Below are 144,179 nucleotides of genomic sequence, written 5' to 3' on the forward strand. Positions count from 1 at the left end.
CAGAGTAGATCTGCGTCTTTTAACAGAATATCTTACAGGTAACTGCAGCCTGAGGTATCATCTAAATAATATTGGTCTATCCGAGACCAATGTCTGCCGCTTTTGCGAAATGGACATAGAAAGCTCAGAACATGTGCTTTGTGAATGTCCTGCGTTGGGCAGACAGAGACTTCATCACCTTGTTGGTAAGGGTAGTATCTCCATGCAATCTTTGGAACAACAAACCCAAAATTGTGCTAAAATTTTTAAAAAGCCTAAAACTCTAGAGTTACAAAATAGGCCTTTCACAATAGATCAGCTCTGGTCGCAGTGCGTAATGGCCTTCTAATAATAATAATAATAAGTCCTATTTTTCCAATAAATTATTTTACAGATAATATTTAAATAAGATAACTACGTCAAGTCCATTCTTTTTACTACTAAAGCTTCAATGGGAATTGGCACGCGTAATGGCCGAGACTTAAAACTTATTATCAGAGGCAATCAATTTCAGTGCAGAGAATAGCTAGACTATTCAGCCTATTTGCCTGATTAACCTCAAAACTAATGTTCTATGCTGCAGTTCGATAATATCATATAATTTTTTGGGGAAAAGAAACCCATTATCTTTGCGTAAAAGTTTTGCGCGAATGGGTTAAAAGAGTTTTATGGTCCATCTTTAGCTCCTGGGCTATGCGACTGCTACTAAATGCCGGTCGACTTCTATTATTCCAGTGACTTTCATTAACATCAAAATGCCTGAAGGGAATCGACGAACCCAAAATTGCACGTAATTAGCTTTGTAGTATCGGCACCCACTCCTCTCGGGAGCATAGAGCCTCGACAAGACTCAGTCTTGCGTTGGTTTCGTTAATCTGTTTTGATTTCTGACAGGGTATGTGATTCGCCTGCCGCTACAACGGCACCATAAATACCATGCATATTTTCAGCCGCCTGGTTTGCTTGCCGCTATTGTCAAAGAAACACTGTAAAATGTACCGAATTTTCTTTTTGTTGACCTCCACAACTGTGTGGAACAAGCAAAAAATAGGAAAAGGACTTTTTTAGTGCGAAATATCACCTTGACATACAGCATAAACTTTAAAGTATTTGATTTATTTATATACTTTACGAGATAACGATCGCTACAGTCATCTTCGGCGAAAATAAAGGATATATTTGCCTCCAAACTACTCTGAAAGATAATTGTGTATCATTCCGCCTTGAGCGAAAGCACCGACATTTATCACCTGATGAAGGCTAAGATGATATCTAAATCATTTAAAGGGGCTCTTGTAGAGAACAAAAGTGATTGTGAAGTGACATAACCAATTCTCGCAAGAGTCAATTGAAGATACCGCAGAAATGATTGGAACGTCGTATATGTCCTTTCAGGATGTTTTCGAATATTGTAATTTAGGTATTTAAATGTTGTTATTTTATTTATTTATTATTTTTTTTTTTTTGAATTTTCGAAATTAATGTAATATAATATAAACATATAATATCGCAGAAATATTACGTACATATTTCAAGTGGATTGGAGAAAAATTTCTGTAATATTTGGGCGTCCGTAGCTCCGCTACTAGTTTGTATTACCTTTCCGTTTATATTACATTTTGCGTCGTAATATATCTGCTTGACCGTAAAGCGTACTCTAACACCTGCTATTTCATGGAAAATCGTTCTAAAAGTTTTCACAGCACTTCGTCACATAATTTAGCAGGTCTCCCTCGAAGACTTTTTTTATTAATTATTAATCTTACAATAACTAATGGGAAATTTTTTATAGCGAAAATCGCTCAACGAAAAATTTAAAAATCGAAGACATCAGTTCGCGTTTTGATTTTTTTGTTTCAGATGATTCTGTTATAAGTTCTGACGTTAAACATTATTTTCTGGCGCCTCTTGGAGATTCACTATTACTCGCTCAAAATTGAATATTTGCAATGAGAATTTAAGAAAATATTACTCAAACGGCGTTTTTTTATATGAAAGTTTACCTACTAAGCAAACACTATCTGTACCGCAAAAAAAATCTAAAAAATATATATTTTATAAGGGAGAATGGGGAGTTGTGAGACGGGTTTTGTTTTTGGACCCGTATTACTCAAAATGACTTATTTTAGTTGTTAGTTCTTTATTAAGATGAAAAATAAAAAAGAAAAGACAATTGTTATAAAAAAGTGTATAAAAAATGCAATGCCATCAATCTGATGATTCGGAGTGAGAACATGTATAATAACCAGTTCGTTAATTGGCACACTTTAGGTGCACAGCTCGATCGCATACATTGCAATGAATGGAGTTGTTTCTGCTTAACTTTTTCGGCATTGCACCTTTGCAGATGATGCAAAAATCTTCTTCTTCTTCAAATTCTAATGAACTTGAAATTATTGCTGCTGAAAGATGCGTTAAAACGTCGAATAAAACGGTGTCTCACAACTCCCCACATTTGTTGTCTTACAACTCCCCAAATAGTTTTTTTTTATAAATGGCCGCGTAGTCATAAACACATCGAACGTTCATGCCCAAGTGAACGTGTAAATTCAAAGCTAAAAGGACAATTAATAATTTGTATATATTAACATTTGCAATTTGCTTCAACAACTGATCGAATGTATCGCAAAACAAATGATGAAAAAAACTTACCGAGAAATTCCGAAACACAGTAACTGGAGAGACGCGTCGAATGCGTGTAAATATGACCAATGCTAGCTGAAAAGTGAGATCGCATCGAGAACACTTGTTGACACTTAAAATCGAATATAAACAAATGAATAATGCCGAAAGGTAACAATGTCTCACAACTCCCTGTGTCTCACAACTCCCAATTTTCCCCTATATTTATAAAGGGGTGGCGCAAAATTAACCATTCAGCTTTTTACTAAAAAAAAAAATATGTTGAATGACGGAAATCTTTATTTTGACCCTTACGTGCTCCATTGCTTGTCTGTTAATTTTGCGCCACCCTTTATATATTTTTTTTACCGAATTAATCTTATTTCTCTAAGATCAATACAAGCCCACCAATAATGAGATGACAGAGATGACAGGCGATGCAGAGGCGTGAATGAAGAGACGTCTCAGAGCCGTGTGACCTGGAGGTGTTGCACAAGGACGGCCGACCCGAAATAGGATTAGGAAAGGCAAAAGAAGGAGAGGAGGAGTATTCTCGAAAAGTTTTGAATCTATGTCGCGCTAATAGAGAAAAAATGGAAAATAATTCACTGGTAATGATGAAGTTTAGTCGGCTATTTGTGATAGCCAAGAAAAGCCTTTTTCGAAAGCCTAAAAAAATAATTTTTAATGGCTCAAAAATTTACATTTTAGGGGAGACCAAAAATAATAAATAATATGACATTTAAATCAATTATTGATCTATCTCTCATTCATGAATCAAATCATTTTCTCGTCATTCTGCGAACTTTTTGAGATACTCTTGTATTTTTTTTATTTGCAACTTCCAGGCGGAGGTGTATTTCATCAGCCCTTATGCAGAAATTAATCTAGGCAGGAATTTACGGAATGAGCGAATTGCTATTCTTGGCGGCAGTCAGGCCGTACGAAAGGTTTTTTATGCTGTGAGACCCGTTTGGCGTAACGCGCCACTCTTTCAACCAATGAGTTACTTTATCAAGTTTTTTCTGGGTATTTTAACTTAAGTAAATTATTTTAAAATCACACGGATATTTTTTCAGTAACTGAACTACTGTTAAAAAAAAAAAATTAAAACTGAAGTCATGAAAGTTAGCTTTATAAAATTGCAAGGAAACTATTTCCTATCAGTAAAAAATTCTGCTATATCGGAAAGAATTTTTCCTCTTTTTCCATTTCACATTTCGCATTTTCTGGTGAGTACTTTTTCGTACCACTGTACATTTCTTTTCCATGCAATAATTTATTTTTTCTAGGGTTGCTTGAGTCTGCAATACGTCCAAGCATAATTTGTCTTTTTACATCAAATACATTCACACACAACCACTTTTATGTATATCTGCCTCGTCTACTATCAGAAAGGATAAGTGTCTTCTTATACACTTATTAAACAATAATAATTGCAAATAATGTTATTTTATTTAGACGAGCTGTATTAACTTGATACCCTACACAAACAACCACACATACGGAGATATACTTAACTTGAAGAATATTAAGATTTCCAACCCTCTGACACTCGCACACAATTACATGAGTATACTTAAGTGCCACCACAGAGTAGAGTCTGCTACTTTCGCTTCTGCTTAGGCTTCTGCTTCGACGCCACCCATAATTTTGACATTCATCAAGAATTCGTATTGTGCACATCCGCATGCACACATTCAGTTAGCCACAAAAGAGTGCCTTCACTGGCGAGGCTGGCTGTATTTAAACTGTTACTGCTGACTTGACTTGATTTGATTTGAATTTCTCATTTTGTGTTATTTGCTGGCAAGCTAATGAGAGTACCCTCATTTCCATAGATAAAACCTCTACATCAGGAATTTTGGGTGGAAAGCGGGTCACCACCATTGAAATTCGCCCCTGCACTGCACCTTTACTCCGTGCCGCGCACATTTTGACAGACGACTGCGGTTTGGATGATGTGCGCCAGCAACTTTCATTAGTGGTTTGTAGAGAGTATCCTTTTCGGGTTGGAATGTTGTGACAATCTTAACCGCCAGCCGCAGCGTCTGTAGACAGTGGAAACAATAACAAACTCGGTGCTTGAGTGACAGGAGCAACAGTGGTAGGCAGGCAGCCACTGTTTCCATCGCAATTGTTTTGATGCCGTGTTACTGGCAAGATGAATTGCTCTGCTCAGATTTGGTGTCACATGCGAGCGACAAGTGTGAACATTACCCTGAATTAAGCTAATTTCTTGAGTGTTTTTTGAAGTGCCACACTTATTTGTAAGTTTGCTGATTTTGATATGAGTTCACTTGTTTTCCTACTCGAGCCTACGTTGTTGTCGAACTTGTGAGTCAACTAGACAAGTGTTTTGTGAAAATGTTTGCTTTTGTTCAAGAGTTGATGTTTATGGGATTGTTTATTTTTAATTGCTTAAGTGAATTGTCTAACATTATTGTTATTACTAATGAATGAGCTCACCATTAATTTTGGATATTTTTTTGATTTTATGTGGATCTACTTAGTTGAATGCTTATTACATAAAAGCCTTAAGAAAGTTCGAACCAGAAGTTTACGCATCATTCTTCATAGGCGCATCCAATCAAGGATGACAGATTTACAAGGTTTGCCCTTTTAATTATGGTGAAGAAGAAAATTGTGAAGAAAATTGTGAGGGGAACTTCGACTAGCACAGGGGAATCAGCATCCGAATTCTGCTCAATCATTCCACATGTATTCAGACACTCGGCCAATTGGTCGTTGTTCAGACAGTAACGAAGTGTCATTAGTGGATTTTATTCATATACTCGTATAACCAACACAATCTCGGTTTTTTGGTAAACACATCCCATGTTGCGTCACCTCATCAGCTGATTCTGCCAAAATTCGCTCAGAGCCCAATAATGGTCTGCTATTGAGCACACCTTCTCAATACTTTTCCCCATGCATCCAAGCCTTTGACTTGTTAAACAACATTTTAAGTATAATCGTGATAAGTTGAGTGCTCTCGTTAAAAGTTGTCGCCTACGTGTTGTCTCCCCGCCACCCTTATTGGTACTCAGTTGTGTGGAATGGCGCTATAACTCAGGGGAGGGATTACAAAGCGGAATGTTCCCGTGATATACTACGCAAGCCTGCGAGAGTCAGTTACAAGAACAATTGGGTATATTTCCTGTGTATCTTTTCTGCTGGTATCACATATTCTTAGCTTTAAAAACCAATTTGAAAAATTTGCTTAACATACAGTAATTTTTAAAAAATATCAATGGATTTTCTCATGCTTCGTGTGACAGCGATCTCCAAAGAGTTCATGCGCTTTATAAATGTTTGGATGGAAAAAATTTATAAAATACTCGCAGTCAAATTTTAAAATGGAAGTTTGAAGCTAGGAAAGCACACTATATGTGCGTGAATACTCAGCAGCTCGCAAACCTCACCATATCTGAGCAACCAATTGAAACAGTAAATGAGCTTTTATAGGTATCTCTGTAGATAGCCAAATCACGTAAGACGACGGCGCCTACAAAGATGTGGAGATCAGAATAAGGAAAGCAAAGATAATTTTTGCCTGCCTGAAGAAAATATGGTACGCTTAGCATATTTCGAAGCAGTTTAAACTTTGTGTTTTTAATTTAAATGTGAAGTTGGTTCTGCTTTATGCGAGCGAAACATAGCACATGCCAGCAGAAAGCAGCAGAGAACTTCAGATGTTCGTCAGCCGATGGCTCAGAGTCATACTCCGTATATGGTGGCCAAATACTTGAATTTCAAACCAAGAATGGCTCACTCGCAGTAAACAACAACCGATTCAACTGGAAATCTGAGCATGGATCGGCTATTTACTATGAACACCCTTCAGTAGAATGGCCCTCGATTGAAATCTAAGGAGGTTGCGCAGGAGTGAACGACCTCGAAGCTCATGAAAACGCAGTCTCAATGATGAAATCCGCGCAATCTGGCTAAACCCAACGCGGTCTCATGTCAAGGCAAAGACTGAAAAGTGAAGCGATTTTAGAATATTTGGGAAGGCATCAATACGTCCACTGGTAACTGTGACGTGGGATTCCCCGCGCGCTGGTCGTCCTGAAGTCTTTAACTCCGACGCCTTGCTGAAACTCGTGCTGGAACAGTTCACAGGCACCTGGTTCAGTTGGGAAAGGTTTCAAAGCTGGGAAAATGGGTTCCGCATAGACTTTCCGTCGCCTACCTTCAGCAGATAGTGAATGTGTATTCTCAGCTGCTGCAACGGCTTGAAAATGAACGTTTTTTGAACCGTATCGTTACTGGTGATGAAAAATGGGTCCTTTACAATAATCTTGTTCGCAAACGCCAATGGTTAGATAGAGATGAAACACCAGAACCGACCCCTACAGATGGCCATCACCCCAAGAAGATTCTCCTGTCTATTTGGTGGGATATGGCCGGTATTGTTTATCATGAACTTCTGGAACCAAACCAGACAATAACTGCTGATTATTATTCCCATCAGCTATCAAACTTGAATGAGGCATTTAACAAAAATCGACCGTCTTTAGTGAATAGGGGCAAAGTTTTGTTTCACCACGACAACGCATGGCCTCATACCGCAAGTTTGCCTTGGCAAGCTGAACGAGCTCGGATGGGAGCTAATGCCGCATCCACCATGCTCTCCGGATATTGCACCTTGTGATTATTACCTTTCCCGTGGACTTCAATCCCATGTGAGTAACAAGAACTACTCCTCAAGAGAAGCTATAAGAAGGGATTTCGAAGCGCATTTTAGCTGCAAGGACAAAAAATTTTTTCAGCAGGGAATTAAAAATTTGCCTAAACGTTGGGAAGACATTATTAATAATGAAGGAAAATATATTATTGATTAATAAATACTTTAAAACAAATTTTTTGCTAATTTTAAAACCACCTTTAAAAAACGCACGAACTTATGGACTGACCTGATATTTGACTGTGAATAATTTGTGTGAACAAACTTTACTATGAGGTAATACCTACCTTCCTACCTCGACAATAAGTTTTTATTGTTAGTTGTGACGATCAAGAAATGTCATGAAATTTAGAAAATTTGCAAATTCTGGTGTTTTTTATATCAACAACAATTTAAACAAGTAAAACTATTGATATTCTTAACAATACAAAAATATGATTAATTAATGTGTAATTATAAATATATATATATTACCTATATATATATATATATAATTGGTTCATACACCCTTTCTGGGTGTTTGGTCGAGCTGCTCCTCCTATTTGTGGTGCGCCTTGATGTTGTTCCACAAATGGAGGGACCTACAGTTGCAAGCCGACTCCGAACGGCAGATATTTTTTATGAGGACCTTTTCAGAAGAAGCTCGGAGGTTTGCCATTGCCTGCCGAAGGGCGAACGCTATTAGAAAAACTTTTTCTTCATTGGTGCTGCACCAAGATTCAAACCTACGTTCTCTCTGTGAATTCCGAATGGTAGTCACACACCAACCCATTCGGCTACGGCGGCCGCGATAATAAACTTCTATATAAAAATGCAGATATCTGGAAGTACTTTATAGTCAATACTTTACTTCCGTATACGAAGGGTGGAAAATTCTAATATTATTGTTACTGGAGAAGCATAAAACTCTGTCAAAACTTGGGAGAAACTGTGGAAGTGACACTCCTTCTCGTTCGGCAGCATAGACCCTACCGTCATGGGAGCATAACCATCTTACTGACACATTTACTGTAGTATTCGTTTGCAACTTATTCGTCCAAAGTCAAGTCGCTAAATATGTGGGCAAATCGAAAATCTGTGTCAAATGCATTATAAAATCAACAAGCAAACTAGAAAAATGCAAGACACCTTGCTTTCTTTTCGGATGTGTGCACACTTGCTTTGATGTGTCACTGTGGATGGCTTTTATACTTACTTTTGAAGTTTTTGTGGTACTGTAGTTGGAAATTATGCAGCAAGCGTTGGTTAGTGGTAAAATAAAAAATAAACAGAGAACGAAAAAAAGAGATGGCATGTGCTTATATAGAAATTTACTAAAACACAGAAATTCATATAAGCGAATTTTTGTTTTTCTTTCTCCGAAATGTGCTGGCACCTTTACGGGCACTAACAACGGCGATAAGTAGGAACCATGAATAATGCAGCTAGAGCCCAAAGACACATGTCAAGCATTGTAGGGTGACACGTGCATTTAAATGCATACAAATAAGCGTAAAACGATACAACTCCACTTTCCCTTACTTGTCACAAAGAAAAACCTCAAAATGCATTTGTGCCGGCTTTCACAAAGCGCGCATTCGGTGCTTTTAAGCGGAACTTAATGCCCAGTTTTTCTCCCCCCTCAGACTAACGGACACACAGAGCGTCAGCTACTTACAAATTTATTTATTTTATTTAGCTGCCTTTTAATTCTTTAAAACATTCACTCAACCGAACTTTATACCACACAGTTCATTGAAAGCGATGAGCGGGGCGTATGAGTAACAAACAAATGGAAGTGAAAAGTTGGAAGTAAAAAAAAATGGTATACAAAAAATGTTGCCCAGCTACGAAAACACACATGAAGGCAGAATAATGCAGTGAATTGCGCCGCTGCAGCTGGCGTCACACTTAAATGACAAATGTGGGAAGAGTTCGCGGAGGCGGTGGTGGTGGTTTATACTGGCGCTTTGTGTGCACTTACCTGGTGACAGCTCCTCGGTAATGCCCTGAATGGACACGGTAAACAGTGTCAATATGATGGCAGCAACTAGCAGCCATTGTGGTTGGTGCTGCTGATGTTGTTGTGGTTTTGACTGAAGGCGATGCTGTTGCTCCAAATGCTCGGCTATAGCAGCAACTTTTGTTGCGATTGCTTTTGTTGGCTTGCCTGTTGCCATCGCTTGGAAAATTCTGATGGTTGCTAGCTGTTTTTGTTGTTGTAGCCTCCGGCAATGTAAAATAAATGTTGCAACACTATACACTTCGCTGTTGTTACTACTTGGCTGTTAGTTTTACGAGCACTTTATTTTATTTTGAGGTTTATTTGTTTTACTTTTTAACTATTCTTCTGCTTCTTTTCAAAAATCAACATATGCCGTTGCTTAAGTTCTTTACATTTCAGTTTATTCGTTCTCGTTTTTTGGTATTTTCGTTGTTACGGCGCAATTTCACTTTGTCACTTTTATTTATTTTGCCTTTCTGCTTTTCGTCCGCTCACTCATGCATTCTCTTGTGTTTTTGTTTTATTTTTAGCAATTTCCATTGCTTTTAATACAGTTTGCGCAAATAGGCAGTTACGAGTGCAACAATTATTTGTTGCAGAGAATTGCCGCTAAAGTGCATTGGACAAGTTTTCAACTTCAAATTTCTTGCTTGCTCTCTACACTTTTTTCTTTTGGGTTTTTTTATTTTTTCCGTTTAAATCTTTTTTATTCGTCTTATTTTACTTCTGATTCTTCTTTACCTTTTGTTTTCAATGGACAATTCTAACAGTTTGCAGTTGGCAGTTGGCAGCTGGCAGCTGGCACTTGACCTGCTGTTTTACGCTCTCTGCGCGACACTTTGTTGCTGATTGAAATGACAAATGTGCAACAGCATTTACTTTTTACTATTTTCTCTTGCCATATATTTGTTGCTGGGATGCCTGAAAGATAAAAAGAAAAATATTCTAAAACCCATTTTGTACAACTGACTTACATTTTTGACGCCTTTAGTAAATTTGTTTGAATAAAGTGGGTATTTTTTTTATTGAATAGTAAATTATGACACCTCTACTCAAGTATGCTGATCTGGCATCTCAGCTGTAGCTTGCAGGTTTTTAGCCACACTTTTCGTGTAGGAAACACTAACATGGCTAGAATATTCCCTTTAATTTTTATTTATTTACTTGCATGCAAATACAGGGTGAACCTTACGTATATTCTATATTAATTAAAAATTCGAAATGGATTGAATTCCGGAAGACTGCGGGGTAATTTTATATCGTCCTGTAGGCAAGTTGGATATTTCAAGTAACTGTAAACAATTTAATTAGCAGTCGTGTGAAAAAACGTTCTAAGTAGGATTGAGACTCAGTTAGTGTGCACTTAACTTACGTAACTTAACTTAATTTAACTTGACTTCACTTAACTTGGAGGCCCATCATTCACCAAAGACTGTACGCGTCAATCACTCAATTTAATATTTTGCCCAACCTGCCACATGCAGGCTCTATCTTTTTTTTTGTGGTGGGTGGGGTGGGTCGCAATTAGAGCGTCCATCGTCTACTATGTTCAGTGGTGCGGCCACTAAAACAATCCTTCCTCTTCTCCTGGGGAGCCTCCCTTTCCGGGGGGAAAGTATTACTTTGGTAGGTTCGAGAACGGCGTGAATGAAATGAGCCAGTTCTACTCACCCCCGTCTAGGTCCACAATATTTGTAGTAAGCTTCATGCTATACGCTCGTCTTCTTATATCTCTGTGAGGCTTCGCGTTGTTGTTTTGAGTCGACGTCTATCTTTCTTTTTTCGTAATACATCTTCAATATATCTTCTTACCGCATTCCAGCTGTTTTCGCATTCAAAAGATTTGCTGATTATATTCGTCGGCGCGATGTCGCCAATCTGCTCCATGGCAGCAACTCTTTCCATAAGCCATGTGTTGGAACTAAAGGACGTGTGTTCGCCATCTTGGCTTGGTGCTTCGCAGTATATGCACCTTAGGCCGCTTAACTTACCTACGAGTTATAGATAATTCGGGAAGTATCCGTGGACTGAGACGAACTGAGTCATAAAATAGTTCACTTATCCGATGTTCCTTTGAGCCCATTTACCTATTGTTGGAATGCGTTTCGCCACCCATCTGCCACTCGATTCAAGTTCACATTGGCTTTGTCATCACTGCATGGCTTGATATCTCCGTTCTGCGGCGCTAGCGGTGGCTTGTTTTTTCTTGGAGTCTTACTAATATATTCGTTCCCGGGTCATGAGGTCGACAGCTATGTCCTCGTGGATGACAAAAACTGCTGCGCCTGAGACCGTGCAATAGGCTGAAGCAACATTAAGAGCCTCCAGTGTTTTGCGCTTGGTCTTGTGGTTTAGTGAAACTCTCCTTATTTCTCTGCCGTACAAGAGTATTACGTTTGTTGTTGCCATTATCAGTCTTCTTTTGCTCTGTGTTGGTCCAGCATTTAGTTCCGTTTAGTACCGTTCAGAATTCCATCTTGCTTGCCAAAGTGTGAGCGTTTGAACTCTAATATCGGAGAAACGGGGTACTAGGATTCCTGTGTTTTTTGCCCCCTCTCTGTTTGCGCTCTTGTGCTAGAATATCTATAGGGATGGTTCCGCTGATAACTAACACTGCTGCTTCAGATACTGTTGTGTATGAAGAAGCCACTCTGAGAGCGCAGGTGCGTTGCGCAGATTGCAGAGTTTTCCGACGGCATTGCACTCTTAGCGAATTTGCCCATTTTTCGCAACCGTATAAAAGAATCGAGTTCGTTGTGTCCCTTAAAAGTTTTCGCTTGTTCTGCGTTGGACCTTCAAGGTTTGCCATGAGCTTACTTAACATGCCGCTTACTTTTGCAGCTCTTGTGGCAGCATGATTTATGTGCGCACTGTGGGATAAATCAGTTGGTTAGAAGGATAAGCTCTGTTTTCTCTGTGGCCAGCTTTAATCCATGGGCCTCTAGCCATGTCTGAACTCGGATCATCTCCTGATTCACCTTCCTTTTGGCTTCGTCTGTGTTTCGAGCGATTATTACAGCTGCGATGTCGTCTGCGTATCCCACTAAGTGCACATCCTCAGGCATCGCAATTCGAAGAATTTCATCGTAGCTTATATTCCAAAGTTCAGGGCCGCACCTGCTGTTATTTGTTTAGTCTTACATCCTTCTCGCGTTTCGTATAAGAGCACGCGATTGCTTAGATAGCTACAAATAATCTTGAGTAGATTATTCGGAGTCTTGAATTTTACCTTTAAGACTTCAATTACGTCTTCCGAACTTAGACTGTTGAAAGCATTTCTAATACCCAGAGTGGCTAGTAATACTAAGCGTTTGGAGTATCGATTACCTGCATATTCTACGCTAGCTATTACATCTTGGATGGCCCCTAAGGTAGATCTGCCACTTCTAAAACCGTGCTGCCTGTCAGATAGGCCGCCACTGTTCTCTACGGCTTCGCTAAGCCTACGCTTTATCAATTTCTCAAATAGTTTTCCTGCGCTATACATAACGGTTTATTAGCGGACGCTTGGCGCTTTATTGCATTCCATTGCTTTTGCAGCATATTTTAGTACTTCTTCTGTGAATGGGGCAGGTTCCGTTGCTTCATACTGGAGTTCTTCCCTCTCAACACAGTGTGTTGGGAAGAGTGTGTCAACTATTTTCCTTACCACTTCGGTTTCTATATCAGCAGCAGGGGATTTGATTCCTAGCTTTTTCATAACGATGTTGTAGCCCAACCCCCATGGGTTACTGTTTAGATCCTTTCTTAGCTTTCCCATTTGTCTTTTTTGCCTTGGCTTTTAGCTTTCCTCAATTGTTTTCTGCTCTTTTTGTATTCCTCGTATTCCGTTATCGCCGGGCCCAATCTTCTGGCTCTAGTATACTTTCTACGCTAATGGATGCACATATCTCTAAGTTCTGCGATCTGGTGTGTCCACCACTATACAGCATTTCTTTTTTCGTTCTTATCTATTTTAGGCATAGATGCGTTGCAGTGTTGTCTTGACTAGTGTTTTTGCTGTAAGATTTCGTCAATAGTTGCAGGGAGCGTCACTGGGTTTAACTTGTTTATGTTCCATTTGCGTGTACTTTTATTTCGATTTTCACGCACTCGTTGGTTTCCATTTCAATGTAAAAAAAATTGATGGTCACTCCATCACTGTAATCTTCCAGGACTCTCCAGTCTTTAGTAAATGCGACTATGCTTTCCGATGCTAGGGTTATGCCAGGTGTGGTGCCTTAACAACCTGGCTTTCGGTACGTAGTCGTTCCTGTGTTGAGCACCACTAAACCTAGCCTGGCTGCCATGTCCAGCACTCGTCTATCTCTTGAGTTCGTTGTCGCCTAATCCCATTCGGTGGCTTTTGAGTTGAAGTCTCCCGCTATGATTAATCGTCCCTCTAAACTAAGGGTTTCAATGCTTTCCAGTTTCCGGGTGAATTCATCTATATAACTTAACTTAACTTAACTTAACTTAACTTAACTAAACTTAATTTAGCTTAACTTAACTTAACTTACCTTAACTTAACTTAACTTAACTTAACTTAACTTAACTTAACTTAACTTAACTTAACTTAACTTAACTTAACTTAACTTAACTTACCTTAACTTAACTTAACTTAACTTACCTTAACTTAACTTAACTTAACTTAACTTAACTTAACTTAACTTAACTTAACTTAACTTAACTTAACTTAACTTAACTTATATTAACTTAACTTAACTTAACTTAACTTAACTTAACTTAACTTAATATAGCTTAATTTAATTTAATTTAGTTTAACTTAACTTAACTTAAGAACCTGTAGATTCAAGATTTTTAAGTTTCGGCTTTACGCAAATTTAGAGCGGTGAGTGAATCGGGCCCTCTATATCTTTGATTTTATAATCCTGAAAAATAAAAGTGCGTCGAAATTATATTTGGAAAGGATTTATTTCATGTGACATTAAGAGAGTCGAACAGTTAAAACCTTCATTGAATTTTTAGAATTCAATATTTCAAGTTTTATCATGAAAATGTCAGATTTTACATACTCATTTGGGTCTTGCCGCAATCCCAAGCCAAGTATTCCATCCATTCTTTTAAATTTGTAATTTCAAGATACCAATTTCTTGGCGCCACAGCTGTATTTCGTTAAAGCCAAAAATATTTTGCTGAACCATGTATTTTAAATGGAAGAAAACAACTGTGTTGCGAATACTAACCAAAATAAGTACCAAATACTCGCCTTTTAATACTCTTTTTAAACTTTATATTCCCTTGATAAGACCTATTTCAGCACATACTCGTCTTACCCACAATACTGCAACCTCTCATAAAATGTGCAGCTGCTTGTTAACTGAATTCAACACGCTTGACAGGCGTAGATAAACCTGAACATTTTGCTGAGCAGATAAAAGGCAAAGAATAACAACTTTGGCAAGACATTTCTAAATAAACAAAATATGTATTTGCATACACATACATAAACGTGAGCGCAAAAGATGTGTGGTTTTCGTATACCTCTGAAGGAAAGTAATATTTGAATTTGCATTTTCTGTTTATCTGCAATAAGACACAGAGTGCATATCTAAGCAGCTGACAGCGCTTCATTTGCACAATAAGAATTGCAAACTGACAGCTGTTTTTATAACATTTGCAATATTTTGCGCTATTAATATTGTTGTTGCTGCGCATATTGTGAGCGTTTCTCCGCTTGTTTATTGTCAGTGAGAATTGTCAAGAATGCGATTATGAATTGTAGGGCAACAGAAGAGTAGCAGGTGATACTTGATTCGAGGACTAACGCAAAATGAACTTATTTTAGATTTCAAATGGAAGTTTCAGAATGCAGAGATTGCATCATTTTTATGAGGCTCATATTGAGCATTTTTTAAAATATTTCTGTTCTATAAATCAAAAAACGAAATGATTTTAAAGAACTTAACAAAAGTGCAGGAGTCTCTACCGTCTCCGAAGACCGATTGAAGTACCAGCTCATTAGAGTACAACCCTCCGCGCCTTAAAGTATGCCTACTTCATTATATTAGATTAAAGTATGCCTACTTCATTAGATGGCCAAAAAACCGAAGATGATTTAATTACAACCACCAATCGCCAGTTTGACAACCCTCCTCTCATCTTTATAGAAGCATCCTCAATCATTATTGGACATATATTTCAGTGGCGATATCACCGGAGGCATGTCAACCGCATCCATCAAATGGTTGGCAAATTGACAGTTTTGCGACGTGGCCACAGCTGGAGAGCGTTAACGAAACAACGAGCCGAGTGTTAGTTAAGAAGCGGAGATGGGGTGGACAAACCTATTTCAACATAGCAACTGGCGTTGAAACGGGCATTGCTATTATCGGTGGTTTCAGCGGTGAGTGGTCTGATGATGGTGGAAAGATGACAGAATTACTGTGGCAGGTGGCAGGGGTTGCAATATTCATTCATTATTCAAACATTCCCAATGAAAAACTGGAGGCGATTTTTTATGTGTACAAAATTTGATGGAAAATTACGAGTATAAAAAATTTATGAATATAAATGGGCGGATGCAGAGTTGGCAGATAATTATAAATAAAAAAGTGTTTGCTGTGTTGTTTGGCGAGAAATGTGGTCTCAAAAAGCTATCACAATAAAATGAAGAAAAAAAAACGGTAAGGAAGTTGGAAAGCTGATGAATTCCGCAAAGGAGCGCAAGCTGCGCATAGTTTGAGGCTTTTTTTTAAGTATTTTTACTTACATATATCGAAAGACTAAATTAAGGGTTGAATGAAAATCCTTATGTTTGTACAAAATACTTGAGCACGCATCCCAAGTTCAGGTGAAATGGTTGAAGCACCACTATGGCACTCCCAAGTAGCACTAAAGCGCCGTTTTGATACCATTTTGAGACCTCGAACGGGCAGATATATATAGCCAACTAGAGCTCTTGATGTATTGGAGAAGACTGATGGGATTTGTGTTGGCGCACTGCCTCAAACTGTCAAAGAAAGTAGCGCTCTTACCTTAATTGCCCAGCTGCCAAACACGGACATTTATAGAGAAAATGAGCACAACAGTTTCCTTCTCTGAAAGGAAGCTTCTGCAGTGGTGATTAATTTGTAAACCTAGTTTTTCTGCGCGCGTGCCGTTCATCCAATGGCCGGTGAACATAGCTACGAGTTCGGAAATTGAATGGCGTGGAGGCCCCAGGACTATCGACGTACTGCGTATATTGTACTGGGGCCAAAGGGTATTCGAAATAACACTCGAAGAAATGGAGCTCCATCTGTTCTGCGCTCTTCTGAGAAATAAGTTGTACAGTTCCCCTTTAACAACAGTCAGGGATATGCCGATGATCGTGTGGGAGGTCTCTGAGACCAATTCAGTCGCCCAATTCCTGGCAAGCCCATCAGCTGTTTCATTTCTCTCAATGTTCCTATTTTCTGGAACCCAGATTAGAGACAAAACGATTTGATCCAACAACCGAAAGATTTGCTCTGCTCCTTACATGGTTTGATCTGTTTGGATCGTCACAGCCTTAATATCTGCCACGCTCCCACGTTCTTTAAGCATTCTGCATGCCTGCCTCAAAAACATTAGCAGTATTCGGCAATTTTTAAAGGAATAGATAAATTGGCGGGCTTAGAGAAAACACCTGCTTCGACTCCCGATTCCAGCTTGGAGCCGTCAGTGAAGACAGAGATACCATATTCGGTGCAGATTTTTCCCTAGTTGCAATCCTGCCTACTTGTTAATATTACCCTGACAGGACTCTCAAACTCTATTTTGCGGGTAGAGAGATCTGTACGAAGTTCAGAGAAATACGGTGTTAACTACCCGAAAATGCTAATATGTCCTTGAGAGATTGCCTCCAGAGGCCAATCGCCTTTCACCTGATTGCACTTCGAACAACGATGCAAATATTGTAAAAGTCGATGGGAAGTAAGTGCAAAGCGACATTCAGGGCAGCACTCGGGCAACGTTAATTATTTCCACTTATCTCTGTCGTTCACGTTTGGCCTCAGTTGAGTCCAGGTGAGATCGTGGCAGGCAGGCTGCGTTACCAGCAACCTCTTGGTTGACTCCTGCGTCTATGCCTTTGTGGGTTCCACTCCAACTATGGGTGTTAAACACCCACAAAATTTACAATGCTACTACTAAAGTGGGTGTAATGCACCCGATCACTTCGTAAAACAGTTTTTATGAAAATATAATTTTTTAATATAAATATTTTATGCACCTCAAAACATTCAGAAATATGTAAATGGCGGTAAAATCAAAATTTCTTTGTGATTTTCTTTAATACATTTAAAGTGTGTAAGAAATTAAATTCACTGGGTGGTTTAGACTCCAACGTTAGGAATGCAGGGTTAATGTTCGAAGTTATACTCGTGCGACGCCACCTTATATGCAGCAGGGTTCCTCTTGGCTTTAGACTCAATTAGTGACAGTGTCTCTTACACTCTTACCATAAAAATTATATCTGCTACATTTTTAATGCAGAAATTTAGTTCATCTCCTACTAAAATCATATATGTAAATCCAAGTTTTTACAAAAAAAAAAATCAACAAATTTTCATAAAAATTCCACTCATTTTAATCAGAATTTTTACAAAAATTTAATTTTGTGGTTTTTTAAAAAAATTTAACTTTTTTGAATTAGAATAATAAAATGCAAATTTCAAGTGGTTTCAAAATCGCGTTGATTTTTTTACTTTTTTTTTTGTTGGTGTTGTGCATTTCTTCACGAATGCTCTATATTTTCTTTATATGGAAGAATACACCCACCTCTCCCTATCCCTGATTTTCACAGTGCTGAGATCTTTCAAACCAATAAAAAATTGCCTACCTAAAATGGTGAATCTTCGTCTGGGTAGAGCAGGAGAGTGGCGGAGAAGATGCAAAATCGGCTCTTCCTCTTATACGTTTGGACAGCTTCTGCAGAAGTCTAGCCTCTGATGTTGTCTGTATATAACCCAGCGCTCTGTTATAAAGGGTGGTTAAATTTTAAGGGCCGATGTGATGAATGTGAACTACACCTAAACGTCAAGCTTTTTCTGCATTTTATTCGACATTTTTGAATTACAGACTAACTCAATTTGAAACATGGAAAGATACACAATCGAGCGACGCGTTAAAGTTATTCAGGCTTATTACGAAAACGGGCGTTCAAATCAAAATGCATATCGAAGAAAATCATCTTCAGTGATGAGGCACATTTTCACCTCAGTGGATTCGTCAATAAGCAGAATTGCCGCATTCGGGCGAATGATAATCCATTGCCGAGAAACCAATGCACCCACAAAGAGTGACTGTTTGGTGCGGTTTATGGACCGGCGGCATCATTCGGCCGTATTTTTTCCAAAATGAGGCCGGTCAGGCAGTTACTGTGAATAGTGTTCGCTATCGTGAGATGATAACGAACTTTTTATGGCCCGAATTGGAAGATATGGATGTGGACGATATGTGGTTTCGACAGGACGGTGCCACTTATCACACAGCTAACGAAACAATGGCTCTTTTGCGCAAAAAATTTGATGGGCGAATAATCTCACGTCGCGGCGATGACAATTGGCCGCCAAGATCATGTGATTTGACACCGTTGGACTTCTTTCTTTGGAGTTAGTTGAAAAAAAAAGGTGTACGTCGATAAGCCAGCAACAATTCAAGAGCTAAAGGATGAGATAATTCGGCACATTAACGGCATAGAACCCCAATTATGCCTTAGCGGAATCGAAAATTTGGACCATCGGAAGGAGGTGTGCGGCCGAGGCCGCGGCGGCTACTTGGCCGATATTTTGTTCCATGCATAATTGAGCTGTACCAGTATTATCATAATAAAGGGAAATGATAATCATTTCCTTAAAAAATTGTATTTTATTCAAAATCAACACCGGCCCTTCAAACTTAACCACCCTTTAAGAAAAATCATTGCACTTATTTTGGCTTAGCAGGGATGCGGTGCGTTTAGCATTCAGAGTTGGCCACATTTATCGGGTGGTTCTATAGTTGGGTTCGTTAAGGCACCATTCATTCACTTTTCTTCAAAATTTCTTAGAAATAAGGAGGTTTGTAGGGGTACACCAATATAATTTTTAATATTCTTGTTAGTTCAGCACTCAGCCGTGACGTTAAGGTTGTCGACTATTTTGTGAGGGATTTTAAGAACTTATTTCACGAAAAAAAAGAGTTGTACTGTGGAAGAAATATTGTTTCATCAAAATATAATTTGTTTCAATCATTATTCACTCAATCACTGCCAGAAAAATCAGGAGCAGGTATTCTGTCCTTCATCAAGCAGTAAGCGATTTCTCAAAACTATACTCACATGCACATGTTGAGTTAGCAAAATTTCACAACAGCTGCTAGTCGCCCAGAAATATGTAACACTTTAGAATCTTTTCATATTTAAAATAAGAAACAAAAAAAAGTTATACAAAAAAGGTTGAAAAGAAAAGATTGAATTTGACTGCCAAGTGCTGACGCGTCGCTACACAACACTTTAGCCTGCATACATACATACGAATAATATATAAATAAAATGCCTTTAAATTGTACACTTCTTTAAGAACACACATACATAGAAACTTGTACATAAATACACACATATGCACGTATTCAGCGCAGCACCACTTGACATGTGTTTATGAAGTTAAAGTCGTATTTTCGCAGGACAACGAACCTTCTGCTCAGACCGCCCTCGTTTTGCGCTGCTCGCCCCGACCAACTGTTGAACTTCAAAGCAAAATTGAAAGCTTTTTCTCATTAAATTCCTTATTTACAGCAGCTGCTAAGCAGGTGTACTATTGTCGCTGGCGTGGTGTATGACAGCTCATCACGCACACACATACAGCCTGTGACAGTTTGTTGTTTTTATGTATTTAGGATCCCTTCCAGCACAATCTACGAGCATTTGAAATATGTAGGGGAGCTGTGCCTTTGAATTACTTTTTTGTTTCTTGTTTTTCTTTCCCTTTATAAATATTTATTTTCATGCAGACTTTTTGACTAATTTTTTATATTTTTTCGCAAATCATGTCAGTGGCACATGTGCCAGTAGCTGGAAGTAGGATGTTATTAAAAACGTATCGTCACCCACTCGCAGTCTAGAGAGCGTATGAAATCGTTTAAAGACATTCACTTGAGAGATTTTGACTTGAATTTGAAGTATTATAAATTTAAAATATTTGCCAAGCATCCACTGTAGGCAAGGGAGTTTGTGCGTGACTGCCATTTGATAAAATTTTGATAAACTGATTTGCATATTTTACTACAGTTAGCCTCTTTGTTACTCAATATATTGATTTTGATTGTCTGCAAGCATGCCAAATCAGCCTTTCAAACTATCGAAGCCTTTTGGACGATGTCTATAAAACCACTTTCCGTTCAACGTCAGGTGCATTTTTTCAGAGAAGGTAGATGCCGCACGGGTACTAAATCAGGCTAATAAACCGTTAAGGTGACAACGGGGTTTGACTTACTACTGGGGGGTAATTGAAAAAAATGCTGTATGCTAGAACTTCCATCTCTCCTACTAATCCTTAGTTTTAGCACACAAAAAGCCTTCACGTACCTTCAAAGCTTATGAATTTTTTATGCTAAAAGTAATTTCAGAATCAAAATACTTCTTCTTTAATAAGAGTTTAATAAAGCGCGCCAGTCGTTTCTTTCTCATGCTAACCATCGCCAGTTGGACAGGCCAAGTGAAGCCAAGTCCTTCTCCACCTGATGTTTTCAACTCACAGGCGGTCTTCCTCTGCTACCACCAGCTGGTACCGCATCGAATACTTTCGAAGCCGGAGCGTTTGTATCCATCGGACGACATGACCCAGCCAACGTAGCCGCTGGATCTTTATTCGCTGCGCTAAGTAAATGTCGTCGTAAAGCCCATACAGCTTATTATTCCATCGGCTACAATACACGCCGTCACCAACGTGCAAAGGCCCAAAAATCTTCCGCAGAATCTTTCTCTCAAACACTCCAAGCGTCGCTTCATCGGATGTTTGGCATCGTTCACGCTTCTGCGCCATACGTTAGGACGGGCATGATGGGAGCCGTGTCACCATCAGACCCATTCGCTTTGCCTCTTTATCCAATTTGGAGAAGGCAGAACTAATAAAAGTTGTGCCTGAGCGATTAAGTTCTGCCGCTTGCTCGATGATTTCCAACATCAGGTTTAAGAAGCCACCCTGTCTGAAACCTCGTTTGGTATCAAACGGCTCGGAGAGATATTTCCAATTCTGTTGGCGCTGCTATCATAGTATTGAGCAGCGTCACTTTGCATAGCCGTATTAGTTTTGTGGGGATACCAAATTCAGCCATCGTCGCATATAGGCAATTTCTTTCCGTACTGCTCAATGCAGCTTTGAAGTCGACAAAAAGATGGTGCGTGTCGATTCTCCATTTATGGGTATTTTCCAAGACTTGGCATATTGAATCAAGCGGAGAATCACAATTAAGATTAATATATTCTCAGCTGGCTCTTAGTTCTTCACTATCAAGTACTCAAGTTTTTCTTCTTTTCTGTGTTGGCTGATGTCATCAACAGGCAATGCTCTATACGAGAGGTACCTAATAATATTACAACCTATAAAACTAATTGCGTGACTCATTCTCAGTATATAGGCAAATAATACCACTAATACATAGTTTTTCTTGAATCAAGCAACGAAACAACTAACGGATATTCGAAATCCTCGTAATTTCGAGGGCCACACCGTGATTGAATTTCTCACTACAAGAGGATGTAGACCGCGGCAAACATTTGAGGAAATTTCGCCAGTTTTTGAGAACTCTGCACATCCCTATACTTTGATAAAAAAAATGTGTTTAGCTATTTGGAAAAGGAAGAGTTGGCGGTAACAACGGAGGAAAATATCTAAAAAGTTTAAAATTACTACTAGCTGATCACAGTACTAAAAGTAGAAGGTAGATAGCAGAAGAACTAAAAATTAGACAAGAATGAATATATCTCCCTTATAAATATCTGAATATTTGGGTACCGCAATTGCTCATATCACTCAGCAACTAGCGCAGAATAAAGAGTTTAAAGATTATTTGGTGTAGTGTTAGTTTGATTTGGAAACAATTTCTAATCGAATTGTGATATTTTATTTAATCTTGTTCATCAATATGAGCCAGAGTTCAAGGAAAATCCGATGCAGTGAATAAAAAGGGGAGAAACAAATGCAAAAATTAAAAGTCAGCGTCGAATAATAGGTTACCCTTGGATGATGTGGTATAGTGAGAGGATTTTAATAATTTAGCTCTACTCTAAATGGACTAAAATGAAGGGCCCTAGTACTACGTGATTTCACTGGGTCAGGCGCATTGGACATTTTTACAGAAGTGATGTGACAAGTTAGTGCGTGGAGTGCTGTTTCTGCTAGACAGCTGCCTTGGTGACATCAATCAGTTTGAGATTTTTCTTGAAAGCTACGATATTCACATATATTGGACGACCTCTTTACTATTTAAACTGGACACACAGTAGCTTTTAATTTTTTTTATAAAAATTATACAAAATTTTCAATGATTTTCACTACCGTGGAGGGCATAGAAAAACCATTTGAAGATATATTTAAAAAAGTTTTTTTTTTCAGTGAGATTCATGACTTCAGGATATGGGAAGTGTATGAATGAGTGATCCAGATATTTTGCACATTGTCTCCAGCTTCGTTTATTATGCACCTTAAGCATTCCTTAAAGATGGCGTCACTAAGCTAGATAACTAAGCAATGGTTTGTACGTTTGATTGTTACGCAAAGTAGAAAACAAAGAATGAATTCGCCTTGTTTCATTCTGGGCTGACCGCCACATGGACACGGCGAAAGAAAAAAACAAATCTGCTGATTTATGGATACCACCCAAGATAGATAGAGAAACGGATTGCGCTTTCCGAATTCGCCATGTCATGAGGAATGGGAATTACTTGCTTGTGAAGAAGAATAGTAGGCGAAAGCAATGGAAACAATCAAACACAAGAAATTGTACGCACACATACATGCTTTCTAGCCACGGCGTCTTCCGCATAAAAACACAAAAAACTGCTTTTGGAGGCTTTATATTCATTTGTGCTTTGAAAATTCAACACGCATTTACGCGTTTACATTATTTTGTTTGGCTTTAATCTCCCAAATTACAATATTACTAAGCCATTCACTGAATTTTCACAAAGATATAATTTCTTCTATTTTTGTTTGTTTTGTTCGTTTTTTTTGTATTCGAAAGGGAGCTGACGTAAGAGTAAAGGAATTGCTTTTTTAGACTGCCACCTTCAATACTCAATTCGCCGTGGATACAACATTTAATAAATTCGCCATGGTTTATTTATACCTTTATATGTTGATTTTTTTCTTATAAGAGGAAGATACGTCAGAAAATTTAAAATTTGTGGGATTTATCAATGTTGGAAACTTTTGTACAGAGGTTTTTAGAGTAAAATATCTTCGGTTGCTTCGAAATTTTGTTTTTGAATTTTTCGAATAAAAATGGAAAAGAATTAAATTTTTTTGGTTAAACATTTTTGGGTAAACATTTTGTTGTCGTTTGTGAAAAAAAATTCTTCTATTTTTCTTAAATATTTTCATTATTACCTGAGAGTTTCGCAGAGTGATTCCATTACGTAGACGAGTTATATTCAAATAGGTAGCGGGAAAAAATGTGGAAATAGGTAGGTAGGTAAGATGGCAAGAGTACCCCAGGTACACTTCAATTAGCACTTACATGCCGTTTTGATACCATAATGTGGACCACTACCTGCAAAAAATGTAGGGAACAAAAAACCATCTAAAGCCATCCAGTGCTGTTGATATAGTGGAGGAGAGGAAAGAGATCTCGGCTGGAGAATTTCTTCAAGCCATCCCCAAAGGGCACGCTAAGGAATCTCAAGCGCCTAGCCGCCAGAGCCGACAGAAAGTGCTAAACAGTCTCTTTCTCTGCAGGATCTCCACAGCTTCTGCAATAGGGGTTGTACAGAATTTCAAGCTTCTCCGCATGAGTACCGATCACCCGGTGGCCAGTGAATACCGCAATGAGTTTGGAAATTTAATGGCGGGGAATTCCCATCACCTTAAGCGTTCCGTTTCTGTCTTATTGAGGCCATAGTGTTTTTGAAATAGCACACGATGAGACAGACCTCCATCTGTCTTGCGCTTGTTTTAGAAATAAATTGTGTAGTTTCCCTTTCACAACGGTCAAGGGGACTCCGATGTCTGAGTAGGGCACAGCTGAAACCAGTTCTGTCGACCCCTTCCTGGAAAGCTCGTCGGCAATTTTATTTCCCTCTATATTCCTGTGCCCAGGAGCCCAGATAATGTTTCCTGCACGTTCGAGACGTTTGAGTTCCTCCTTACAGGAGTTAATCAGAAGAGAGCTACAATACGGCGACGACAGTGCCTTGATCGCAGCTAGACTATCGGAAAAAATAAGCATTTTGCATGCCTGCAGGATCGCGAAGACCTATGCCTGAAAAACACTGCTCGGTTCCGGCAGTTTAAAGGAGATCGAAATGTTGGCTGATTTAGAGAAAACCCCCGCTCCCACTACAGATTCCATCTTGGATCCGCCAGTGAAAACATAGGTATTTATATCCGTGCCGACTCTTCCCTCTTTTCAATCTTGCCTGCTCGGAAAGACATCCCTAGCACAACCCTGAAAACCCAGTTTGCTGATGGAGACATCAGTGCGAAGAACAGAGAAGGAAGGGGAGATCTGCTTCAAGATGCTACTATGTCCTACAGGAAATTGTCTCCTTCAACCTAATAGCGCTCTGAGCAGCAATGGATTTAACTTGCAGATCCACAGGAAGCGCAGAATAACGTTGAGCGCAGAAGTAGGAAATGAGATATGAAATGAGAAAATATCTTATGTCGGCATACTAATGTATATATTTAGTCATGTTTCGATTGATAGAGCAGTATTTTCCACTGGTTTTTCAATAGTTCGCTGTACGAAAAAAATTTAACGAATTCCGTCACCAAACTTTCTGGAATTACTCAGTATATTGTGAGCTAATAATCTGAAATAAAAATCAAAAAGGAAAAGGTTTTATTCGGTTGTTTTTTCACAACTTCCAAAAAAAAAAACGAAAAAAAAACAACACACAATTTTTGTAAGAAGTATAATTTATTCTAAAAATAATACAAAACATTATAAAAATGTTAAAAAGAATAGAAGATATTCGATTTTAGGTTAGGTTAGGTTAGCTTGAGTGGCTGTCATCTGACACACTTCCGCCAGAATAGGTCACACTGTGATACGACTGGAGCTTATGCAATTTGAGATTACTCTTCAATGCTGACAAAAAAGGCGAATACGCGCCTGGAAAGGCTTTTACAGAGCAATGAATGTACGCAAGAGATATCGCACGCCTCTTCTTCAATATCGTGACAGCTTCTACTTGAATGCCTTCCAACTAGTCAATGTCCTGTTAGTATCCCAATCGTATTTCTCATATCTTAAAAAAATTACTTTAAAAAGCTCTAAAACAAAGCTTTCAACATTGAATAAATCTTTAAATTATTAGATTATTTTAAAATTTTTTCCAAAATTGGGTCGAAATTATTATTGTTATTATTATTTATACAATATAAAAAAGTAAATGAATTTTAAATTTTAATTTTCATTTCTAGCACCAGCAGTTGAAGGCCTTCGGCTAGCAGGCCCAAAATACTTTTATCACTTCAGATATAATCGCTCATACTTTATATAAGAAGCATTACATGGAAAAAAAAGAAAAAGTGCGTGTAGCGTAGTACACATAACAGAAGAGAAACTTTCAAGGCAGACAAAGAAAGAGAATGTGAGAGGGAGAGAGAGAGAGAGAGAGAAAGAATATATATCTAAATAAATTTAAAACATTTGCAGAGAATACAAATAGACAAAATTTACAAGAAACGGAGAAGGGTCGACCAGTGTAGGCAAACGCCGGACACAAACCGTGGCAACAACGCGCACTACTCCGAGCGTTTATAACCCGCACAAACGCAGCGATTTCAGGACCGCAGCAACGGCACAAATTACCGCAAGGCAATACCAATAAATCAGACGCCGGGATGGATAAGACTTTATAGGAACACAAGCACTAGCCAGGGAACAGAAATAAACACCAAAAAGTAGGCACCAAAAAAAAAAATACCAAAAAATTTGGGACCAAAAAACGCCCCAAACAGTAGGCACCAAGGAAATTTAGCGCCAAAAAGTAGGCACCAAAAATAAATTCCCTACAAGTTTGCACCAACAAACGAGCGCCAAAAAGTTGGCAGTGTTATTTCTCGCTAGAAATTAGCAACCACAAGGAAAAATAGCCTAAAGTGTATCTAAGATATATATTATAACGCATAGCTCCCTCTCTCCTTTTCATCTACGCTTTATCTTTTTTCTCTCTCGTGGAACGAAAATGTCCAAAACGTTGCATGGCTTTGAAATTTTACTCTCCATTCTCGCTCGTCCACCGACGCCTAAGAAGTTTCACTTCAAAAACGCAGTTTTTATAAATTTACTACCTTAGGCTGTGAATTTATCAGTCTGGCCACATATGAATTTCACCCATAAATTGTGGCAGCTGTGGTGAAAAAAATCCACCAATTATATAAGGAACTTTTTTAAATTTTCCCAAAAAAGGAGATTGCACGTGCTCAGTTACATATGCAAATAAGCCCCTGGTCTATATGAACACCACTACACCCAATGTTGATGTGACCCAAAAAATACTTGGAAAAACAAAGATAAGCCAATCGCAGCAATCAAAACTCAGTTAAACAAAGTACTCAAATTACCGTAACACCAATTCAGCAATTCACTACACTTCACTAGGAACGCACACACCTACCTACGCGCATCACATAAAATATTAAGTAGGAAATAAGTTAAGTTAAACACCTTTTGTAAATTTACAACTTGCATTTACAGCCATTCATTTCCCTACCATCGAACGCCGCCGTCGATCTGCACTGTAAGAGTAGAAATGAGAGCCGGAGTTGTAGTTGTATCATACTTAGTTATTGTAAACCGTAAGAGAGCAAGGAAATACATATGCACTTACATATACTTATACCTAAGGCCGCTCGAAGGAGTTAGGAGCGAACTGCGTGGCGTTTCATGATACAAGTATTTGTGCACATATACACATACATACATACATATATACATACATGTATCTATATACATACTTAGGTAGGGATAACTCTTTAAATGCGTACTTCTGTACGTTTAGCTGACTATGGCATACATATAAACGCTATCCGCGGGTATTTACACACCAACACTAATGAAATGTTTAACAAGCACTTAAATGTTTGCAAATCCCAATGACCCATAATATTAGCATAAAATCAGTTACGAAAAGCAGTGCGCCACGTTTCTAGGCAGTCAAAAGGATAGAATGCGTTGGTGGGTGGCTAGTGAGTGTAAGTGGGGAGAGAGCGGATGGCTATGGCGCTAAACGAGTCGTTCAATGCAATGAACGAAATAACGAAGGATCAAATACTTATTAGTTGGAGCGGAAAAGTAGCGCTTGAAGTGAATTGTTTTTGCTATACGTGAGAAATGCCAGGGATCTTTTACACAGTGAGGCACCCAGAAAGGTAATGTATTCAATGTACTTATGTGTGTATGTGTGAATGTGTGTTAAATGTGGCGGTCGTTTAAAAGAGTCGCACTCGTTGCTGAATTGCCAACTTCTTCAGTTACTTCAGTGGGCTTGTATTGGTGTATATTTAAATATATGTATGTATATATGCACATACATTTAGGGATGTGTAGGGCTGTGTGTCGAAAGCTGAGAGAATAATTTTCGTTAAGTTGCTGTCAAGTAGTCAGTTTCAATATTATTCTTGGCAGTTTTCCTCACACCATTAGTAATGTCATTATTAGTATAAGTTTTCTTTGTATGTGTGTAACCTCCTATTAGTTAGTGAATATTTCATAAGGCAGCTGGAAATTAATGCAAGTAGTTCACGACAAACCCTATTTATGCACCTTCGTATTAATTCCCTATTAACTACATAGTTATTTGTAACTTTTTTTTTTCTCTGTTCACTTTTCTCGGGAGCATAGGGCCTCGACAAGACTCAGTCTTACGTTGGCCTCATTATTTGTAATTATATTTAATTTTAATGAATATACCAAACAAAAAAAAATATTTGTTTTAGGTCATGCCTAACTAAAAACAAAAAAAATGAATAATAATAATAATAATCCCTTTCGCCTTTATGAAAAAAAAAATTTATGTGCAGACTTAGGAAAGTTTTTTAAGACTGCCGCGTAGTCTGGCATAGACGGCCCTGAAAAATGATGTTAATGACAAAAAGGGTGTTCATTGTCAAAATGTATCTTCTGTCCTAAAGGGTAGAAAGGCTAATAAGCTTGCAACGAGTATAGTAAGAAGGTAGTTCTAGTGAAAGATGAGGAGAGGAAATTTTAGAAAAAAAAATCTTTAAACTCGCCCAAAGTGGTTAGATTGAATTTTAGTTTAAGGCCTCCAACTAAACGCTGCAACGCGGGCTGACCATATTCGACGGACCCGACGGATTTCGATGACTCTTTGGGCCCATTACAATCGACGAGGCTTGTCCTCAGGCAACAATCAATTGAATTGCGTCAATTGAATCTTACACGGGAATAAATGCAAATGAATGCGGCTAATTCGTTGTAAAGAGGTCCGAGCAATGCCCAACTGCTGAGAACGGCGATTTTGGGATGTCCAGTCGAAAACCTTTCGTACAAACGTTTATTGGTGATCTTAGCAGGCGCACTTTTCACATTATTTAATTTTTTATACGCACGTTGAGTTTTCACAATTGACTTCTTTTGTTCAATGTAAATTTCAACAATTTGGGAGCGCTCGCGTGGCGTGCACTGTTCCATGGTAAAAATCTGCTTGGACTGACGCTTCCAACGCGGTATGTCAATAAGCGATCTGACGTCTCTGTCAAAAGATACAGGGTTGCCAGATAGGTCCATCGAATATTGGCAACCCTGTAGAAGGACGCTCAGAGGAGAACAAATTTCAAAACGGTGTATAAAATCAGTTAAACTGTAAGAACATTTTTTAAATAGAGGCAGCGTTGCAAAAAATGGTACAAACGCTACTTGGCGAACTCTTCTGGTCAAAGACAAAATAAAATTATCAACTAAATGGAATATCTTTTTGACAGTGCCAAGAGCAATACAAAGTTACGCCGCTCAAGTTTGGAGTTTTAAGCTGTTTTATAAAGTAAATAAAACTCAGTTGTATTCTTTAAAGAGAATTTTCAACCTGCCTACAAATACACCGTCCTATTCGGACCTTTTAAAACTTAGCTTTTCTCTACAATTTCACTTCAGTCATGTTCAAAAGACCTTTTTTCATTATGACGCTAATAAATTGCCTCGTAGATTCTGAAACGTTTTCCTACAACGATTAATTTTTTGGGCAAAAGCAGTTCGGTACTTAGAAAGAAAATCAAATCTAAATATTGACTTAAGACTTATCAGATGGGAAGCTGTGGAATACTAATATAGATGTACTTCTTTCAACTGCGAGTTCGACGAACAAGCAGAGGTAGGTTGTGAAAAAGAGCTTTGAAAAGTACTCGCATACACAAGGTGATCGATTATAAGATTGGTAAACGATTTTCAACGATACGGTTCAATATTATAAAGCCGCTTAAATTTTGAAGGCCAGTTACGATCTTATTTACCTCGGAGGCCACAAAACTTTACACAGCTCTTTTTGTAACTTAAACGAATTAGAAAAAATATTACACTTCTTAGGAAGGTGCCCGATTTTGAAACAAATCAGGTATCGGTACTTTGGGCAATTTTACTTAAACCAAGATGAAGTTAATAATAGATTGCATGGAACTACTAGGCGGATAGAGTAGTCTGGTTTGGTTTGTCACTTGCTTGAATATATCGACAGTTACCTGCAAATGAATTAAACTTTGTGCATTTCTACACCCCCCCCACCTATACTTGCCATTACAACGTTCACGACCCTCCTACCCTCTAGGGAAGTGTGGGAACGGAACGTGGTAAAACAGGGCAAGTCCATCCATATATGCATAGATGGCTCAAAGCTCGAGGGCAGGGTGAGCGGAGGTGTATATTTCGTGCATCTGGGGATCTCCTTTAGTTTCCGGCTTTCCGACTACTGTAGAGTCTGTCAGGCTGAACTGATGACAATAATGAAAGCCGTGACACTGGCACAGTGTGATGCGATATCAGGAGATGATAATTACATTTTCACTGATAGCCTGGCGGCGATAAAATCCTTCACAAAACTGTCGACAACCTCCAAGGTAGCCATGAAATGCCGCGCATCTCTTAACAAGATGGCTGAGTCATTTCGCCTAATGATAACATGGATTCCGGACCATTGTGATATTGTGTGGGAACTGCAGAGCCGATGAAATAGCGAAAATCGGTACCAAATTGACTGATGAGTACATTGACAATGACGTAGTTGTACCCTTATAAACATGTAAGCTACGTATGCTCGAAGAAAATGTAAGAGTGGCGAATGAAAGATGAAAGATGCCACTTGTAAAATCGCCCGAGAGCTGTGGCCGACTCTCCTTGCTAAACGCACGGAACTTCTACTAAGAAGAGATAAGCACAGTCTTAACACACAGATTTCAGTTATTACGAGGCACTGTCTAATCGGTAGGCACGCCCAGAGAATGGGTGTACAAACACATGACTTCTGCAAAAGTTGTCTAGACAAAGAAAAGGAAGTGACGATCCCGCTCCTTCTGTGTCTGTATCGGCTCGAAATTAAGGATCTTCCGAAATTTTTGAAAAGTGCACATTGGTTAGGGTTAGTTCCCCACGTGGCATCAATGGGCTGAGTGCGTCCCACAGTGGGCATCCGTTTCAACCTAACCTAAGCTTTGTGCATTTCATTTGGAATAATAAAAAAAATATTTTTAATAAAAAAAAATGAAACATATTCGTATACAGACTTAATGATTATATATTTTTCAATCATCTGAGGAACACCTTTAAATCTCCGAGTGTATTTGTGCCATAAAACACCAATTGCCGTTCGAAGTCGGCTTCAAACTGTAGGTCCCTCCATTTATTGAACAGCACCAATACCCACGCCACAAATTTGAGGAGGAGCTCGGCCAAACACCTAACAGAACTGTATGTGCCAATTATTTATTTTTCTTTTATAATCTTTATAATATATTTAAGAAAAACCAATCTAAAAAAGGGAGGATGGTGCCATGTGTAGAAGTCCACGCAAGTGGGGAAAGTTACTGATCGCCATTCACTTGGGAATGGCCAGGACGATTCTTCTGCATATAGTTCAAGCAGCCCACAATGGCCGGGATTAGCCCACGTATCCTCTGGGTAGCTTCCGAACACCCGTTCGGGAGTGAGCTAACGTGAGAAGGCGAAGCATTCCAGGATAGTTGGTTGTGCGCTGGGTTTGGGACCCGCCACTTAAAAATCCCCCCAATGAAAAGTTTAAAAAAGCCTCGGATGAGACCTCCCTATACTGATGACGACCACTGCAAACGAAATAAGGATTACGATTTGAGGGCATGCACCTGGAATGTCCGTACCCTCAATGGGGAAGTTGCCACTGCCTGGCTGGTTGATGTCCTCGTGAGAGTAAAGGCTGACATCACTGCCATTCAAGAGATGCGATGGACGGGACAAGGCAAGAAAAGAGTAGGACCTTGTGACGTTTACTACAGCTGCCATGTGCCATGTAAAGGAGTGCAAATTCGGCGTTGGATTTGTTGTGGGAGAGAGACTTCGTCGCCAAGTACTGTCGTTCACTCCGGCTTCCAGTGTTTTAGATGTACGTACGATCCGAGGACCCAACATCGGATCACTACCTTGTTGCAGCCAAACTGCGCACTCGCCTCTGTGCAGCAAAAAACGTGCACCTACCTACGCAAAGAATGTTCGACATCGAAGAGCTGCAATTACAACAGACGGCCAGAAGATTCGCCACTCGACTCTCTCTCCTGCTCTCAGAGAATACTGCCCAACAAACGGGCATGCACGAGCAAAGGAGCAACATTTTCATTCTTTACGTACCGCCGCCGAAGAAGAAATTGGATTCCGGCGAGCCCGAAAAAACAATTGGTACGACGAGGAATGTCATGCTGCCGCAGAAAGAAGGGATGCCGCTTATAGAGCCACGCTGCGATCGGGCGCAACGCGAGCCCTATGGGATCACTACAGAGAGCTGAAAAAGGAAGAGAGACGTATTATACGACAGAAGAAACGAGAGGCCGAAATACGTGAGTGCGAGGAACTTGAGATGCTGGCCAATAGGAACAACGCCCGAAAATTCTTCCAGAAAGTTCGGCGACTTACAGAAGGTTTTAAGACCGGGGCGTTTTCCTGTAAGAACAAAGACGGCGATCTGGTAACTGACGTACAGAACAATCTTAAATTATGGAGGGAACACTTCTCGAACCTATTTAACAGTGACTGCTGCGCCTGTCACCGAGACTGGGAAGATCCCGATACCCCACTCGTTGACGACGGAATTGTCGTTCCGCTACGCGACCCTGACGAGGTGAGAATAGCGATAACGCAGCTAAAGAACAACAAAGCTGCGGGCGCCGACGGACTGCCGGCTGAGCTATTCAAACATGGCGGCGAGGAGCTGATAAGGTGCATGCATCAGCTCCTATGCAAAATATGGTCGGATGAAAGCATGCCTGCCGATTGGAATTTAAGTGTGATCTGCCCAATCCATAAGAAGGGCGATCCTGCAATTTGTGCCAATTACCGCGGGATTAGACTTCTAAATATCGCCGCTAGGTTCTAGCGAGCGTATTGTGTGAAAGGCTGAAGCCCACCGTCAACCAACTGATTGGACCTTATCAGTGTGGCTTTAGACCTGGAATGTCAACCATTGACCAAATATTCACAATACGCCAAATCTTGGAAAAGACCCATGGAAGGATAATCGACACACAACATATTTTCGTCGACTTCAAAGCTGCATTCGACAGTACGAAAATTAGTTTTCTGTATGCCGCGATGTCTGAATTTGGTATCCCCGCAAAACTAATACGGCTATGTAAGATGACGTTGTTCAACACCAGCAGCGCCGTCAGAATTGGGAAGGACCTCTCCGAGCCGTTTGATACCAAACGAGGTTTCAGACAGGGTAACGCGCTGTCGTGTGACTTCTTTAACCTCATGTTGGAGAGGATCGTACGAGCCGCAGAACTTAATCGCTCAGGCACAATATTTTATAAGAGCGTACAATTGTTGGTGTATGCCGATGATATTGATATCATCGGCCTTAACAACCGCGCTGTTAGTTCTGCCTTCTCCAAACTGGATAAAGAGGCAAAGCGAATGGGTTTGGTGGTGAACGAGGACAAAACGAAGTACCTCCTGTCTTCAAACAAACAGTCGGCGCACTCGCGTATCGGCACTCACGTCACTGTAGACAGTTATAATTTCGAGGTTGTAAAAGACTTCGTTTATTTAGGAAACAGCATTAGAACCGATAACAATGTCAGCCTTGAAATCCAACGTAGAATCTCTCTTGCCAACAAGTGCTACTTTGGACTAAGTAGGCCACTGAGCAGTAAAGTCCTCTTTCGTCGAACAAAACTAACACTCTACAAGGCTCTCATCATGCCCATCCTAACGTATGCCGCAGAAGCTTGACCGATGACAACATCAGATGAAGCGACGCTTGGAGTGTTTGGGAGAAAGATTCTGCGCAAGATTTTTGGACCTTTGCACGTTGGCAGCGGCGAAGCGCTCCGGCTCTGAAAGTATTCGATGCGGTACCAGCTGGTGGTAGCAGAGGAAGAGGAAGGCCTCCTCTGCATTGGAAAGATCAGGTGGAGAAGGACTTGGTTTTTCTTGGTGTGTCTGGCGCCGGTTAGCACGAGAAAGAAACGACGGGCGCGTTTTGTTAAACTCGGCCAAAATCGCGTAAGCGGTTATCGCCCCAATTAAGAAGAAGAAGAGAATCTAAAAAAATGATACGAAGTACTAGCTCGACGACATAAATCGGTTTTGTTAAGGAAAAAACAAAATCAAAAAAAAGTTTTATATATAATAAAATGTTGTCCTTACTATGAATATATGCAGTTATAACCGTTAACGGTAATCTCACTTGTTTTAACTTTCTTTGTCTATTTCTTTATATTTTTAAAACATTTTCTTTTCAAAGTAATTTTTATTAAACGAAAATTCGAAATATGAACATTTGACTGGCATAAGTGCCAAAACTCTGACAGCGTAACTAAATTAGTGCAAACAAGCACACATACATATGAATATTTGTACATCGAGTTATGTACGTTTCATTTTAGCCGAATCTGCATTGCTAGTGGGTGTTTACATTTACAAACACACACAAACACCAAACGAGCGAGGCTTTTCTTCACATTTTGATAAGCAAAATTCCTATATGATTTTCGAAATTTCCTGTTGGCAATGCCATGGGGAAACAAACAAAGGTAAACACACCTTAAATAGCATTTTCAAATAGCCAAGGAGTAGCGTTGCATAGAAGGAAATCAGAATCGTTTGAAAACTTTAGGCCGTGAAGCAAATGGCACTGCAAAAGGTGACATTCTACGACAGGGCGTGAATACATTGCTATGCCTACACAAACATACATACAAGCAGGCATGGGAGTGTATTTGTGAGGACATTTTAAATAACTACAAAATACCCAACATTAGCTACGCACCCGCTGTTCGACACGCAAATGTAGAAGAAACTGCAAAAATCAATTATTTCCACTTGTAATTCCGATCTGTTGTTGTTTTGGTATTAAACAAATCCGATTTAGATAAACAGACGAAAGTGTTAGTACACACAATTCCCCATCAGGCCTCTATTGTGGCAGCGATTTGCACGATTTCAGGTTTGTTTGCACCAAGCGATTCTCAAACTGGACTCACACACTCACACACACGCACACAGAAGACCGTCACTGGCACTATTTTTTTGCACAAATTCGTAAAAGTTCTCAGTTAAATCATTTATTTCCACACACTTCATCAACGCTCTTGCAATTCTGCAATATTCAACTTTGATTATATCCACTTTTCGCAAGCAACCGCTTAAATTTTCATAGAAAAATCCAAAGTTTTGCAAAAAAATTCATAAGAAATTTTTTCACTACCGCACAAGTTTTATTGCTGCACACTTTAACATTTGTTCCAATTCCAATTAGCAATCGGTCGAGCAAAGAGCGCAGAGCTCAGTGTGAGAGAGCGGGCGAACTGTCAAAGCGTTTGCAAGAGAAGTCTCAACTGCTGGGGGTTGATGAGTGGAGAATTTCATAACAACAAACCAATAACAACCAAGCTACAGCTGCTCAAGCCTTGCCTTACCACATTCAGCCGTTTTGTTGTGTTCCGCATATTTCGGTGGTCGCGCTTAATTTTGCAATTTCTCTGGCGTTCTGCCAACTGTCATTTGTATCTGACGTTTGTGACGCATGCGCTGGGGTAATTCACTTATTTACTATACCAATGCCATTTCGTACTCGTTCGCCGTTTCGTTTACACCTCGCGCGCCTTGCCTGTAAATACGCGCTGCCCCACAAGGGGTTGCAATACCAATCAACTAACCTTATTACCTGTGCGCTCTCCCTACTCAAACTGAAATATTTTGAACTGTAACCTGGTACTGCTGCCACTGTCGCACTCTTCCTATATCCAACTGTGCGCTTTTATCTGCCCCTCGTAATTCTTGCGCATTGGTTTATGTTTATTGTCATTTCATTGCGCTGGAATTTGATACAATGCATTTGATTTTAATTACAAATCTTCGATTTGATTTTTTTGCCATTACAATTTGAGGTGTAAAATTCAATGAATTCCATTGTTGACTTCTGCCAAGTGCATTGAATGCTGTACGGAGGTGGTGAGTGGGTGAGTGAGTGAGTGTGGGCAGTAAAGCGGGCCAAAGCATGAATATGTATGTGTTGGTAATAAAGTATTTTTATTACCTAGCGGTTTGTAACAATTTCGCTAAGTGCTTTTTGCAATCACTGCAACTATTCTATATTGGGGAAAAGGTGAAGCGATTAGGTGACTTAGGGTGGACAGGAGGTTATTGGGAATTTACATTTTTTCTCGATTGAATTAGAAATAATAATGAGCTGCGATAAGAGAAAGAAATGTGGATCGGTAAACCGCAAATCTGAAAAATAATATAAGCAAGTGAGAAAAGTTCCACTCAAATAAATTTTTAAACACACCTGCAAAGTGAAAAAAAAACCTAGTAAAAATAAAAATAAAAAAAAATATTGTTCAATCTAACGGTTGTCAGCTGTAATAAGCTGCTTCAGTCAAGGCCTTTGATGATCATCACTTCACTGGTGGAGGTCTTTAGAGCGTATTTAGTGTAATTCCGTAATAATCAGGTGGGTAACACTGCAATGATTTGAAGATGCGCACAAATCTAGCGATCAGCCGTAAGAAGGTTTGCTGTGCCACCAATACTAGGTTAGGTTAGGTTATGCTGGTAGTCGGTATGCACGACCAATTTACTTAGACCTTACAGGTCCGTTGTAATACCACTGTGCTGCACGGGAACACCATTTACTTTTCTTCGTGGAACGATTTTGTGGCTGTTATGAAGCGTAGAATTGATTCCAACCCCCCGCCAGACAGCTCTATAAGAGAATTGCAGAAGTACAGGGTCCGCCATATAACTTTATGGAATTAAAAGTGCTATAAAAAAGAAACTACTCAATATTTTTCCAAACTGTTATTTTTTATTTTAAAGTACAATCCTTCCGGTTAATGATGGAACACAACTTCATTCATATGGCTGCCTCGCATTGGACGATCGGTCCAATTTTTCAGCACAATTTCGATTGTATGCGGCTGTATTTCAGCTATGACATCGCGTATGTTGATTTTCAGTGCATCAATTGTTGCTGGTTTGTTGGCATAACACTGGTCTTTAACAGCACCCCAAAGATAATAATCCAACGGCGTCAAATCGCAGCTCCGAGGTGGCCAAACGATATCAGAATTTCGGTTGATAATGCGATCTTCGAAGACAGTGCGCAAAAGATTGATCATAGCATTCGCTGTGTGGCAAGTAGCGCCATCTTGTTGGAACCAAATGCCACCAATATTCTCCTCTTCAATTTCTCGGAACAAAAATTCGTTCAACATGGCCCGGTAATGCTCTCCATTGACGGTTACGGCCACTCCTCGCTCATTTTCGAAAAAAAATGGACCAATGATGCTTCTCGACCAAAATCCGCACCAAACAGTGACTCGTTGTGAATGCATCGGATTTTCTTCGAGTGCGTGCGGGTTTCCTGAGGTCCAAATGCGGCAATTTTGCTAACGCACATACGCTTCATTCGATGCTTTTCTTCTTCCCATTGCCGTACGTAATTTTCGTACACATTCTGCAACATTACCATGATTTTCAAAGTAATGTCGCAATACTTCCCAGCGTTCTTTGAGCGTTTACACAACCATTTTCGTTCAGCGGAAGAATAAAACTAATTTTCTGTCAAATCAGATGACCGCTAAGAGTTACCATTCTTCAAATAATACCTAGTTCAAATCCGTAACGATATATGGCGGGCCCTGTATTTGCCTAGACAACCTGCTCTGATTTTAGCTAGGGCTGAACAATTGCAAAGGAAGTGCTCAACTGTTTCTTCCTCTACCTCATCTCTGCAACTTCTGCAATATTCATGGGAGAAAACTCCTAGTCTCGAGGAATCCCTGCCAAATAGCCAGTGACCGGTTAAACAAGCCACGACCTTCGAGATATCATCTCTTGAGAGACTAAGCAATTCCTTTGTCCTTTTCTTGTTTATTTGCGGCCATAGTAGCCTAGCTGTTACGCATGTCTCTTCATCTCTCCATGACCTATTGGCCTCTTGCATAATGTCGTTTTTTATTATTAGTTTACTCTTGGCCAAAGGTATTCCAATGGCACCAATACTAAGCATTCTTTAACTTGCTAGCAGGTGCGAATTTCTGTACGTCTTCTCTCCAACTGACTTAATTTGCGTCGTAAGCTTCTGTTTTTTGTAAACAAACAACTAAATTGTCGCCTTAAGACTTTTTCTGGTGCAAAGCGATTCCGAGATGGTGACTCTTCTCTCGGCTCATCATTGCTGTAGCACTTATTACCGCTCTCTACCATCAATGCCAAAAAAAGAACACATAAAATATTAGGGAGCTGGGATGATATTTTTTCTATGGAAATAGCTTTTATTTTCATCTCAAAGCCTTTAAGGGGGTATTCTGGTCTAGAAATTGAAATAAATCGATTTTTTTTTGCATATTTTCAAAGTTTAGACCTTCAAAAATATGCCCTTCAACGGATTTTTCAAAATTCGAAATATTTTCGGAGATACAGCGGATTTTGTGACGTTGCGTCTAAGCCGGCCGAGTGGAGCGAATCGCATAATGAACGACAGATGTTACCGGGCGACTTGAGGACTCGTTCTTTCCAAAAAATCTTTTGTATCCCACGCAACCTTTATTTATTCTATACATATATATATACTTTATACTTCTGTAATATATACTTGAAAATATATCGCCGATTAATCCAGAGTGAGTAGTAAATAGATCTATAGTAAGTTATTCTATTGGAATTGTTGCTCAAACTTCAAACGCGATTTTCTCAAAACTACTTTTTTTGAGATGGTCGTCATGATATCTCAAGTTCTACTTGACCGATCGCTTTGAAGTTTGATATTGTACGATTTTTTTATTATACATCTGTCTATCGCGCCTGCCTTGGATTTTGAAAAATTTAAGTTTGAAGTATTTTAAAAAAATTAGAAAAGGTAAAAAAAAGTGGGTAAACAATTTTTGTTTTCAAGTTGACGCCATTTTGTGAATTTTTTTTTTTTTTTTTTGATTTGGCGTAGTCCGATAGCGACATCCTAATTAATGAAGACTTTTTTAATTTGTTTGTTTTAGAATACTACAAGGGTTGGAGTTATGTCAACCATGGAGCACCGGTTTTTATGTAGCCCCACTTCGGCGGCCTGGAATTCTGCAATTTTTACATTTGGTTTTTTTATTAATTTTTTTTATACTTTTCCAATATTAATAAAAACCATAAAAAAATATGTTTAAAATTTTTTTTATCTTAGTTATAAAAGTATCTAAAATTAAGGCGTCTTGACCAGAATGCCCCTTAACATTTTAAGACTGATGGTGTTGCGCTTTTTTTTGTTCGCATAAAAACATATTGAACATCCGTTATATGGACAAAATGCAAGAGATCACCGAAAAAAAATATGTAGAGTAGAATGGGGTAAGATAGGTATGGGGGCACAATAGGTAGGTGGGGTTTTCGTCGCACTGTTTTTGCAGAGGTCACTCGTCTTATGTGAATTGAATACGTGGTGGGGAACAACGTTCGCGACTGTCATTTCGGCCGTCACCATTGATTAGTTATCCTAGTTCTGGCGTCGTTTAGTTTTTTGTGAGCTTTTCTCCGACATAGCATTTTTTTTATTCTATGGTGCAGTGCATTTAATGTATGTAAATATTTGTCAGGTGAGTTTTATTTTACGTAGAAAATAATGCTGAACACGAATAATGTGTTAGTTTTTTGATATTTTTGTTTTTAAAAAAAATATCGACACTAATATAAAACATGTGCTTGGGGGCACTATAGGTCAGCCGTCGGGGGGCATTATAGGTCACTACTTTTAATTGAATAAAATAAATTTTAATTGTTTCTGCAGCAAAATGGTGCGTAATTATGTGCGAAAAACGCCGAAACGAAGTGAAGAGGACGTAAAAAACGCAATCGCGGCAGTCCGAGATGGCGCTAGTGTTCGATCAGCCTCTAAACAATTTAAAATTCCGTTCGAAACATTACGTGCTTGCGTGATGAATTAAAGAAAAATTCCTAACTTTTATAACATGTGCAGTGTTCATACTCTATAAATAAAAGTTAAAACATTAATTTCCAAGCCATGTACATTGTTCTTTTCCCCTCACATATAGTGACCTATCGTGCCCCCCGATTTTGAAAATATCGAAAAAAGTACCTTTGTCTTATTGAATGCAGCTTCCAAAAAATATTTAGCCAAACATAAGTCAGTATAACCAAAATGTTAGCAGATAAATAACCTTTCAAAATCTTGCTTATTTTTCAAAATCAATGCAAAAACACCGTAGCAAGAGCTCTCCAAAAAAAAATGACCTATCTTACCCCATTCTACTCTATATACCAAAAAAAGGCGATTTTTCAGCAACTTCAAACTAACACTTTGTTATACTAGAACTCAATGGCCTATAACTCTATGTGCTCTAATTTTCTTTTTAAGTTTAATTAAACAAATTTCAATTTTGGCATAGCTTGAAACTTGGGTTTATATTGTACAATCTTTGTAAGAGTATAAACTATGTTTCCATGAAAAAGATATTGAAATTAAACAAGAAACAAACGAAATGTCAATAACTTCTGTGCTATGTTTATTAAACGCACTGCATAGACACGAAGTGTACCTACCTAAAGAAAAATCAGTGACAACTAAAACGTCACTGCGAAAGAGAAACTTCCGATGTCCTTCAATTTTAAGTCAGGTCATTAAAGAGGAAACAAGGCGAATCTATTCAGGGTGATAGCAGTAGTACAAAAACAAAAAGTTACACGTATTTTGGTTTTGCTTTTGGGGTTATATGTGCATATATATGCCTTGGAGGAGACCTTTAAATTTCAAATATAATTCAAATGCAGCAGGGACACACACCTCGATATGTTGCAAAAGTTAATATTCCTGTGATCAGCACTTAAAAGTAGGTAAGAAACGACGTTTGTTGATGGCCGTAATGGAAGGGCAAGTATTATACACCAAAGCATCAATGCTTAATTCAGTTGGGAAGTTGAACTCAGGTTTTCAAAGAAAATTATAAATACAGAGTTCGGCACTCGAAGTGTAACCAACTTCAGACCGCTCGCGTAGCTAATGCCCGTGCATCAGTTGTCTGTTAGTTGGCTAAACGACAGTTCAGAGTATTGTTTAAAAACGCGCGGGAGCATTTTGCCGAGAGTAAACGCGAAAAAAGAAAGTCAGTAATGAATTATATTTGGCTAGAAAATCACAACCAGCGATTGTTCGTGAGCTCGAACACCTTAGAGTAAATAAAGTCTTTGTTTATCGCACCATTACTCGTTACAATGATACTGGTAGAATCACTAAACCTCATGGAGATGGACATCAAAAGATAGCAACGTCACGTGAAATGGTTCAAAAAGTGACTTGAGCGAAGTCCCCGACGAAGTACCAATCAAATGGCAAAAGAACTGAAAATAGCATCCGCCGCATACTGAAAAATTACCTCAAAGTCAAGCCTCACAAGATCCAAAAGACGCATGATCTCACACCAAAGCAACAACAAGTCAGACTTAAGAGAGCGAAGGTGTTGCTTCGCTTGGCCGAAAGCGGCCAATTTCCGAACATTGCATCTTCTGACAAGAAAATTTTTCAAATTGGGCAATTCGTAAACTCCCAAAACGATATTTGACCAACCGGCCACCAGGAGGCAGCGTCCATCACAGGTAATGGTTCGTGCCGCTGCAACCGCAGATGAGCGCTCTTCCATCGTTTTCATTGAACCTGAAGTTAAAGTAAATGTGAAATATTATCGGGAAAGTACTGTGGAAGTTGTTTTGAAGGACTCGGCACCGTCTCACAAATCTCAAGCGAACCAAGAATTGCTAAAAAAGAACGTTCCGAACTGCATAACGTCCACAGAATGGATCTCAAATTCACCAGACGCGAATTGATTTTTCTCTGTGAGCCATTTTGGGGAGCAAGGCCCGAACTAAAAGATTCACCAGTCTCGAGGCGCTGAAAAAAGCCATTGCCCGCGAGTGGTCCAAAATACCTGCAAGTCCCATTCGGGCAGCTTGCGATTCGTTTCTGGAAAATCTCAAGGCCATAGTTAAGGCAAAAGGTAGTTACATCGAGTAAAAGTAAATTGATTCTTAATTTTGTATTAATTTCACACATTTTTTAATTTGAATTAATTAAAAGTAATTTTCGAAACTACATTTATGGAATTTTTACCTGTATTTGCACGAGAACATCAACTTTTTTTAGGTTTGTTTCAATGTGGTACATAATCCCAGCTGTATCGGCCAGTGTTAATGCTGACCATCAATTATCGATTCGTCGCCGTTCGCAGCAATTGGGCTTCTGTTACTCAACAACGTGAAAAATTTTTCGAAAGGATTTAGGTGTGAAGCCTTTCAAAATACAGCTGGTGCAAGAATTGAAGCCGAACGAGCAACCGCAATGCAGAATTTTTGGTGAATGGGCTCTTGGAAAGTTGGTCGAAGATCCACTTTTTTATCGAAAAATTGTGTTCAGCGACGAAGCTCATTTTTGGATCAATGGGTACGTAAATAAGCAGAATTGTCGATTTTGGAGTGAAGATCAGCAAGAAGAATTGCAAGAGCTACTAATGTATCCAGAAAAGGTCACAGTTTGGTGCGGTTTATGGGCTGCAGGTATCATTGGACCCTACTTCTTCAAAGATGCTGCGAATCGTAACGTAACTGTGAATGGTGAGCGCTACCGTGAAATGATATCAGACTTTTTTCCCCAAAATGCAAGAGCTTGACTTGGACGACATGTGGTTTCAACAAGACGGTGCCACATGCCACACAGCACGCGTAACAATGGACTTGTGGAGAGGCGAGTTGGGTGAATGTTTTATTTCACGTACGGGACCTGTCAATTGGCCACCCAGATCGTGCGATATAACGCCTTTAGATTATTTTTTGTGGGGCTATGATAAAGCTCATGTCTATTCAGACAAGCCTGCTTCAATTAACGCATTGGAAGACAACAGTAAAGCATTTATATGTAAGATACCGGCCGAAACATTGGGAAGAGTATGCCAAAATTGGACTAAGCGGATGGACCATTTGAAGCGCAGTCGCGGTCAACATTTGCATGAAATAGTCTTCAAATATTAAATTATATGGACGGTACTATCGATTTAAATAAAAATTGCATGCATTTTTCTAAATTTTACGTGTGTTTTTATGAAAAACTTTCCTACAGCTCTTAAAAAATCACCCTTTACAAGTTGGCAAAACCTCTCAACATGTGAACTAAGCAGACAGACATGGTTAAGATTCAACAGAGAACCTATACGAAAAAATGATGGGGGGTATTAACTGGTCATTGCTTAATAGGCAGCCACGCCCGAAGTTAGGACTCCCGTATTTCGATTTCTGTAGAAGCTCTCTTAATACAGAAGAAGAGGAAACAGTCAGAAACCTTTTATGTGATGTAGTGGACATATCGCATCTAAAACTAACGAAGCTTTGCTCGTTTACTAAAGCTTCCGGATGGTTTGAAAAGGAACCCATCGGGTAAGGAAAAGTTCCAGTTGTGTCACAATGGACCTGCGAAAGGTCTAAGTGTATCGTTGCGACAGCCACCATACCTACCTACCTAGTCAAAACTTGTTTATATGTGGTTTCTCATTCTCAACGGGTGTTCAGAAGCTATCCAGAGAATACGTGGGTTAATCCCGGACGTTGTGAGCTGCTTGAACCATATGCAGAAGAATCGTCCTGGCCACTCCCAAGTGAATGGCGGTCAGTAACTTTTCTCACTTGCGTGGAACCATCCTCCTTATATATGGTTTATGTACAATAATTTGGGAAGGTGTCTAGAACTAAGTCGCTCTAAGTCTTTTTATTAATTTTTCGTTGAGTTTAGTATCAGATAAGTATTTTACAGGAAAAAGTTAAAATATAATTTTGACGAGCACTGCACCATAGTGCGTCGCTGGGTAAATAATTTTGTTTTTATCATGTCAGTTTATAGCAAAAGTTTTCAAAAAACTTATTGAAATACGAAAACTTCAAATTTTTTACAAAGCTTTTCCACCCTTCATTTCTTCAAACAAAAACCAAACGGATTCAATTCGAAACGGAATATATTTTTATTAATCCTATATATTTATATTTCATTATTGAATGGCTGGGAAATATTTTAATAAGTCCAATTTGGTGGATTTCTTTAAGCGCTTTGCAACTAGCGAATTGCAGCAACATCCAAGAACCGCAAACCGAAGTGCCGGCACCAATGAAATGTAAGTTGTTTTAATATATACAAATCTGTCCAAAAAGAAAAAATATCTTTTAATTTTTTTTCTTACGCCTTTTTCCGTTTCCCAACAGCATTCAAAAAGAGTCTAGCTTTTGGCCGCAGGCCGCCTGGAACCACTACCGCAAGCAGTTACAGGCCACTGTGGGACGTTTAGTTGGTAGTTTCGAGACCGGATTTCAGCAGTTAGGACGCCAGATGCCAGCGTCTGGCCGGCGTTCACTGCGACAAGTAAAGGTCGAATATGAAACAAAAACATTTTTGAACAAATTTTCAATAAAAATAATAAATCCGCTTTTAATATCTAGAAAAATGTGCTGCAATTGATGGCCGATTCCAGGCAGCGCATTCGTCAATTGGAGAAGGAGTTTGTACGCATACGCGATAGTTTACCTTATAGAGAGAGAGCAAATCTTAAATTTCGTTCGAATCAGCAGCGTAGCACAGATTCAGTGGGAATGATGGAAGAAGGAAAAATAGAAAACTGCTTAGCTGAGGTAAAGCTTAATATGGAAAGGGTAACTCAAAACTATGTGTCACAATACAACCGGGATACAACTCTAGTACACAAGCCACGCTATACAGGACGACCGACAAATGATATGAAGCCATCACAAACTCGCGCCGATCTGCACAACTCTATGAGTGGTGTGTCAGTTTGCTTAACTGCGCCAAACCAGTGCTTGAAAGTGAACGAAAAAATCTTGCAACTAGCAAGCGAAACGGCAAAACCGGAATCTGCGGTGTCACTGCGAACAACCGAGGCTGATGTACCCAAAGCATTGACGTTGACCGTGAAAACAGATGAGGTTATCACTACTAGTAACCAACGCCAGGCGGTACTGAATAAGTCAAGTTACTGAAGCTTATTAAGAAGCTACATACATTTATTTACGATTGTTAGGCGACCAATTATATTCATATATCTTCTACCTTTCACGACTTTCAATAGCTGTTTCAATAAACCACAAAACGACCAGGTGTTTGTATAAGGCTTTGCCTCTCAGCCTGCAGTTTTTATTTGAAACTTTTTTATATATAGTAAAAGCTGCTGAGCTCTTTCGCTGGGTGTCTTTAGTGAGCCGTATTTGACGATGTATAGGAATACGTTATGGTTTCTACTGTGAGGCATTACGGCGTACGACCAAGTAGAAGGTGTTGTAGGCGGGAAAAATGACGCTGGGCAAACCGCTGTTCGAGAGTCTCGAGCAACTGTCTGGCGTAGACGTCAACAACCTAATAAGGTTCCTAAAGCGCACAGACTGGATATAGTCCTGCTGCAAATAACTGTTAAACAATTTGGTAAAGAGGATGTGGCAACAAAATGGTTCGGAAGCGCTAGTTGGATTCTGGATGAATCACCACTCTAACCAACCAACCAAGGCAGGATTAAAACAGACGAAATGCAAAATCAGCAGAACGTTATGGCCCACCTACAACCTCAAACAAACGTCAATATTGTTAAACATGAAACGACGGGATGCCTGGAGACTAACGGCAGTCATAACTGGCTTTTGGTCTGTCGGAGAACAAGCAGCCAAAATGGGTATCCCTCACAACAACCTGAGAAAAAGGAAACAATATTCCACTTCCTCTGTGAATACCCTGCGCTATGAAAGGATAGAATGTTAACCCTGGGCTAACCGCTGTTCGAGAGTCTTGAACAACTGTCTGGCTTAGATGTCAACAACCTAATAAGGTTCTTAAATCGCACAGACTGGATATAGTTATGCCGTAAATAACTGGTAAACAAGTTGGTAACGAGGATGTGGCAACAAAATGGTGCGGAAGCGCTAGTTGGATTCCGGAAGAATCACCACAAAAACCAACCAACCAATGCAGGATTGAAACGAGGGGGAAATTTGTGCCGGGTCTGGTACCTCGGTCTTTACTGGTGGCTTCAAGGATGAAGGGATCGGGAGTCGGAGCAGGGGAGCAAAAATGTGGGAGCAAAGTTCGACTTATTTGTGGAGTCGGTAATAAAATGTTTATGGTAATTTAATTAAAAATAAATAAATAATTGTTTGGCCGAGCTCCTCCTCCTATTTGTGGTGTGCGTGTTGATGTTGTTCCACAAATGGAGGGACCTACAGTTTCAAGCCGACTCCGAACGGCAGATATTTTTATGAGGAGCATTTTCATGGCAGAAATAGACTCGGAGGTTTGCCATTGCCTGTCGAGGGGCGACCGCTATTAGAACAATGTTTTTATTAATTTTGCTTTCACCGAGATTCGAACCAACGACCTCTCTGTGAATTCCGAATGGTAATCACGCACCAACCCATTCGGCTACGGTGGCCTGTGCTTTATGTACAATTTGCCACACCCTCTATTCCATTAGAAAAAATACAATATATACACCACGAATTTGCCGAGCTTGTCTGCCTTTTCTCTTTTGGTTGACAGCATCTAAAAGGAGGCCTTACAAAATTTATCAATTTCTTTTTAAATTCAAAAAACTATTTATAAAAATTTAACCAAATATTTTTGCATAAAAATATATTTATATTGGAAAACTCCTACCAGCTGCTCATCCTTTACAACAGCCAAATATAAAATCTTTTATTTTTTAAATATTTATATTTTTTATTGGTTTTTTCACATGGCCATCATCAGTGCTGCTAAAGGTTTAATAAGTGAATTGGCACAGCGTGTACCAAAAAATCAGCTGAAACAGTTGGACAAATTTATGGAATTAAATGCAAAGTACAAAACGTAAGTTTCGATCACCGCTGACTTAGAGCCGAGTTACACACTAAACCACAGAACTTTCTAATGAGCAGTCGCTTAAGTAAATATCCGGAGAAGTTACCGCGAATCGACTGGGAGGATTATCGCACAAGTGTACGATTAGAAGCGATTAAAATGGTGGATGAATTCGAGAAGAAATATGAGGAGCTGAACAAAGTTTTCGACGACCGCGTCAAATTGGATACAAAGAAGTACTATGCGGAGTTAGAGAAGCAAAGGGCGGAAGTCCAGGTGCGCTGCTAGCATTTAAGTACCTTTTCCCTTTATAAACAAACTCCGTTCTAGGTGCAAGTTAAGCAGTACATCGACGAATCAAACCAACGCATCAAAGCGTATGAGGCGGAAATTGCCCGAATTTGCGGCATGAAGCCCTATTCCTCGATGACAATAGAAGAGTTTATTAACCTGCGACCTGAGCACTCCACTTATATACCTCATAGCCGTAAACCACTTTTCTGGCCACATGATCCTGATGAGCAGATACCCGGACCAGTGGGTATAAAGAAGCCAGGTGAAGGGGGCAGTGGTGGTGCTGGTGACGGCAGCCATCCAATTAAACCGAGTGATTTCAAAGGTAAAACGGAGAAATTCGAGTTCAACGCTGGTAAAATAGATGAAGCGAGACCGTCAGTTGAAGCAAAGGCTGCAGAAGCTGACACAGCACCAGCACTAGCAATGGCAACCGAGCCCATAGAGGCTAAGCCGGCACCACCGAAACAAGTTGATGCGGTTGAAACACTAAAAGAAACTATACAAGAAATTTCTTCCGAACGTGGAAAACCTCATCTAGCTGAGGCGAAACCATGCGTGAATCAGGTGGAACTATCGAAATCCAGCGCTGAGAAGGTTGCTGAACCGAAAATCCACATAGATAAACCGATATCTGAAGAATTGAGAAGAAAATTAGATCCATGCAATCTGATTGAAGAACATCATAAGAAAGAGGAGGCAGCTGCAGACAGATGTACCACTCCTGCTTCTTCAAAGCCAGAAGAGAAGACACAGCCAACTGAAAAACTCGAAAAGAAATCGGGAGGCGAGAAAAATGATCAGCTAAGGAAGCCCCATCCATGTGATTTGGTGAAGAAGATGAAAGAACCAATTGCAGAAAAAGTCGTTACCTGTAAAACTATTCCAAAGGGGCCCCATGAGAATGAAAATAAAGACTCGCGCGTATTTTTTAATCCGTGTGAAACTACATTTGGTTTCAATACCAACGCAGGGATTTCACTTCCAGGACATACAACGCAAAAGGAAAATGCTCTAGTGAAATCGGAAAAGACGAAAGCGCCAAAGGAACCAACAAAAGAGCTTAAGAAACCGCTTGCTGGTCCCAAAGAACCGGGACTTCACTTAAAAAAAAAGGTAGAAACTTGTGCACACGTGGAACCAGTGATGGGCGATGAAGGTAGTTGTAAAAGTGCTGCTTCCAAAGACCCGGGACTTCACATAGAAAAAAAGGTAGAAACTTGCTCACGCGAGGATTCTTGCAAAACCGGTTCTAGCGTTGAGGTCAAACCCATTCAGACGAAAACTTTGGATTCGAAGACGGCGAAAACCAAATCAGAACCCAAGCCTTCCACTACATGCGATTCGGTAAAGAAAACGACAGTAGTTGATAAAGATATTTCTAAAAGTGCTGCTTTCAAAGAACGGGGGCTTCACATAGAAAAAAACGTAGAAACTTGCGCACACGTGGAACCAATGGTGGTCGATAAAAATAGTTCTAAAAGTGCTACTCCGAAAGAACGGGGACTTCACGTAGAAAAAAACGTAGAAACTTGCGGTTCTAGCGTTGAGGTTAAACCCATTCAGACGAAAACTTTGGATTCGAAAACGGCAAAACCCAAATCAGAACCCAAGCCTTTCTCTTCATGCCAGCCAGTTGCGCCAAAGGAAATTAAGTCACAATCTTGCGTGATGGATCATTCAACAGCTGACGTATCTGCCACAATGAGCAAAAGTAAGCAGGGCGGCTCTTGCGCACAAACGCCCTATTACAATCCCTTCAGAAGTGATGAAGAAAACAGGCAGAAAGAAGAAGAATTATGTGATGAATGCACAGATGAAGATCCGTGCACAGATGATAAGCGTAGGCCGAAAACCGCATATTATAATCCCTTCAAAGATGACAAGAAAAAGAATTAAATGAGGGTTTTATGGAGAGCTTTGAGAACCAGTGAGATGGAAGCTGAGAAGAGTTCAAATTAACTTCAGTAGTTACTCATGGCTTGAAATACTATTAAGGAGATATCACGCACTATCCCCCCTGATTCTTAAAGCAATTATTAATTTTCAGTTTTCACCGGTTATTATAAATAAAATTACTGTGCGCACTTACATTTCAAATTTTACAGTCTTTGGGTCTTTTGTTCAACCTTTGAGTTAGCTAAAATTTCCTAAAGCTTCATTTGACCATTCAATATAATATAGTTTGGCTAAATGTTCATTTACTACCACAATGTTTTGCGTTTTGTTACATTAGAAAGAGCGGAATATGGGATAACTAACCTCCTAGCGTCCCTATAAAACCGCCAGGAAATGGGTAGGAATTCCGTTTTTTCACGAGCGAATTTGCTCATTGTACTGAAATATCGTTGGAGAGAAATGGATAATCCAGCAAGCATTTAACTAAAGTTTGCTAATCTATAATATAAAAATGAATCGCAAAACCTGTTGGTAAGCGCATAACTCAACGACGCATTGACCAATCTTAACAATTCTTTTTTTTAAATGTTCGTCGATGTCCAAGGATGGTTCTGACGGTGAGAAAAATTCGAATAATTTCCGGGAAACCCCTAAACCAGTCCTTTTCTTTTCCCCATACAAATATTGCTCGTTCGTGTGTGTGTGTGTTAGTGTTGGAGGATTTACCCTATGTTAATAATAATAATAATAAATAATTATCTCTATGTTTTGCCATTGAAGCACCCATTTTATAAATATTTGTCACCTTTAGGTTCCTACTACCTTTAAGTTCGTGGAAGCGAAAATACTTAGGCCACCCGAGCTGACCCTTTTCTTTAATTCTCTTTAACAGAACCGGCACCATGATGATAGGGCGGTGTGTGAGGGTCAGCAGAGTAAAAACGTCTTAAGGTCGAAATATAAACAGCCACATTCAAAATCTATGTGACAGAACGAAGTCTGTCGGGTCCGCTAGTTCATAATATTTCTGAAAATGTTGCTTATCGGAAAATTTATAAGTGTATAAATCACGCAATGTTTTATTCAAAATTTTCACTATTTATGTGTCTGAATTCCAATTCGGTGGCAAATGGATTCGCAGGAAGGCTGTAACTTATCCTTTGGTAAACGCACCCATACTCCAACAGAGAGCTGTGTGCTCGCCAGTAATCTGTACGGATGGTGGTGCTTTCGGTGACGTGTTGAACCTCTGCGGATCGAATGTTGTTCGGACACAGCTCCAATTGAAGGTCTTCTTTCCTATCCTCGATCATCCCAAGTACTCAGCGTCCTTCGAATCTTCTCCCTCGAAAATAAAAAGCAGGTCTCCGATAATACTGTTACCAATTTTTTCTATTATTTCCGTTTTTCAAATTTGATTTCATAAATTTGAACGATTTTTCCAGTACCGCCAATTCTCCCTTGAAGGTTCTGTGGGTCCAAATGATATAGTACTACGGCTTCTTTGCTGTAACTAAAGCAGCTAGAAATCGTTCGGGAAGAAAGGACGGACCCATTTCTTATATAGGGTTTTCCAAACAGAGGTGTTATTTTGATATTCAAAGAAAAATGCTATTTTTTAACATAAATGATCGGATGTTTATTTCATTATAAAGGGGAAGGTATGCCATTAATAGTGGAAAATGACATCAGGCAAATGACCATCACAACCACGCTTACAGGATAATATCCTTGTCATAAAAATGTTCAATAACCGAATTGCAAAGTGGCTGCCCCATGTCCTCGATAGCCTCACGACTTCCATCTTTGAGGTTTTCAATCGACCCTGGGCTGTTGGCGTAGACCTTTTCTTTCACGTGGCTCCAAAGAAAAAAGTCACAAGGTGTTAAATCACAAGGTCTCGGTGGCCAATTGTAATCGCTTTTTCGAGAGATAAGACGGTCCGGAAACTTTTCCCGTAAAAGATCTATGGTTTCGTTGCTTATGTGGCACGTAGCGCTGGCTTGTTGAAAATAAACGTTGCCCAGATACATACCATCCAATTCTGGTCATAAAAAATCGTTAATCATCTCTCGACAGCGCAGTCCATTCACCAATAACACCTGTTATAGGAAAACCCTATAATATTCCCCCGCTGCACAGTTTCATAGGGCGCGCGGTGTACGTAACAAAACATGAAATAAAATATCCGCGGCAAATACAATCGCGCGTTTTCGAACCAGGTGCCTGCGCGGGACACATTTGTCTCTGATCTGCACAGGCCGCGGGAGCACACGAAGAAGCCAGCCTTGTTGATGTCTATTTCGTACAGCATTTGTACTTTACGTACTGCACTTAACTTTACTTTTCTCAAAAGGCCAACTTTTTTCGCGAATTTTATGTTGATTTGCTGATAATGTCAGTAAAATTCCGCATAGATTGAATCTGACTCGCGCTTGTTCGTTTCTTCACACCTGCACTGGTTCATCGGCACCTACAAAATTATCAATGTTACTAAGCTCTTATTTTGCTAATTTATACTTATATATTTATTTAAATGATTAATCATTTTACACAAAATTATTTCAATAAAAAACACCAGCATTCGAATGCAGTAACGACAGTACCGCTAGCCCAACCAACATTTAGGCATAGTTTTAAAATTCATAAGTAAAAAAATATATATATTATATTATGAACATTTTGAAAAAAGTGCAGAATATCAACTCCTAGCCTCTGAAAAAAATAAAAAGTTGCCGTGGGTCGCTAGTGTGAGGCCTTTGAAGTCCGGAATACGAACACGCTCAGGATCGTATAACCCTCAATCAGTCGAATTCTTCTGGATGTTAATGCAGTGTAATGCAATTCTTTCTTTTGCCGCAGTTGTTGTTGTAGCAGTATTATGAACTACCGTACTGCCAACCCTAGCAAGTTTCACTGTTGGTAATAATTTAATTTTTAAGCGCTGCACCCGATTTCTTCAACATCTTTTTTCTTCCTTTTATAGCAGAAATGCAAAACTATAAACTTGCTTCCATCTAAAAAATAACTGGAGGCTTGTGTAAAATCCCATCTTCAAAAAAATTCGTTTCTGCCTATTTATTAGAGATTTTCTTGAATTATTATCCGCCTTCTTGAAAAATTTGAGGCACCTTCTTTTGGAAAAAAATAAGTAATTTTGAGATTTATTGGGTGTTGAAAATTTTGATATGGAGTTTTTTAACACTAACGGTACTTTTTGACAATAATATAATTTTTTTTTTTAGGATAAAATATGATTGAAGAAATTTTTTTTTCTGAAAAAAAAAGTTTTCTTTTTCTGGAATTTTTTTTTATATTTCTAATATTTTTTATGCAAATAATACTTTTTATGTTATCCAAACTGACGTTCATGCCCTGCTTTTGCTCCTCCTGTCTGTCGATCGTTTTAGCCACAACTGTTCTTTTCTTTCCACGGTTTTATGATGTTTTTTCTCTCGTTAATGCCAATTTCTTTTACTTTTGCTTCCACCTGTAAACGACCATATTTTCCCTGATTTCCATTAAAATTATTTAAAATGAAGAAGTCAATATATTTTTTTCAAAATTGGCATACAGTTTATATCGTCCCCTTAGTATAACAATAGCCTATGTGCTCATAGGCTATTATTTTTTTATTGAATTTTTGGAATCTCCATCGTCGATTTTATATGTGGTCAAAATTTGGTCAAATTCTAGTTCCACAAAGTGGGTCAAAACGTCAGTCAAAAATAATAAATATTTACAGACATAACGAGATTTGAGTGAGAGCTACTTTCGACAAAAAGTTTGAAATTCATTTTCTCAAAACATCAAAAAATTTATAGGCTATTTTAATACTAAGGGGACGATATATACAGTGAAATAATATAAGAATTTTTTAATTTTTTATTTTAATCATTTAAAATGGCCGCGGGGCTTCTCAATCGGCGGGCATTGTAGCATCGGCGTCAGGTACCTGAATACAAAAAACCAAACATTTCTTTGGTTTATTAATGCCATAATTTCTATATGAATTAAAAAAAAATGGGGAAAAAATTCGCGCAATAAAATACTTCAAAAAAAAAAAATTTATTTTGGGGGTGAATTTCCTACTATTTTTGCTTCGAAAAAATTATTTTTTCAGAAAATTTTCGAAAACTTGTAAATTCACATATAAAGTAATATCATAAAAACGATGTGTCCAAAATTTCAGGGAGATCGGTCAATAACTTTCCGAGCTATCGTGTACGCCAATTCGAAAAATAAAGTTTTGAGAAAAACGAGTCTAAAGTCAGCAACGTAACTCCCAGCACTCGAACGCAAAGAATAGAGTCGTCATGGTTGACGATCTTTAATATTAATATATATAAGAAATACTTAAATTTAAGTTCTAAAATTTTTTTTGACAAATTCTTTACATTTTAATTATGAAAAAAAAATCTTTTTTTTTCAAATTTTACAGGTATCCCCTTAAGTAAAAAGTAATAATTTTTCTTCCGTCCTAAATTTTCCAAAAAGCCGTCCTAAAAACTCAAAAAGGGAATACGAAAACGACGAGTGCACACTTTTGACACTTGCCTTACGACGTATGATTAAAAATAAGTACCGTTAGAAGCGGTGGCGACACAATGCAGACCAGTTTTACTTGCGTGACTTTGATAACTGTCAAAAAAGAGATGAGATATAGGAAATGAGATGAAACGGCAGCTTTGCTTGAAGCGCTTAAAGCACGGCGAAGTTTAAAATAGTTCAAAGTTCTATTTGGAGAGCTTTTGGCATCAGGAATTCAATACCCCTGCCCTTCATTTGTCGATCGAAATATAATTCACGCACCCAAAACTTTCATCGTCGTACATTTTTACTATTAAAAGAAGAATTCGCAATAACTTTTCACTGCTTTTAGTTGACATCAGTTGACACCGAAATGTATTTGCAATATTGAATATGGCTAACATCTCTGTTTCATTTTTCCTTTTAAGAAACATCTGATTGTTATGACAGCGTTCAAAGAGGCTAAATGGGCACACAAGTTTTCAAAGCCAAGCTAAACAAGTACACCAAGTACAGCCAGGCTGCATCAGGTCAGCACCTTAAGTTTCCCTATTTATTAGTGAATATTTCATATTTGAAGCCATAGTTACCTTAACTAAATACTATTCGGAGCTCTGCCCGTGCACTGAAGAAAAGCTATACAAATCTCTAATTTAAAATATTGTCTATCGCTAGCAGTGACAATTAGAATCCTTTCAGAACAAATGACTGGCATTTTGGGCTAAGCCATGGCAATTAGCATATTTCCAATTTCTACGAAAGGAGATTCAATGAAGAGCTACATCCTTCCGCTTGCCTTTGGAAAAATTGTAATCAGAGGGCGCCATTTCTGCTGGACACGGTAGATGCTGTAGGACTTCTTACTGGTTTTCACTGTTTTTAAATTGAGCGATGTCGTACTGGAGAATTACTCAATTGAGTTTATTTTTTAATTTTTGATTGCTCGGCTCAAGCGCATCTATTGCAGTCGGTAGTGAACCTCAGTAAAGGTTGATACTGAAGCGTGTAATGATTTCAGCTCTGCATCTTCATGCGGTTGTTCTAGTACAGGCACGTATTTTTAAGTTAAACAACTATCAAAAAAAGTCCAAATATGAGTCCATGACCGATTTGTAGACACACACCCTATCTTCGTATCTTCCTGAAGGAAATTAAAGAGAAAAGGTTAAGTGAATGTAGTACATATCGAGCATAATGAGCGACCATTGTGAATTTAAGGGGGGAAACCTATTTCGATCGATCAAAAAATCGATTTTTTGTATTGCATAAATCGTTAGTATAAATATTCAAGAATATGTGGTAAAAATTTTAAAGCGAAATTCACATTATTCCCGATTCTATGAGCCCTTAAGTGACTGCCCGTCAGTTCCACACCGTAGAGCACGTTAGTTAGAACGACGTTTTTCTCGAAACTACTTTTTTTCAACTGGTGGGCATTCTAGCTTAAAAAGTTATCGACCAATCGTTTCAAAATTTCTCGGGATTTTTTCTTTATTCAATTCTACTTTATATGAACCTAATTCTGGGATTATATTATTATTTAAAATATGATTTTTTAAGCAAAATAGATGAAAAAATATGGTATAAAATACTATTTTGTGTTCAAGCGCCTCGAAAGCATGCAATTTTCAATATTTTTTTCCAAAATTAGGTTCACATTCTTAGGAAATATGTTGTTAAAAAAAAAAAAAATTGCTGTTGATTTCAGAGAAAAATTGCAACTTCAGGAATTCCCACCAGCAAGACACTCGGATGGCGATTTTCCATGAACAGCACTCTCTAACGCCGCTATCTACCGCGGAAATAGCTTAAAAAAAATGTAAAAGTGTACCTAAAAATATAAATAAAATATCCTCTCAACTTAAACAAAAAATTCTCGAAAAACACAAACATTTTGGTCTCCTAAACCGGTTTCCCCCCTTAATTGTGTGAGTCAAAGCATTTTATAAAGCTATTTGCAATTATAAACGTGTGTGCTAGGAAAATAATAAGCACAAAGCGCAGTTCAATGAATAAGCAATAAAACTAATACTATTGTTTTTTTTTTTAACAGAAGTGTCGTGCTGTTTTTATTTCCAAGCAACGCTCATAGCAACACTAAATATACCTCCAGCTGCATTTCTAAGCAACAAAACGGCCTTGGAAGTAAAAAATGTCTAAAAACATGAAATACCAGCATTCACATCAATGTACTAGACCAAATATAGTCGGACATACGGGTACCTACATAAGTACATAGGCATACCAGAGTGGATTAAATAGAATGCATTTGAAGGCTGATTGCTGTCAGAATTAGCTCACACCTTAGCCATTTACTGCCTCCATACACTTTACTTAGGCACATGCGTTTCTACGTGCCGATGTAAATATAATAAGCAAATATGGCTTGCAGTTGAATCGAACATATACACATATGTACATATGTACGTACGTATGTGCATCGTGTGCGTTCTCTTAAACTATGCAAGTTTGTAGCCTTTTGTTTAATAAGTCAGCACTAAAATACTTGTGGGCCGAGTGCTGCCCGCTTTGGCTTCTTTTAAGGAGAATGATGTTGTTGAGGTGTTAGTGCTGTTGGTGTTGTTGCCAGTGTCGGCGAAAAGTTTCTTTGGGCGCACTTTAGCCGCAAGTAAAACTTTTCGTACTGACGTTAGCAATTAGTTTTATTTGAACATAAATTCCTGTTGTCAGGATTAATTTATGAGTGGTTAAGTACTGATTGTAAGCACGAACACACAGGCACACGCCACGCTCACAGGCAAGCGCACGAAAGGTGTAAGTGTATAAGAGGAAATTCAAGCTAAGCACATATCGCTGCTCGCTTATGCATTGTACTTATTTACGTACGTGCTATGTAAGTCTATGTTATATGTTCATATACATATATATAAGACATAATAAGTATGCGTAGCTGGCGTAGGCATTAAAGTACTAAAAACAGGACGACTCGGCTTTAATGAGAGGCAAATATAATGTAAATTCAACAATGAGTGTCAGATTGTTTATAATATATAAGTAAATTAGTAATAATTTAACAAAACATACATAACATTACATAAAATAGCATGATATAACATAACATAATATAACCTAATAAACCACTAATAAACATATCATAGCAAAACACAATATAAGGTAACATAACACAACACTACATAACGTAGCATGACATAGCACAACACAGCATAACATAAAACATTAACATTAAAAAGCAAAGCTTAGTATAACGTAAGATAACAAGCCATAAAATAAAATAAAATAGCAAACTACACTACTCGTATAACATAACGTATCATAACACAATGCAACATAAGGCGGCATAACAATGAGTGCCAGCTTATTTAAATATAAATTAGTAATAATTTAACAGAACGTGTATAACATTACATATAATAATATAATATAACATGGCATAGCACAACATAATATAACATAACAAAACATAAATTAAAAGAGCTTAATATACAGTAACATAGCATAACAAACCATTAAATAACATAACCTAACACAACACAACATAACTCGACATAACATAACATAAAATAACAGAAGTTAATGTAACATATTATGTGTGGAGGCGTCTGTCTCCCATCGGACACGTCGGTATCATGCAGGGTAGGTGGGAAAGAAAATACCACTCGCTCACCGAGACAGACAAGCACCTGCTTGGAGGTGCGGATAATTCAACTATCACCAAGCTAGGGTAGGAAAGCTAGTAACCTACTTATCTAAAACATGCGCAGGCATGCGGAAAAAAAACCAGAAACGTCTTCTTCAGATTGAGCGGCTCCCTGGCCAGCGTCTGTTCTCCATGTAAGGAGTGACTGCACTAGTCGCTGAATGCGAAAAAGCTGGGGCTATGAACCTCGGTAGCCTGCGTATGTGGAGTGAAATCTTGCAAAAATGACTTTCAGAAGAGTTCGTGACCTCTTCCGCCCCGTTCAAATCTGGCTGATCTCACAAAGCGCTCAAAGCGCGTAGTCTTAACGACCACTTAAGTTGGATTAATATTACTCCCCATTAATTCCGGTTTTAAGTCTGGCTTCGAACACTGGACCCCATAAGGGCCAGTCTCAACCCTCGCTTGGCCTCTCTGTTTACAAAAAGAACCATGGGATTTATAGTAACTACGTCCACGCACTGGGATTGCGGCTGTGATTTGGGGCCCATACAGCGTGGAAAATACAACCATAAACAAAAGCAACAATAACAGCGACGTAAACCGCACTACCAAGTTGCGAACAGAGAAGCTATGGAGGCTTTTAGGAGGAGCTTCGTGATTGCAAGGACAAAGGCAGACACATTAACCAGAGAGGGCACTAACACTCGCCTCTCTCTTGGCATGGAGATTTCTGGTATACCCCTTTTAACCTACAAACTGCGTAGTAAAGGAAGCACTGTTCCTTCAGCCAACACGAGATGTGTTGATAGTCTGACATGTAATGCTACAAAAAGAAAGAAAGTACGTCAGACACTCAATGGCGCTACTTAACCGGCCAAGGAAAAATGTCTCTATGTTAGTTGCTTTAATCACAGGCCACTGACTCTTAGGTGGGCAAGCTCAAAGGTTGCAAGTACCTTATTTCTGCAGCTGCAAGACTGAGGAGGAAGACGAGTCAGTCAGACGTCTTCTCTGTTATTGTCACGCGCGGCATGTTACCAGGTTTAGATACTTTAGTTCATCGGTCGTGAATGATACTGATGATATTAAGGTTATAAGTGCCAGCCTGATCAATGCGTTTACGGGTTTAACGAGAAGTAGCAGGTAAACTGCTACTGTTGTATCGCAATGTGTCGGGCCGGTCTAAGTGAGCTTGTATAGAGACCGACTGCCACTTCTACCTACCTACCTAGAATCGATAGTCACGAAACCTTTGATATATCTTAAAATAATACCCCATCGATAGCATCGGCGATAGTTTGACTGCTCTAGCCTAGCCCAGCGTTAAGATAAAGGGTGGTTAAATTTCACTTGAAACTTAACCACCCTTTGTAACCATATTTTCAATAGAATTGCATGCAAATAGCTGCAAGCCTCAACATTTTGAACAACGAGCTGATATTCTAAAGCAATTACGAAACTATAAAGTAACTGTGACTAATCGAATGCAATTAATTTTCCAATGAATTCCGAAGATGTAAATCCCACAAATCCAACATCTCCAATAATTTGGAAAATTCCAAGCTAATAAAAATAAATATTGTTCGAAATTGTAGGAATATTGATGCATTTAAATCAATAAAACCACTTCAGCAAAACACGCCAGCAGGCCATAAAACCAATTCGAAATTAAATCAAGCGCAACACGAGCACACACACACACACAAGCACGTTAACAAACCAGAGAGCACAAACATAGTTGCTGCTGATAGCAGAGTACAAAAAATGTCTGTTGAAATGTGCATTTGTATGCATGAATGTTGAGTTGTGTTGCTTAACTGTGTATAGGTATGCCCGACTGTCCGACTGAGTGTGTGTGTGTGTGTGTTTGTGCATAGAAAAACCAAACAAAATGGCGCTTAAGTGAAATCCTGCCAACACACTTTTGTGTCACTTTAAAATCGATTAAAAGATAAGCCCTTCATATCCAAAGACTCACACACATCCAAACGTATGCGCTTCGGGCGCTCATCACTCACCCGCACCGGCACAATTGCTCCAGTTACAGCGAACTACCCGGCAAACCGTTAGTGAGATAGCTTTGTATGCACGAGTGTGTATGTATGTATGTGTGTAGGTGAAAGCACTTAATGCTAAAATGTCGCAAAGAGCGTTTGTAAGCTTTCATTACATTTACATAGCTATCTGTGTATGTGTGTGTGGAATTGTGTGTAGCAGCTTGTTGGCTGACAGGTTGCTTGAATGGAATTTATGTATGTGCGCAAGTTGCCGCTTTGTTCGTCGCTTTGTTGGCCGTTTTGTTAGCCGCTTTGTTAGCTGCTTTATTGTTGGTTACGCTTGAACGGCGTGAGAGCTCATAAAAAGGATTACACTTTAGCGAACGAACGCACACATGCAGATACACACAAAGTAGGTGCCAGCAAACGAGCCAGAATGCCAAAATTTATACCGACACTTGCACGCCAACACACCTACACACATGCATATATACGCACACACTCACCCACATGAACTCGTAAGTACGTGCTCATTCACTTAAGCACAAAAGCGCCAATTTTTAGCTCTTCTCAAAGGTTTGGTAGCTCCATTTTTTTTTTTGTTTTTTTTTGTTTGTTTATTTATTTGCTAGCAAAGCTTTGTCATTGCTGTTATTTTTGTTATTGCCACTGTCGCTTTTGTTATTAAGTGCCAACAGGTGTTCTTCTATTTTTGTTGGAGGCCAGTTGCTTAACTTTTCTTTTGTTGTTGGCCACGTTTGTTTCATTGAAAAATCTAATTTGGGACAATATTGAATTTCAGCGACTCGATAGGAGAGGTAGTAAAACCCGTTACTTGCGAATAACAGTAAACAAAAGCACACATTGAAGGCATTGCTAGCAAATCACACAGCAGATGCGAAGTAAAGGTTATGCCCCAAACTTATACGGGGCGGCCTTTTGTAACTTCAAAGGTTTTCAGAAAGCAGGTTTTTGAAATGCAAATTTTCTTATGCTCGCAAAAGGTATATTTTTGTATGGTTTGTTTGGTTTTGTGCAAGGCTCATTGGATACAAGAAAGAAATAAAATTGCGCCCATCAGAGAGTGTGTGACGTAGGTGTGTCACGGCGCGAAACTTTGAAGAAGCTCGTACAAAACTTAACCAAGTCATGATACGGACATAAATTAACCACAGAGAAAACGGAGCTACTTCTAACCAAGAAGCACACCTCGTTAAAAGTTAGCATGCAAACTTGCTCAAATACGCTTACCAAAAAAAGGGTTCTAAAGTACTTAAGCATAAGACTGGACTCGAGACTAACTTTCTGCGCCCAAATTAAACACGCAGCACAGAAGGCCGCTAAGATGTCATCCCTACTCAGTAGATTGATGGCAACCATGGAGGGACGAACCCAAAGGAAGCGGGAAATAATGATGGCTACTACGCTTACGGTTCTCTTATACGGAGCTATGAGCAAATGCCGGAGGGAGTTTCTGGCATCGGTACAACGAACGGCGGCTCAGAGAGTTATGTCTGCCTACAGTACAGTATCAGGGCCAGCGGTTTAAGTGATAAGCGGTTCAATACCGATAGATTTACTAGACTCTGAGAGCAAAAAGATGTGGGCATTAAAGAACGAGAGGATTGAGAACGGAGTAAGCGAACTTGCAGCGCGCGAAATGAAGGATGAAACGATAAGGCTCCAGCAAGACCGCTACAGAAACAAAATACGCGGCAAATGGACGGCGAATATAGTAAAAGTCACTAAATGGTATAGCAGGGACTTCGGTAAAATCAATTTTGATACAACACAAATGCTTTCGAGGCAAGGAATACCTGTTCAAAATAGGGAACTGATGATGACGCCGAACACACGTTTTTCTAATGCATGTGTTGAAAACAGGAACGTCGAACGCTGTAGGTTGCAGTCGGTCACATAACCACTGAAATTGTAATCGACAAGATGCTAAGCAGCGAGGAAACATAGGAAATCATTAGTGCTTTAGCGAAAAAAATCCTTCAGATGGAAAAGCGAGAACTGGACGTAGGTACACAAGCGCAGAATTTGTTATGAGGAAGCTGGAACGCCACTCTGAAGTAATGCGAAAGCGATTCCAGGGTGGTCGACGATTCTAGACATATTTTTGTTTTTACGATGAGGAAGCATCGAAAGCGTAGCCCCAGTGTGCGATTTTAACACGAACTAAACCTCCTATCGGCAAAGTACCGATCCCTCCGATACTACCGTTAAGTGTTTCCTCGGGGGGCGGGTTGAGCACTAGACTAAACGTCTGTCCGAAAGTAGCATCTGCTTGTTACCACCCACTGTTTAAGTCATTTCATGAGAGAGCCTCCCCTGTCGTATCAGTACTTCCCCACGTGACATGCCCCTGTCTATACTATAAAAGGGTAAGTTTCTATGTGTGGCATCGTCAGTTTGCCTGCATTTTTGTGTTTGTTGGCTTACACGTTTTCTTGACGTTTGCGTTCTTGCCTGCTCGCTGTACCGGAGTTTCTGCAGTATTTCGGCAGTCGTCATACCATGCGGCTTTGCTCTTCAGCATCGGTAGCATGAAATTCTCCGGCGCAAGGCTATAGCCGAGATTGTTTTCCTATGTTTTCCCAAGTCTTCTGAAACGGGGACATATGAAAAGCTCATATTCCACATCTTGGTCGACTCCTGGTTTGTACTACCTGCAGTCGTGTCCAAAGAGATGAAGCTATGCTTTACAATATCCATGAGGATTTGGCTGAGGTAGTAATCGACTTCATCCTGCTTTCTTTCGAGGCACTCTTCCACTCTGCAGATGAGGCGGTGAGCCTACCTGCTACTGCGCTACTCTGCGCAGTTGTACCGTTTTTATGTTTTCATTGGGTTCCTAGGTCAAGTGGACATAGGCCAGTTATGACGCCGCGTCTTCCGAAAGCGTTCTGCCACTAAGAGAGTATAAGTATAAGCATATGAAGTGCATTTAGGTGTACCGACCCAAACTATAGCGGAGGATATACCTCACCGACTCTGCCAGGACATGTTTTTTCAGTAGTGGTTAGGGCAACCATTACGCGCAGAGAGTGGGCCCACTTGGACGAAAGAAGTTTGGTTCATTCTTTTTGATACCATTGCAAGAGGGGAAAAGAGGTGAAAGAAAACAAAAAGCGATAGGACGAAAAGGAGAGCTGTAGGAAGGGTTGAGTATTTGTGGACTATGAACGGTGACTAATTTGCCTCTGTGTTAGCCGTTTCATGCTGCTAATGATGTTCATCAGATTTTTGAGAGCTGAGATTTTGCCATCCTCAGAATATCCCTCGACCGCCTCCTATCCAAACGTGGCCAGAAGGACTTCGCGACCGTACACGTTCGTGTACTTGCCAAGCGCAAGTTGAGTTGGTTGGTGCAAAGCCCATGAGTTGATGCAAAGCCCATCCTTCCAGGAGTAGAGCGCAGGTTGTCAAGGGGATTCCGATCCTCTCTTTTCGCGGGCACACTACCTCACAGGTCCCTTGTCTGGCCAGCTCGTCGGCTTCGCAGTTTCCAGTATTGTCACTGTGACTAGGTACCCAAATTATCTTTATATCGAAGAATTCTGATGCAATCGAGGGAGAACCCAGGCATTCCCTGACCAGTTTCGAATGCAACACAATAGAGCCTAGGGCCCTAATTGCCGCTTGACTGTCGAAGCAAATATTTACCTTAATAACAGTTATTACGCTAGTAAGTAGCCAGTCAGCTGCTTCTTTAATTGCGACCTCCTCTGCTTGGAACACACTGCAGTGATCCGGTAACCTGAATTTGAGTTTGATGGGGAGCTCTATGTAGAATACTCCACCTCCAACCCTACCGTCCAACTTTGAGCCATTCGTGAACAGGTTAACCAGGCCCTGTCCTCTGGTATTGCCCCCGGTCCCCTCCTCCCTTGATGGAATATGGGTAGAGAAAGTTCCGCTTGGACTAAGCGAGGGTATACACTGATCCGTCGACGGCGGGATGAACTCAAAGTTTCTGAGGATGCTTGAGTGCCCACATGTGAGATTGAGCTTATAGCCCAAGTACCTCAGTCTGATTGCGGTACGTGTAGCGCCAATTCTGCCTGTGATGCCTATAGGTACCACATTTAAGGGGGTCTTCTGGTCTCGAGGCCCTGAAATGAAGGGTTTTTTTGGGGATTGATTGTGACAAATCCTGTGAATATTTTAAACATTTTTTTTTTTTATTTTAAAGGTACATGTCTTGGCTTTTAAAAAATGGTTTTGACTTTGAAAAAAATTAACACCCGCGACCTTGAAATGGCGCTGAAGACGTCCACCTCCAAACGAAACAGGTCTCCATTTTGGTCACGGTTTTTCCACCTGGGTAATCAGAAAGCAAAAATTAGATATGCGTTGTCTTCAGAGTTGCCCTGGTTAAGTTTTCCCGTGACAGATTTTTTTTTTTAAATTTTTTTCAAAAGTTATGCAACAATTTGCAAAAAAAATTTTTTTTTGCTCATTTTTTGAACTTTAAAAGGTTATAAAAATGGAATGAAAAAAAATTTCAAAAATCGTACACGGGGAAACTTAGCGGTAAGTTTTCCGAACCTTTTAAGACCAAAACCATTGAAATCGGAGTATAACTACTATGAAAAGTGTGACCAAAATGCTTAAAAAACACGATTTTTGGGGAACGCGTTTAAAGATAAAGTTTATGATGAAAACGGCCGGAGGAGGGTACACTTCGGTGCCCAGAAAAAGTGAAAAAATGCGATTTTCAAAAAATCCTTTCTGTGGCGTATTCTCGCATACACATACAACAAAATTATGCAAAAAAAAAATGGATTTTTTTTTCGCTGGAGACCAGAAGACCCCCTTAACATTGCGTTAAGCGCTAGAGTAGGAGTAGTGTGAGGCGCCCACCTGATGCCAATGAGTGCAAACTTTTGAACTCTTTTTAGCTTTTTAACTGATGTCATCCTCTTCAGTGAGTTCCACCAGACCATGTGGAATGACAAAATTGGTTTTATGATGGTATTACAGAGCGAAAATACAACTTTAGGCGAGAGGCCCCATCTTTTGCCAATCGCGCCTTCGCATCCATACAAGGCGATTGTTGCCTTCCTTATTCTCTCTTCAATGTTGGCCTTCCAAGTTAGCTCACTGTCAAGGATTAGACCTAGATGCTTCAGCTTGTCAGAAAGCATCAACGGAGTGGCTCCCATCTAGGAGAGTTGAGCTCTGGGTGGTTTATATTTCGTCGTGAAAAGTACGAGCTCCATCTTAGGAGGATTCACCGATAAGCCGCCGTCTACTGCCCATCGAACAACTACGCTCAGATATCCCTGCATTAAATCGTAGAGAGTATCCACAAATTTTCACTGACGATTAGTGGCACGTCATCCGCGTAGGTAATTACCCTACAGCCCCTCCTCACCAGTTCCTCCAGCAAGTCATTGATAACAATGATCCAGAGAAATGGTGAGAGAACATCGACTTGCGGCGTGCCCCTGCTCACCTGCCGGCGGAGAGAGACGTCCCCCCACACTGCCACGACCGTTCTGTCGCTAAGCATTTTGTAGACAAATCTGGAGAGGTCGGCTCCAACTCCCAGTCTACCCAGAGATTTGGTGATGGCATTTTCTGTTGTCTTAGTTCATCGATATTTGCCATTATTCTGGCCTGAGCTAAAGTTGCAACCGCAGCTTTGCCGCTAGCGTACTCCAAGTGATAAGGGTGGCTAAGACGATGATCTGCCAAGATGCCTTGATACTTTACATATGGCTTAGGCTCGATGATATTATCGCGATCTCTGAGCTTTTATAGTATGTTTCGCAATGCTTACTACCATCGTGTAAGTTCTTGAGATCACAATAATCGATACATCGTTCGCAGTTCTATGCATGTGGCTTTTGGAAATTGTATGTATGATAGTTCTTATACCCCCTTATACCTTATAGATGCTGAATGTAAGACTAAACTTTACAAAACCTACATAAGTATTATATCACCGATAAAATTTCATATGACTCTACCTGTACAAATAATTTTCTTTTTCTGTTTGAATGTTTTAGTTCTCCTACTTCTTTCAAACAAAAGATCAAAACACACGAAGATTGAAGAAAATTCATTTGTGAATTAAGTCTTTGGAAAACAAAAATTTTCTAAACTTCTGAAACATGATTCCTCGAAGATCGTGGGCCCGTGATTCGGCAACCTTTTTATCTTTCTCCAGTGATAAGGCAAATCGTGCGAAGGGAAGTGATAAATTTGAGCTAACCGTATTAAGGGTAAAAAAAAAATTAGTGCTAAAAACGTGTGGAGTTCTTTGTAAAAATGTTTGAATATTTTTCTATATTATAAAGGAGCAATGCACCAAATTGGATGTGGAAGAATACTATTTGACCTATATGAATCGGGTGCATATAAGTCAGCTATACTCGTTTATCTCAATGCTGGTATTCATCATTTGCGTCCACTCATTATTGCTCTTTACAACAGTTTCTTTATCGGTATGCGTATATTCATGGTTTTTTCATTAAAAATATGGTATTTGGAAATCGAAAACGCTTTTAGGAAAGAAAATCTGTTTATGGAGTTTCAGCAATATACCTCGGATCTGCTGCGGTGGTAATCCTGATTTTGTCTTTGAACTTTAGTGCGCATCTAAATGAAAGATTACCTTGGCTAAAATATGTAACAACAACTTCGGCTATTATAATACTCGTGGCTATGGGTAAGTGAGACAACAAAAATGATTCCCTATAAAAGGTGCTCTAAAATTTTGCGTGTAAACTAAACTGATGCGTTGAATGTCCAGTGTAGCCAAGGATGTGTAACCGTGTGTGGCATAACATATTACATTTTTTTTATGGGATGACGCCCGTCAAGAGGAAATGCTCATGAATACTACCATACCGGCATAGCCATATGCACGACTTGTAGCCTCACAGCGACACCCACGTGCCAAATACCTCTCCACAATCTGCCACTCTCCCCGCGGAACTATCAAAAAGGTATTACCTTACGTGGTGGTGAGCTCATAGGCTGTTAGTTCTTACGTCTACGAAGTTCGGCGCGTCTTAAATCATTGTGAATATGTTTTGCCCGCACGCAGATTAGCTTCCAGTTATCACCCGATTTCAGCATATAATCGACAATATTTCCTCCGTTTAATATGCTACAGGTTTCAAGAGCATAGCGTCTAATGTCCGCACTGAAGACCTGATCAGCGCTTCGTCCCTCACCGTGCAGACTGGACAGTTTGGGGAACTGTCATGGCCGAATCTATGCCGGTATTTTCGAAGTACCCTGTGCCCTGAAAGAATTATGTAGGTTAGGTGGAAGTTTGTTTCCCCATGGTTCTTTTCTAACCACGTCGTAAGAATGGGTATTAGCCCATGCGTCCACCACCTTTTCGGTGATCTTTTTCACCGGTCTTGCCAGTGGGCACTATATTTATGTCTTGCTCTACCGTCGTGTTCGCATAGCCTTATATACATTATCTGCATTTCTTTCGCCAAAATGTCTACGGGGACTAGACCTGCAATATCGAAGGGAGCATCGTCCGAAATTGTATGGAAGCCGCACTTTGCCGATAAGCGGCTATCAGTTTTTTGTGTAGTTGTTTATGTTCAGTGCACCAGCTCACCATACAAAAAGATCCGAGCTGACTACGCTGCTATATGGTGTTGGTTTGCTGTGGCTAGGGCCGCCGTTGTTTGGCATTATTTGCGACAGACAGGACTTCACGCTCGATTCCTTCTTCACAGCATATACCAGGTGCGTTTGAAACTTAAACGAGCGTCAATCATCACTCCTAGGTATTTAATGGCGGGTTTTGACCTAATAGTTACAGTCCCAACATTTACATTCATAGTTTCTACTATCTTTCTGCTGCTCATTAGGACTACATCGGTCTTATGCGCAGCTAATTCCAGCTTCATAGACCTTGCCTTGATCCTGCTTACTGATTCGCTGGGGATTCTCTCAATTTCGTAGATATATTTTGCCACCATTCATTTGATGACATCCACTGTAGAGCGGGATTTCCTGACGCCAAACTGGTATGTGAATAAAATACTTTAATCTTCAGCGAAATACGGCAACCTGTCGCAAATAATTCTCTAGAGAATTTTTCCCATTTTATCTAGTAAACATGTCGGTCTGTAAGTATCGGGATCGCCAGGGTTTTTTGTTGCCCTTGGATAAAAGCACAAGTGTTGCTTTCTTTCATCTCTTTGGGAAAGTGCTTTCATTAAGGCCGGTTTGGAATACTGCTAGAAATTCTTCTGAGGGTATGGAAATCGTTAACTTCAGGGCTCTATTCAATATACCTTCCACGATCATTTTTTCCCCCCGAACACTGTAACATACAACTGGCCCTATCAAACACAAAACTGTCGCAGAACTTCTTCTTATAACGAGTATGGCCTGATACCACACTCATACTACATATATCCTAGTATGTAAATCGTGAAATATATATAGCCTCCACACTCCACACTTTGAACTTCCTTGATTAAATAACAACGTTCTTTCACTTTCATTGGAAGTTATGTATTTTAGAGGGATACTTAACTTCAAACTCCATTGGAAGCTACACATTGAAAATAAGGTAATGAAAGCCAGTATAGCTTTCTACTAATGCGGGACTATGCTTGGCAAACAACGTAGAGGTTCTGCCTATTTTAATGTATGAATGCCTGATCTGGTGGGAAGCTCTTCTGAAGGGCTAAAATATCACTAAACTGGGGCAAGTGCAGAGCACTCCTTGCATTAGCATTACCGGAGCATGTGGAAGGTGCCCCAGTGCTACCCTGAATGTCGTTTTGCACTTACTTTCTTTCGACTTCTACGTGATTTCCATCGCTGCTCAAAGTGCAATCAGGTTAAAGGAGGTCGGCCGTTGGAGGTAATCTTTCAAGGGACATGGTAGCATTTTTAGGTATTAGCTATTTAGTATTTCTCTGAACTCTGTCCAGATGTATTATAGCTAAGTTCTTTAAAACTGCCGAATACTGCAGAAGTCATTGCGATCGTACCGGCATGCAAAATGCTTAGGCAACGCAGGGAGCGAGGGAGATTTTTTCCGATAGCCAAGCTGCAATCAAAGCTCTGACTGAACTTAAGTCTCTTGGGTATGCAGATAACATTTCTCTGATCTGGGTTCCAGGACATAAGAACATAGAGGGAAATGAAATTGTTGATGAGTTTGCTAGGAAGAGGTCGATTGAATTAGTCATCGGCATTCCCCTGACTCTTGTTAAAGGGGAATTACAAAACCTATTTCTCAGAAAATCTCCGATCACATGGAGTTCTATTTCTCCGTTTGCTATTTGGAAAATGCTTTCTCCACCGAGCGGTTTCTACACCATTCATTTTCCAAACTCTTAGCTGTGTTTACCGGTCATCGGAAGATGGGCACATACGCTGAAAATTTAGATTTACCATTTAATCCCCATTGCAGAAGCTTTAAGGGCCTTGCAAATAAGAAGACTGCTGAGCACTTTCTCTGTAAATGTCCGTGTTTGGCAGCCGATTAAAGTCACCGGGTGCTCCTTTCTTCGACAGCCTGCGGCAGTGCCGTCTGGTACATCAATTTGCCTATGTATCTCACTAAACATAACTAGGTAAACGTACTAAAAAATTTTAATTCACATAATATTATATGTGCTTGCGTGTATGTAGTGGTAGTATTTATTATTATTGGCACTGATCGATTTGAATTTTTTAATCTTTCTTTTGCAGATCTGTCCATTCCAATTGTTAATGCTTGGCTGTACAATATCACTAAGCCAATGTACTACAGCTTTATCATCATTTCCATATATATTTTCATGCCATTCACCGCTAATATTTACCCCGTCATAATGGGCGTGGTGGTGTCAATAGGCTATATAATAGTTTTTCACCTGCTAGTACATCGCTGGAAAAGTAGTGAACCTACAAATTTTAGTGCTTCAAATGCGATTTCTGAAGGCACTTTCATAGTGAGTTTGAATGTATTGGGTTTGTTTGTGCGCCTAACACGCGAAACCGTTACTCGTATGACTTTTGTGGACAAACGCCATTTAATAGAGGAGAACATTTTGTTCCAAGCTGCGAAGGACCAGGAGGTATGCACAAATTTTATTCATTTATATAAGTTAAACAACTGCTTTTTTATAATATTTACAAAGAGAGCCTTACTGTTGAGTATCATTCCGAAACAAATCGCCGCACAAATGGAAGAGGATGTAAAAATGCGCATTGAGCTAATGAAGAAACCAAAACCCATGAATAGATCGATGAGTTTGGGCGTAGAAGTGAGGTTAGTAAGAGTCAAAGCGCAGTTTTCTAAAACTAAGATAAGGTAAAATTTTTTATGAAATATCCAAAGATAGCTAATATTAATTAACTTGGCGTGGCCTTTTTTGTAAACAATAGCAATGCATTTACGCTCTTTTAATAGGTAGGCAGGTAGGTTAGATGAGAAAAGTACCACAGGTACACTTCAAGTAGCACTTACGTGCCATTTTGATACCATAACACTTTTTTACTAATGCATCACCATTTATCTTATTGTCTTCATCACCGTATTTGATTTTTCGAAGACAGTAAATTTGGCAGATGGTTTGACGTCAGTGGCCAATTCGGCGACGTTTCGATGTAATTCGCGAAAGAATCGAAGTCAGAGCAAGTAATTTGTACGAAACGACACAAACGGCAGTTGTTTGAAAGAGATTTGCCCGTATAACTGTGTAGGCGCCTAGGCTAAGCAAACCGGTTTTCTCCTTTTTGATAGCTAAAACGCATTTCCAGTTGTATTCAGAGCATTGGTTTGTGTAAAACCAAGGTTAGACAGCTTTTTAAAGAAAAAGGTTAAACGAGTGTTGAACAAAGTGTTGAATTTGAGTTTAGTCTGAAAATTTGGTCTTCAATACAGATTTTTATTATTATTATTACTTTTTTGTCACGAATGGAAAGGTTTTTAAAGGCACTACAATTTTCTTCTTTGCGGCGCCGTGGCATTTCGTAAAGTGAAGCGCCAATATGGGAAAGTTAGAAGAGATGGAAAGCAGTGGCGAGCATAATTAAGACAGTGATTTATTTTTTAATATTAATTTATTTATTTTGCGTTATCTTTCTTAAAAATTGCTGTATATTCTTTAATCAAAACCATATAAATCAAACTATATACACAATTTTGAAAAGTACCTCAAATTGAAAACTAAACTTTCAAATTTTTGATAAGAATCTCTAGCAAATTTTCACGTACGCAATAACCTGGCTCAGGGAATTTTAGGAAAATAAGTAAGGGAGAATGGGGAGTTTTGAGACGGGTTTTGTTTTTGGACCCGTATTACTCAAAATCTTAATATTCTGCATATGTCAACGATGGAATCTTTAGTCAATGAATACTGGAAGCTATTGGTATGGCCTATTTAACAAAACTACAATTTTCCTTAAAATTAAAATTGTATATAATAATATAAAATATAATACAAAATACAAAAATGTGGGGAGTTGTGAGACACCATGGTTAAAATCAATAAAAATGACTTATTTTAGTTGTTAGTTCTTTATTAAGATGAAAAATAAAAAAGAAAAGACAATTGTTATAAAAAAGTGTATAAAAAATGCAATGCCATCAATCTGATGATTCGCAGTGAGAACATGTATAATAAATAACCAGTTCGAAAATTGGCACACTTTAGGTGCACAGCTCGATCGCATACATTGCAATAAATGGAGTTGTTTCTGCTTAACTTAAAACAATAAAAACTCAAATTTAACCAAAAATTTCATGATATATATACAAACAATGCATGAATATTGCGAGGTACTTATGAAAGATGCGTTAAAACGTCGAAATAAACGGTGTCTCACAACTCCCCAAATCGTTTTTTTTTATAAATGGCCGCGTAGTCATAAACACATCGAACGTTCATGGCCAAGTGAATGTGTAAATTCAAAGCTAATAGGACAATTAATAATTTGTATATATTGACATTTGCAATTTGCTATAACAACTCATCGAATGTATCGCAAAACAAATGATGAAAAAAACTTACCGAGACATTCCAAAACACAGTAACTGGAGAGACGCATCGAATGCGTGTAAATATGACCAATGCTAGCTGAAAAGTGAGATCGCATCGAGAACACTTGTTGACACTTAAAATCGAATGTAAACAAATGAATAATGCCGAACGGTAACAATGTCTCACAACTCCCTATGTCTCACAACTCCCCATTCTCCCCTACAAATTATGAATTGACAAAATATCGCTGGGAGTTTTAGTAACTTTTTTTCTAGCGACTTTAGCCCTTTATTCTATATTGAATTTCTTGTGGTAGAAACGGCCTTGCGTTTGCCAAAATATTAAAAACAGGAATCAATTTCAGTTTTTATAAATTGCATTTGTTATATGAAAAAAAAAAACCAAAAACGGAAGATTTGTCCCTAAAAAATCTTTTTAATAAAAAAGAAATTGTATTTTAAATCAATGCGGTTTTTAGCCACTTAAAACTTATACTTATAATAAAAAAAAAAACTGCGTGCTCACAATTTTTCCAAATATTCAGATAACAGTTTAAAATTTTACGGAACTTTGTTAAATTTTTTTAAATAAAAAAAAAAAAATATTAATAATAATAAGAATAACTGGATTTATAGAAATAAATTTATGTGGTTTTGGTAAAAAATAAGGAAAATTTCAAAACAAAAAACTATTATAAGTCAACGCGAGTCTTTAGCCACTTAAAATTACTTTAATTACAAAAAACAAATTACGAACTTTGTTGAATTTTTTTAATTACAAAAAAAATTGAAAATTAAATTTCATGTGGTTTTGATAAAAATAAAAAAAATTTCAAAACAAAAAAAAAAATAAACAAAAATTATTTTAAATCAGTGCGAGTCTTTAGCCACTTAAAACTTAAGCTTTACCACCGCCCCGAATTCTAATAAAAAAAACTGCGGTATTAAATTTTTTTCTAAAAATTCAGATAACAGTTTAAAATTTTACGAACTTTGTTGGATTTTTTTAATTACAAAAAAAAAAAACAACTAAAATTGGACTTATAGAAATAAATGTTATGTAGTTTTGGTAAAAAATAAAGAAAATTTCAAAACAAAAAAAATAAATAAAAAAAATTATTTTAAGTCAATGCGATTCTTTAGCCACTTAAAACTACTTTACCACAGATCCAAATTCCAATAAAAAAAGAGGTTCTCTGTTAAGTCGGTTTACTGACGATAGTTTAACGTGACAACGTCATAAGAAAATATTGATGGAAAGGTTGAAATTTTCAAAACAAAATTTTAATTTTATTTGTTTGATAGATATTTTGTATGGATATAGAGGAGGAGGTAAATGGAATTGCAATGGAATAGGTCAAGTTACATTTACACAAACGTGTAAAATGACGAAACATTTATCAAATTCATGAAACATATGTTCAATTTCGATTGTGCATCAGACGTTAATAAGTCAACAACACTAAGAGGCACCATCATCGATTTGACTTTTTCAAGACACTTTACACTCGAAACACTCCCTTTCATTTCCTACTTTTTCTATCATCGTCCTATTCTCAACAGAGAAATGGTTCATTACCATGCACACAGGAAGAAGGTATTGCAAATACAAGCATGTGAATTTATATACAAATGCACATATACATACATATACATACATATATATGCTCACTCAAGTAGGACAGAGCCAGATGTCGAACGTTGCCGAACGCGGGGGCCGATTGTGCTCTTTGTCGTTCGTTCCGCGCTCTCGCTTGCAGTTCAAGCACATTAGCTTACATTTGCTTGCGTACGGAATAGATTCGTATATTTGATATGTCCATATGATTTGTATGCATCTTTACATATAGATTTGTTCTTTTTGAAAATTGCGCGAAATTGTATATAGTTATATTATAATGTTACATACTATACTTAGTTACATGATCACCCTATTCCTATATTATACCTACTCTTAATTCTAACTTAATCTTACTCTTATATTTAATTACTTATGCTAACTGTTATTTAAACCAACAACTGTTTTACATACTTTCTCACACTCTACACCCACACGCTTACTCACGCACTCAACATACACTCAACATACTTTCTCCCATTCTCATAAATGTTAAATATTAGTTAAGCTTTAGGTTAAGAAGAGTTTTTGTTAAACTGGGAGTTGAAATAAAGTTCTTGGAAGAAGAAGACGTGTTTCACTTCGTTATTGGCGCAGTCGGTCAAAAGCCTAAAAGGCACGGCAAAAATTAAAAAATTATTAAAAGTGGAATTTGTGGCGCAATCAACAAATTAAAGTTTAAAAGAAAATATTTAAAAACCATTTCAATTACGAACTTATTCTGAACTTACTTCGCAATAAAAAATATCAAATTTTTTTTATTAAAATGCTGATTAATTCAAAATATTTATAAAAAAACAGTTTCATAAACATTCGGCACAAAAAAATAAATTAATAAAAATTGGTGGCAAATAATTCTAAAAACTCTAAATAATCTGAACTTAAAAAAATATTAATAAAAGAGTTTATTTATTGCGTATTTAAAAAAAACAAATTCAGAAACAATTTCAGTTCTGAACTTACTTTTTAATAAAACAATTTCAAGTTCCTATTATTGAAATGCTGGAAAATAAAACCTTGAAGTCAATTAAAGGTCACCTTGAAGTCTGGAATAAAATAAAGCCAACTACAACTCCAAAACCAACAAAGCAGCGAGAAAGCAGCAGCGGCGGCATCGGAGAACATATCAGCGAGGGCAGTGGTTGAAGAAAAAGGAAAGCAACAGGCGTCATTCGGCGTAGATTTTCAAATCAACAGAGTTACATATATACATATGTACATATTCGCAGATATACCATAAAGTAAGTTGTGCTATAGTGAAAAAAAAAATTAGAAAGGTGCATACCTACATATATATGTACATAATCGTATAAATAAATATACGTACATATACTTACTTACTTACACATATACTTTTGTGAAGAAAAAAAAAACATTAAGATTAAAAAAAAAGGAAATAAATAAGGGACAAACGTATATAAAATAAGTATAAATATAAAATGGATAACTTAGATGTAAACACTAAATTTAAGATTATTTCTACAAATTTAAGTAGTATACCAAGCTATGATGGAAATGCAGATGCTCTTTTAAGTTTTGTACAAAGAATTGATTTAATGATACCCATATTAGAATCATTCCCTATAGAGTTTAAAATTTTGCTTATGGGTAATATTAAAGACAAAGTAATTGGAAGTGCAAGAAGATCAATTCTAATTAATGGCAATGTAGATACCTGGCCAGAAATAAAGAAAATTTTAGTTGATAATCACGGCGAACAAAAATCTGTTGATGAGTTAATTGATAAAATAAGATCTTGTCGGTGTGATTCAACTATAGAAAATTTTTATAATAATCTAAATGCTTTATTATGTCGCTTAAATAATGCTCTGTATTTTAGTAATAACAGTTTTTTGGAGGTTGATTCTGAAAGTAATGGCAGAATTGCTCTCAGTTCTTTCAAATATGGATTACCGGAGCCTGTTAGGAGTATTATTGTGAGCAGGAATCCGAAAAATTTAAAAGACGCGTATGATATAATAAAATCCAATGGGTATCTGAAATATAACAATAAAAAATATTGTGATCATGCTACACATATAACATGCAGCCATTCAAATTTTCAACAAAATAATAATAAAAATAGTATTAGACAAAATTTCAACAACAATAATGATAGACAATTTCGTAATAGTAGTAGGCAAAACTACAACAGTAATGACAGCAAATCTTACTATAACAAATATAATGGACAAAATTTTAGCAAGAACAACAGTGGACAACCTTACAACAACAATACAACATTCCAGCAGCGTCATGCAAACGATAGTCAAAATTTTTCATCACAGCCGATGTTTAGTAATAGGTATAGCAGACAAACAGGCCGGCAACCAGAAAACAATTTTCAAACAACAAATTATATTGATACAAATAGGATTCCTTACAGTAACCAAAATTATAAAAATACATCAGTTGAACCAATGGAGTTAGGTGTTAACGAGAGTTTTCAAAATTTTCAATATCCCGGGAAAAGAAATTACCCTATATAGTGATTGATACGCATATTAGAAAGCATAGGTTTATAATTGATACAGGGGCAGAGTATAGCATAATAAATCCTGAAGTATGCAACCCTAAGTATGCTGTTAAGCCAATCATTCGCGTATTAAAAGTTTTGGGAAGAACTGTCTATACGAGTAAGCAATATTCTATACCTTTATTTAAAGAATTTAAAAAACCCAATACTTGTGTGAGCTTTCTGGAATACTCATTTCATAAATATTTCGATGGTATTATAGGAAACAATATTTTACTTTTTTTAAATACAATAATCGATTATCAAAATAGAAAACTAAAAACCGATGAAGCAACTATACCTATATATTTTAATAAAGAGGAAGAGATTTTAGAAAATGAATATTTAAAAAATGGAAACTTAGAAATACTTACTTATGAAGATAGAATAGATAAATCCTCCAATGATATTTTTGCTAAACATTTAAATATAAGAGACAAGGAAATACTAAGTACACTTTTAAACGAATATCAGGATATATTTTACAAAGAAGGAGAAAGCTTGCCCTTTACCAAAGAAATTCAACACAGAATAATAACAAAAACTGATATCCCAGTGTACAGTAAACTTTATAGGTATCCGGTAATACATCGATCGGAAGTAGATCGGCAAATTCGTGATATGCTAGCTCAAAAAATAATTGTACCAAGTAATAGCCCATATAATTCACCTTTATGGGTTGTACCCAAAAAGGCGAATAGAGATGGGGCACCGAAATGGCGAGTTGTCATTGATTACCGGAAGCTCAATGATCAAACAGTCGATGATAAGTTCCCAATTCCGAATATGCAAGACATATTCGACAAATTGGGAAAATGTTGCTACTTCAGCACAATTGACCTAGCAAAGGGATTTCACCAAATTGAAGTACACCCTAATGATAGAGCAAAAACGGCTTTCTCAACGGCAGATGGCCATTATGAATTCACCCGTATGCCCTTTGGCCTTAAGACAGCACCTGCCACCTTTCAGAGGTTAATTAATTATGTTTTAAGGGAATATATATTATAAATAAAATTTGTGTTGTTTACTTAGACGACATACTTATATTTTCAACTAGTTTTGACGAGCATATAGTCTCAATTAAGAAAATATTTAATACTCTACGAGCGTCGAATTTAAAAATTCAATTTAACAAATGTCAATTTGCTGACTTCACAACAAAATTTCTGGGACACATTGTATCTGAAGACGGTATAAAACCGGATCCTTCGAAAATAACGGCGATTAATAATATGAAACCCCCAACTAGTGTAAAAGAAATAAAACAATTCCTTGGTATGACAGGATATTATAGAAAATTTATACGGGACTACGCAAAAGTAGCTTACCCAATGGTTCGATTTCTGAAGGCAAACGCAATATTGGATTTTAAAAATATAGATTTTTTAAAAGCTTTTAATACATTAAAAACTCTAATTACCAATGAACCTGTCTTACAGCCACCAGACTTTGGTAAAAAATTTGTGCTTACAACTGATGCATCTCAGTTCGCTGTTGGCGCGGTACTAAGCCAAAAAAATCACCCTATATGCTATGCATCTCGCACTTTATGTGATCATGAGATAAGATATTCCACTATAGAGAAAGAAGCTCTGGCTATGGTATGGGCTGTAAAGCATTTTAGAACTTATTTATATGGACGAAAGTTCATCATCCAAACGGATCATAAACCGCTTATTTGGCTTCACAATCTAAAGGAGCCTAATATGAAATTACAAAGATGGAAAATACTTCTAAATGAATACGATTTTGAAATAACGTATATTAAGGGAAAAGATAATAACGTTGCAGATACATTAAGCAGATATTTTGAGCAGTATAATAAAAATAGTGAAGTAGCTAATTTGTACAATAATATTGAAGGCAGTAAAATGGAAATTGATGATGAAAAGTGTGATAATTTGGATTCAATGTCTATAGAAACAGCACACAGTGCTCTTGAGGATAATTCAAAATATATATTTATAACAGAAAAAAGCATTAATTATTACAAAAATCAGATATATCTCAGTTACGGTCAAAGTGAACAGTTTTTTATAAAAATCGTTAACAAAAAGTGTCAGACTCATATAGTAGTAACGAAAAACTCGAATTTAAAAGATATCATGGAAAAAGTCTTGATAAACAAGGGAATTATGTGCATTTTTTGTGATGATAATGAACTATTTATAAAGTTCCAGTATATATACGTAACTTTTTTTGAGAATAATAATCTTACTTTGTACAAATCAAACGTTGTTTTAATAGAAGTTACGGATAAAAATGACATGTTAACAATAATAGAAAAAGAACATATTCGAAATAACCATAGGGGAATACAGGAAGTATATTCAGAACTAAAAAATAAATACTTTTACCCTAAACTATATAAAATAATAACGATTTTTATAAATAATTGCTCTATATGTAATATTGCTAAACATGACAGAAATCCTATCAAAATTCCATACCAAATTTCTGAAAGTCCATCACACTTTAACGATATAGTTCATATTGACATATGGTTTCCCTGCAGAAATACATTTTATTTAACCACAATAGATAAATTTTCTAAGTATGCGACATTTCACAAATTGAATGATCGAAATTGGATATCAATTTTAGCAGCTTTAAAAGAGCGAATTTTATTTTTAGGCAAAATGAATAAACTTATATTTGACAACGATCGTTGCATACTTCATAGCGCAGTTAAATTGTTTTTAAAAGAACAAGAGATTGATACGCACACAACGACACCATATCTTAAAACCGGAAACTCAGACATTGAGAGGTTACATGGCACACTCAATGAGCATCTACGAATATTAAAAGCAGATAAAAGTAATACAACATTAACCTTAGAAGAAAAATTATTCAAAATTTTTGAAACTTATAATAGAACTATACACTCAAGTACGAAAAAAAGACCTATTGATTTTATAGTTAAAAATTTTAGTAAAGAAGAAATAGAAAATTTGAGTAACGAATATGAAAAGCGTAAAATACAAAAAATTAATAAATTAAATGTGGATAGAAACTGTGAAGGGGAGCAGTTGGAAAATATAGTCGTCAATAGGCAAATAGAGAAAGCTCAGCCGAAGTATAAGAAACTTGAAAGTCATGATTGTCAAGGCAATTATGTTGTCGATACTTCCAATAACCGAAAAACTAAATATTATAAGAGTCAATGGAAAAGAAAATACAGGTTTACCAATGATAGTTCCAATTGATCTTGCATTTATTCACCTAAAGAAAAAAAAATAAAAATAAAAATAAAAATAAGAAAAAAAAGACAGAAATTACGTGCGTAAACAAAAACAAATATGCACTTCAAAATAATTCTATTTTTGTAAATTTATTAGGTACTTATTTGCGTGGTAGCAAATAACTTAAGGGTGGAGGAGTTATATTATAATGTTACATACTATACTTAGTTACATGATCACCCTATTCCTATATTATACCTACTCTTAATTCTAACTTTATCTTACTCTTATATTTAATTACTTATGCTAACTGTTATTTAAACCAACAACTGTTTTACATACTTTCTCACACTCTACACCCACACGCTTACTCACGCACTCAACATACACTCAACATACTTTCTCCCATTCTCATAAATGTTAAATATTAGTTAAGCTTTAGGTTAAGAAGAGTTTTTGTTAAACTGGGAGTTGAAATAAAGTTCTTGGAAGAAGAAGACGTGTTTCACTTCGTTATTATATGTATATGCATGTTTATATACATATATTAGTATACAACATATCTTATAAGGTATATGGTAAATATTACCATACATTTTTTCCTTCATATATAATAAAAAAATTAATAATAATAACATTAAACCAACAGGTATTATTAACAAACTTGGTTTTATTTTAAATTCTTCAAGTAAATCAAATTAATAATAATCAATAAGAAGGCATATGCAAATACAAATACGTGAATTTATATATGTACATATGCGCATATACATACATATATACGCTCACTTAAGTAGGAGAGAGCAAGATGTCGAACGTTGCCGTTCGTTTGCTTTGTTTGCTTTGTCGTTCGTTCCGCGCTTTCGCTTGCAGTTCATTCAATGCAATGAGCAAGGTAACGACAAATGAGCAAGGTAACGGCAATGAGCAAGGTAACGACATATGAGCAAGGTAACACTAATGAGCAAGGTAACGCCACATTTTTTCGTGCGTGCAGCCTGTTAAATCGAATTATAAGACGTTATCATGTCAAAAACTGCGTACTCAAAATTTTTTTAAAAATTCAGATAACAGTTTAAAATTTTACGGAACTTTGTTGAATTTTTTTAATTACAAAAAAACAAAAAAATTGTACGTTTAATTACAAAAAAAAATTTAAAATTGGACTTATGGTAATAAATTTCATGTTGTATTGGTAAAAAATAAAGAAAATTTCAACAAAAAAAAATAAATAAATAAAAATTATTTTAAATCAGTGCGAGTCTTTAGCCATTAAAACAGTTCCAAATTACAATAAAAAAAAAACTGTAATTAAAATTTTTTTTAAAATTTAGTTAAATTTTTAAAATTTTTTTTAAAATTTAGTTAAAAAAATTTTAATCTTTTACGAAATTTTGTTGAATTTTTCTAAATAAAACCAAAAACAGTTTGAAAGTTATATAATTTTATTTCCAGTTGAATGCTTTTGGTAAAAACTAAACAAAATTAAAAAGAAAAAAAATTTAACTCGAAAAACATTGTAAATATTAAAAAAAAGGTAAAAATAAAAAAAATAAGCAATAATCACCCAGTAATGCTCGTCATTGTACGAGGTCACTTAAAAAGTCCATGCAAAGATAAAAACAACTTAATTTTTTAGGTTAAACCTTTTTTTATTTTTCGATATAGTCTTCTTTTGGGCTTTTATACTTCGCCCAAGGCTGTTCTAGTTTGCTGATCATTTCCGAAATTTGTCCATTTCTGAAAAGCAGCAAGTCGTTTCTGTAATAACCTCCTCGTTTGAATAAAATCTCTTTCCTGCCAGCCATTACTTCAAATTGGGGAACAAATAAATAGTAGCCCGAAGTATCCGAGGGAGCGAAGCCTAGAGAATAGGAGCATGTGAAACGAGTTGGAACCACGTTTCCATTAATTTTGCGACCACAACTGCTGAGGGGTGAAATTCCACACATGAAATTCTTTTTCGTTCATTTTTTTTTTAAATCACTCGACTTCCTCGATTCAAACAAATGCCAAACACAAAAAAATACACCGATCTGGCTGGAATTTGGTGTGTGTTCTTCCAAAGATATGCTACGAACTGAACATAATCTCCATACGCGCCAGTAGTGCTATCGCTCTAACTTTGCATTGACTTTTCAAAGGACCCTCGAATAACGTCATGCCACCAATTTCTTTATATCCATGGACTGCACCTGACATTAAATATACTATGCAACAATAATAAATATACAGATATAGAAAGCAAAAAGTGTGGATTTTCCGTATTTGCTTTTCCTGCTTATTCCCGCTTAGTGCAGTTTGGTAACACTGGTTTAGATCGGAATTTTTTTAAAAACTATTCTTTTGTTTCAAAAATTTTAATAGTAGTGTGAAATAATTGGTGAATTTAAATAATACAAGGCGATGGTAAATAAAGGGTTTTCTAATCAGAGGTGTTATTTTGATATTCAAAGAAAAATCCTAATTTTTAATATAAATAATCGGATGCTTATTTTATTACACTGTGCGACAATTTTGGGGTCATCAAAATCAAACCACACCGGACCTTTTTTTTCTGAAAATATACCTATTCAATAGCAAAACCCTCGCTGGGTTTTTAAAAGTTAGCTCGATTTTTTTTTTTATAGCGTTTTGAAGTTTTCTATTTTCATGAGATTTTGGAGTCTTACCTGTACGCTAAATTTGACTTATAAATCGACCTTTGTTTGATTTAATCGATTTATTTTGTCATAGCTTGATGCAGAAATTTCGTACATGTACAAATAAACTTATTTTGAGAAGAACCTATATCTCAATACGCAATTTTGAATACCAAAATTTCGAAAAATTGTATGTTTTTACCATTTTTTACTGTAATTATGAAAATAATTAAAATTTCTCACTATTTCTTCTAGCAAAAATGTTGCAAAATGTACTAAAAAAGTCATTTATAAGATAAAAACATAAAACTGAACTTTAAGTTTGTTATTTTCTAAAAAAATAAATTTTTAACAAGATTTTTCTTCATAAAAATAATTTTTTTATACTCTGCTTTAAATTTTTTTTTAAATATCTAAAAACTCTGTAGGGAAAAATATTAAATAGATTAAGTAAAAAGAATATAGACTTGAATTCTTATAATTTTTTTTTTTTTATTAAAATAAAGAATTTTTACGTACTAAAACCTTAGAGACGAGCTCTTTTCGACAATGATTGAATTTCAACATCATCATTATCATTATCACAGTATTTGCACAACTATAACAATTTTTTGGATCATGTTCTTCTGGATTGTGCCATAGCATTGGCATTCCAAAAGGCATTCTGCTTTGTTTTTTGTGCAACCAATTAACTAAACCAACATAACAAGCTCTACACACTATGTTTGGCGCCCAAGGTACATTCAAAATAACTTCACGATCAAAATAATGTCTGTATGACACAGTAAAATCATCACTGATTGATCCATGCTTTTCACTCGCTGGTGTGAAACGTCCACAACAATAGCAGAAAACGTTAATATTTGCAGGACAATTGTACATTTTTTATTTTCTTAATTCATAAAAAATTCACGTAAATGAAATTAATAAATATGTTGACAAAAACCGTATTGTTCACAAAAAAATATTTCACATCAAATTAATTTAACCCTCCGTGTATTTTTATAGAAATAAGTGCTATTTTTAAAAGTGTAACTTATAAGTATATTTTTTATTTTCGGTTTTTTATTATTTTTACTGATAGTATAAAATATTTAAAAGAATTTAACTATGGAAAATATTTAGCGCGTCAAATGTGTTTTAGGAGTTGTTATGCACGAACCTGATCTCGCAAGACTGCTGCGATCTTAGAACAGGTAAAATCGTTGGGAACAAATTTTGGAATTTCTAAAACAAACATTTCCTGATAAGACAGACTACAACCTTCTTTATACTTTTTATTTTGGAATGTGTGCTAGCCACTTTTCTATGTACTTAACAGGCTAAAAGTCTTGTGAGACCAATCTTGCTTATCACTACTCACGATCACATTTTGTTACATCCAATATTCATTGGAAAACCGTATCTGGAAAAAATACTAGCAAAAATAGAAAAATCTGAAAATGTGTATAACGGGTGGTTACGTATAAAATTATTTTCATAATTACAGTAAAAAATGGTAAAAACATACAATTTTTCGAAATTTTGGTATTCAAAATTGCGTATTGAGATATAGGTTCTTCTCAAAATAAGTTTATTTGTACATGTACGAAATTTCTGCATCAAGCTATGACAAAATAAATCGATTAAATCAAACAAAGGTCGATTTATAAGTCAAATTTAGCGTACAGGTAAGACTCCAAAATCTCATGAAAATAGAAAACTTCAAAACGCTATAAAAAAAAAATCGAGCTAACTTTTAAAAACCCAGCGAGGGTTTTGCTATTGAATAGGTATATTTTCAGAAAAAAAAGGTCCGGTGCGGTTTGATTTTTGATGTCGCACTGTGTTATGAAGAGGAAGGTATGCCGTTAATAGTGGAAAATAACATCAACAAATGTCCGCCACGACCACGCTTACAGGACAATATCCTTTTCATGAAAATTGGGCGGGAAAGTGGCTGCCATATGTCCTCGATAGCCTCACGAGTTCCATCTTTGAGGTCTTGAATCGACCCTGGCCTGTTGACGTAGAACTTCTCTTTCACGTGACTCCAAAGGAAAAAGTCACAAGGTTGAGCGTTTTTTGATTTATTGGAGTTTGAAAATAAATTTCAGCATTTTTTAACACATTTTGGCTTTTAAACACGTCTCTTTCGTAAGTTTATGCCATTTTTGTCTAAAAAAATCCTTCAGGAAAGACCAGGCGCATAATAAAAACAAACACGGTGCAAATCGGAGCATTTTGTAAATAGTTATTGACATACAAACATACATATTTGGTGCAGGTATGTCCATTTGCAAATCGCTCGAAGCGTTGCTATGCAGATACATGGCTTTTCTTCATTCTACTGCCATTAACCAATCTTTCCTTATCTACAAATACCTGCTGCTTTTGATCAATTTCAAATCCATCAATCTCAATCATCCATTTCAAATGTTTATTCTCGTTTAGGAAACTTTTCATTGAACCACATGATGACGTCACAATTCTTTATGCGGATATCGTCAACTACACTCGTCTAACAACTACTTTGGATGTGAGCACTCTTGTGGGAACCCTACACGATCTCTTTGTGAGGTTCGATAACGCCGCACAGGTAGAGCGCATAGTTGTGATGCCTGATTGTCAGAACATTAAACAAAATTTCCACTGCAGGAGTTGAAAGTGTTGCGTATACAGTTCTTAGGTGATTGCTATTATTGTGTGGGGAATGTTTCAATTCCCAATAAGGAGCATGCCATAGCCTGTGTGAAACTCGGTTTGCGAATGATCAAGGACATACGGGAAGTGAGGTAAATACATGAATTTTCATATATACATACATTCTTTCATGCATATGAATATTCAACAACAAAAATTTCGCCAGAGACATTAGAGATATATTAATTGATATGCGCATCGGCGTGCATACGGGTAGCGTTCTATCCGGCGTTATTGGTGAGAACAAATGGCAGTTCGATATTTACTCCAAAGACGTTGTTATCGCGAATAAGTTGGAAAGCACTGGCGTACCGGGACGGGTTCATATTAGCAAAGAAACTCTCCATCGACTGCACGACAGATTCAAGTACGAGGAAGGCACCCAAAGGGCTCGCGATGATCCATTGCTGCGAAAGCATCATATAACTACCTTTCTAATTATTCCACCTCCGGTAGTAAGTATTAGAATATATGCATGTTTTTGGTATATGACATAGTTTGTTTATATTTGTATCTAAAATAACGCTCGTGAGCGAAAAAAATCACTTAGGGAGTCGAAATGCTAAAACCCTGTGCGAATTTTTTAACCTTTAACCAGACTTGCTGTTGTGTGCGTGAATGAGCTAAGGTCCGGCATAACCAATAAAATTCGAATAACTTTCTTCATCAAAACGCTAACCAGCTTGACGTGACCACTGAAATTAGACAAGGGAAGTGACAGTGAATAGGGCATACGCCTAGAGAAAGTGGTGGCAATGTTGCCAGGCAGATTCTGCATTTGAACCCCTTCCAACAGGCTGCACGGGCACTCTAGTAGGCCTGGAGATGCTTAACAGCCGTGACCGTTGGCGGACAAACGTAGTTGGCGCCCTATGTTCCGATAGAAGTTAAAGGAAAAAGATATAACTTCATCACATCTATAGCAACTCATAATGACTTGTGTGATAGCGGGAACCAAGCCAGAAAATTGTGGGTGCTATTACAATTAGGTTAGGTTAGGTTAGGTTAGATTAGGTTAGGTTAGGTTAGGTTAGGTTAGGTTAGGTTTTTTTTTTTTCCTTGGGCTCTACGCGCTTACTGCGTTTCGAGTAATTTATTATTTCAATTAGTTTGTTTTCTAGAGCAAATATTTTCATACATATGTGCAGTATAACATTCAGATAGATTACAAGTATTTTCAATTACATAAATATTTTATAGTTTAACAAAACTAACTGAAATAAAATGCCTGCGATTGGATACAAGCAGTTAGATGGTTATTCTACTATATTACTATTATGATTAAGACATTAGGTAGGAATGTTTGAAGCATTGAAGTTTTTTAAATTATCAATTATTTTTTTGACAAATTCATTAAATGATGTTATCAAACTAGGATATTTTGAAATTTGTTTTATGTTGAATGCTGGAATATCATATTGTGCACAGAATGTTTCGTGTCTCTGTCGTGCACTGTGAAAGCGTGGGCAGTCGTGCAAAAGATGATGCATACTCTGCACAGTGAGTTGGTCACACGGGCACCAGTCTTCGTCAATGATTTTGAATCGCTTTAAGTATGCCTTGTTGAAACCATGGCCAGTAAAGAGCTGTGTCAATTCAAATGATATCCCAAAGAGTTGTCGGTATAGTTGCACATCTTCAAGAATTGGAAAGAAAATCTTTGTAATGGAGCCAGTGGTATCGTCGGCATACTCCTGCTGCCATGACTCGAATATTTGAGAACGTATTTGCCGTATAGCATAGCTTAAGGGAAATGCAGTATATACTGGATCGACTCCTTGATTTGCTGCTTCGTTTGCCTATTCATCTGCACGCTCGTTTCCTTCAATACCGATGTGCGATTTGACCCAGTAAAAGTCAATTCTGTGTCGCTGGCGAAGAAGGTACAGGTGCTGATGAATTGATGCAATTAAAGGATTGGGGTTGCTCCGATTTTGGATAGCTTCCAAACAAGAGCGACTGTCACTATATATGACTAGCTTTTCAGTTTTCAATTCATTCTGAGCCCATTTAAGTGCACTGTCAATTGCTAGAGCTTCAGCCTGGAAGACAGTGCATGTGTCATGTAATTTAAATTTACGTGACGTCCAGTCGTCATCTTGTTTATGAACGACAAAAGCTGATCCACAAGCGCCTGTTTCTAACTTGCTTCCATCGGTATAGATGTGGGTCGCATTTGCATCCATAGTATTGTCAGCTTCCTGTTGTGATGCTATACTTTCAAAACGTATAGACTGACGCTCGGAAGGATGTAGTTGATTTTTTGGTGTAGTGCGTTGTTCAAGCATGACGTTTAGTGTTTCATCATATACTCCGGATAATTTGACACTTTCGATTTGCATAGTTTCTTTTATCTTCAGATGCAGCGGTGTGAATCCTGCAAGCGCCAGAGCCGAATTAGCCGAAACTGTGTGAAAGCCTCTGATTGCTCGTATAGCGAAAGTTCTTTGGAACGAGCGAAGAAGACGGCGAATATAATTAAACTGTATAGCTTTGCCCCATATACTTGCAGCGTAAGTTATAGTTGGCTCCACAACATGCTTATAGATTGTGATAACGTTGTCTGCGTGTACACCCCATGTGGGTCTAACATATCGGCATAAGTTTTTATATACTCGCTGAGCTTTATCGACAACGTACTGAGCGTGGTTGGTGAATCTCAGTCGATCATCTCTTACTACACCCAGGTACTTAATTTCTTTGACGAAGATTAGTCGATTGCCGTTTAAAAATAGTTCAGCTTGTTTAGCATTACTTTTAAATGCCATAGCATATGTCTTGGTGTCGCTAAAAGTCAACTTCACATTCTTTCCCCAATTATATATTAGGCGCAAAGCATCATTAGCGTAAAGTTGCAGTTCTTTTACAGTTTTGGCGCTGACTATTAAGAGGATGTCATCTGCAAAGGCCTGAATTTCACACCCTTCAGGCAGCGGCATAGAAAGAAGCTCATCTATGATAATGTTCCAAAAAATTGGACCACATACAGACCCTTGGATACAGCCTCTAGTTGTTGCTTTTGTTGCAGTGGCGTCGGCGTAGTTTAGTGAAGCGCTGCGATCTGTAAGATAGCTTATAATAAGCCTGTAAATATTAGACGGAGTTTGCATTCGTTCTAGCTGATTTAAGAGCGCCGGCCACCAAGCGTGATCAAACGCACCTTTAATGTCTAGAGACACACAAATTACCTGCCGCTTTTTACGCTTCTCCTTCTCAATAGTTTCAATTGCGTTACGCAAAGCATCCAAAGTTGAGGTCTGCTCTTTGAAACCATATTGTTTTGGAGACCATAGTTGATTCGATTCAGCATGATATATAAGGCGTTTGGTAAAGAGTTTCTCTAACAGCTTTCCGAACACAGGAAGGAGTCCTATGGGGCGGTAAGATCCTAGCTCATTAGTTTCAACTTTGTTTGGCTTTGGTAAAATTTTAATGTAAGCCTTTTTCCAAATTTTTGGAAAGTAACCCACACGGAGGCATGCATTATAGAGAGCTGTGAGAAATTTGGAATATTTCTTTGTAAAAGCCAAGCATATGTCTGAGGTTAGGTTATCTAAACCTGGGGCTCTATTTGGATTCATGGTTACTAACGCTTCGAGTACTTCTTCTTCAGTGAATGGTTCATCCTTGGGTGTGTTAAGGTAATGTTTGTTTCTATTGCGACGGTGGAGGTGTTCACGCGTAGAGTCAACGGTGTCGTCAGGAAAGAAATGTTGCAGGAGAGCTTCAGCTGTGCCGGCGCTGGTGTCAGAGTATAGTCCGCTATATTGAAGCGTCATTGGAGGTCGATGTAATGGTGCATCCTTAATTAATCGATTTGTCAGTGACCAGACATTTTCTTTGCCTTGTTGTGCGCAGAATTCTCGGAAGTGCTCAGTTGATGCCTTCTTTAGTGCAGCGGCATATGTGCGTTTAGCATTGGAATGTTGCATAGCAACTGCTGTCGAAATTTGAGTATTTTTTGAGTTGTTTAGCTTATGATGAAGTTGGATGCACTTTTTCTTAAGATCCTCGAGTTCATTATTCCACCATGGATTTGCTGCTTTGCCACGTCCTCGAATTTTCATAGATATTGAGCACGCCTTCTTGATAATTCCAGTAAGAGATTCTGCAGTATTGTCCAGATCATATGCGGTACAATTGGCAAGGTCTACATTTAAAATATCTTTTATGTTGAGCTGCTCATCTAAAACTTCTTCGTTAGGTTAGGTTAGGTTAGGTCAGGTTAGGTAAGGTTAGCCATGTTTCTTGTCTAAGACAGGACACTTGGTGGCCCCAAGCCCCATTGTGATACCTGCATTTGACTTCCATCCCCTAAGTTGCTTAAACACTGAGCTGCTTTTAAGAAGGTCACTCCAGTGAGAGAGTTTGCAAATTTTCCAGGTCTTTGAAGAAATAATCGAATGACTTCTTTGAAGCGCAGAACATTTACCGAGGAGGTGTTGTACCGACTCAATTTCTTCTTCATCTCCACAACTTCTGCAGAAGTCATTGCGAGGCACATCCATTCTACTGGCTAGCGTGTCAATAGGACAGTGACCCCTTATAACACCTTAGAAGACGCTGGTAGTTGATCTGTTCAATCGAAGCAGACATTTTGTCCTTTACAGATGCAGTTTTGGTCAGAGCGCTTAAAGACCCTGCAGTTAGTAGTCAAATACCATCTTCTATTAGTTTCCGCGATTAAGCTCACATGGCTCTGGGACACGTGGGTATCGTGGATAACGAGTCGTCTGACTCCTTAGTTAGGATGGACCCTGAGGCCAACTTCTTTGGCCCAGAGCTCGTTCTACCACTCCCTTCTACAGCCATCAAAGCCACGGTTAATAAATGGGTTACCACAACCCACAAGCGAGCTTGGCAGGCTAAGAAAGGCTGCAGATGGAGTAAACTAATGTTACCTGTCATGTCCGACCGACTGTCGTGGTTGAACTGATGACGGGCCACTTTCTATGGGCGAAACACATGTTAAGGGTAGGCGCCTCAGACAGTGTACTGTGCCCAGATTGAGAAGAGGAGGATGAGACGGTTAACCACTTCCTGTGCGTCTGCTCCGCCTTCGCTCGAATCAGGCTTGAGGTCTTTGGCAGTGATGGGTTAAGAAGCGACCAACTTGGCTCCTTGGCACCGCAAGATCTACACAGACTTCTTCGGACGACGGGTAGATTTAAAGAAAATTAAATTAATTGTGTCTGAGTGCTGTACTTGTTAGTTGTTCCGATAAAAAAAGCTTACGTAAATTGCAGTAAAGAGTTCATTTAGAGGAATGTTTGTGTCCTCTATCACTTGCTGAAGGTCAAGCTCAGAGCATTTCCTTGCACAATCATTCGCTCTTTAATTTCCCTCTACTCCAGAGTGGCCGAAGACCCAACAAAGTGTGGTGTTGTGGTGGAAAAGCGAGCGTGACCTCCTGCATGCTTTATCACATCTTGGTTTGATGCGCGCTGAGACCAGTGCCTCGATCGCTGCTGGACTATCAACAAAAATGGTAAAGTTTGTCGGAGACAAGTCCATTAGTTTTATCGTTTTTGTTGCTTTGTCTATCTTTGTCTCAGCTCTCAACTTAGAAACAAAATTTTAGAAACATTTTTTATTTACTCTTCTTTTATAATTTTCTCCATATAAGGAATGCAGGCTTTTTTTACTTGAAAAGAAAAAAAAAACGCCAAATCGTTAAGGGAAAAAATTATAAAAAACAAGAGCAGTTTTTACCAATTTGGAACCTGCAGCTTTTACCAAATTTAATAAGCTGTGAAACTGCATTCCAAAAATGTTTCTAAAAATTCTAATTAAAAACTTGGGACGAAGAGTTTGCGCTATTCACTCATATCCAATTCTATATAATTTCGTGCTGTAACTACTGAATTTTTGAGTGTTGAAATATAGTATAAGAATTTTGTTCTCTGCCACACTGCGGCACTTGTCTGGTTCTTAAATTCTCTGTTGGTGGTGAAAATTTTCGACCCTTAGCCAGTCTTGCCTCTTTACGTCTTTCGGTGTTCTAAGCATTGTGATCGAGCTAAGTGATTTGTTCTCGTTTTTTTCTCCCCAAAGGAACTTGTTGAAGCTCAGTTGTCACAAACATCATTCTATTCCGTATATCATGGCGATTTTGACGATGTTGTCGAGAGGCAGGCAAGTGACTGTTACATGTTGGGGTCCCATAGTTCATATGCCAATTTTTCTATATTTTGCAAATAGGTTTTCGAACAAATGGATTCCTTTGAAAGAATGAAAGTAATGCTGGACAGTGAGATGAACCGAGAGTATATCAATTTTCCGATATCTGGTATAATTAGGCGGTAAGAGCATACGTTCTTCAGATCGGCAAATATACACAGTTAAAAAAAAGTTTCCTTTCATATACTTAGTTATAAAATGCTTTCCTTTAATAAGAAGAGACGCCTATCACCAGTTGAGATAAAAGAAAGAACCCTGTATTCGAACATTTCGTGGTTATTCATGTGGTATAAAAACTGGCATTGGGAGCTCAGCTACATGCAACAATTCGACATTTTGTACAAATACAGCATCGCTGTGGCCTATATAATTATCCTTTGTACGATTATAATGCAAGCAATAAGTGAGCCGTGAGTATGAGAGTTCATTTCCGATCTAAATCAATATGAAAATTAAATCAGCTAATCAATCGCCTTGATAGACAAGCGACGGTATTTTGGATGTTGGCATTGTTCGGAAATATATTTGTATTGCTCGTTTTGGGTTTGGTCTGGTACAAGAAAATGTGGCAAAGGTTCTTCAGTACAGTATTTGAACCAAAACCACAAGCAAAAGTCAGCCTTTGGATGTATAGAACTTCAGATAAAGTTCAACGAGACTACTGGTTTCGTACTGGAGTATATTTTGCCATACTTTTACTGCAGTTATCTCTAACTCTGGCACAATTGGTAGGTTACCATGGGCTCTATAGGTGAATACGCACATTGATACTATGTCAAATTTGTGCATTTGTAAAAGAAGTTTGATAAAGTGTAAGAGATTTTGGAACAGCATTTTTTGTGAGGCGATTTCTCATGGCAGAAATCTACGCGAAAGTTTGCCATTGTTTCCCAGGGAGCGGCGGCGATTGGAAAACACTTTTTCTATCATTTTGGTGTTTGAGGCACGGAGACTCGAACCTACGCACTTCCGAATGGTAGTCACTCACCAACCCATTCCGCTACGGTGGTCGCTGAAGTTCACTTACTATAAAATAAATTAATGGGAGTTAAATGTATTTTTTATTTATAGCGAAAATTATTTCATTAGCACCAAAACGGAAGACAATATTTATATTTATGAGTATTTAACCCTCCGTTAGACTCGTTTTTTAAAACCTCCGTTTGGGCATTCGGGTCTGACCTTTTTTCATCCTGTTCGGTGATCCTTTTTAAAAGGTTATATCCATAAATCGATAGCAAATTAAATTTAAGAAGCTACCTGGAAGATCATGTCGTAAGCTATAATAGAAATATATTATTGTAAATTCACGTCCAAAGTCTAAAAAGCCAGTCTGGCCCGACCAGGTGCCTAACGGGGGGTTAATAAGGCTTTAAATTCAGTTTGTTCTTAAAAATACAACCGACCTTGTGGCTGACTTATTGGCTTATTTTGCTACATTTTTTTGGAAGAAATATAAATACGTTCATATATGGTTCTTGGGTACGGGAAATTCGCTTTTGATATTTACTTTACTCAAAGTCCTCCGCTAAAGAGCGTAATATTGCAAAGTTTACTATGTACTATATAAAAGAAAACCACTACCGTTGGAATTTTGCAGAAAGAATTCTATTCCCTATAATTCACCATAATTTTACCTACAACATTACTCTGCGTGACAAACAAAAATTATTCGAATATAGTTTTCTCAGGCTTAGTCAGATAGGAAAAAATGGGAAATAGTGTCGGAATTTTATAAATTTTTTTTTTATCAAATAGCTTTGCATATCGTCCATATAAATTCTTAGTATATCCTAAGGAATTTCGTAGCCGAATTGGTTGACGCTTAACTACTATACGAAGAACATAGGTTCGAATCTCCGTGAAAGAGCAAAATGAAGAAAAAGTTTTTGAAGTGAAACTTATTACGCGTCGATGGACAAGCGATAATGGAGAGTAAAATTTCAATGTAATGCAACGTTTTAGGCTTTTTCGTTCTGCGAGAGAAAAAAAGATATAACGTAGAGGAAAAGGAGAGAGAGAGCTATAACTTATATACATCTTAGATACACTTAAGGCTATTCAAGTCTCCCTTTTGAGCGGTCCTTCGTCTTTTCTTCCACTCCTACGGTAAGGCACTAGTACGACGTTACTTGTATTGTAAGAGCAAGAGACAACCTCGTTTACATTATATGCAAGGCGTTAGAATATAACAGAGAGAGAAAGGGAGTGACGCGTTAGCGTACAGCACTAATGCCGTATTACTATAATAGAGCGAAAGAGAGCATCGTATTGTTAGAATAGGATATATAGTATTGCACATGTGCGTGATTTGTCCATGCTCTAACGCCACGCTAATGCATCGGAGCGAGTGAGAGGAACGTATAGTTAGAATACAACAGATCGTATTTTTGTAAATTTTTGTCTATTTGTATTCTCTGCAAATGTAGTGAATTTATTTATATATATATTCTTTCTCTCTCTTTCTCTATCATTCGATCTCGGGTTTGTCCCTTTTTCTTTGTCTGCCTTGAAAGTTTCACTTCTGTTATGTGTACTACGCTACACGCACTTTTTTTATAATAGCGATCGCCCATCGGCATGCAATGGCAACCCTCCGAGTGTATTTCTGTCATGAAAAGGCTCTTCATAAAAAACCATTTTCCGTTCGGAGTCGGCTCAAAACTGTAGTTCTCTCCATTTGTGGCAGCCATCAAGGCACACGCCACAAATAGAAGGAGGAGCTCGGCCAAACACCAAACGGAAGTGTTAGCACGAATTATTTATTATATTTATTTTATCGCAGTATTCACGTATAATGAAATCTGAGTTAAACTTCGTCAAACTTCTTTTGCGCATACCTAACATTGTTCATGCTATGTTAGTAGACATTTTGCAACCCTATCACCGGCTCATTCTAATATGTTTTCTTTCAGTTAGATTGCGATCGGTTTCAGATTGAAAATGAGGTTGTCGAGATGGAAGTGTATGAGGATAACGTGAACGAAAATATATGCTTCAGTCCCTGGGTTCGTAGCCGTTTTCATATGTAAACTATAAAAATTGTATTTGCATTTATTGACTTCCATCTCCATCTTAGGCCGTCACAGAATGTATAGTACAAAATCTGGGTCTAATCTTTCTATTCACGCACGTTCCTTATTTCATTAAGTATATTGTTGCACTTCTTGTGCTAACATTTTACCTAATTATTTCGTTTGTGATTTACGAGTTTATTTTCGAGCGTAGCCTAAGCTCCAATCAATATATCTTACCCGAATATGCGCAGCTATTTTTGTTGCTGATACATCTTTTGTCATTCCATATAGTAAATCGAGAGGCTGAGTTTATTTCTCGTATGGACTACAAGTGAGTATCTCGTAATCAAATATGAGACTTTTGGACTTTTTGTTTTTGTTTTATTGAAATTTTTTCTGACTACAGTTCGAAATATGAGTTGCGCAGGAAGAGAGACAATGCAAAAGTTACAAACAAAACCATTTCCATATTAATCGGCAATATTTTGCCTGCACACATAGGTTTGTAATTTAGTTGTGTTTTCCTTATGGGATCTATTATGTATTTTATGTGTGTTTTATTTTGTTTAATTTCTTAACATTCTTGTATAGCCGACATGTACATGAAGGATCAGTTGTCAACTGAACTGTACTATGAGCAATACGAAAATGTGGCTGTTATGTTTGCTACGATACTGAATTATGATACGGAACAGATCGGCATGCGTGTTTTGAATGAAATCATCTGTGATTTTGACCGGGTGGTGAGTGATCTGCGGCTAGTTTTCCACACTTGTGCGAGTATTGGATAATTTTCTCTATTGCAGCTAAACACATATATGGGCATCAATAAGATTGAAAAAATTAAAGTGGCTGGTTGGACGTATATGGCCGCGTGTGGCTTAAGTGCAAGTAATCCCGACGCAAGCATCTCCGTTCAATCTGAGAACGAATACAATCGTAAGTAGTGGTTATTGTTTTATACTCCTGCTGCTTATAATCTAGGCCGGGTCGATTTGTGGGGAGGCAAAAAATTCGCCCATTGCTCTGTGAAAATCATATTCTAGGGATCAAAATAAGAAACTTTGCCGAAGGAACCATACCTCTAAAACGAATTCTGATGTCCCCATTTGGGTCGAACTTTTTAGTTTCTTTTCTATAACTCACTTAAATTAATTTTTTCATTTACATATTTTTTTACTAAATAAATTTCTTAAGATAAAAAATAGATATTATTATAAATAAATAAAAATAAAGAAAAAACATAGCCATTTAGCTGATTTTTTCATGTAAAGGCCAAAAATGGTGATATTTTTAAATTGGAGGGCATCAGAATTCGTTTTAGAGGTATGCTTCCTTCGGCAAAGCTTCTTATTTTGATCCCTAGAATACGATTTTTACAGAGCAATGAGCGATTTTTAAATCGACCTGCCCTATTATAGCCGCATTGAGGTCAAGTGATCGAAGTAGTTTCAATTATTTATTTGTAGATTTGAGTCTGATAGAAAGAAAACCGAACAAACTTTAAAAAATTTGAGGTATATTTGATGTTGAATTTTTTTTAATAAAGTCTTTTTAAGTGAAATAACTTCGGTTACTTTTAAATTAAGCAAAAAATTTCTTTTTTAATAGTTTTGGTATTTCTCCTTTCTTTCTGTCTTCTTCATCTTTATTGTTGGACTGTGTCCTGTTCTTTCAACGAAAAAAATTTTACACATGGGCGATTTTTTTTTAAGTGCAACTTCTTAGCCGCCGATGGGTGAGCGAGAATGGAGAGTAAACTTTCAAGGTCATGCAACGTTTTGGGCATTTTCGTTCCGCGAGAGGGCAAAAAAATATAACGGAGAGGAAAAGGAGAGAAAGAGAGATATACCTTATATAATATATATCTTAGATACACTTTAGGTTATTTTTCCTGAGCTTTTCCTTGTGGTTGCCCAATTTCTAGTGAAAAATAACACTGCCTACTTTTTGGCGCTTGTTTGTCGGCGCAAACTCGTAGGAAATATATTTTTGGTGTCTTCTTTTTGGCGATATATTTCCTTGGTGCCTACTGTTTGGGGGGTTTTTTGTTCCCAATTTTTTTTGGTGCCTACTTTTTGGCGCTTATTTCCTAGTGCTTGTGCATACTATAAAGTGCTATCCATTCCGGCGTCGGATTTAGTCGTATTACCGTGCGGTAATTTGTGCCATTGCTGCGGTGCTGGAATCGCTGCGTTTCTGCGGGTGATAAACGCTCGGAGTAGTGCGCGTTGTTGCCACGGTTTGTGTCCGGCATTTACCTACACTTGTCGACTCTTCTCCGTTTTTTGTAAATTTTGTCTATTTGTGTTCTCTGAAAATGTTGTGAATTTATTTAGATAAATATTTTTTTTCTCCTCTCTCTCTCTGATTCTCTCTCGGGTCTCTCCCTTTTTCTTTGTCTGCCTTGAAAGTTTACTTCTGTCATGTGTACTACGCTACACGCACTGTTTTTTTGTTTGTTTTGTGTTTTTTTATTTTTTTTTGTAATAAAATACAATTATGTCATCATTCCAACGCTGTTTTAAGTTGACCTTTCATCGTCTCCCATTCCCTTTACATGCTGGTTCCATTCTTTTCTTCTCTTGCGGCTCCATTTTACTTCTTCAGTGATTTCGCACATCTTTCGTATCTTCTCGTTTCGTTTGAGATTGCACCTTGTGCAGCCAGGTATGGCTCGCATTGGTTGCATTTCGACGGCGGATATTATTCGCTCTGTTGTAGTTGTTTCAATTCCATTATAAATATTATATATATATATATATCATATTCCACCTCCATATAAAATCGCGTAAACACCCGGACACCCGTGCGGTATTTATCCAATGTTGAAAATTTGTATATAGACTTTTTAAAGTGAAATACCTTCAGTTTTTTTAACTATAAGAAAAATATGGTTTTTAATATTTTTGAGTTTTATTCAGTCTTGAAATTTTTGGTATGTAGCTTTTCAAGATGCAATATCTTCGGCTCCTTTGAAAGTTAAAAAAAGTCAGTCTTGAAAATTTCAAGAATGCAGTTTTTAAGGTGAAATATTTTCTATTCTTTTTAAAATTAAACAAAAAATAAAATTTTTAATAATTTTGAGATTTATTACATATCGAAAATTTTGGTGTAGATTTTTGTAAAGTGAAATATATTTAGTTCTCTCTCATGAAAAATGTCTAATTTTCACCCTCTGTCAGTCGTCTTAAGCTACTTAATAAGCCTTTGATGTTCTCTTGGAAAAGCTACTTTTTATTTCACAGCAAATTCTAAAGAAAAAGTACTCAAAAGCATGGAAATAAAAACTTTTGCTAAAAGAGTTAGCAGGCAATACCATTTTTGTTATGCCACAAAACGTTGGTAGAAGACAGCGTTAAGTTTGTGCATCTCCCAAAAGACAAAATGAAAGGAAATATTGAGTAAAATTACGCGGTACGTTCTTGAAACCATTCGACATAAAAAAGTGTTTTGGAATCAGGTGATCCCAGCTGTGTGCATTTGTCGACTACCAGCTGAAAGGTTTTTACTTATGGATCTGTACAATGCACTTACCTAACCTTCTATAATTGAATTATGATTGAAAGCTATATATATATATATGCCTCACTCACTATTACAATAACATCACTAATATGCGACACTTTTTCGCCAGCTTTGGGCAGCTATCTCGATAGTCGGTTGGCGCAAAGTATCGCTCTTGGAAATATGGACAGTGATAAGTTCAGTCCAGGGAATGCTGCTATATATATCATGGCGTGCTTCGCTTTGGATCTTATTTGTGCATTACAAGCTTTTAATATGGAGAATCCAGAGCAAAATGAAGAAAAAGGTCACGCCGTAAGCGGTTTACGAATTGGTAATTGTTATGCTGAATAAAAGTACACACATACATACATACAAGAATATAAATTTGTTCATCTTTTGAAGGCATATCGAACGGTCCAGTCATGGCTGGTGTTGTAGGTTCGTATAAACCACTTTACGATATATGGGGAAACGCCGTAAATATGGCTTCACGAATGGACTCCACGGGACTACCTGATTCTATCCAAGTCACAGAGGAAACAGCAAAAATATTGGAAACCTTCAATATTAAATGCAACTTTAGGGGTGAGACGTTTGTGAAAGGTCGTGGCCTGATACCCACATATCTGTTAGAAATCGATGAGAATTTTAGTTTCATCCAGCGTTCTAGAGATCCATCTGATCAGATGGTAGGAGTTGAGACAAATGAAATTGAGTAGCGTAATGTAATTAGTCTGTTAATTAAGCTAAGTTATGAGTAACTATCTAAAGTCAATGTAAATTAGGATAGAATAAATTGGATAATCAAAAGTTAAAAATAGCAGAAACCAAATTCGTTTAATTACATTTTTAATAAACAATAACAGCAGATACCTAAAAAAAATTATATGGTGCCGCGATTTTTATATTTTTTGCAATTCATAAAGGGCGGTATGTTCTTCGGCTAGAAGATTTGCTCTTATACCTCATCTGGACCCGATTCTCCTATGAAATCTAAGGTGGTTTTTTGCTACATTAAGTGTATGTGCCAAATCCTGGGTCACGACAGACTCAAATGTTTTCCTCTTCTTTTTGGCATGAAACCGTATTCGAATAGCAGATGTGTTGGCATCTCTGGAGTGGAGTTGAAGAACAGACAAAAGTGGTTTGGTCATATCCAGTGAAATTGACTTCGTAGTAAGCAGCTTGATGTTTTTATCCAAGGAGAGGCCTTGAAGGCCATCTGCAGGCTGAAACACAATGGGAATTGGTACGGCCCCTGTCCGGCATTGGACAATAGAGTGGGCATAGACATCGATCCAACGATCTTCGCCATGCCTCTTAACACCATGCCATCCAGAGTCGTGCTTCACAAGAGATACAGTATGGTACCGTCAGAGGCTCAACTGTGGTCAAACTCAGAAAATGAGCCCGGCAAACGTTTTCGCATTTTCACGGATGGCTCCAGGACCGAGCACGGCTCCGGCTCTGGGGTCTACGTGGAATCCAGCGTGACAAAACTGCACTTTCTTCTTAGAATGCATGCATCTGTGTTTCAAGCGGAGGAGTATGTTGGGGTCAAGGAAGTTGGCCTCAGATCCGTTCAACGCCACGGTTAGCAAACGGGTTACTCTAACCCACAAGCAAGCTTGGCAGGCTGAGAGAGGCTGCAGATGGACAGAACTGATGTTAAATGTAATGACCGACCGACTGTCGCAGTTCCTCCTGTCACTAAGCAGAGGACGATGAGACGGCGGACCACTTTCTGCGCGTCTGCTGCGCCTTCGCTCGAATCAAGTTTGAAGTCTTTGGCAGTGATGGGTTAAGAAGTGACCACCTTGGCTCCTTGGCACTACAAGATCTACTCAGATTTCTTCGAAGATCGAGTAGATTTAAAGAAAATTAAAAAGCGAATCTGAGTGCAGCACAACGGGCTTAGTTGTGTCTGAGTGCTGTATTTGCAAGTCTGTTCCGACAAAAAAGAAGCAGCTATCCGTGAGTGCCACAATTTAAGTCTCATTTGTAAAAATTTCTTTTTTTTTTTTGAAGTGGCTGTATTTATCATTTAGTTTACAGTGGAGGCAAATAGTATTCATTTAAAGCATTTAGAGCTGACAGACAGCTATCCCTCGACATTCTAAGGTGGTGTCCCTGAGATCAATGCCTTCATCGATAAGACGATACCGCGTTGTATGGTGGACTATGAACGCTAAGTCTCCACCGTGGTCTCGCTCGGGATCCTTTCTGTGCACATTGTAGCCGTCCCTGGTGATCAGGGGGGAGCTAGCGTGCAGTTTTGTCTCTTGGACCGCAGCTATCTTCATACCATGTCGGCTCATAAAGTCGACCATCTCGTCAATCTTACTCGTAAGTCCGTTGCAGTTTAGTAGCAAGAGTTTAAAACTCCTCGAGAGTGTGATCGTAACTCGGGGGGTGAGGGACGAGTGGTGTTGCCTGCGTTGGTCCTGCTGTGCGTTCCGTAAGAGTTATTGTGGCCTTACGTTGACAGACGGCCGCGCCGCAGAGGGCGGTTGCGGGTGCAGAGCTCTGCAGCAGGAGGCAACGAAATCGCGGGTCCACTCACGTGTGGTGCGCAGGCCAGAGCACCTCCGAAATTGGCACCAGCCATTGCAAGAATTGCATTGGACTGTTGTCAGTTTCCGAGGGACTCTGGTCTGACACACGGAGCAGACTGTGCGGGGGACCGAGAGCTACTGGTTCGTCCCCGCACAGGGATAGGAGTAGGAGGGTTGTGGGTCGTTGGTGGAGTTGTGTTGCTCATGGGGGCTCCTTACCGTTGAGGTGTTATTGGTGACGGCAGTTTGAAGTGCCGGCACTGAGGGCAGTAGCGCCGTTGAGGCAGGGGCCGCCAGATGGTGGAAGCAACACGTGGCCACATACCTCGTGGACCACTCCCTATGATTCTTAAGGCCTGAACAGTCTTAAGATGGCACCATCCGTTGCACTTATTGCACCTAACCGAGGTAGAGTTCGGGTGGAACCGTTTGTTGCAGATGCAGCAGTAAAATACCTCTGGTCCAGGGTTGGATTCGACACTAGCCCTGAAGAGAAGTATTCGGAGCAAACGTGCTGCAAGGGATTGCTCCTGTGACGAAAGATTGGGAGTGGGATACGGTACACTAGACAGGGCTAGTTTACTGGGGTGGCAGCCCTTGATCGGGGAAAAACCCGAGTCATTCCGTTAACGTAGAACGTAACGGCTGCCATAGGAATGCTACTACTTGCCTACTTGGTCCAATGGCGCACTTGCTGGCAAGTGGAAGATCAGTAATTATGCTACTAAAACTGCCAAGTACTGTTTAGTCTTTTTCATGTATCTAAAGATTTATTGGATCTTTATAAGTATTTAGGTTAATGGACGCTTCACCGAGATGCATATGTTATGAGAAAGAGCGCATTGCACCTCAATTCCGCTTAAGTTTATCTTAACTTATGTAACTTCGGTTTTCCCTACCTTTTTTCGATAAGTAAAAATGTAAAAATTGGTTGCATGAAATACTAACGTATGAGCGGAAGAAAAAATTCGAACAAAAACCGAAATGTCATTCCCTTGAGAGACTGACAGAATATTTGTAAGTTAAGAACGTTTGTAAGCGAAAATTTTATGAATCCACATAAAATATGCATACGACTTCTAGTGCAGCCCGCGATTCAGTTCAGCTTGGTACCATATTAGAAGATGTGACATCTCAGTCCAGGGGAAAATATGAGCTAAATGTGTTAAGGGTACTACAAATAAACAAATCAAAATTTGTTGGCATTAAATTAGCAGATTAATTTCTTTTGCAGGAGCAATGTAGAAACCTTGATGTGGAAGATGTTTATGAGACCTATGTGATTCGAGCGCGTAAGAATTTATTAATTTCCTTTTTGGTAATCCTTGCATTCATCACAATCTGCTACTGCATGTTGCTAATCTGCTTTACAAAGGTTCTGTGTTTTTCGCATTAAATTCCAATTCTAACCCAACAACTTTTAACATTCGGCATAATTTTAGTTAACAGAAGACATAGCGGTATATATTGGACTTACCGCACTCACAGTGGTGGTTTTAGTCATCAACTTATGGAAGAAAGTATTTACACAATTTGTATGGATTGCGAATTCAACAACTGTGCTGGCAGTTGTGCTTTTAGTGGCGATGGGTGAGAAAACTTATAGGAGCTACTTTTAATAGGTGGAAAGCCCGCCACCACTCTCAAAGCTATTTAATTTGTTCTATTTCCAGATATGACAGTTCCTATTCTTCACCTAATCAATCATTATGAAATCAGTGTACCGTTATACTACAGTTTCATCATCTATTCGATATACATTTTCATACCGACTTCTAATTTTGTTGGCAGCCTTCTATTGGGCTTGCTGGTGTCGACATCTTACATTGCTTTGTTTATTTTGATAACTTATAATTTGCGAGCTGATGGTAGTGCGTTCATTGATAGCCAGAAAATTGTGTATGAAAGCCTGTTTATGATGGGTATCAATATCCTGGGCTTATTTTTTCGCCTCTCACGTGAGTTAGCCATTCGTACAACTTTTATCAACAAACGGAATTGCATTGAGGAGAATTTGCTACTGCAGGCCGCAAAAACCCAAGAGGTACTCAGTTCGTTTGTGTTTAATGAAAATTCTCTAATGGACGTGCTTCTGAGATGATCTCTCTTTCAGAGCGTACTTCTCTTGACAATGATTCCATCACAAATAGCTGATAAAATGAAGGAAGATATAAAGCTGCGGGTCAAATATAGTACGACGAGCAGGAAATCGTCAATAGTAAAGGAAACAAGGTGAGTATGCGTACAGGAATGTGTATATTATAAAGGGTGATCAATTTAGAGGCATTGGATTCAACGAAAATTCAAATCGTTTTGCGCAATCTTCATTATAAAGGGTGGTTAGGTTTCAAGGGCCGGTGTCAATTTTAAATAAAATATAATTTTTTTTAGGAAATTATTATCATTTCACATTATTATGATAATATTGGTATGGCTCAATTACGCATGGAACAAATTGTTGGCCGAATAGCCACCGCGGCCTCGGCGGCACACCTCCATCCGATGGTTCAAATTTTCAATGACGCTGAGGCATAATTGAGTTTCTATGCCGTTAATGTGCCGAATTATCTCATCCTTTAGCTCTTGAATTGTTGCTGACTTATCGACGTACACCTTTTCTTTCAAGTGAAACCAAAGAAAGAAGTCCAACGGTGCCAAATCATATGTCCATGGCAGCCAATTGACATCGCCGCGACGTGGGATTATTCGGCCATCAAATTTTTCGCGCAAAAGAGCCATTGTTTCGTTAGCTGTGTGACAAGTGGCACCGTCCTGTTGAAACCACATATCGTCCACATCCATATCTTCCAATTCGGGCCATAAAAGTTCGTTATCATCTCACGATAGCGAACACTATTCACAGTAACTGCCTGACCGGCCTCATTTTGGAAAAAATACGGCTCAAGGATGCCGCCGGCCCATAAACCGCACCAAACAGTCACTCTTTGTGGGTGCATTGGTTTTTCGGCAATCACTCTTGGATTATCATTCGACCAAATGCGGCAATTCTGCTTATTAACGAATCCATTGAGGTGAAAATGTGTCTCATCACTGAAGATGATTTCCTTCGAGAATTGGTCATTCACTGTTGCCATTTCCTGCCACCATCCTGACCATTGACGACACTTGAAATGGTCAAGAGGCTTTTGTTCTTGAGTCAATTGCACCTTATCAGCGTGTAAATGCAAGTCTTTTTGCCAAATGTTCATCTACGACGAGCGTGAGAGGTGCAATTGTTGGGCACGACGACGAGTTGAGGTGGACGGCTTCTCAACCACACTATCGCGAACAGCAGCAATATTTTCTGCAGTACGAGCTGTACGAGCATGCACTGGTGTTTTCACTTCTCCTACAGACCCGGTTTGCTCAAACTTTTGCATAATTTTTCCGATTGTACGCACATTTGGACGATTAAATTGATCGAAAAAATCAGGAAGTGCGCGATATGCATTTTGACGCCCGTTTTCATAATAAGCCTGAATAACTTTAACGCGTAGATCGATTGGGTATCTTTCCATGGTTCAAATTGAATTATTCTGAGATTGGAAAATGTTAGATTAAATGTGAAAACAAGCCCGACGTTTAGGTACGGTTCACATTCAATATCGGCCCTTGAAATTTAACCACCCTTTATTTGTGCAGAACCATTCATGACATTTATTTTTTAAATGTTGGCCGCAACTGCGCCGTAATTCGACCGTCCGTAAACACCCATTTTGAATGACTTGCTGGAGGATTTCGGTCGGTATCTCGTGAATAACTTTAGTAATGTTGGCTTCCAATGCCTGAATCAGGTTTATCCACAAAGCATTTAAACAGTGCACTTCTCAAAAATAAAGTTCCAAAGGTTTGATCTTGGCGGCCAATCCACTGGTGCGAGATGAGATAAATTCCTCATCGAAACGAGGACGCAGTGAATCCATTGTTTTTAGGGCTGTACGGCAAGTAGAGCCCTCCGCCGTCTTGTTTGAACCCTGTTGCAATGTTGGAAAAAATCGTCATTCACCGTTACATTAGCGCCAGCCTCGTCTTTGCAGAATAAGGGCCGATGGTTCATCCAGCTCATAGAGTACAAAACGGTTATTTTCAATGGATGTAATGATTGTTCTTGAATGGCTTTGGGTTGCTCTTCAGCCCAAATACGGCAATCTCGCTTATTGACGCAGCTACTAAGCCAAAAATAGGTCGCATCACTGAACACAATTCGGGTCCCAAACTGTGGCTTTTTGGCGAGCTTTTCAAGAGCGACAATTGAAATTATAACGTTTTGGAGAATCAGTTGACTTCGAATCTCGAACTAGCTGTGTTTTATATGCTTTCCAACCAAGATCTTTGCGTAAAATCGCTCAAGTAGTGCCATCAGATAGACCAAGTTGTTAAAATCTTCACCGAATCGATTATTCCGGGTCTTCGATAAAACTCTCACTTATAGCCACAATATTATCTTAACTTCGGGCTGTGCGCGGTCTAATCGATCGAGTTTCATCCAATAATGTAAAACTATTATCAGTTTTGTCGATGGTTTGCCGAGTGGTGTTTTCGGTATGACAGTTATGTATACCTTAATTTGGCCTGAGCGCGCGATGAACACTTTTCGCAGAGCGCCGATTTATGTAATACAATTCTACGATTTATAAACGTTGTTGAGGCCTAACTCGTTCCATGATGAATTGTCAATGAATACTGAAAAAAATTGTGGATTTAGTTTGACAGTAGTCACGCGTGATGCGTCAAAAAGACCCTATTGGAAGAAGTACCTCCAATCTGATCATCCTTTATATATATTAATTATACATTTTTAGCGGTGGGACTTTTTAGCATCTCGATAAGGTCGGTATATTCCAAAATCTCAGTTTAGGATAATTTGGATTTGCTGGTAATCATTTGGGTACCGATTAATATTCTATTGCAGAATTGGCAACTTAATAATTTAGCTGTGAATTTTATGTAGATTGGGGCTTTAGGGTAGATCATTATATTAAGATTCGGATATTTGGAAAATATTTAACTACTGGGTGAAATTTCGCTGTCACTAATTGGGGGGAAAAATAATTTTCAAAACAGCGCACTTTTTTTGTTTGTTTAGCTTGGGTTAAAACACCTAATGCATCATCACAACTGCCGCAACAATGGTATGCCCGGAGAATAAAAAACTTGCGCTCGTTTGGAACCGTCGCCAACCCTGGAACCGCTGCCGCATTACTTCAGCCTGGCGTTTAATTTTCCTCATCACAAGGTCTAGGCATGTGTGTCTTCAACTAGGACCCGCTGTTTCATCCGAATAACTTCTTCCGCGAAACCACTGTTGATCTCTTACGTTTCCTCGCTGCCTAGCTTCTTGTCGATTAGATTTTCAGTGGATACGTGACCGACCACATTCTTCAAAGTTTGACGTTCTTGTCCCCAACGCATGCATTAGAAAAAGGTGAGTTCAACATCATCTTCAGTTCCCTATTTTGAACAGATATTCCTTGCTTCAAAAGCATTTGTGTTGTATAAAAATTGACTCCACTGAAATTCCTACTGTACCATTTAGTGACGTCTTTTATTATCCTCGCCGTCCATCTGCCGCGTATTTTGTTTCTGTAGCGGTCTTGCTAGAGCCTTATCACTTCATCCTTCATTTCGCGCGCTGCAAGTTTGCTTACTCCTTTTTCAATCCTCTCGTTCTGTAATGCCCACAACATTTTTCTCTCACAGTCTAGTAAAATCTATTGGTATTGAACTGTTTATCACTTGAATAGCTGGCCCTGATACTGTGCGGTAGGCACATACAACTCTCAGAGCTGCCGTTCGTTGTGTCGATGCTGAAAGCTTGCATCGGTGATTTGCCTTTAGCGCATTCGCACACAGTTTCTTTTGATCCGACTACGTTTGCCATTAATCTACTGAGTAGGGTTGCCATCTTCGCGGCCTTCTATGCTGCGTGTTTTTTTTTTGGGCGCAGAAAGTACGTTTTGGGTTCAGTCGTATGCCTATGTACTTTGTAACCTTTTTTGTGGTTAGCGTATTTGAGCAAGTTTGCATGCTAACTTCTAACGCGATGTGCTTCTTGGTGGAAGTATTAGGTCTGGTTTCTCTGTACATCGAAAGGTAATTCAATTCCCACAATTTCAAATCAAGAATTCTCTTCTCTAATATTTTTTTAAATCCCCAAAATCGCCAGATTTCTCAACATTGTTAATAATTGGTCAGTAGCTTGCCTACAAAAGATGGTAACTTGGGGATTTTAATTTTACTTGCAACTGATAACTCAAAATTACTTAATCGTATTGTTATAGTAGACTATATCGAAAACTTTTCATTGAACCACATGATGACGTCACAATTCTGTATGCGGATATGGTCAACTACACTTATCTAACAACTACTTTGGATGTGAGAACTCTTGTGGAAACTCTGCACGATCTCTTTGTTAAATTCGACGATGCAGCGCTAGTAAATACCTCCATTCACCACTGGTTAACAAAAATTCTAATTTGGCACTCTTTGCAGGAGTTTAATGTGCTGCGTATACAGTTCTTAGGTGATTGCTATTACTGTGTGGGAAACGTTTCAATACCCAATGAGGAGCATGCCATAGCCTGTGTGAAACTCGGTTTGCGAATGATCAGCGATATTCGGCAAGAAAGGTGAATAAAAAAAATGTGTTTTGTTTTTTATTTTTTCCGCTATGAATATGACAATCACGCTGCCATCTATATGTATATAACATGTATATGTATGTGAGTATAAAAAATTATTTTCTCATTTCCACAGAAGGAGTAAAAACTTGGAAATCGATATGCGCATCGGCGTGCATACGGGCAGCGTTATGTCTGGCGTTATTGGCGCCGCCAAATGGCAATTTGATATCTACTCCAAAGACGTTGATATCGCGAATCGCCTGGAAAGCACTGGCCAACCCGGTCGGGTACACGTAAGTCGCGAGACACTACGAAACTTGTACGACAGTTTTGAATTTGAAGCGGGCACCGAGCAAGCGCGCCACGATCCCTTACTGCAAAAGTATAGAATCCAAACATATCTAATACAGGTGAATGAAGAGTTTTTCGTTAATGTTTTAGTCAATGTGATGAAGTTGTTTTTGTTTTCTAGTTTAATAAACACCCGTCACCACTTGTAAGCGAACAATCATTAAATGAATTGATTGTGCAGACTCAAAGTATGACATCTGTGAGTTGCAAAAGGCTAATTAAGGTTTTTCAGTTGAATGATATGATATAATAAATTATTGTTTGTTTTTTCTAATTATTGATAAGATTATGAAAAGCGTACATTCGTTTGATTATATGCGAAGTAAGATAAATTTCGAAATGCACAAAGAGAGTAATGACATTCCTGTGGAAACTGTACAGTAAGAACTGCAATAATGGCATTTGGGTAGTCTCATCTCAATTAATACAATCCATAGAACGGTGGATGCATAAGTGAAAAAAGACGATTTGCTTTTATGATTTTTATAATTATTATACTTAAGTACTCTGGGAAGAGTTTTCACGCGCATTTGCATTTCAAGGCACCCACGTCGAACAGGTTTTTTGAAGCATTCAATGCGCGGGAGCATTTCTTTGCTGGAAAATAAAACCAATTGGCCCAAGAACCTCCTGAAATGTTAGATCGATATGCTTATACTTAGTTCTTACAGCAGGTGTAGCAAAGAAGTGGTGTGCGTCTTGATGTTGTTCCACAAATGGAGGGACCTACAGTTTCAAGCCGACTCCGAACGGCAGATATTTTTATGAGGAGCCTTTTCATGGCAGAAATACACTCAGGGCTATTAGAAAAATGTTTTTCTTAATTTTGGTGTTTCACCGAGATTCGAACCTACGTTTTCTCTGTGAATTCCGAATGGTAGTCTCGCACCAACCCCTTCGGCTACGGCGGCCGCCTCCATACATCCAGCGCAAAAAGAACTTCAGGTGATTCCAAGTCTCACAGCATGCACTCCTCGCGCATAGTGACCTGTGAGAAAACCCACGAGATTCGAGAGCTGATATTTTGTCAACCTCAGCAGCTCGCCCGAGCGCCCCCGGTCCACACGTGGCCAGAAAGATTTCGCAACCTTACAAGTTTGTGCGCAATTGCCCAGCGCTCGCTTAGTTGGCGCGATGCCCATCTTTCCAGGAGCAGACCGCACGTAGTCAGGGGGATCCCAATTCTCTTCTTTCGCGAGGAAATCACCTCACATGTCCCTTGTATCGCCAGCTCATACGCCTCACAGTTTCCCGCAATGTTTGTGTGACCAGTATCCCATATGAGGCTGATGTCAAAGAATTCGGACGCAGTTGAAAGTGAGGTCAAGCATTCCCTGACCAGTTTCGAATGCACCATCACTGACCGGAGGGCCCTTATTGCTGCTTATCTGTCCGAATAAATATTTACTTTCCTGACTGTTAGCAGAAATCCCCTTTGAAAGCAGATACACATGCCCAGGGTAATGAATGCATCGAGCAGATCCATGTCAAGACTAATTAGACGCAATCGCCACATGAAAGCTTTCCGTCCCTCAACTGCTCATCTTTTTTGACAACGTCAACGGTCTTTCAACAGATCAGAAAATTTTCACTGCTGAAGAAGTTTTTAAAAAGCTAAACGACAAAACCTATGCTAAAACTTGTGAAGACGCAAAAAAAGTTATTCCATGTGTTCAGCGTGGTTACCATCCAGCCTCCGTATTAGTTTGGTGGGGAGTGTCTTTTCATTTGTGCCAAAAAGGGGTTAAGGCCAGGGCAAAAGTGTACCAAGAGAATGTCAAGAATGATGTCTTGGTGAAGCAGCTGAGCAGCACTCTCTCTTCAATGGAGAGCGTTGAATCCTCCAGGAAGATTCCGTTGCAGCCCATAAGGCAAAAACCACCCAGCAGTGGCTAAAAAATAATATTCCTGCCTTCACAGCCGCAGTAGATTGGCCGTCTGGAAGTCCGGATCTGTATCCATTGGACTACAGTTTGTAATGAGAATTGGAGAGTATGGCCTGTCGAAGACCTCACAGAAATTTGGAGAGTCTCAAAAAATCTTTCGTTCGAGCAGTGACGCCAGTATCCATGGTAACCGTGCGAGCTGCAATAGCTGAAGGCTTGTGTAAAGACAAATGATGACGATTGTGAATTAAAACTAAAAAAAAACATTAAAAAACGGGCTCAACTTGTGACAGAACTTATCACAGAACTAAGTATATTTAAAAATGTATTAAATTCGCGTAATCTCTTAATTGGATTGTATTAGTTGAGAGAGGCTATTCAAGGGTTAAATATTTGTATGTCACAATGTATATAGGTAAAAGAAATGTTTAGTTATGATTTACTCTCTTTTCAGATTTCAACGAATTTTCTTTGGCAAATCGAAGCAATTGACACGATTCGAGAATGCAGAGAAGAAATTTCGTCAAAATTTTTCATGGTTATTTATGTGCTTCAAAAACTGGCGTTGGGAGCACAACTACATGATACAGCCGGACGTTCAACTAAAATATAGCGTACTCGTTTCCTATGTTATTATTTTATTCACATTTATTATGCAGGCCATGAATGAAACGTAAGTACAGGTGCAATTACAGTTGATTTAAATTTAAATTTTGTTTAACCCTTTCATGACTAAACGCTCGGTTTCTCTGTAACATTCAGCCTGCCGATTTCGCATATAATTTAGGCGGCCTTTTTCATTTTGTTAGGTCGAAATTTTAGGAATGTTATGCCGCATAACTCCAAGTGCGGCTGGCGTAGCCGAATGGGTTGGTGCGTGACTACCATTCGCGAGTGCACAGGTTCGAATCTCCGTGCATGAAACACCAAAATGATAGAAAAAGTTTTCTTTAATAGTAGCCGCTTCTCAGCAGGCAATGACAAACCTATGAGTGTATCTTTGCCATGAAAAGCCCCTCATAAAAACCATTTGCCGTTCGGAGTCGGTTTAAAACTGTAGGTCCCTCCATTTGTGGAACAGCATCAAGACGCACACCACAAATAGGAGGAAAGTTGGGTCAACTGGTTTCAGAAAGTGTGCCCAATGAGTGCCACATTCGCCAACAATGGAACAAAAACACATTCGAATGCGACTTTCGACTTTCAAAGCAGGAGGCTGAATTGTGGTGTGAGCCTAGCTCCAAGGCTCCGAAACGCGTTCGTGTCCCGAAATCGGCCCCGATGTTGTTTGCATCAGTTTTTCGGAATGCGAGAGGAATTTTGTTTGTGGATTGGTTGTTTGGAGCACGTGGTGGCTCAGACCCAATTAGCACAAAGGATGCCATTTGGATGCATCACTTGTAGAACCACTGCTTTTTATTAGTCGAGCCATCTTAATTTGACTATAAATCTGCATAAGTCGTCATTTTTCTTTTCTGCGTATTGTGTGAAAGGCTAAAACCCACCGTCAATCAACAGATTGGACCTTATCAGTGTGGCTTCAGACCTGTAAAGTCTACCATCGACCAAATATTCTCAATACGCCAAATCTTGGAAAAGACCCATGAAAGGAGAATCGACACACAACATCTTTTCGTCGACTTCAAAGCTGCATTTGACAGTACGGAAAGGAGTTACCTGTATGCCGCGATGTCTGAATTTGGTATCCCCGCAAAACTAATACGGCTATGTAAGATGACGTTGCTCAACACCAGCAGCGCCGTCAGAATTGGGAAGGACCTCTCCGAGCCGTTTGATACCAAACGAGGTTTCAGACAGGGTGACTCGCTGTCGTGTGACTTCTTTAACCTGATGTTGGAGAGCATCGTACGAGCCGCAGAACTTAATCGCTCAGGCACAATATTTTATAAGAGCGTACAATTGTTGGCGTATGCCGATGATATTGACATCATCGGCCTTAACAACCGCGCTGTTAGTTCTGCCTTCTCCAAACTGGATAAAGAGGCAAAGCGAATGGGTCTGGTGGTGAACGAGGGCAAAACGAAGTACCTTCTGTCTTCAAACAAACAGTCGGCGCACTCGCGTATCGGAACCCACGTCACTGTAGACAGTTATAATTTCGAGGTTGTAAAAGACTTCGTTTATTTAGGAACAAGCACTAACACCAATAACAATGACAGCCTTGAAATCCAACGTAGAATTTCTCTTGCCAACAAGTGTTGCTTTGGACTAAGTAGGCAACTGAGCAGTAAAGTCGTCTCTCGACGAACAAAACGAACATTCTTCAAGGCTCTCATCATGCCCGTCCTAACGTATGGCGCAGAAGCTTGGACGATGACAACATCCGATGAAGCGACGCTTGGAGTGTTTGGGAGAAAGATTCTGCGTAAGATTTTTGGACCTTTGCACGTTGGCAACGGCGAAAATCGCAGGCGATGGAACGATGAGCTGTATAAGCTAAAAGATCCAGCGGCTACGCTGGCTGGGTCAGGTCGTCCGAAAGGGTACAATCGCTCCGGCTTTGAAAGTATTCGATGCGGTACCAGCTGGTGGTAGCAGAGGAAGAGGAAGGCCTCCTCTGCGTTGGAAAGGTCAGGTGGAGAAGGACTTGGCTTCACTTGGTGTGTTCAACTGGCGCCGGTTAGCGCAAGAAAGAAGCGACTGGCGCGCTTTGTTAAACGCGGCCAAAATCGCATAAGCGGTTATCGCGCCGATTAAGAAGAAGAAGAATTTCTTTCAAGTTGGCCATCGAGAATTCCCAGAATTCAAATTCGGAAGCAAGGACGCAGTTTGCAAATGAAAAAAAAGTATTTTTCATCAGGACAATGCACCGTGTCACAAGAGCGTTTTGTCAACAGTCAGTTCAAAGGGTAGTTAAAGTTCGAATTGTAGCAGCATCCACCATATAAACCAGAATTAAATTATATCCTAACACAATTATCTTGTTAAATTCTGAAATACCGCACCCGAGTAAATGCGAGGGCTTGGCCAAATTTTATTTTTAGTAATTACATGCAAATCGAAAGCTTGAATGTTAGGGAAAAAAGCAAAACTCTGACATTTGGGCGGAACCCAGATAAATTAACAGTAAAAAAATATCTTTCTATTTTCAGTGCAACTATATATTTGTGGGTTTTAGCAGGCATCGGAAATACTGCAATGCTGCTCCTTCTGGCACTGGTCTGGTACAAGAAACTGTGGGAGATGACCCATAAGTCGAAGATTCACAAAAAACCACACAGTAAAATCAGTCGATGGTTCTTTCGACTTTCAAGATCTTGTGAAAGGAGCTATATTTTTCGTATTTGCATTTATTTCGCCATACTGACGCTGCAATTAAGTTACACTCTAATACAAATGGTAAGAGGTCTTAATTATACTGACTTGCATACACATTTGTGGGTTTTCGTTCAACAACGGAGCTCACTTTAGCAGATTTTGCTTTTACCTCAATAAGTCTTGTTCGTTCAAGTAAAATCTTATATTTAAAGAAATTTAATATTAATCTTTTCATTTGGTATCCTTTAGCTAGATTGCGATCGCTTCAAATACGAAAATGAGCAGATCGAAATACTCTTATTTCAGGATGGCATGAAAGCCGATCTGTGTTTCAATACCTGGGTACGTGAAATGTAGTAAATGTTGGAGTATGTGTCAAAAGGAAATCTTTCTGTTTCAGGCTGTCACCGAATGCATAATTTTGAATTTATTCATCAACTTTCTATTCTCGCACATTACCTACATCATTAAGTTAGTCGTGGGTGTAGCTGTTCTAAGCTTCTACGTCATTCTTATGCTTGTAATGTACGATTTCATCTACGAGCGCAGTCTCAGCTCCAATAGCCATCTCTACCCGGAATATGCGCACGTATTTGTGTTGTGCGTATCGCTTTTCGTATTCAATATAATGAACAGACAGAAAGAACTCATAGTTAGAGTGGATTATTAGTGAGTAGCTAACTGGCTAAAAAACCAATAAATATAAATGCCTCTTAAACATTTCTATTTACAGTTGGAAGCGTGCATTGAAGAAAAAACAAGACGACGCTAAATTTACAAACGACACTATTTCGAAGCTAATTAGTAATATTTTGCCTTCGCATATCGGTGAGTTAATTCGTTTTTTTTTTAACCAGTACCTCACTTCCACAGTGGTGCGAGACAGTTTTAGGTTATTCATAGAAGAAAGTTAAGTAAGCCGTGGTTGCTGAGGCACGCGAGCTAAATTATTGGAATTGTTAAGCTTAGAGAAAGTCAAGAAGGTGTTGTTGAGAGGAGAAACAAGGAGTGAAGTGCAAAATATAGCACGAATTGCTCCCTTAGACTCCCCGACTGATGCAGCGTCTTCCAAGCTAAGATCTACGCTATAGACAAAGCAACAAAAACGATAAAACTAATGGACTTACCTCCGGCAAACCTTACCATTTTTTGTTGATAGTCCAGCACCGATCAAGGCACTGGTCACGGCGCGCATCAATTCAACGCTCATCCAACAACCCAACACCACACTTTGTTGGGCCTCCGGTCACTCTGGAGTGGAAGGGCATGAAAGAGCGGATGAATGTTGGAGGAAATGATCTGATCTTGACCCTCAGGAAGTGGTAGGGGAACTGCGATTGACTTGAGCATACAAGTTGGTCTCTGACTATTAGTTGTAGGGCCTTGAATAATAAAAGGGAAAAATGTCTGCTTGGATTCAACTCATCACTTACCAGCGTAATCACAGGTGTTGTAACGGGTCTCTGCACTATTGCCACCCTAGCCAGTAGAATGGGTGTAACTCACAAAGACTACTGCAGGAGCTGTGGAGATGAACAAGAATTTGAGTCGGTTTTTTCTTTGTTATGTCCGGAACTTTTCAGCCCATGTTTTAGGAAATAATTACTGAATGCGATTATTGCAAAATGAAAGTAATAATTTCAACATTTTATAGCAAAACCCAGTACTGCAAACGGGTGAGCCTTTTTTGATTTGTTGTAGTTTGCTATTACGTTTATGACTTCGTATCATATTTTGGATTATATAAGCGTACTCTTTCGTAAATTTATTCACTATTTGTAACAAAAAACATTTCAGGTCTAATATAAAAAAAAATTCTGAACAAATCCGAGCATTCTGGGCATAGGTATTATCGCATATATCACAGTTTTAGAATCTCGTTCTTCTGCAAAAGGGAAACTAATGAGTTTTAACCAATTTCTGACCTTAAGGTTTTTGCTATTACCTAATTAGCTTCAATAAAAAATCAAAGACGTAATTCAAATTCTTTAACTTCTTTACATAAAAAAATGAAAAAAAAATGATGCCGCTAAAGGTGACCCCCCGAAAAATTGGACCTGTACCATTTTGACTCTTCCATTTATCTTATGTTATGTTATGTTATGTTATGTTATGTTATGTTATGTTATGTTATGTTATGTTATGTTATGTTATGTTATGTTATGTTATGTTATGTTATGTTATGTTATGTTATGTTATGTTATGTTATGTTATGTTATGTTATGTTATGTTATGTTATGTTATGTTATGTTTTGTTATGTTATGTTATGTTATGTTATGTTATGTTATGTTATGTTATGTTATGTTATGTTATGTTATGTTATGTTATGTTATGTTATGATATGTTATGTTATGTTATGTTATGTTATGTTATGTTATGTTATGTTATGTTATGTTATGTTATGTTATGTTATGTTATGTTATGTTATGTTATGTTATGTTATGTTATGTTATGATATGTTATGTTATGTTATGTTATGTTATGTTATGTTATGTTATGTTATGTTATGTTATGTTATGTTATGTTGTGTTATGTTGTGTTATGTTGTGTTATGTTATGTTATGTTATGTTATGTTATGTTATGTTATGTTATGTTATGTTATGTTATGTTATGTTAAAGTATATTATGTTATGTTAATGTTAATTCATTCTCTATATCCATACAAAATATCTATCAAACAAATAAAATTAAAATTTTCTTTTGAAAAATGCAACCATTCAATCAGTATTTTCTTATGACGTTATCACGTTAAACTATCGTCAGTAAACCGACTTTACAGACCACCTCTTTTTTTTTTATAAAAAAATTCGAAATAATTGAAATAATAATATGAGTCTAATACGAGCGATAGCCATTGATGTTATGAACATGATATTAAAATTTCAGACGATTCGGTTGAATAGTTTATTTATTTTTGTATGACAAACCAGGCCGAAAAAAGTCGTTTCGGGATAAACGAGTTTAAAGTTTGAGTTAAAGAAGAGCGCGCAGCCCGCTCTGTACGTAGTTAATGGGCTGTAGAATATTGGCAATTTCCGCATGACGGCTTCACAGTATATTCCTAAGGTACTATACTTTTGAAATATCGAAAAAACAAAAACTCGATTTTTTGAAATTTTAGATGCTCGCCGGTAAGAAATTTCGCTCGAATGAAGGAGTTATGCTGAAACTGAGGCCTATTTTGAAACAATTTCACTATAGTTTTATCATTATTTGTAACCAAAAAATCATTTCAAGAGAGACTAGATCTAAAATAAAAAAAAATAAAATCTGTATTCGTTATTATCGCACGTACATATTTGGGGACTTTATTTTTCAAGGTGTAGAAATTTCAGTTTTAGAATTTCGTTCACCAGTGAAGGGGAAACTAATGAGTTTTAACCAAATTCTGAGCTTCATGTTTTTGCTTGGAATTAGCTTTCGACTTCTTGTGAATTTCTAAAGCCCTAAGATTAAGTCTTGCCTTTCGTAGTAAACTACATATCAAAAAAGCGGTCGATAGATGAGTTAAGGTATACCTGGAGAAAAGGAAGCATAAGGCTGATTTTCACATGAAGTATTTATTTCAAGTCTAATATTTATTTAGTTTTCTTCTTAATTACAAATAGGAGATATATGCAGGATTCTCTAACTCCTAGGTGGAGCATAAGGCGTCGACAACTCCTCTTCGCCATCGAACACGGTTGTGCGCAATGGCTTTAATTTTATTGCAAGTCTTACTCAAAGACCTCATTTCAGCCTCTGTTGAACGGCGCCAGTTGGTTCGTGGTGGACCTCCATTTCGTCCTGTTTGTTGTTCTATGTGTGATATATTAGAATATGTTAGTGTTTTTAGAAATGTATCCCTTTCGCATGTAAACATTCCGAATTGTTTCAAATGCGCCACATAAGCAGTTAAGAAGCAGAAAGCAAAGCTACAATTTTTTACTTTTTTGCAATTCTTTGTTGCAGTCGATATTTATATGGGCAATCAGCTGCAGAACAAACTCTATTACGAAGAATATTCCAACGTTGCTGTCATGTTTGCCACCATTCTTAATTATGACATCGAAGTGGTGGGCATGCGCGTGTTGAACGAAATCATTTGCGACTTCGACGAAGTGGTAAGCGATCTCCGCTTATATCTCTGGTTAATCCCAAATTTTCACAATTTTAGCTAAGCTTCTTCAAAGGCGTCAATAAAATCGAAAAAATTAAAGTCGCAGGCTGGACGTATATGGCTGCTTGCGGTTTGCACACAACCGGCACAGGGCATAGGAGATCGACGGCAACAATTGATGACAGTTCGTTTTCGCTTTCACAAAAATGGCGCAAAGAGCAGTGGAGTAAGTATGGAATGTTAGTAAAAGTTAAAAAAATTGAGAATGCCAATTTTGCTGTTTGTATTTAAAAAAAAAATGATATAATATTTTTTCAACCAGCAGCCGAACTTAACAATAAAAATCAAATATTTGATTACGATAACGAGTATGATAGGCCTTCTACCAGCGACGCGGCGCCACGCCGCTCGGTAAGGATGCTCAACGATGAAGAAGAGCCAGTAACCAATGATGATGTTGTGTATGTTATGGCGAGATTTGCATTGGATCTGCTGCGCGCTATGCGATTCTTTAACAAGAGTAACATCTACAGTAATGAAGAGAATCCAATGGCAGGTGATTTACGTATTGGTAGGAAATATTTCTGGTTTGAGCAGGAATGCGCATTTAAATGTGTTTTAACTTGTCTTACAAAGGCATTGCGACTGGCCCTGTTATGGCTGGCGTCGTCGGCTTATACAAACCTCATTATGATATTTGGGGCAACGCTGTGAATATGGCTTCGCGTATGGATTCTACAGGGATACCTAATCAAATCCAAGTCACAGAGCAAATTGCCAATACATTGGAAAGGCATAAAATTCAGTGTTCTTATAGGGGAAAAACGTATGTGAAAGGACGTGGCTCTATTCCCACATATGTCATAGATATTGACGAAGACTTGAATTTTGAAAAGTTCTCAATAACAGACGATTAAATAATTTAGACCTAGTTTAAGATCCGTATTTGTGTACAATTATTTTCATAAGCTAATGTGAATTAAAATTAATTGAATTTGGTTATAAATTTTTTCTATTGTAATTCCACCGAGACTTAATTTCGTTATCTCACTTCTAGAACGGAGAAAACCCGCTTTTGCTAGCGCAACAGAAGAATTGCAAGAGCTTCCAATGTACCAACAGCGACAACCGTAAACATTTTTGGGTAGAAGCTTTTAGGCGCGCCCATAGCGGTATTTATACTGGAAAGAAGAAACCATTAAAAAGTTTTGTTTGTTAGAATTTTCGTGTAGTCATAAAGAAATTTCTTCTCTTCATAGTAATGTGATTATTTTGAAATGAATGCTAGCAAAGCGAACTAACAGCATGAAACTTGCAGGCGATCTTCTTAGATGTAAACACGGACAGCGAGCGCTGTTAGTCGATGTAGTCACCAAACCTCAAATGTAAACGACAATCGAATAAAAAATGTTTTCATTTATATGTAATAAAAACTTCGAAGGAGATGCTTAAGGAAGCAAAGTGTGAGTCTCAATATGCTGATCCCTAAATTTCAATTTCTATCTGAAATTGTTTTTTTCATTAACAGCAGAATTACATAAGTAAAAACGCCTACCAAGCGCTCAGCTGGTAGTATTTTTGATTCACTTCGATTTATTCCAAGTGAATGAGAAGTTATGGAGACGATAATAAAGGTTGATTTTTTAGAGCTATAGGAAAGTTTTCCAAAAGACCACACGTAAAATTTAGAAAAATGCATGAAATTTGTATTTAAATCGATAGTACAGTCCATATAATTTAATGTTTGAAGACTATTTCATGCAAATGTTGACCGCGACTGCGCGTGAAATGGTCCATCCGCTTAGTCCAATTTTGGCATACTCTTCCAATGTTTCGGCTGGTATCTCACATATAAATGCTTTAATGTTGTCTTCCAATGCGTTAATTGAAGCAGGCTTGCCTGAATAGACATGAGCCTTAAAATAGCCCCACAAGGTCCCGAACGTGAAATAAAATGTTCCCCAAACTCGCCTTTCAACAAGTCCATTGTTACGCGTGCATACCACACAGCACGCTCCGTCTTGCTGAAACCACATGTCATTCAAGTCAAGCTCTTGCATTTTGGGCAAAAAAGCAAAAACAGTTGGATATCATTTCACGGTAGCGCTCACCATTCACAGTTACGTTACGATTCGCGGCATCTTTGAAGAAGTACGGTCCAATGATACCTCCAGCCCATAAACCGCACCAAACTGTGACCTTTTCTGGATACATTGGAAGCTCTTGCAATTCTTCTGGCTGATCTTCTTTCCAAAATCGACAATTCTGCTTATTTACGTACCCATTGATCCAAAAATGAGCTTCGACGCTGAACACAAATAATAAAAAAGTCTCTTAACAGAACCCGCATTTTTATAATAAAATTCAATGATTTGCAAGCGTTGTTCCTTTGTAAGACGATTCATTCTTAAATTATAGACCAAACTGAAGATGTTTGACAGTGAAACAAAACACGAAACGTGCGTCAGCTGTTTGATCCAACTGTTTAAAAAGATAATAGCTAAAAAATCACCCTTTAGTAGTAATTTCAGTTGTTAGTTATAGCCCTTCTTCTTCTTGATTGGCGCGATAATCGCTTACGCGATTTTGGTCCAGTTTAACAGTTTAGTGATATCCCTAACACAGCGAAAAGTTCACGGTGCTTTTCATATACACTAAACTTCGACTGGGCGGCTATCCTTCAAAAGCATTGCGATTAAAAATGGAGAATTTGTACAGGAGGTAACCACGTAATGGCAGCAATATCTTCCAGATGGTACAGCGATCTTCATTTAAGAAAGAATGAAGCTGTGCTTCCGAATCAACTAAATGTTTCGCCACCGATTTCAGCAGATGAATTTGCCATCACAAAGGAGCTTATCAATAGACTTAATTAACGTTCCAAGACATAATTTTTTTTTTCAACTATTGAAAACCATGAACTGTCCTCGATAGTTTGACCGCTCTAACACGCAGAGTAAATTAGTAGCAGCAGAAGCAACAATTTTTGATTTTTTTTAATCAACGTTTGCTCAAAGGGGACACACGTCGCAACTTTCTTTGATTTATGGTTCAAAATGAAAGTTTGTTGTCAATACCAAATGCAGATCAGGCAGCCAAAGTGATAAAGCTGCAAACATACACCAAATTATAAAACTCTCAACACCAACCAAAAATATTTTATTTCCTATAAAAAAAAAAAATTAATTCACAAGCAAAGCCAAACAGAGTAAATAATAAGTGTTAAAAAAAAATCAAATATCTCATCTCACACGAGAGCCCGTCCACGAAGGCAACGAAATCTTGACAATTTCGACTTTCAGCACGAATCATCGTCATGAAAGACAAACACAGTTTCAAGAGAGACTGGACCCTGGGCCTTGTCGGCTCCCTCCATCTAATTCCATCATATCAAAAAAAAAAAAAAAAGTCACACAGAATCGTCGTGAAGGACAAGGAAAGCTTTAAGGAAGACTGGGAACTAGACCTTTCTGGCTCCCAGCTACGAAAAATCGGAGGTTGGAAACTTGTCCTTTTCTGCTCCCTCATTCGACGCCAATCACCAGGAAAAAAAATATGGTACATTTTTTAATAAAAAGCTTATCAATCAATGTTTCAAACTCTGTATGAAAAACACAAATATCCTACAAAAATTATCAAAAAATGTTAAACTTTTTGATCAGAATATTTAGAAAACTTCGAGGTATGCAGTTCTATAGTCCACTAGCTGTACCCGGCGCGCGTTGCTACGCCACTAACTAAAATAAATTTAAGAAAAATAAGTACACAAATATTCAATTCATTCTAAACCATTTTACTGATTTTGTTTTATTGAAATTGTGAAATTTCCAAGTTTAGTTCCAATTCGTTGTTTATTGAAGTGCTGTTGGATACACAATATTTCTGGTTTTTCCATCTGTTACGTAGGTGAATAAATCAAAAGGTTTTCCGACACGTGTGCAAGCCTCACATAGAGCTGTCCATATGAGAAGCAAGGATTCTCCAAATTTAATCCCCACACTTGCAACGATAGTCCTTGTGCTTTGTTAATAGTCACTGCGAAAGCGAGTCGCACCGGGAACTGTACAAGATTGAATTCGAATGGCATATCTGTCGGGATCATTGGGATACGTGGCAACAGTATGTCTTCACCTTTGAATTTTCCAATCAAAATTGTTGCCTCGATAACATTGTTCATCATTTTCTTGACGGAGAGTCTGGTTCCGTTGCAAAGTCGTGGTGGATTTATTCTTCGAAGAAGAATGATGGGTACACCAATTTTCAATGTAAGAACGTGCGGCGGCGTGCCTGGCAAATCAAGCGAATTCGAGAATTCAGTGGGATAGTTGACAACCTCGTCTGTATAGGGGTTTTCAGTAAGAGCGCTTCAACTTTTGAACTTTTTTGAATAAAACACAAACGGTTTGACTTTTTTAACTAATTTTTTTTATTATCGAGTTTGAACATATACATTTAAGTATGAAATTCGATTTCTTTTGCATGACCACCGGGTGCACGTTTTACGAAGTCCAATCGTTGAACCCAATTTTCGACCACTCTTTTGCATAAATCGGCCGAAATTCCAGCAATTTCGCGTTCAATATTGGCTCTGACCTCACAAATCGTCGCCGGCTTGTTACTGTAGACCAATGACTTCACATAACCCCAAAACGGGACGGCTTGTTAAATGGACCGTAAAATGGCCGTAATGCTCTTAAAGTAGCAGCAACAGAACGATTATTTGCAATCGTTGCTCTAGTGTGTAGCGTTCCATGATGAAATGTATACTAATGAAGTTTATAAATGACAAGCGAAAAATTAAAAATATTGCGTTGTTCGCCCTCCCTATCGGAAAAAAGTTGAAGCGCACCTATTGAATAACCCTATACTTATATGTTGTCGTTTCACTGGGTATTCCATGCTGAATGGTGAAGTTGATGGTATTGACATCGATGTTTTTGGCTGCTAATATAGCTCGCGTACTGAGCCACTGATGGTTTTTGTAGTTTTGTGCAATGTTCGGGAAAACTTTTTGCACCAATTCGTCGATGCTTTCTGTGATCTTACACAAGTTTGCTGGCAGGGTGATACATTGTGTAGATTCATCAATTCCCATTCGCCCATTTCCAATATCCAATAATTGTTTTGCAAAATCTCCAGCCGATGCATCCCGTTAAGTTGTACACGCATGTTAGTTTTCAAAGTCAATTTCTGTAAATGACGCCATAGAACTGATGATTTAAAACATGCACTAAGTTCATAAGCGGGTGTTGAACGTGGTATAATGGGCAGTCGAAAATCACCAGACAATAAAATGAGTGAGCCACCGAAGACCCGTCTGTTTCCTCTAAAATCTCGCAGTGTGCGATTAAGCGCTTCCAATGCTTTCTTGTGAGACATTGTACATTCATGGCATCAATAAGCATATTTTACAAACCTTCTCCGTGGAAAAGTACATATACATATATACCAATTTTTATAATAATCGGTTTAGTAGTTTTTGAGTTCATCGATGATACTCGTATACAGACAAACATTAATTTTTGTATATAGGAAAAAGAAGATTAAACTTTAGTGTAATAAGTAAAATTTTGAAGTCGCTCCAAATTGCGTTGATGTTTGGCAAATTTGGAGTATACATTCATCCATACCTAGTTGAAATTACAGGATACTTAATCTAATTTGGTCTCAGCCCATCAACGCTATATGCCCCACACTATTGGTACTACTTTCTTAATTGCCAGCGTTTTCTCACACCAAGCAACGTACATACCGACGCCACATATATTTGAATTTTTATGTGCACGAGTACACGCATGTCATCTGTGTTTTTGAGCGCATTGCACAAATTTCTAAAAGCAATTCTAAGTTTTTAAAAAATATGCTAACTGACAGCGTCTTTGAAACGTTGAATTTTTATGGTTGGCAATGACAAAGGAATATGTTTGAAATTTAAAAGGAATCTGTTTGAAATTTCTTGGCACCACACGGCCCAAAGGCAAGATACACGGGCACATTCACATAACAATGTATGTATATATCTAAGATTTATTTATATATTTATTTGTCTATTGCCTGCTATGATATTCGATATCCTGCTGCGCCCCGGCGCTTCTCCAATTTTCTGCAACTTTAACCAGCCACTGAATGCCAAGTGCAAAAAAAAACAACATTCTCCATTTCATTGTTCAAGTTGCTTAGGTTGGTGTTTTTTCATTATTTATTTTTATTTTGTGTGCTTGCAGCACCACATAGTATCCAAATAGAGAATTCTTTAGTCTTGAATTCACAATTCATTTTATTTCATTTTTATCACTTGGCATGGCTTTGGGCGACACTTGGCTTTAGTATTGCATTTATGTGCTTACGAACTTATGAATAACCATGAATGGCAAAAGTGGCAGTGACTATTTGGTCTCGGTTGACAATTGCCTGCTGCTTTGCCATTGATCCTGCTGCTTGAGTACAAGAAAACACATTAAAATGTCTGCGCCTGCAATTGCCATACTCAGGAAGACACACACAAACAAACACACACCCATACAAATGCACGCAGGCGCAAATGCACAGTGAGCGGCGTGTGGCAGGCAGTCGGTTGTTTGACATTTGTATACCGGAATTTATGGAATATGATTTCCTTTCCGGTGCTAAACATACACGTATACATATTGCACGCACACATCTATACATATTTTCTCTACTTTTATGAATTATGCTTATTTTTATTGCATTGTTTTCTTGGGTTAAGCTAAGTATTCTAAGCCAATTGCATTTCTTGTTCGAAAATTGGCACTGCTTCAGGAAATGCAACAAATATAATCTTATGGACAGTGTATTGCTTCGGTTATCAGCATTTGGGAATTTAAAAACGGTTAAGTAATAAATAAATTGAAATGATTTTGTAATCTATTAGGTTGGCGAATAAGTTCGTAGCGTTTTTACAGAAGACTCTTCCCACCTCTCGACCAATTTGTTGATGCCGTTCCGCCATAAATCGCCTGGTCTGGCATCAATGAAGTTGTTGAGCCAGTTTTTAAGTACCTTTTTGTTATCGAAGGTAACGCCCTTCATACGAGTATGGCTTGACAGAGAGCAGAAAAGATGGCAATCGGTTGATGCAAGGCTCGGAGAATGAGGCCCCGGTGGATGCTGAAGGACCTCCCATTCGAGCTCTTGGAGTGCGTCTTTAACGACTTGTGCAACATCGGACCTAGCGTTGTCGTGCAGGGGTATGGTTTGACCATGTCGACGAGGTCTCATGAGGCACACAGGCTCCCACTTTTTCGGCAAATCCCATTGAATGAATGTGATTGAGAATCGTTTTATGATCACAGCTCATTCTCTCCGCCAGCTCACGATTGATTTCGCGGCCGTTCTCCTTCAAAAGTCACTTGAGACGTTCTTTATCAATTTCATCAAGGCATCCGCTGCAGGCCATGTCATCGACGTCAAGATCGCCCTTTTTGAACTTTGCAAACCATTTTCGTGATGTGGACTCGCCTATGACGATATACGTCGCAAATGTCCCGGGCTGCTTTGGCAGCTTTTTGACCTCGATGAATAGCAAAGAAGAGAAGGTGTCGAAAATGTTGATTTTTGTCTCCTGAGTATTCCGTATGTAAGCCTCAAAAGTAAAAAAAAAATTAGAACACTCCAAAAATACAGTTAGCACAGTTTTGTAAAGCAAGTAAAGTTCTATGGAATGAATACATAGCATTATCCAAACAGCAACCACATCATTGTGAAACAAAAGAAAATATTAAACGCTATGCACCCCCACCCAAATAAGTATAGGTTAAGATGAGCTGAGCTGATCTTATCAAGAGCGCACTCTATGGCCGCAAAGACCAAGGTGATGTACAAGAGGAAATCCTCTCACACCTGTCTCTATATACTCCTGAATAAAGCCATCTTTTTCAAAGAATATGTAACTAAAGTATGCAGGTCATCGAGGAAGTTGTCACAAATAAATCTGAAGCGCTCAGGAGGCTTATATATATGGATATTTCCATCATGTCGAACGAGACCATGACACAAATGGCATGGAAATGGCAAACTGAAAAATATCTAACATCTAAAACATTTTTATTATTCTAACAAATGGCTCCAGACATCCTCGATTACTTAGACTTCCCGACGACATATGTCTCCTCACTGTCATGCAAGCGAAGACGGATAGGCGAGTCACTCTGGCACGCACTGTCGAACCAGAGGGGTCAACATTCCAAAGCTATGAGAGTCAACCACCATAAAACAAGACTTATAATGATTCACAGTTGCACGGTGGAATCTATCGAGAGCTTTTGTAAACTCGTCTGCACTATAACGGTAGACGACGGAGCAGATTAATATGTCAAATGCAGGCTAAACAGAGCAGGGGGCGGCGTTCGTGCGTACAGTATGGACGAGTTCGCAAATCTCCAGGTGCTCTAAACTGTGAATATGCAGCTCAAGTCTGAATTCTGTACTGTTGTACGGTAATGAAACATGGCTGGTATCTAACGCCTCCGCATAATTTGTAGAATATTCTGGCCGAACACCATCCGCAACGACTGGCTGTGGAGATCAACGACTGCTAAATCCATTTTATGGCAAATCAAAAGCAGAAAGTGGTAATGGATAAGTCATAGGCTTCGAAAATCACCAGACAGCATCACGAAAATGGCACTGGACTGGAATCCACAACGGAGAAGAGGTCGAAGTCGGCCAAGGGATGCTTGAAGAAGGTCGAGTACGCATGAGGTAGCAGATGTCGACATTACAGAAACAACAGCCCAACAAGGAAAAAAAAATAGCTCTTAATTAGTGCTAAAGTTGATTTTGGACAATTTTTCGTTTTCAATATATAAAAAAAACAAAGCATTAGCACAGGACAAAACGAGAAATGGTTTTCATATATAGGAAAAGGTGGTTAATGACCAAAACCATATTTTCATAAAAAAATTCGTTGGAAGTAAATTTTTTTATTTATTTAAACTATGCTAACTTTTTTGTTTACTTAGCTATGAATGCCATTTGCAGGGTCTTAAACTATAAGAAATCGACAAAGACACAATTTAGATTTTTTATTCCATAGCCAACTTTTCTCGGACTCATCCACATATGAACAAAAATATCGCAGAAAAAGTACTAGGTGACGATATAAGTCAACTGATTCGAGTTTTTGTTTCGCTTTGAGTTAGGTTGTCACATCTGTCATTAACATTCATACCAAAAGCTACGCAATCTTGAGTAAATCTACCTCCGCACGTGTTTTCAAGTGGCGTGAACGCTTCAAAGGAGATCGGGAGTCCATTGAGGTGTAGTAGGCCATCGCCACCGAAAACTGATGAAAACATCCATGAAGTGTAATAGAAGTTGACCAATAACAGCAAATTAACCATCAGAGCACTTCCAAAGGACTTGAACATTGCTTATGGAAGCGTTCATAACATTTTAGTTACTGATTTGGGTTTGCGTCCTGTTGTAGTCAAGTTGGTCCTTTGGAATGAATTTCATGAATTTCATGCAAAAAAGTGAACGCGTTGATATCGCCAAGGAAATGCATTCCAAGGCTAAACCCGACTCAACATCCATGAAATGGAGCATTACGGGGGACGAGACGTGGGTTTATGAGTACGAAACACAATCCAGATATCAGTTGAGTGAGTGGAGAGCTCCGAAAGAACTGAGAACAAAGAAATACATTTACAGTCAAAAAAGAAACCGCTGCTCACGGTTTTTATGCATTGTACACCACAAATTTTTGCCAGAAGGTCAGACAGCTGGCGTCATGAGATGTTTACGTGAAGCAATTCGCTTAAAAAGGAAGGGTTTTTTGGGAACACAACTTTAGGATTTTGCAACATGATAACTCACGGTCACACAGTGTCATCTGTAAATTTTTGACCAAGAATGAAACGAATGCCATCCAAGTACTGAATAACCGTCGAATTCACCTGATATGGTTCTCTTCGTTGTTTTCTCTTTGATCGAGTCAAAAAACCACTGCGGGGCACGCGTTTTAACAGTCGAAAGGTAGTAATAGAAAAATTGAAGATGACTTCGATGGCTATAGCAGAAAGAGAGTTTTAGAAATGTTTCTAGAGTTGAATCATAAGTGTGTTGCTGTTGAATGGGCTACTTTGAAATAGATAGTATCACTTTAGAAGAATAAACTTGCATTTTGAATTTTCTATATTCCAGGAACTTTTTGATCAAGGTGGTATTTGTGCTAAATTTGTTTTTGTTTCAGACATTATGCTCAGCGAGAGGTGCATCCGTCCACGAACGAGTTCGAAAAATCTATTCCGAAGTGTTGTTTGGTCGGTTGAATTGCTGATTCACTAAGAATCCAGTTAGTGCATTTTTGTAATTAGTACGCATCATTTTGTTGCCACATCCTCGCTACCAAGAAGTTATGCATTTCTTCCTTCAGGACTACATCCAGTCTGTGCAATTGCGAAACCCCATAGGGTTGTTCGCCGAGGTTTTCCAAGCGGTTTGCCAAGGGTTAACATCCCCGCCATCCATAAGTCAGAGCATTGACAGACAAAGGGAAGACAACCTTTTTCCCCGGTTGAATACAGCTATGGCAGTATACATTGTAAGGGATACCCATTTTGGCTGTCTGCTCGTTTATAGTCCATTTATGACTGTCGTGGGTCTACAGGCATTTCTTCGTTTCATATTTGTGTTCACGTTTGTTTGGGATTTTAGGTGGGACATAACTTTCTGCAAATTTCGCATGTTGTCCTATCTCTCCATCTGTATTCCGCGATTTGTAGATATTTTAAGCAAATTGCATCCTTGATTGCACCCTGTGACGTGAATACCGATTCTGCCAGAATGTTAACCATGGCAGATCCTGTTCTTGCTAGTTCGTGCGCTTTTTCATTTCCTTCACTGTTCCGTTGTATCGGGACCCAGATTAATGTAATTTTTTGTTTTTCACTTAGGGTGGAAAGGCTGTTTCTGCTTTGTTCCATCAGTTTAGTCGTTGTTGTAGCCGAATTCAGTGCCTGGCTTGCAGCTTGGCTATCCGAAAGAATCGTGATATTCCACTTAAAAGAGAAGTTTGCGATTAGTAGCAAACAAGTTTTCCCTACTGTTTGTCAATACTTCCGCCTGGAAGACAATGCAGGCATTAGGAGTACGCACAGATTTTTCATTTCAAAGTCTATGAGAATATATACCAGCTGCAACATCAACAAAAATCCATTTTTGAACCATCTGAAGTGACTGTTGAGTCGAAGTTAATTAGTAAAATTCCCTTACTCCTTTCCTTCCTAAGGTTCCTAGTGCTGCAGCCATTTCCCATCAAACTTTGCTTTATCAGACTTCCAAAGTTTATCGTCAAGGTTGTACTTTTTTGATTGCTTCGATGGTGTTACCGCTCAAGCTACTGTTTTGGATATTAAAATAGAAAACTGCGATTTGGCTATGGATGACGCCGTCTAAAATATTGGGTGAAAAATTGGGTTCGGGCACCAGTAATCAACTTCTCACCATTAGGTTAGGTTAGAGGCGATGCCTCTTAGATTTCGCAATGAGTCCGTTGTGAGCCGCAGAGGCTGGGCTACATTTCCCATTCCATATTGAACCAACCTGAGCTTTTGACAAAGCGTAAAAGGCTGCTGATACCTAAGGTGATTATCTATATTCATTAAGAAGAAGGATCTGAAATATCAGTTCGTGCTTCTGGCTAGGGCCGGGCATGTGCAAAAAAGGTGTTGAATTGTTTCCAACTCCTCCCCATTCCTGCAGCTACGACAGAACTCATACATGTAAACGCCTAATCTCCTTGCGTGATTTCCTATGAGACAATGTTCCATGAGGGCCTCTACTAAGGTCCTAATTTGATTTCTACTCAATTTTATAATATTCTTGGACAGACGTAGATTTAGCCTTGGTCATGTTTGCCTAGCAATTTGACAAGTATTGGCACTAATCCATCTTTGATTTACAGAACTGATTAGTGCGTCCTTAATGAGAAGCTTACAAGTTGCGAGAGGTACCCCCATTAAATTTCTTGTGTTTGCAAGTTGGTCTGCCCTACAGTTCCCTGGTATATCTCTGTGGCCTGGAACCCAGCATAAGATTATAGACTATTGCTTGGCCATCTCATTTAGAGATTGGCGACAATGTCCTTGATGTTATTTGGAATGCATTCAGGGCTCGTAGGGCAGCTTGGCGGTCTGATAGAATGCAGATATCTATTGGTGATATTCAGTTTATCTTTAACCATTTTAAGGCTTCATGAATAACGTTTATTTCCGCTACAGTGATCCAATAGTTTAGAGGATTCACTCATAGAAAGCTCTTCGCAATATAACCCTGATCCTACACCGGTGTTCATTTTAGATTCGTCCGTGTAAATCTTAACGGGTGTGTTGGGTGATGGATCTTCTTCAAGCCATTCCAGTTGAAAAGGGAATTTCATTACGAAACTCCTTTCGAAGCAGAGAATGGGAGGGTGATAATCACAATCACTGGGTATATCCGGTTGGATGTCCATGTGTGACATTCTTTCATTGTGAACTCGCTTTGAGCCTTAAAGCGGAACAGGCCGCTGAGTCTTTGCAGAAGAGATCTGGGCGGAATAGGTTTTTTCCGCATAGCACACAGTTCCATATCGTCCCCTTAGTATAACAATAGCCTATGTGCTCATAGGCTATTATTTTTTTATTGAATTTTTGGGTTCTCCATCGTCGATTTTATATGTGGTCAAAATTTGGTCAAATTCTAGTTCCAGAAAGTGGGTGAAAACGTCAGTCAAAAAATAATAAATATTTACAGACATAACGAGATTTGAGTGAGACCTACTTTCGACAAAAAGTTTGAAATTCATTTTCTCAAAACATCAAAAAATTTATAGGCTATTTTAATACTAAGGGGACGATATAGAAGAATGAGTCTGACGACATTAGAACAAAGTCAATGAACAACCTTAGGTTTAATTGCCCAGGTCTTACCTAAAGCTCTCTTACAGGCATAGAAAGCTAGGTTCGTTTTCCTAACTCTTTCTAAGATATTTGATTCCCAAGTCATTTTCCTATCTATGTTTAGCCCCAAGTACTTGGATTCTTCCGAAATCGCAGGGGCTTCTCCCTTGAGCATAATTGGGCTTAGCTGAGGGATGTCGTGTTTCCTAGTGAACAATATGAGTTGTGTTTTGCCTGTGATGGCTCCTAGACTACACTTTTCTGCCCACCTACCTTCTCACCATTACATTTGCCACTTTTCATCAGTGTAAAAAGTTTTTGGTAAACATCTTCACAATTTGCCCAAGTAAGAGTATTTTGTGGTAAGTCTCGCTTTATTACTTTCAACTTGAAATAGATTTTATGAGTGCGCAAATTTATGGTTCTCTTTGTTGATGAAACAAAGTGTCGCGCGGATAGTTTTAGCGCTACAGAGGGGCTGATTTCTTTGGAAACAATGACCTTCCCAGTTTGTTGGAAAGGTTTAAATATGCAGAATTTGTTGCATTACCAGTCAAATGCTCGTAATGTATAAGAACTTGTAAGCTTCCAAACCTAACATAACTTTTGGTGTTTTAGAGCTGCTAGAACTCTTTCTTTTAGACTTAAATACTCATTTAGTATTACTTGTTTATTAGAGCTGCTCTTGTTCCAAAGAAGGTCACTGTTCGGCTGCTAATTTAACAAACTTCTTCAGTTTCTTTTTATTGGTCTGCTACTAAACTTTTGCTTCTAAGAAATTAGCCTGGCCGGAAGTCGTGAGCAATAACCACGCAGCAGAAGCAAATTCACATATGCAATGATTTATACGTGCATATACACTCTTATGTATATGAGTATATGTATGTATGCATGTTTGTGTGTATTGTGCCACACATACGCAATAATATATTCATTGCAGTGGGTTATTAATTAGACCGCACAAAAGCTTAACGAGCAGGCAAAGCGCACTTAAAATGCTAATAAATGCTAATCATAAATGGAGGCGAACATTCGGAGAGGTTGTGAAATGTTGTCAAATTCAATGTAAAGTTGTTTGTGCGCAATTTTTGTACTCGAACTTTAACGCACCAAACATAAAAATGGAAAACTTCTGTTTTCTCTTTATTACCTTTTGCTGTTTTTGTACAAAATATATTTGAATAAATTCAACAGGAATGTCGCGGCGGTGCGCGTGAACTCAACACCTGTGTTGCGCGTTGCCGGCGGCGCAAAGGTAATGAGTCGTTGTGGAAAGTAGAAAGCGCTGTTTGCATGCACGCAAGTGTGCGCCAGCAAGCGCTGCTGGGGTCGGTCCAGCGGGCACAATTTAACTGATTTACGATGTTTGATTATCGCACAGCTAATTTACGAGCTTCCCCCATGACAGCTGGTATGATGACATTAACTGCCCGAGAGGTCGCCTGCTGTGTGCTGCCGTACTTCGCGCCGCTTAGAAGGCGCGCATCAAACTTTTGCATTGTTTTGCCATTTTTATTATAGTCTAATTAAATGTGATTTAAACATAAAAACAAAGCATAAAGTTTCAACACTGAGTTGGTATTGGTTGGTGCCTACTATTGGGCTTTTCTAATGTGGCGCGTCAAATCTTAGCTAGGAAAAAAGCCTGCCCTGGAAGTTGGACTGCTGGGAATGCCGATGGTTGGACGCTTTTCACATTTCGTGTTGTACCAAATCTGTTAAATAAATTTTATTTTATTTTTTCCCCAATGTCGTGCTGGGTTTTTATGTTTCTTTGTTAGTTTATTAACATTTTTTGCCTAGACAAATATTTAAAATAGTCCCACTACGCATAGTAGAGTGAGATCACTAGCTGGTGCTTCAATAAAAGCCATGCCTTAATTGTTGGAGTTCAGCAATCACTCAACAAAATTTGGAGCATACAATTAGGTGTTGTACGTGTTGGCAGACTTTAATTACTACATGAAGTTGCGTGATGGTCAAGCCGGAGGTGAAGTAAATGTTTGGAAATTTTTGTAGTGCTACGAATGAAAGTCAGCGTAAAGATGGCAGTTGTACGCAAAACCTTGAAATCTTCAAACCTTGAATTTGTGCGATTTGTGTGTATTCTGCAAGAATTTTAAAACCGAAGCACATTCGCTGAGAGGTTTTGCTAAAGTGGAAAGTATTTATTTCAACGAAAACAGTTTAATAACTAAAGCAAAAGGACGATGACAACATCCGATGAGGCTTCCCTTGGGGGGTTTTGGAGAGAGACTTTGTGGAACATTTTTAGACCTTTCGCAGGTTCTGAAACAATGAGCTGTAAGATCTTCACGGCGACACTGAAATATAGCAGAATAAAGATTAAGCAGCTCCGAAAGGCAGACGAGTGGATACAAACGCCACGCCTCTGAAAGTATTCGATGCGGTACCAGCTGATGGTAGCAAAGGAAGGGGAAGCCTCCTTTGCGTTCGAAAGATGCCCTCTTCACTTGAGTGACTTGGTTTCACTTGGTGTGTCTAACAGGCGTCGATTAGCTCTGTGTCAAAATCGTCATTGGCAGTTACCGCGCCAATTAAATATACGTTTATATAGTTTCCTTGGGTACAAAAACAACAACAAAGAAATATTGTTTAAAAAACGTGAAAAACAAAATTATGTTTTGTACTTTTAAAAAAGATTTTATTAGTCTTCTGTTCATTCCCTTCAACGCTTGTTAAAAACTTACTTTTCTACTTACAATCAACAGATTTTGGGATAAATATTCTTATAAAAATTACTCAATAGTTTGATTAGCAAAAAAGGAGTGAATGAAAGTAGAAAAGATCGAGCCAAGGAGCACCAGGAGATTCCATGGCTCTTAAAACACCCAGGCACTCAAAAGCCCATTGTATTTAAAGCTCTGGAAAGGGGGTAGATAGTCAAGGAGGGAGGGAGAAAAGTATCATAGAAAGAGATAGGAAAGAATAGAGACAGAGATAGGGATAGTTAGTCCTCTGAGAATTTTCCAGATTCTTTGGCAAATCTGTAAATATCCTCCAGTTTTAGAGAACAAATATTACTATTTCTCACGACATCGGAACCCAAAACTCGTAGCCGTGCTCTAGCAAAGGCAGGCCACTCACAGAGAAAGTGCTCAGTGCTATCCAGGCACACTGGTTCCTCAATGATTCCAATAGTGGTCATATGCTAACCCCATGGGTTGTGTCCTGTAATGCTATCGACCCTCAACCGAACGACTTTCGTTCCAAGTTTTAGTAGAAAGTTTGGCAGTTTTCTGTTCGGACTTGTCACAAAACACTTTGCAGTTCTGCGGCGTTCTAGACGGACTCTCTTTATGTAGATTGCCTACATAATCGCTGATCGTATTCATGATTCCTGCGGAACTGATTCCGATTATTGGTTCTGGCCCCTGTGGGGGCACCGCTGATCCACGGTTGGCCAATTCGTCGGCAATTTCGTTTCCTTGAACACTGGAGTGCCCAGTAATCCATATAAGTACAAGCCTGTTTTGTCTTGCGACAGAATTGAGCTTATTTTTACATTCTTGAATAATCTTTGAGGTTTGCTTCGCGCCCCCATGGCCTTCTGTGCAGCCTGACTGTCACTGAAAACTCCAATCTGTTTCCCGCTCCATTTCCTCTCGATTATCCCCTCCGCTACTTTCAGGATGGTAAAAACTTCCGTTTGAATGTAGTTTTGATGAATAAAATTTACCGAAAGCATTGTTACCGTCAGCTGGGAAGATCCCTCCAAACATCTAAAAAAGCTTGAATTTTACAAGAAGACTGTGAGCCAAATCATAGAAGCAGAAGAAGTTTACTCCGATAGCCAAGCGGCTATTAGGGCCTTGGGCTCGTTGTTTGTGCGTTTGAGATTGGTCGAGGAATGCCTAGCTTCGCTCTCGATTGCATCCGAAAACTTCGATATCAGCCTCATTTGGGTTCCCGGCCACAGCGGCATAGAGAAAAACTGTTGGCCTGATGAGCTGGTTAGGAAGGGAACTTTGGAGACGGTTTTGTCGTAGAATTAGAGGATTGGGGTTCCCTTAAGAACCTGTGGTCTGCTCTTGGAAAGATGGGCCTCCAGTCAACTCGACGAGCGCTGGGCTAGTGTGCAAACGTGCAAAGTCACGAGATCCTTCTGGTCTCTGGTAGATCGGGGGCGCTCGAAGGAACTTCTAAGGCTAAAAAAGTCTCTGATTTGGTTGGTACATTGTGCGTTAGGTGTTCATGCGGTGAGACTTGGGATTGCCTCAAGTCCAGTCCGCAGAAGCTGCTTATAGGATGAGGTGGAATCGTCGCAGCACCTTATTCTCAGCTACCCTGCTCTCGTCTGGCAAAGATTTAGACATATGGGCTCTCATTTTTTCGCTAGACCTGCAGATAAAGCGGGCTTAAATATCATATATTTGGTAAAGTTCATCAGTAGCTTTTTTGCGGCTAATAACGAACGTAAATTAGCCATCGTCGGGGTCGTCGTAATGGTCTGCTGCATGGTCTTTTCTTCCCTCCCAAGGTCTTTTCTTCCCTCCATTCTCCTTTCCCCTGTATGGTATTACAACGGACGAATTTTTTGAATATTTGTCCAAGAGGGCCCCAAGCAAGGGCAGCCATTTAACCTAACCTAACCTAACCTCACAGTCGCCTGATGCTAAAGGAAATGATAGGAAAGTAGTTAAGCAAAAACTCAAAAGAAAACAAATATGGATGGCCAAGCAGTTATCAAGGCGAATTCGGGAGATTTGGTGTCAATTACCTTCACAACTTGCGCAGAAATTAGCTCAAACTATGTCGCGAAAATGTGAAGCCATTATAGCTCTAAATTTTATTGAATATATTGCGTATAATAATTATTATAAGCCCATAAAATGCAGTTTGTTAGAATCAGATTAGTCAAATAGCTTCTAAGCTACGGCGGTAACACTCCTTCTAGACAGACTGTACGTTTATTAGGACAGCAGCTTGCCTGGTTATGTGATGGCTGCCCTTCTTTTACCTCCTTTCCTTTCCTTCTCAACACTCTACCCAACTACTACCGAATTCAATAAACCTTCTATTTACCAACTGAACTTGATGATTTCGCTTGAATGACTGCAGATGAAAACGACTGTGGATGAAAGTAGAATAACCAACTAGGCGCTATGCAAAATAACTTTTTTTAACTTCCGAGGGCTTGATTAGCTTGTAGCTCAATCCTATGCGCAGTCCGCCTGCTCGCACATAACTTTTTGCATTTTCATTTTGCATATATTCATGAGTAAGCGTATTCACGTACTCACCGCTACCTCACGACCGCTTAACTACGTAGTTAGCATTAGTTAACGCATGTACGTGATATCGTTAAATTGGTATAATGTTACAAGAGACGATGACTGGCATACCAAGCGAGCATGGGAACCTAATACTAATGCAGGCGCACGAGCACACGCACAAAAGCGGACAACTACGCAAACCAGAACTTTAACTTTCACTCATCTGCGCCATGAAAACGTTAATTGTACAATACAGATATGCCAAAGCAAGCCGGCCAGCGAACGCAAAGGACCTTAGTTCATGGAGACACTTCATAGAGTTTGAACTCAGCAGGGGTAACTAAGTTGGTGACTCTTTGCTATTTTGTCCCATACGTGGCATTGAGCGCTTGCTTGTCTACTTCCATTACACCTCTACCTGATACTCCTACTTTGGTGCTTAGTTAAAGTCGCATTGTGTGACTAGCCGTCCGTTGATGGAGTAACCTAATGGGACCGCCGCACGTCCACACTTATTAGCCCAAACTCAGTTACGTTTGCAAATGCTGGGTCTGATTCTCATAGCAATACACGGGAGTCAGCACGGGTGCAGGACCTCTCTCAATTACGTTTCATTTGCTCTTAGCTTTTGTTTGCCTACGCGCTCCGTGTCGTTTTGAATGACTAATGTCAATTTGTTGAAAGCAAACTTAGTGCGTAGAAATTGATGAGGATACGTTCGCTTAGAAAGTTGTACGCATCGCTTTGCATTGTGTAACTTTGTGTTTAAAAAAAGTGTGCAGCCTACTTTTGATGCGAGACACCGCACATTTTGTTGACCTAGCGCCGTATATGTAGCGGAAGGTAACTTGGATATTCAACAGAAATCTTCTAGTTTCATTCTTGAGTATAATTTAATAGCCTCAAGTATAAGAAAGTTGGAGAACCTCCAATAAACAAGTCGTGAGTGATTGCTGGAGAAGTGGGCAAAAAATAAGGTGAATTTATTTGTCAAACTTCGCGGGATTAAAATTTCGCTCTAGTTCTTTTTTGCATGAGTTGGCAGCACTGTTAATAGCATCTGGGCCAAATTTCATGTGAATGTCATTATCAGTAATATATTTACGCTTGTGTTTACCAAACGACCAAGAGTGCATTTTTCGATTTTTACAATGTCTGATTTGATTGATCAGAGAAGTGCCATCAAATTTTGTTTGCGGAATGAAATTTTGGCTGCGGAAACGTTTAGCATGTTGCAGAAGGCATTTGGTGATTCGACCATGCCGCAGAAAAATGTTTATACGTGGTACAAAGACTTCAAAGAGGGTCGAGAACGAGTTGATGACTTGGAGCGCTCCGGACGACCATCGACGTCAACAGATGACCAACACGTCAATGGAGGAGTTAGTGCTCAAAAATCGTCGGTTGGCTGTTAAAGACCTTACTGATATGATTGGAATATCAGAAGGATCTGTGAAAACCATTTTGAAAGACCATTTGGGTCTACGAAAAGTCAAATCTCGTTTGGTACCGAAAACTCTCAATTTCTTGGAAAAAAGTCGTCGCGTTGATGTGTGTGAAGCGATGCTTTCAGACTATCAGGAGAAGCTCAAATGCATCATTACAGGAGATGAGACTTGGATTTATGCTTACGACCCTGAAACAACCGACCAATCAAGCGAATATCGTGCTAAAGGCGATGCCATACCGAAAAGAGCACGTCAAAGTCGTTCAAAAATAAAGGTCATGTTGACAGTTTTTTTCGATTTTCGTGGTGTGGTGCACTATGAATTCCTTCCACCTGGCCAAACTGTTAATAAGGAATATTATTTGAGCGTTATGCGTTGTTTACGTCAAGCAATTTGTCTAAAAAGACCAGAATTATGGGCCAACAACTCTTGGTTTTTGCATCACGATAATGCACCGTCTCACACTGCACTCGTTCTTCGTGACCATTTCGCCAAAAATTCCATGCATATCGTTCCGCAACCACCGTATTTGCCTGATTTGGCTCCGTGTGACTTCTGGCTATTCCCAAAACTCAAGAGACCACTCCGGGGAACGCGTTTCGAGTCGATTGAGGAGATAAAAGCTGAATCGAAGAAGGTGCTGATGGCTATACCGGAAATGGACTATTTTGCATGTTTCGGGGATTGGAAAAATCGTTGGAATAAGTGTATTCCATCGAGAGGGGATCATTTTGAAGGGGATGAAATTGATTTACAAGAATAAAGATTTTTCATTTTACAACCAAATTCACCTTGCTTTTTGCCCACAGTAGGCATAATTTTATGCATCGCTACGTCATACCAATGACACAAGAGTCGTATGCTGTCAACCCGATCAAGTCAGTTATTGAAATATATAGAAAATAGATCCCTTGGAAAGTTCCTGCCTCCAGCTCAATGGTTTTGAAATAAATTTTTTTTTGTACTAGGTTGGTCCAAAAGTTTCGGGTTCTATAAGAGAGCGCGCTGCTACTAGCCTAATTTTTTTGTTGTTTGTTATATAAATTCTTCATATGAACGTAAGTGAAGTTTCCATTCAATCTGTCAATTCATTCTTTGTCTAGGAGCCATTTAGTATCGATGTGACTCAGTATTTTCTACAATGGAAAAAATTAAGTATTGGGCAATGATAGAACTTTTATTTTTGGAAGGTTTAGAAGCAAAAGACCTTTATGAACGAATGTTGAAACTGTATAAGGATTTTTCGCTGAACTTAAACATGGTTTGGAGATTTAGTAGAGCCCCTAGACATCTTATTGTAAGCAATATTTTGACTGAAGTATTGGGTTTCAGAAAGTTGTGTGCACAATGGGTGCCGCATTCGTCAACAACGGGACAAAAACTCATTCGAGTGCGACTTTCTCAGCAATATTTCAAGCATTTTCGAAGGGCTAAAGTAAGTTGTGTGCATCGATTCATCACTATGGATGAGACTTGGTTCTATGACTTTGATCTTGGACCCAAAGAAAAGGCTAAAGAGTGGTGTGAGCCTTGTTAATCGGCTCCGAAACGAGTTCGCGACCTGAATTCGACCCCAATAGTGTTAGCATAAATTGCTTGGGATGCAGAAGAAGTTGTGTTTTTGGATTACGTGCAAGCTGATAAAACAATGAATGATTATTCTGAATTCGTGAAAAAATACCCAGTTTGCGAAAGAAAAAAAATGTCCCATCAGGACAATGCATCGTGTCACAAGAGCATTTTTATGATAGCTAAACTCGATGAATTAAAGTTCGAATTGTTGAAGCATTTACCGTATTCACCAGATTTGGTCTTTAGCGACTTCCATCTGACCTTCTTCTTCTTTCCAGAGCTAACAAAATTCATGCCTAGATAGCGTTTATGATTCCAATTATGAGGTCATAACAGCTGTGGAAACGTATTTTGCAGCCCTTGCAGACTCTCACATTAGCGATGGAGTTCTTAAATTGGGAAAACATCAAGTATTTTGATGCTCAGGGAGACTATAATGCATAATAAAGTGTGTTTCAAACCATTTTTTGTTTGTTTGGTGGGTGAGGTAGGGTTCCAAATTCCTTCGCACTTACAGCGACCGTCGTCTACTGCGTCGTGTGGTGTGGCCACTAAAACGATCCTTCCTCTCCTTCTAGGGAGACACACTTCCCGGAAATGCTTTCTATATTACTTCGGGAGGGCCCACAACGACATCCATAAAGGACCAATTCCATTCACCCACGTCTGGGTCCGCCATAATTGTAGCCAGCTTTCATGCTATAGCCTCGTCTTCTGGTGTCTCTATATGTGCGGCTTCGCTTTGTTGCACTTTGCCGAGGTCAATCTTTTTTCCGTAGTACGTTCTCGATGTATTTCTTTACCGCGTTCCAGCTGTCCCCACGTTCGAGCATTTTGCTGATTATGTTACTCGGTGCGATGTCGCCAATCTGCTCCCTCAGATCATTTCTTTCCGCGAGCCATCTGTTACAACTAAAAAACGTGTGTTCAGCGCCATCGCTCAGCGCTTCGCAGTATATGCACTTGGAATCGGTTACTTAGGTATCTGCGGAAGTATCCGTGGCCCGAGAGGAACTTAGTTAAGAAGTAGTTCACTTCCCCGAAGTTCCTTTGGACCCATTTGCCAATTGATGGAATGAATTTCGCCGTCCATCTGCCACTCGGTTCACTGCCACATCGACTTTGCCACCGCAACATGGTTTGGCATCTCCGTTCTGAGAAGCTAATGATGACGTGTTTCTTCTTGTAGTCCCACGTATCCATTCGTTCCCGGACCATGAGGCCGATGGCTATCTGACCGCTGATCACGAAAATTGCTGCGCCTGAGACAGTGCGGTAGTCTGAGGCAAGTCTGAGAACCGCTGTTCATTGCACTGCCTCATTTGCTTTGCGCTTGGCTTTGCAGTTTAGCACAATTCCCCATACTTCGCTCCTGTACAGGAAAATTGAGTTTGTGGCCGCCATAATTAGCTTTCTTTTGCTCTGTGTTGGCCCACCGATGTTTGCCATTAATCTACTTGGCATACCCGTGACCTTTCCTGCTTTGGTAGCCGCATGCCGTATCTGGGCCAGGCGCATGGCTGCAGTCAAGTTGAATACCTAAGTATTTCACTACTTTTTGCGGCATTAAGGACGTGTCGCCTATTTGCATGCGGAACTTGAGTGGCACGTGACCTCGTGTCATAAGAATGACTTCGGTTTTATGTTTGGCGAGTTCCAGGCCGTGGTCCTCAAGCCATGTTTGCGTCATTAACATGTCCCTCAGTGTCCCGAGCTGGTATGACTGCCGTTATATGGTCCGCGTATCCCACGGAATATGTATCTTCTGGCATATCTATTCTCAATATCTCATCGTAGCTAGTAGATTCCAGAGATCGGGGCCGAGAAAAATTCTTGAGCTGCCCCAGATGTTCTCGCTTTTGTTTTCTGACTATCTGGTGTGTTGCACAGCAGTTTACGTTTACTCAGGTAGCTCTGGAGAATCTTTAGCAGGTATGCAGGCATTCGAAACCTTTCTCATATATTGTATATATATATATTATAATTGGCGCGTACGCCCTTTTTGGGTGTTTCGCCGAGCTTCTCCTTCTATTTGTGGTGTGCAGTTTCAGTATCAAGCCGACTCCGAACGGCAGATATTTTTATGAGGAGTTTTTTCATGACAGGAATACACTCGAAGGGTTGCCATTGCCTGCTGAGGGGCGACCGCTATTAGAAAAATGTTTTCCTCAATTTTGGTGTTTCACCGAGATTCGAATCTACGTTCTCTCTGTGAATTCCGAACGGTAGTCATGCTCCAACCCATTCGGCTTTGGCGGCCGCCTTTCTCACCTTTCTCTTAGTGCCTTTATAATATCTATCCATCGTAGGCTGTTAAAGGCGTATTTAAGGTATTTCAAACCATAAATTTGTGTATTTTTTTGTCGAACCGCAAAATTTAATGAACATCCTAGTATTTCTGCAAATATACTATACTTACAGCAAGTGGCAGTTGACAGTTTTGACTGTTTATCTTTTTCTCGTACACATGTTATAGGAAAAAAAGGCGCAACAGCGTCAAGGAGAAGGCTTACAAAAAATTAAAGTTTGAAAATTTGTGGAAGCTTCTCGATTTTTGTATAAATTTTGCTTAGATTTATACGATTTAAATAAATAATAAAACATTTTTATTGAAGAGTACTACTTTACTTTTGTTTGAAAAATAAGAGGTTACGTGGCATTAAGATGATCAAAATCGCTAAACTACCGCAACCCATCGAAATCGTGCTAGAGGAGCACCCCTCCAAACGCAAAGCGAAAGAGGCGGTTTACAAAACTGTCGTAGGTCCACAAACAGTGGCTCGAATTCGGCTTTATACCAATATTGGAATTTCAAGTGAGCTCTTGAGATTTACGTCATTCTCTAGTTCTTTCAGAGTGACTTGGCAGGCTCGGAGTAAAAAACACTGTGCCGCGCTGAAGCCGTCTTACTTTCCTGCATTGACCACACTGTTGAAAAATTGTATGCCAAAAATAAATAAAAATGCAGAAGGAGAAATAAAAGCTAAAAGAAAGAAAAACATTTCAGCAGAAATATTCATAGGCTGTCCGAAATTTAATTATCTACCAGCTCATTGCTGAGGCAGGCACACGCTGCCCATCGCTTTCTGCAGTACGTGAAACATGAGGCATTCATTTGTAAGTAGAAATTTACAATATATGGCTGGCATTCTGGGGTGGGCGCTCATTAAAAAAGCGCACTGGAAAATATTTACACAGATAAATCGTCCAATTAAAGACAACAAATGAGCGATAGTGAGAGTGAAATTGTGTGAGCGGCGGGGTGGGTAGGCGCGTACTTCGAGAGCAAACAACGCTGTGCCGAGGAACAGCGGCAACGGCAGAATCACTTTTAATGCTTTTAACGGATACCGAAACGTGTGGTTTTATTTATTTTACAGATTTTATTTGCTTCTTAATTTCGCTGCAATTTGCGGTGGCGACGTGCGGGCATTTGTACGTAAATCTTTGCATTTCAGCTTACGCATTTAAAATGAGAATGAATTAATACAAATTTTCTTATTCATTACGCGTAGGTAATTTGTGTGTGTATGCAGGGCTTTTAACACAAATACCTAACGGCTGAGTTGTGCGTCAAAACAACGAAGTAAAACATTTGTAATGGCCTAGTAAAAACCAGCAACTTATAAAGAAAATTGAATATAAAATAAGTCGACGAAGTGCCTGGACTGCGCTGCCTACATGAAATATGGAAAAGCTCGCAACTAATCGGAAGAAGTTGTAATATGAGGCGCACATCAAGCGGAGGCGCAAAAAAGTTTCACTAACTAAGCTCATAAATTTATTGTGGCTATTTTTAAATGGCTTGTCCTTCAAGAGCCTCTATATACATTTATGTTTATATATATACAGTTACTTATTAATTTCAGCACACACTTCTTCATATTTTATTTGGTTCCTGCTCACAATGAGGCGCGGGCGTATTGTTCGACACATTCCATTTGCTTTTCATAGCATGAGGAAGAAAAAATTACATAGCATGCTTCGAGGCGCATATGCCACATGCTGGCATCCACTCATCAGCTAGTTTTTTGTTGAGAGAACTATGTATAAAATGTATATAAATTTAATGAAATTAGAAGTGCCCGTCATTTGGCCATTAATAAAATTTATTAACTTCAAAAATTAGCTCAAAATAGTCAATTTACATGGAAGAAAATAAAATTCTTTATTCAAACATTTTTACACTTCATCTTTGATGGAGTCATCGCCCGGTAGCCAATGTTTCTTATTCTTCTTGATTGGCGCGATAACCGCTTACGCGATTTTTGCCGAGTTCCACAAAGCACACCAGTCGTTTCTTTCTCGTGTTAACAAGTGAAGCCAAGCCCTTCTCCATCTGATCTTCCCAACGTAAAGGAGGTCTTCCTCTTCCTTTGCTACCACATACTTTCAGAGCCGGAGCATTTATACCCATTCTGACGGCATGAGCCAGCCAACGAAGCCGCTGCATCTTTATTCCCTTCACTTTGTCTATATCGCCGTAAAGCTCATACAGCCCATTGTTTCATCGCCTGCGATACTCGCCATCACGCAATGGTCGAAAAATCTTTCGCAGAATCTTTCTCTCAAACACTCCAAGGGACACCTCATTGGATATTGACACCGTCCAAGCTTCTGCGCCATACGTTAGAACGGGCATGATGAGAGCCTTATGAAGTTTTAGTTTTGTTCATCAAAAGAGGACTTTATTGCTCAATTACCTACTTCGTCCAGCCCAGGCATAGTAACGCTTGTATGTAGGAGCAGAATGGAAAGAGTACAACGCTCGGCTTTCATATGATGTTATTCTGTGATACTGCGACACTTTGAATGTGAGGAAAATATCAACTTCTGAAATAGTACAGAGTATCGTCTACAAGGATGTCCACTATCGACTTAACATGTGAGGAGGTTTGGTAGAGTATGAGCCCAAGCCAATACCTTGAGGTATTCCTGTTGATCCTTCATTTAGTTTGAATTGCTCTACTTTCTTTGAAATAAAAAACGGGGTCGCCTATTTTATTTTGCGCCTTTGCAACACTGCAAGTAATAAGCTACAATTCGATATTTTTATGGAAAATTTGGTTTTTTTTCGTGCGATGACTTAGTACGATTTTTGACTTGATTTATTTATTTATTACGATTTTGATTGTCGAGAAAAAAATGCATTAATCAACTTACTTCGGCTTTTGGAGACACACACTTGACAGAACAGTAAAAACCCCGCGAAACTATAAAAGAAGCGCAAAGAATTAAAAGAGCCACTGAAAGCCGCAAGGCAGTTAGATTTAAAGAACTATGCCAAAATGTATACGCAAGCCCGTGGGGTGATGGCTAGAAACTTGTTAAGGCCAAGGGTAAAGCAGGTAGAGCAACTAAGCAGGGAGCAACTTGCCCCATTCTTTTAGAAAAGGTGGTACAGACACTCTTCTCTATGCACGACATAAAACCGAGCCCAACCCAGTTCTTCGTAACAGAAAGTAGTATGATAATCGATGAAAGGTTATGACAACGGAGAGTTTCGGATATGTAAAGCACCAAGACTTGACGAAGATCATTATCAACCGCAACGCAAAGCTGCTTGCAGAACACTTTACGAATACTTAAATGAAGGCGTGTTTCCCAAAGTATGGAAGAAGCTCCGGCTAGTTTCACTTCAGAAGCCAAATAAGCCAGCGGGTTATCCAAGTTCATATCGGCCGTTCTGCAAAGAAATTAATCTGCACACGCCTGGAGCAGTACTTGGAGAAAGTGCCGGTTGGACTATCTGAACAACAGTTCGGTTTCCAGAAAGGTCGCTCAACTATCGACGCGGTCAAGAAAGTTACAAATATAGCGAGCAAGGCCATTGAGGATGGCAGGTGGATGCACGGCGACAAATACTGTGCAGTTGCCACTTTGGATGTCAAGAATGCTTTCAACTCAGCATGCTGACCACATAACGTGAAGGTTAAAAACGCCGGCATACTTGCTACGTTGTACGGAAAGAGTACTTCTATACGATACAGATGAAGATCCGAAGAGATATGTAGCGGCGAGTAGAGTGCAAAAAGGATCTGAACCAGACCCGATCCTATGGAATGTCCTATTCAATGCGGTACTGCGACTCCCAATGCCGAGAGAAGTGCAAATAATTGGAATCGCAGACGACTATGCGTTGACCATAGTTACAAAAACCATTTCTCAGAGCATCTGCAACCAGGCAATAGTAAAGGTCAAAACATGGGTAACGGCTTCTAAACTTGACAGACATGATTGCTACATAGAGTAACTTCAAAGGTTCGGACAGGATGACACAGCGGACTGCTCGTTCTGTGGCAGTTGTGCGATTTTGGAAAATATTTTCTTCTCTTGCCCGCGATCTGTATCTGAAAGAACGTCGATCGAAGAATTAATAAAAGGGAGAGTAACGCTAGGCAACATTCTAATTCATATGCTCCAATCGAAGCTGATGTGGGCCAAGACAAATGAATTGTCTGCGAATGCGGCACAGAAGCTGCAGAAAAAATAACTGCAACGCAGTAAAGAAAAGAGACAAGCAAGTAACGAAGGGTAGACAGAAGCGTACATGAAGACATATGCTGGAAAGTTTGGTCTTGCGAAGCAATGCGTACACGGTGCTACCGCAGGGCAAAAATTAAAGCTACAGAGGCCGGAGTGAAGAGTTTAGTACGTAGTTCACTGTTTCCCAAGTCCAGTTCAGCAAGACTATACTAAGTGTGCGTGGTCCCAAATGAGATGTGCCTCTAGAGAGCTGTATGAATCGTACATGCCATCTATGTTGACGGTGTCTATGTAAGATTCCTCCTTCGTATAAAAAACAAAACGCTGGTACAACGAGTTCCAACGTAGCCGTCGAACTTTGCGGGATTAGTTTTGCGAAGGCTTTGGATGGCCTTGTTGTGTCCGACACAATCATTGCTGTGTGTCAGTTGATAACACAAGATCGTCATATATCGTGACGTATGGTATGAGAGAGACATCCTTGGACATTAGTGCGACCAGCATAAGATCGTCACAAGGGTTTGTTCTCATTGAATAGGGGCATGATTTGACGATTGACTCTTGTGGCTTGGTGTAAAGAAATGTTGAAAAAATTCAGCCGTGGTGGTTCGAAGCACGTCTATGGCATCGTAACTTGTGACGAATCTTGGATCTAGACACATGAGTCGGAAACAAAGCAAAAACGGGCAGTATGGGTGTTCCAAGACGAGCTTAGCCTAATAAAAGGAGGCATCCATTTCTTAGTGGCAATGTGCTTTGAAAACTGATTCGTTAGGTTGTGAATGTTTTTTAGCAGTTTATGGGCTTCCTTTTACTCTCACTCTATTATTCTAAATATTATGACTGTGTTGAAATGTTTCTAAAACCCTACTTGTGACTCACTTTGGGTGTTATTAAAAATATGTAGAATATTTGAGCCCAAACTATTTTCCAAGAAAATTTCTCTACTATTAAGAGGCGCTTGGATCGAGATAAGGATTTGATAGTAGGTAGGTAGGTGAAATGGTTGAAGTGATAGTCTGGCACTCCTCAAGTAGCACTAAAGCGCCGTTTTGTTA

At 38.7% G+C, this 144,179-nt stretch overlaps 4 protein-coding genes across 6 annotated transcripts; all 4 read left to right on the top strand.

Moving 5' to 3' along the window:
* The first annotated feature begins 44,100 nt into the window (after nucleotides 1–44,100).
* LOC128866351 (uncharacterized) lies at nucleotides 44,101–45,331 on the top strand. Of its 2 annotated transcripts, none has more exons than XM_054106997.1 (3): nucleotides 44,101–44,290; nucleotides 44,379–44,541; nucleotides 44,613–45,331. In XM_054106997.1, the coding sequence occupies exons 1-3, from the start codon at nucleotides 44,175–44,177 to the stop codon at nucleotides 45,165–45,167; spliced, it is 834 nt and encodes a 277-aa protein (XP_053962972.1). In that variant the 5' UTR covers nucleotides 44,101–44,174; the 3' UTR covers nucleotides 45,168–45,331. The 2 variants fall into 2 exon arrangements, with proteins under 2 accessions (XP_053962972.1, XP_053962973.1); XM_054106998.1 differs by having other exon boundaries at nucleotides 44,379–44,535.
* A 1,455-nt stretch (nucleotides 45,332–46,786) lies between these two features.
* On the top strand, nucleotides 46,787–49,407 carry LOC128866349 (uncharacterized). Of its 2 annotated transcripts, none has more exons than XM_054106995.1 (3): nucleotides 46,787–47,019; nucleotides 47,088–47,286; nucleotides 47,341–49,407. In XM_054106995.1, the coding sequence occupies exons 1-3, from the start codon at nucleotides 46,907–46,909 to the stop codon at nucleotides 49,201–49,203; spliced, it is 2,175 nt and encodes a 724-aa protein (XP_053962970.1). In that variant the 5' UTR covers nucleotides 46,787–46,906; the 3' UTR covers nucleotides 49,204–49,407. The 2 variants fall into 2 exon arrangements, with proteins under 2 accessions (XP_053962970.1, XP_053962971.1); XM_054106996.1 differs by having other exon boundaries at nucleotides 46,932–47,019; nucleotides 47,071–47,286.
* A 16,073-nt stretch (nucleotides 49,408–65,480) lies between these two features.
* Nucleotides 65,481–97,420, top strand: LOC128868807 (adenylyl cyclase X E-like). The gene is made up of 19 exons (XM_054111331.1): nucleotides 65,481–65,591; nucleotides 65,667–65,813; nucleotides 65,878–66,037; nucleotides 69,052–69,419; nucleotides 69,483–69,613; nucleotides 83,723–83,867; nucleotides 83,927–84,063; nucleotides 84,138–84,426; nucleotides 90,026–90,106; nucleotides 90,173–90,273; nucleotides 90,343–90,561; nucleotides 90,633–90,879; nucleotides 93,067–93,159; nucleotides 93,231–93,499; nucleotides 93,575–93,669; nucleotides 93,760–93,911; nucleotides 93,975–94,107; nucleotides 96,806–97,009; nucleotides 97,081–97,420. The coding sequence occupies exons 1-19, from the start codon at nucleotides 65,481–65,483 to the stop codon at nucleotides 97,395–97,397; spliced, it is 3,399 nt and encodes a 1,132-aa protein (XP_053967306.1). The 3' UTR covers nucleotides 97,398–97,420.
* Nucleotides 97,421–100,908: 3,488 nt separating this feature from the next.
* LOC128868808 (adenylyl cyclase X E-like) lies at nucleotides 100,909–116,394 on the top strand. The gene is made up of 13 exons (XM_054111332.1): nucleotides 100,909–101,277; nucleotides 101,347–101,465; nucleotides 105,518–105,671; nucleotides 105,729–105,865; nucleotides 105,993–106,269; nucleotides 106,332–106,409; nucleotides 111,625–111,717; nucleotides 111,776–112,044; nucleotides 112,109–112,203; nucleotides 115,329–115,480; nucleotides 115,534–115,702; nucleotides 115,799–116,047; nucleotides 116,113–116,394. The coding sequence occupies exons 1-13, from the start codon at nucleotides 100,909–100,911 to the stop codon at nucleotides 116,391–116,393; spliced, it is 2,442 nt and encodes an 813-aa protein (XP_053967307.1). The 3' UTR covers nucleotide 116,394.
* Nucleotides 116,395–144,179: the final 27,785 nt, after the last annotated feature.

The sequence above is a fragment of the Anastrepha ludens genome, chromosome 6, assembly GCF_028408465.1.
Source record: "Anastrepha ludens isolate Willacy chromosome 6, idAnaLude1.1, whole genome shotgun sequence".
NCBI classification, from domain to species: Eukaryota; Metazoa; Arthropoda; class Insecta; order Diptera; family Tephritidae; genus Anastrepha; species Anastrepha ludens.

Bases quoted from the DNA above. Each gene is read 5' to 3' on its own strand.
- LOC128866351 (XM_054106997.1), top strand. From the start codon at position 44,175: ATGGCTGGGAAATATTTTAATAAGTCCAATTTGGTGGATTTCTTTAAG. The intron at 44,291-44,378 runs GTAAGTTGTTTT...GTTTCCCAACAG, and splicing joins AGTGCCGGCACCAATGAAAT to CATTCAAAAAGAGTCTAGCT. The intron at 44,542-44,612 runs GTCGAATATGAA...TTTAATATCTAG, and splicing joins GTTCACTGCGACAAGTAAAG to AAAAATGTGCTGCAATTGAT.
- LOC128866349 (XM_054106995.1), top strand. From the start codon at position 46,907: ATGGCCATCATCAGTGCTGCTAAAGGTTTAATAAGTGAATTGGCACAG. The intron at 47,020-47,087 runs GTAAGTTTCGAT...TCTAATGAGCAG, and splicing joins TTAAATGCAAAGTACAAAAC to TCGCTTAAGTAAATATCCGG. The intron at 47,287-47,340 runs GTGCGCTGCTAG...ACTCCGTTCTAG, and splicing joins AGCAAAGGGCGGAAGTCCAG to GTGCAAGTTAAGCAGTACAT.
- LOC128868807 (XM_054111331.1), top strand. From the start codon at position 65,481: ATGATTCCTCGAAGATCGTGGGCCCGTGATTCGGCAACCTTTTTATCT. The intron at 66,038-69,051 runs GTAAGTGAGACA...TTTCTTTTGCAG, and splicing joins TATAATACTCGTGGCTATGG to ATCTGTCCATTCCAATTGTT. The intron at 69,614-83,722 runs GTTAGTAAGAGT...ATTCTCGTTTAG, and splicing joins AGTTTGGGCGTAGAAGTGAG to GAAACTTTTCATTGAACCAC.
- LOC128868808 (XM_054111332.1), top strand. From the start codon at position 100,909: ATGACAGTTCCTATTCTTCACCTAATCAATCATTATGAAATCAGTGTA. The intron at 101,278-101,346 runs GTACTCAGTTCG...TCTCTCTTTCAG, and splicing joins AGGCCGCAAAAACCCAAGAG to AGCGTACTTCTCTTGACAAT. The intron at 116,048-116,112 runs GTAGGAAATATT...TGTCTTACAAAG, and splicing joins GGCAGGTGATTTACGTATTG to GCATTGCGACTGGCCCTGTT.